Source organism: Rhinolophus sinicus, chromosome 6 (assembly GCF_057876585.1).
Source record: "Rhinolophus sinicus isolate RSI-liver-muscle chromosome 6, RSI-T2T, whole genome shotgun sequence".
Classification (NCBI taxonomy): domain Eukaryota; kingdom Metazoa; phylum Chordata; class Mammalia; order Chiroptera; family Rhinolophidae; genus Rhinolophus; species Rhinolophus sinicus.
This window is the reverse complement of record NC_142506.1, coordinates 38,370,638-38,514,816: the sequence shown is the minus strand read 5'-3', so window position 1 is coordinate 38,514,816 and position 144,179 is coordinate 38,370,638. Positions and strand designations below refer to the sequence as shown.

The 144,179-nt window shown below is 38.5% G+C and overlaps 1 pseudogene; it reads left to right on the top strand.

The window, feature by feature from the left end:
* Window positions 1-55,366: 55,366 nt before the first annotated feature.
* Window positions 55,367-129,496, top strand: LOC148757857 (histone H3.3C-like; annotated as a pseudogene).
* The last annotated feature ends 14,683 nt before the right edge of the window (window positions 129,497-144,179 follow it).

Sequence of the window (144,179 nt, the reverse complement as noted above, 5' to 3'; positions counted from 1 at the left end):
AATCCAACTTTTCAAACTTTCAATCAACGGTTTCTCCTTGTTTTAAGTCTACTGTATCTTATCTCAAAATAAGTCTATATTTATCTACTCTTCACTGACTCTTGATTAAGAGAGAGAGAGAGGAGGATCATTTCCAAGGGTAACTCTTCCAATCTGTGCCCTTAGCTACAACTCCTCTTCTTCACATTTCCTATCTTTTCCTCTCTTTAATTTCATTCTCATCAGATCTTCTGATCTTTTTAAGCTTTTCCGGAAATTACTAATAGTCATCTCTTTCCTTCTTTTGCTTTTAACTATCAGACTCCCTTGTCTTCCCTTCTTGTTTCATATTCTCTCACTGAGTATCTCATCCCCAAAATTTCCCTTTGGATGAGATCCAAATCTGAGTCTCCATTCTTGGCCTGGTTCCCATGCTCCAGACACATGGGTCAAGCTTCTTGTTGGATGTCTTATTCAACCTCAGCTCATTGTGCCTAAAACAGAGCAGTCTTCTCTCCAAATATGCTCCCTGTCTGGTTAGTGGTATCATTCTCCATCCAATCTTCCAGGAGAGAAAATCTTGTACTCTCCCCTCTCTTTCATACTCTATCCAATCAGTCCCTATGACTTGAAAATTCTTCCTTAAAATATCCCTCATATCTATCTAATCCTCTTAAATATATCCCCCAATTAGATTACAATCTCTTTGAGGGATGAACAGGTTTTTATTCTCCTTATATCTGTACATCTAGCTCATTGCTTTGCATGTTATAGGTGTTCAAAAATATTAAGTGAATGTATATAGAAATTGTGGGGAATACAAAAGTAACAATTTTTATTCTCGTAGGATGAGGAGCAACATACCAGATACTCTAAAGGTAAGTTAAAATGATATACTGACAGCCAAAGTGACTGTTAAAATGCTTGCTGAATTATTAGTCCCAGAAGAGCAAGAGGATAGAGACCTGAAAACTTTTCAAATAATGAATTAAAGGATGGTCCCTGTAGCCTCCCATTAAGAGGCAGAAATATTTCAACATCTCAAGAATCAAGTACTACAATCTTTTATGAGACTAGAAAACCATTGCAAGTCTCATAAATTTCCCTCTTCTCCTTGTTCCAAAGGCTTAATTTAGGATGAGTCACTCCATAAATCTAGGCAAAGATGACTAATGATTATAATAACGATATCATAAATTATATAGTGCTTTTCCTCCTAAGGAAAACTATATCTAATTTATTCTCACAGTATCCCTCATTGGTTGCTAGAGCCAGGGATCATTATCTCTATTTTTAAGCCACCTGGGCCTGGAAATTTGCCTACTCGTTTATCCTCATTGCCACGCCATTCACTATGGCTGCATTCATGTCTAGCCAGGCTTACCTCCAAGTTGATTCCTACTCCCTCCTCAACTTTAGTCTCCAAGTCATTGCTTAGTTTTCTTTCCTTCTACTTGTATTACCACATTCCCAACCTTATATAAGAAAATTATGTAAACTTACTTATTGTCTAACTCATTGCCCGGAAAATTCAGAGAACTTAACCAAAAGAGAATAAAAAAGATTAAAAAAACAATGACAACAGCAACAAAAAACAAAAAACTGCAAAATGAATTTTAGGTCAGTTTCCTGGTAATAATTATAATGCTAGCTAACTCCTTTCCCATAACAGCTATTTAAAGTTACTGCAATTACAGGTTTCCTTTTTGATATGTTCATTTCAGATAGCCTAGCTTACTCTCTTCGATTGGTTGTTAACTCCAATGACACAAGAAATGGGTATGCTTTTAATATAACCTCAATCACCATTTACCAGATTATACAAGATGGGTATTAAGTGCATAGTCATTTACTAAGTGACTTGTTTAAGTCGCAGGTTGAATAATACTGTAATCATAGTGTTTGTGTCAGAACATGAATCTACATTTTTTGACACAAACTTTATTATTTGGTTCATAAATCTATTATTTTGTAAAAATGTAAGAAGGACTTTAGAATATTTTCCCCAGTAAAACCTTACTGATGAGTTAATTTACGAGCAATTATCTTAAGAATATAATGGCAAAAAAATAATGCCCTGGATTTTAACATTTATTTCTTTATGAATTCAAATTGCTTTGTGTGTATAATTTTAAATGGCTTCATAAAATGATAAAGAAAGAGCGCAGATATTCTCATCTTTCCCATCATAGATAGAGTTGATAATGCTCTTCATTTGTCCATTCATTTATTCCACAAATATTTGTTGATTGCCAACTGTACTCCAGGAAGTAGGCTGGGTGCTGAGTACAGTATGTAGTAATGAACAAATCAACCAGGACTTTCCTTGAAGAGCATAGAGTTTAAAAGACATGAAGTAAACAGACACATAAAGGGATGCAGGTTATGGTAAGTTTATTAACTAAAAGAATTGACAGGGACAAAAATTATAATGAGAAATCCAAGAAAACTGTTTTGAGAAAGAGACATTCATTGTGGGATTGAAAGGTAAAATTTAGGTTGAGTGGCATGCAGATGAATTAATACATGTGAACTCTAAGAATGCAGCTGAGAACGTGTGAAGAGAGTGTGGTCTGTTGGTAGTGAGAGGAGAGAGTGTTAGGATGTTAGAGAGAGGAAGGAGGCAGGGAGGGCCCCTGCCAAATGCTGCATCATGTTATTCTCCCTGTGAAGGACTTGAGATGTTATTTTAAGTGTAAAGGGTAACTATTGAGACATGTTTTTGTTTTTTAATTTTTTTTAATTAAAGTTTATCGGGGTGACAATGGTTAGTAAGTTACTTAGGTATCAAGTGTACAATTCTGTAATACATCATCTATATATTACATTGTGTGTCCACCACCCAAAGTCAGGTCTCCTTCCATAACCATATATTTTATCCCGTTTACCCTCATCTACCATTCCCCCTCCCCCCTTACCCTTTGGTAACCACTAAACTACTGTCTGTGTCTGTGAGTTTTTGTTTCTCTTTTTCCTTTGTTGCTTTCAGTTTTATATCCCACATATCAGTAAAATCATGCAGGTCCCAACTACTTTTGTCTCTCTTATTTTGCTTAGCATAATAATCTCAAGATCCATCCATGTTGTTACCAACGGCACAATTTCATATGTTCTTATGGCAAAATGGTATTCCATTGTGTATACATACCACATCTTCTTTATCCATTCATCTATCTAAGGACACTTCAGTTGTTTCCAAGTTTTGGCACTGTAAAAAAAGCTACAACGAATACTGCAGCACATATATCTTTTTTATTCTTTATTTTTATTTTATTAAATTTATTGGGGTGACAATTGTTAGTAAAATTACATAGATTTCAGGTGTACAATTCTGTATTACATCATCTATAAATCCCATTGTGTGTTCATCACCCAGAGTCAGTTCTCCTTCCATCACCATATATTCGATCCCCCTTACCCTCATCTCCCACCCCCCACCCCCCACCCCCTTACCCTCTGGCAACCACTAAACTATTGTCTGTGTCTATGAGTTTCTGTTTCTCATTTGTTTGTCTCGTTCTTTTGTTGTTTTGGGTTTATATACCACATATCAGTGAAATCACATGGTTCTCCGCTTTTTCTGTCTGACTTATTTCGCTCAGCATTACGCTCTCAAGATCCATCCATGTTGTCACAAATGTTCCTATATCATCTTTTCTTACCGCCGAATAGTATTCCATTGTGTATATATACCACAACTTCTTTATCCATTCATCTATCGAAGGACATTTTGGTTGTTTCCATGTCTTGGCCACCGTAAACAAAGCTGCAATGAACATTGGCACACACGTGTCTTTATCTCTAAATGTTTTCAGATTTTTTGGGTAGATACCCAGGAGAGGGATTGCTGGGTCATATGGCAATTCTATTCGTAATTTTTTGAGGAACCTCCACACTGCCTTCCATAACGGCTGCACCAGTCTGCATTCCCACCAACAGTGTATGAGGGTTCCTTTTTCTCCACAGCCTCTCCAACACTTGTTACTATTTGTCTTGTTGATGATAGCCATTCTGACTGGGGTGAGGTGATATCTCATTGTGGTTTTGATTTGCATTTCTCTGATGATTAGTGATGTTGACCATTTTTTCATATGTCTATTTGCCATTTGTATGTCCTCTTTGGAGAAATGTCTCTTCAAGTCCTCTGCCCATTTTTCAATTGGGTTGTTTGTTTTTTTGTTGTTGAGTTGCATGAGTTCCTTGTATATTCTGGATACTAGCCCCTTATCAGAGGCACTGTTTGCAAAAATCTTCTCCCATTCAGTTGGTGGCCTCTTTATTTTGTCAATGGTTTCTTTTGCTGTGCAGAAGCTTTTAAGTTTCATATACTCCCATTCGTTTATTTTAGCTTTTACTTCCATTGCCTTTGGAGTCAAGTTCATAAAACGCTCTTTGAACCCAAGGTCCATAAGTTTAGTACCTATGTTTTCTTCTATGCAGTTTATTGTGTCAGGTCTTATGCTTAAGTCTTTGATCCATTTTGAATTAACTTTGGTACATGGTGACAAATAGCAGTCCAGTTTCATTCTTTTGCACGTGGCTATCCAATTCTCCCAGCACCATTTATTGAAGAGGCTGTCTTTGCTCCATTTTATGTTTTTAGCTTCTTTGTCAAAAATTCTCTATCCATATTTATGTGGTTTTATTTCCGGGTTCTCAATTCTATTCCATTGGTCTATGTGTCTGTTTTTCTGCCAATACCATGCTGTTTTGATTATTGCAGCCCTGTAGTACAAACCAAAGTCAGGAAGTGTGATACCTCCATTATTGTTCTTTTTTCTTAAGATTGCTTTGGCTATTCGGGGTCTTTTGTGGTTCCAAACAAATCTGATGATTTTTTGTTCTATTTCTTTAAAATATGCCATTGGGATTTTGATGGGGATTGCATTGAATCTGTATATTGCTTTGGGTAATATGGCCATTTTAACTATGTTGATTCTTCCAATCCTTGAGCACGGAATGTCTTTCCATTTCTTTGTGTCTTCTTCAATTTCTTTCCAAAAAGTCTTATAGTTTTCAGCATATAGGTCTTTCACATCCTTGGTTAAGTTTATTCCTAGGTATTTTATTCTTTTTGCTGCAATTGCAAAAGGAATTGTTTTTTGTATTTCTTTTTCTGAGATTTCATTGTGTTTTTTTTTTGTTTTTTTTTTTATTTGTTTTTTTTTTTATTTATTTATTAAATTTATTGGGGTGACAATTGTTAGTAAAATTACATAGATTTCAGGTGTACAATTCTGTATTACATCATCTATAAATCCCATTGTGTGTTCATCACCCAGAGTCAGTTCTCCTTCCATCACCATATATTCGATCCCCCTTACCCTCATCTCCCACCCCCCACCCCCCGCCCCCCTTACCCTCTGGCAACCACTAAACTATTGTCCGTGTCTATGAGTTTCTGTTTCTCATTTGTTTGTCTCGTTCTTTTGTTGTTTTGGGTTTATATACCACATATCAGTGAAATCACATGGTTCTCCGCTTTTTCTGTCTGACTTATTTCGCTCAGCATTACGCTCTCAAGATCCATCCATGTTGTCACAAATGTTCCTATATCATCTTTTCTTACCGCCGAATAGTATTCCATTGTGTATATATACCACAACTTCTTTATCCATTCATCTATCGAAGGACATTTTGGTTGTTTCCATGTCTTGGCCACCGTAAACAAAGCTGCAATGAACATTGGCACACACGTGTCTTTATCTCTAAATGTTTTCAGATTTTTTGGGTAGATACCCAGGAGAGGGATTGCTGGGTCATATGGCAATTCTATTCGTAATTCTTTGAGGAACCTCCACACTGCCTTCCATAACGGCTGCACCAGTCTGCATTCCCACCAACAGTGTATGAGGGTTCCTTTTTCTCCACAGCCTCTCCAACACTTGTTACTATTTGTCTTGTTGATGATAGCCATTCTGACTGGGGTGAGGTGATATCTCATTGTGGTTTTGATTTGCATTTCTCTGATGATTAGTGATGTTGAGCATTTTTTCATATGTCTATTTGCCATTTGTATGTCCTCTTTGGAGAAATGTCTCTTCAAGTCCTCTGCCCATTTTTCAATTGGGTTGTTTGTTTTTTTGTTGTTGAGTTGCATGAGTTCCTTGTATATTCTGGATACTAGCCCCTTATCGGAGGCACTGTTTGCAAAAATCTTCTCCCATTCAGTTGGTGGCCTCTTTATTTTGTCAATGGTTTCTTTTGCTGTGCAGAAGCTTTTAAGTTTCATATACTCCCATTCGTTTATTTTAGCTTTTACTTCCATTGCCTTTGGAGTCAAGTTCATAAAACGCTCTTTGAACCCAAGGTCCATAAGTTTAGTACCTATGTTTTCTTCTATGCAGTTTATTGTGTCAGGTCTTATGCTTAAGTCTTTGATCCATTTTGAATTAACTTTGGTACATGGTGACAAATAGCAGTCCAGTTTCATTCTTTTGCACGTGGCTATCCAATTCTCCCAGCACCATTTATTGAAGAGGCTGTCTTTGCTCCATTTTATGTTTTTAGCTTCTTTGTCAAAAATTCTCTATCCATATTTATGTGGTTTTATTTCCGGGTTCTCAATTCTATTCCATTGGTCTATGTGTCTGTTTTTCTGCCAATACCATGCTGTTTTGATTATTGCAGCCCTGTAGTACAAACCAAAGTCAGGAAGTGTGATACCTCCATTATTGTTCTTTTTTCTTAAGATTGCTTTGGCTATTCGGGGTCTTTTGTGGTTCCAAACAAATCTGATGATTTTTTGTTCTATTTCTTTAAAATATGCCATTGGGATTTTGATGGGGATTGCATTGAATCTGTATATTGCTTTGGGTAATATGGCCATTTTAACTATGTTGATTCTTCCAATCCTTGAGCACGGAATGTCTTTCCATTTCTTTGTGTCTTCTTCAATTTCTTTCCAAAAAGTCTTATAGTTTTCAGCATATAGGTCTTTCACATCCTTGGTTAAGTTTATTCCTAGGTATTTTATTCTTTTTGCTGCAATTGCAAAAGGAATTGTTTTTTGTATTTCTTTTTCTGAGATTTCATTGTTTTTTTTTTTTTTTTATTTGTTTTTTTTTTTATTTATTTATTTATTAAATTTATTGGGGTGACAATTGTTAGTAAAATTACATAGATTTCAGGTGTACAATTCTGTATTACATCATCTATAAATCCCATTGTGTGTTCATCACCCAGAGTCAGTTCTCCTTCCATCACCATATATTCGATCCCCCTTACCCTCATCTCCCACCCCCCACCCCCCGCCCCCCTTACCCTCTGGCAACCACTAAACTATTGTCCGTGTCTATGAGTTTCTGTTTCTCATTTGTTTGTCTTGTTCTTTTGTTGTTTTTGGTTTATATACCACATATCAGTGAAATCACATGGTTCTCTGCTTTTTCTGTCTGACTTGTTTCGCTCAGCATTACTCTCTCAAGATCCATCCATGTTGTCACAAATGTTCCTATATCATCTTTTCTCACCGCCGAATAGTATTCCATTGTGTATATGTACCACAACTTCTTTATCCATTCATCTATCGAAGGACATTTTGGTTGTTTCCATGTCTTGGCCACCGTAAACAAAGCTGCAATGAACATTGGCGCACACGTGTCTTTATCTCTAAATGTTTTCAGATTTTTTGGGTAGATACCCAGGAGAGGGATTGCTGGGTCATACGGCAATTCTATTCGTAATTCTTTGAGGAACCTCCACACTGCCTTCCATAACGGCTGCACCAGTCTGCATTCCCACCAACAGTGTATGAGGGTTCCTTTTTCTCCACAGCCTCTCCAACATTTGTTTCTATTTGTCTTGTTGATGATAGCCATTCTGACTGGGGTGAGGTGATATCTCATTGTGGTTTTGATTTGCATTTCTCTGATGATTAGTGATGTTGAGCATTTTTTCATATGTTTATTTGCCATTTGTATGTCCTCTTTGGAGAAATGTCTCTTCAAGTCCTCTGCCCATTTTTCAATTGGGTTGTTTGTTTTTTTGTTGTTGAGTTGCATGAGTTCCTTGTATATTTTGGATATTAGCCTCTTATCGGAGGCACTGTTTGCAAAAACCTTCTCCCATTCAGTTGGTGGCCTCTTTATTTTGTCAATGGTTTCTTTTGCTGTGCAGAAGCTTTTAAGTTTCATATAGTCCCATTCGTTTATTTTAGCTTTTACTTCCATTGCCTTTGGAGTCAAGTTCATAAAACGCTCTTTGAACCCAAGGTCCATAAGTTTAGTACCTATGTTTTCTTCTATGCAGTTTATTGTGTCAGGTCTTATGCTTAAGTCTTTGATCCATTTTGAATTAACTTTGGTACATGGTGACAAATAGCAGTCCAGTTTCATTCTTTTGCACGTGGCTATCCAATTCTCCCAGCACCATTTATTGAAGAGGCTGTCTTTGCTCCATTTTATGTTTTTAGCTTCTTTGTCAAAAATTCTCTGTCCATATTTATGTGGTTTTATTTCTGGGTTCTCAATTCTATTCCATTGGTCTATGTGTCTGTTTTTCTGCCAATACCATGCTGTTTTGATTATTGCGGCCCTGTAGTACAGGCCAAAGTCAGGAAGTGTGATACCTCCATTATAGTTCTTTTTTCTTAAGATTGCTTTGGCTATTCGGGGTCTTTTGTGGTTCCAAACAAATCTGATGATTTTTTGTTCTATTTCTTTAAAATATACCATTGGGATTTTGATGGGGATTGCATTGAATCTGTATATTGCTTTGGGTAATATGGCCATTTTAACTATGTTGATTCTTCCAATCCTTGAGCACGGAATGTCTTTCCATTTCTTTGTGTCTTCTTCAATTTCTTTCCAAAAAGTCTTATAGTTTTCAGCATATAGGTCTTTCACATCCTTGGTTAAGTTTATTCCTAGGTATTTTATTCTTTTTGCTGCAATTGCAAAAGGAATTGTTTTTTGTATTTCTTTTTCTGAGATTTCATTGTTTTTTTTTTGTGTGTTTTTTTTTATTTGTTTTTTTATTTATTTATTTATTAAATTTATTGGGGTGACAATTGTTAGTAAAATTACATAGATTTCAGGTGTAGAATTCTGTATTACATCATCTATAAATCCCATTGTGTGTTCATCACCCAGAGTCAGTTCTCCTTCCATCACCATATATTCGATCCCCCTTACCCTCATCTCCCACCCCCCACCCCCCGCCCCCCTTACCCTCTGGCAACCACTAAACTATTGTCCGTGTCTATGAGTTTCTGTTTCTCATTTGTTTGTCTTGTTCTTTTGTTGTTTTTGGTTTATATACCACATATCAGTGAAATCACATGGTTCTCTGCTTTTTCTGTCTGACTTGTTTCGCTCAGCATTACTCTCTCAAGATCCATCCATGTTGTCACAAATGTTCCTATATCATCTTTTCTCACTGCCGAATAGTATTCCATTGTGTATATGTACCACAACTTCTTTATCCATTCATCTATCGAAGGACATTTTGGTTGTTTCCATGTCTTGGCCACCGTAAACAAAGCTGCAATGAACATTGGCGCACACGTGTCTTTATCTCTAAATGTTTTCAGATTTTTTGGGTAGATACCCAGGAGAGGGATTGCTGGGTCATACGGCAATTCTATTCGTAATTCTTTGAGGAACCTCCACACTGCCTTCCATAACGGCTGCACCAGTCTGCATTCCCACCAACAGTGTATGAGGGTTCCTTTTTCTCCACAGCCTCTCCAACATTTGTTTCTATTTGTCTTGTTGATGATAGCCATTCTGACTGGGGTGAGGTGATATCTCATTGTGGTTTTGATTTGCATTTCTCTGATGATTAGTGATGTTGAGCATTTTTTCATATGTTTATTTGCCATTTGTATGTCCTCTTTGGAGAAATGTCTCTTCAAGTCCTCTGCCCATTTTTCAATTGGGTTGTTTGTTTTTTTGTTGTTGAGTTGCATGAGTTCCTTGTATATTTTGGATATTAGCCTCTTATCGGAGGCACTGTTTGCAAAAACCTTCTCCCATTCAGTTGGTGGCCTCTTTATTTTGTCAATGGTTTCTTTTGCTGTGCAGAAGCTTTTAAGTTTCATATAGTCCCATTCGTTTATTTTAGCTTTTACTTCCATTGCCTTTGGAGTCAAGTTCATAAAACGCTCTTTGAACCCAAGGTCCATAAGTTTAGTACCTATGTTTTCTTCTATGCAGTTTATTGTGTCAGGTCTTATGCTTAAGTCTTTGATCCATTTTGAATTAACTTTGGTACATGGTGACAAATAGCAGTCCAGTTTCATTCTTTTGCACGTGGCTATCCAATTCTCCCAGCACCATTTATTGAAGAGGCTGTCTTTGCTCCATTTTATGTTTTTAGCTTCTTTGTCAAAAATTCTCTGTCCATATTTATGTGGTTTTATTTCTGGGTTCTCAATTCTATTCCATTGGTCTATGTGTCTGTTTTTCTGCCAATACCATGCTGTTTTGATTATTGTGGCCCTGTAGTACAGGCCAAAGTCAGGAAGTGTGATACCTCCATTATAGTTCTTTTTTCTTAAGATTGCTTTGGCTATTCGGGGTCTTTTGTGGTTCCAAACAAATCTGATGATTTTTTGTTCTATTTCTTTAAAATATACCATTGGGATTTTGATGGGGATTGCATTGAATCTGTATATTGCTTTGGGTAATATGGCCATTTTAACTATGTTGATTCTTCCAATCCTTGAGCACGGAATGTCTTTCCATTTCTTTGTGTCTTCTTCAATTTCTTTCAAAAATGTCTTATAGTTTTCAGCATATAGGTCTTTCACATCCTTGGTTAAGTTTATTCCTAGGTATTTTATTCTTTTTGCTGCAATTGCAAAAGGAATTGTTCTTTGTATTTCTTTTTCTGAGATTTCATTGTTAGTATATAGGAAGGCAATGGACTTTTGTGCGTTGATTTTGTAGCCAGCAACTTTACTGTATTCGTTGATTGTTTCTAATAGCTTTTTGGTGGAGTCTTTAGGGTTTTCTATATATAGCATCATGTCATCTGCAAAGAGTGATAATTTAACTTCTTCATTCCCAATTTGGATGCCTTTTATTTCTTTCTCTTGCCTGATTGCTCTGGCAAGGACTTCCAACACTATGTTGAAAAGCAGAGGTGATATGGGACAGCCCTGTCGTGTTCCTGAACGTAGAGCAAAGGGCTTCAGTTTTTCTCCATTAATTATGAGATTAGCAGAGGGCTTGTCATATATGGCCTTTATTATGTTAAGGTATTTTCCTTCTATACCCATTTTATTAAGTGTTTTAATCATAAATGGATGTTGTGTCTTGTCAAATGCTTTTTCTGCATCAATTGATATAATCATATGATTTTTGTCCTTTATTTTGTTTATGTGATGTATCACATTGATGGATTTGCGGATGTTGAACCATCCTTGTGCCCCGGGGATGAACCCCACTTGGTCGTGATGAATAATCTTTTTAATGCATTGTTGTATTCGATTTGCTAGAATTTTATTTAGGATTTTTGCATCGGTATTCATTAGAGATATTGGTCTGTAGTTTTCTTTTTTTGTGCTGTCCTTACCAGGTTTTGGTATCAGGGTAATTTTGGCCTTATAAAATGAGTTAGGGAGTACTGTCTCTTCTTCAATTTTTTGGAAGAGTTTGTGCAGAATTGGTATTAGATCCTCTTTGAAGGTTTGGTAGAATTCACTAGTGAAGCCATCTGGTCCCGGACTTTTGCTTTTGGGAAGGTTTTGGATGACTGATTCAATTTCGTTACTGGTGATCGGTCTGTTTAGATTTTCCAGTTCTTCATGGTTCAGCCTTGGAAGGCTATATGTTTCTAAGAACTTGTCCATTTCTTCTAGGTTGTTGAATTTGGTGGCATATAGTCCTTCATAGTATTCTTGGATGATCCTTTGTATTTCTGTGGTGTCCGTGATAACTTCCCCTTTTACGTTTCTGATTTTGTTAATCAGTGTCTTCTCTCTTTTTATCTTAGTAAGTCTAGCCAAGGGTTTGTCAATTTTGTTAATCTTTTCAAAGAACCAGCTCTTTGTCACATTAATTTTTTCTATTGTCTTTTTGTTCTCTATTTCATTTAGTTCTGCTCTAATTTTTATTATTTCCTTTCTTCTGCTGACCTTGGGTTTTACTTGTTCTTCTTTTTCTAGTTCTTTAAGGTGTAACATGAGGTTATTTATTTGAGAGTTTTCTTGTTTCTTGAGATAGGCCTGTAATGAGATAAATTTCCCTCTTAAAACTGCTTTCGCTGCATCCCAAAAATTTTGGTAGGATGTATTTTCATTGTCATTTGTTTCTATGTATCTTTTGATCGCTTCTCTAATTTCTTCTTTGACCCAGTCCTTCTTTAAAAGTATGTTGTTTAATCTCCATGTATTTGTGTTTTTTCCCGCTTTCTTTTTACAGTTGATATCCAATTTCAAAGCCTTGTGATCAGAGAATATGCATGGTATGATTTCAATCTTCTTAAATTTGTTGAGACTGATTTTATGTCCCAATATATGGTCTATCCTTGAGAATGTTCCGTGTACACTAGAAAAGAATGTATAGTCTGATGTTTTAGGATGAAGTGCTCTATAAATGTCAATTATGTCCATTTCATCTAATGTGTCATTTAGGGCTACTATTTCGTTATTTATTTTCTGTTTGGATGATCTATCCATAGCTGTCAATGATGTATTTAAGTCCCCTAGTATAATTGTGTTTTGGTCAATTTCTCCCTTTAGTTCTGTTAGTAGTTGCTTGGTGTATTTCGGTGCTCCCTGATTGGGGGCATAAATATTGATGACTGTTATGTCTTCTTGTTGTACAGTCCCCTTCACCATTATGAAATGTCCATCTTTATCTCTTGTTATCTTTTTCACCTTGAAGTCTGTTTCATCCGATATCATTATGGCTACACCTGATTTTCTCTGGGTACCATTTGCTTGGAGTGTCAATTTCCACCCTTTCACTTTGAGTCTATGCTTGTCCTTGTAGCTGAGATGTGTCTCTTGGAGACAGCATATGGTTGGGTTTAGTTTTTTGATCCAATCTGCTACTCTGTGCCTTTTTATTGGTGAGTTCAGTCCATTTACATTTAGGGTGATTATTGATATGTGAGGATTTCCTGTCATTCTATCTTTAGTTTTCTGGTAACGCTGTGTCTCCATTGTTTCTTTGCCTTTTTTTTGTTGTCTATTATTTCTGTGTGGTGGTATTCTATGATGTTTCCCTCTGTTTCTTCTTTTATTTCAGTATATATTTCAATTCTGGATTTATTTTGAGTGGTTACCCTTAAGTTTATGTAAAAGAAAGTTTGATATTTAGAGTATTCCATTTTCTTCAGCACGCTTACTTTCTCCATTCCCATATTCCGGTTCAGGCCTTTACTCTCCCCCTTTTTGAGTTTTGGTTGACACAAATTGTCCCTGTTGATGGTGGTCGAATAGCCTCCTTTAGTATTTCTTGTAGTGCAGGTCGTGTATTAGAAAATTCCCTCAGCTTCTGTATGTCTGGAAAGGTCTTTATTCCTCCTTCATATCTAAAGGATATCTTTGCTGGATATATTATTCTTGGATCATGATTTCTCTCTTTCAATAGTTTGAATATTTGGTTCCACTCCCTCCTGGCTTGTAGAGTTTCTGCTGAAAAATCTGATGATAATCTAATGGGCTTTCCTTTGTATGTTACCGTCTTCTTTTCCCTGGCTGCCTTGAGGATTCTTTCTTTGTCGTTGATTTTAGACAGCTTCAATACAATGTGCCTTGGAGAAGGCCTGTTGGGATTGAGGTAACTAGGTGTTCTATTTGCTTCTTGGATTCGAGGGTCCAGTTCTGTCCACAAATTTGGGAAGTTCTCATCGACAATTTGTTTGAATATATTCTCTGTTCCCTTCTCTCTTTCTTCTCCTTCTGGTATGCCCATTATTCTTATATTGCTCTTTCTGATGGAGTCAGAAAGTTCTTGTAGAGTTCTTTCATTTCTTTTAAGTCTCAAGTCTCTTTCTTCTTCTATCTGTGTCATTTCCAGGTTTCTATCTTCGATGTCACTGATTCTTTCCTCCATCTGGTCAACTCTACTACGTAAGCTGGTTATTTCATTCTTAATTTCTTCTATTGAGTTCTTAATCTCCAGAAATTCTATTTGGTTCTTTTTTAAGATTTCAATCTCTTTCGTAAAATGCTCATACTGTTCTTTGATTGAGTTTCTGAGTTCATTTAACTGCCTATCTGTGTTTTCTTGTATCTCGTTGAGTTTTTTCAGAACTGCAATCTTGAATTCTCTGTCATTTAAGTCACATATTTCTGTATCTTTAAGTGCCTTCTCTGGAGATTTTTCACTTTCTTTCTGAGCTATCTTGTTGCCTTGGTTATTCATAGCGATTACTGGTTTACTACTATCTCTTCCTAGACATCTACAGGAGTGACTTCTGCAACAGGTTGATAGGAAGCGGTCTTTCTTTTGTTTGCCAGTACTTGTTGGTAGAATGTTTTATTATTTCTCCAACTGCAACTTAGTTTTCTTCTCCCACACGGTAGTGCTATTTTCTCTGCACTATTCCAACTTCTCACACAATGGGGGGATTCCCTGGGAGACGGGCTTCTCCTCTATTTATAGTTCATCTAGGTCACAGGGCGCAGTGTCCCGGGGGGTATGCGGAGAGCTTTTGATGTTCGAAAGCTCTTCCAGCTCCTGATTCAGAGCCCATATGTTTCAGCAGTTCTGTTTACTCCTGCAGGGATCCGCCCAGCTAGGTGGGGTCAGGGGCGGGGTGAGTTGTGAGAGGTGGCCCAGAGCAATGGCGGCGACCACCACCACAGCCGGTCCTGCTTCCACAGGTCTCTCCCCTTTGCCGGAACTAGTTGGGCTGTGAATTTGTGTCTGTGGTACACAGTTCTCAAAATAGCAAATTTTCTGTTGTTTTGATCTGACACTACTACTGTTTCGGTTCTAGCACCGGGCAGGTGGGGGCGGGGCGAGCTCTGGGAGGGGAGGGAGGGGGCGGCTAGTCTCAGTGCCTAAGGCTCCGTTCTCTGCTCGGCAGTGCGGCTTAAACTACCGTTTTCAGCCTTTTTCCCTCAGTCTTTTCTCCGAGGTCTCTGCCGTGAGCGTTGGGTTCAGCTGTGTTATATGCTGTCCCCTCAGCCCCGTGGGCCACAAGCGGAGCCCTAGCAGTCCGAGTTCTTCCCTCTCCCGCAGCTGCGGTAGTTCCGGGAAGCAGCGAGGTCGGCGTACTGAGCGAGGTCTGCGTCCTGCGCCCGCGCGGCTCCGTCTCCGCGCGCTTCTCCCTTCCCTCCTCCCTCCACTCGCGCGAATCTCCCACCTGTAGGTGATTTCAGTCGGTAGTGGGCCTCTTCGTCTTGCCTGTCTGCTGTGCAGGGAGTCCTTTGTGGAGTTTTTGTTGTTTGATTCTTTGTAGATTCCAGGGGAGCTTTACAGAGGCTCACCTCACTCCGCCATTTTTCCGGAACAAAATAAAGTTTTCTATTTAGAGTTTTCCGTTTTTTTCAGCATGCTTCTTTTCTCCATTCCTCTTTGCTGTTCACACTTTTATTCTGTCCCCTTTTATGTTATTTTTTTGGTTCCAAATTTTCCCTATTTATGCTGTGAGTTGATTTCTGTATTGCAGTAGCAAGTTGTATTTTTCCTCTTTTTAAATTTTTTATTGTTGTTGTTCTTTACTCTGTATATTATGTTTAAGTGTATGGTGTCTGATTTGGTGTAGGGGTTGCCATTTCCTGCTTGTTTGTCTGCTCATAATACTACTCATGGTTTTGTATTATTTTGCTTTGTTCTTTCAGGTCAAATAGCCCCCTTCAGTATTTCTTGTAATGCAGATGTGTTAGAAAATTCCCTCAGCTTCTGTATATCTAGAAAGGTCTTTATTCCTCCTTCATATCTAAAGGATATCTTTGCTGGCTATATTTTCTTGGCTCATAATTTCTCTCTTTCTATGTTTTGAATATTTGATTCCATTCCCTTCTAGTTTGTAGAGTCTCTGCTAAAAAATCTGATGATAATCCAATGGGCTTTCCATTGTAGGTTACCATCTTCTTTTCCCTGGTTGCCTTGAGGATTCTTTCTTTGCCATTAATTTTTGACAGCTTCAATACAACATGCTTTGGAGAATACCAGTTAACATTGAGGTAATTAGGTATTCTACTTACTTCTTGGATTCGAGGATCCAGTTCTTTCCACAAGTTTGGGAAGTTCTCGTCATCTATTTGTTTTAATATATTCTCTGTTCACTTCCCCTTTCTTCTCCTTCTGGTTTACCCATTATTCTTATATTGCTCTTTTCTGATGGAGTCAGAAAGTTCTTGTAGAGTTCTCTCATTTCTTTTAACTCTCAAGTCCTCTGTTCTTCCATCTTTGTTGTTTCCAGATTTCTGTCTTTAATGTCACAGATTCTTTCCTCCCTCTGGTCAGCTCTATTACCTAAACTGGCTATTTCTTTCTTCATTTCTTTTATTGAGTTCTTAATCTCCAGAAATTCTATTTGATTTTTTGTGTGTTTTTTTTTTTTTTTAATTTCAACCTTTTTGGTAAAATGTTCATTTTGTTCTTTGATTGTGTTTCTGAGTTTATTAAACTGCTATCTGTGTTTTCTTGCATCTCATTGAGTTTTTTCAGAACTACAATCTTGAATTCTCTGTCCTTTAAGCCACATTTTCCATGTCTTTAAGTTCATTTTCTGGAGACTTTTCATGTTCTTTCTGAGCTACTGTGTAACCTTGGTTATTCATGGTGATTAATTAATTATTATTTTTCTTCCTAGGCATCTATAGTAGTGGGTCCTGCAACAGGCTGACAGGAAGAGGTGTTCCTTTTGCTTTCCAGTAGGTGTTGGTGGACTGTTTTATTTTCTCTCCCACTGCAGCCTTTTATTCTTCTCATGCTGTAGCATAATATTTTCTCTTGCGCTGTTCCAGCTTCTCACATGATGGGGGCATTCCCTGGAATGAGGTTGTCTCCTCTGTGAGCAGGCCGCCTGGTCTCAGGGAATCACCTCCGTGGGGGGATGTGGAGAGCTTCTGAAGGTCCAAAGTTATTCCTGCACCAGATTCAGAGCCAGTGTGTTTCAGTGGTTCTGTTTACCCCTGCAGGGATCTGCCCAGATCAGTGGGCTGGAGGCTGAGTGGGTTATGAAAGGTGGCTCTGAGCACTGGCGACTACCAGCACACAGTTATCTTGATCCTACATTTCCTTCCCTTTCACCAGAACTTGTTGGGCCACGAGTTGTGACTGTGAAGCTGCAGTTCTCAGAACTGCAAATATTCTGTTCTTTTGATCTGACACTACTACCATTCTGCTTCTAGCACTGGGAAGGTGGGGGTGGGGTAAGATCTGAGAGGGCGGAGAGGGGTTGGCTAGGCTCCGTGTCTATGTCTTCCATTCTCTGCTTGGCAGTGAGGGCTTAAATCACCATTCTCACCGTTCTTCCCTCAGTCTTTGCTCCAAGGTCTCTGCCATGAGTGTTGTGTTCAGCCATGTTATATGCTGGTCTTCCAGTGGGACAATGGGCTGTAGGGGAGCACTAGAGCCCAGAATTCTTCCCTCTCCCATGACTGCGGTAGCTCTGGAATGTAGAGAGCCTGAACTCTGGTCTGCATCCTGCAGCCTGGGGCCTGCATCTCCTTACTTCACCTCCTCCCCCACTCACCCAGTTTGCCCACATTTAGATGATTCCAATTGCGTGTCTCTTGGGTTTGCCTGTGTGCTATGCTGGGAATCCTTTGTGGAAAAATAGCTGTTTAATTTGTTGTAAATTCAAGGGGAGATTTCAAGAGGCACTCCTCACACGATCATTTCTGTGATGTAATCCCTATTGAGGGTTTTAAGCAGAAGAATAAGTAGAAGCAAACTTTCATTTTGAAAGAACTACTCTGACTTTTTTTTGGGGGGGAACATAACTTGGAGAGGTGTGAGAGAAGGACCAATTAGAAAACCCTTGAGTTAATCCAGGTGAGCACATACCAGGGTGGTCATTGTAAAGGTGGACAGATTTAAAATATATTTTAGAGTCAGATCAATACGACTTAGTGATAGATAGGATGAAGCCAGGGTGACGGAAGTAAGAGAATGAGATTGTCAAAGTCATTGAATCTTTGACTGTTAGAGCCAGAAGGATCCGTAGAGGTTACCTGATTCAACTCATTTTAGAGAAACTAGAATTGAGGTTTGGAGAGATGAGGTGATTTACCCACACAAACAATTATTTTACTACAGATAGAGAAATGAGTATTTTTCAAGGCCAAAAGGATAAGCCAACAGAATTAGATAGTTTGTTATACTTAATTTTTACCTCTAAGAAAAATACCTTGAATAACTTATGAGAAATTTGCCATTTAGTTTATAAATATTTGCAATGGGTCTGAACATATAGGAAAAAATTTCTGGTTCCTTTTCCTGTATGCATAAGTGACTCATCAGTTGGGACAGCCACCTCCTCAACTGGTCAGTTTCACAGTCTAATGACACTGTACAATGATCCCCTGATATTGAGCCCAAGTTTTCACTTGATTGATGTTATACATTATATTTTATTTGGAAATATAATAAAAATCAGTATTTCCTGAACTTTACCTAAAAAGAAGATCAGGAGCTTTATTCTTTAAGTGAAGTATATTCATGCATGTAAATTTTTATTTTTTGTTTCTTTTTACTGAGGCAAAAAGAATTGGCTGCTGAGAAATAAATCACAGTCCTTAGCTCTGTTTTTGTTGATGTGAAATATTCATTAAAAGTATATGAGTATTTGTTGAAATAAATGATAATTTTAAATCATTCTCTTGCAAGAATGAGGCTTATATTTAATAATAAAAATAATTGTGTTTTAATGATAGCTAATACATACAGAGCCATTTTCTATATGATGGGCTCTGTACCAGAACTTTTAACATGCACTATTTGTCTAGAGTCAGACAGCTGATGGTGACAGAGCTGAAATTCAAGCCCATTCTGATTACAGAGCCCATGTTCAAAGCCACTTTCCTGTATATTCATTCATCCATTCAGTAAATGTCAAGCAGTTTTATGCCAGGACTCTTCCAGGAGCTGGGAATATAGCAGTGAACAAAACAAACAAAATCTCTGCTTTCATAAACTTACATTCTATTTAGGGGTAGAGAGCGTAAGATGATAAAGCCTAGTAAGTAAGTAAAGTACATAGTGTGGTAGAAGATGCTAAGTGCTATGGAGAATAATACATCCAAGTAAAAGGAGGTGTTGCAAATTTAAATAGGAAGTCGTCATCCATAAGGTAACATTTGAGTGAAGACTTCAAGGAGACTAGGGCTGAGCTCTGTGGCTACTGAAGGGAAGCGCATTCCAAGCAGAGGGGATAGCAATACAAAGTCTCTCCTTTAGGAGTTGCTGGAATACTTAAGGACTAGCAGTGTGGGACCATGGAAAGAGTTGGTGGGCAGTAGATGCAGTCAGAGATGGAAGGCTAGATGGTCCTATAAAGCTTTTCAAGCAAGAGTAAGGGTTTTTGTTTGTTTGTTTGTTTGTTTTTTGTTTTTTAATGTATAAGCTATACAATCACAAATCTTGTATTAGAATGCTATTTTTCACACTATTATGAGGTAAGCCTTATCCACATTGCACTGGGTGTCCCCAAGAATTACCGTGTATCCACGAAAATAAAACCTAGCCAGACCATCAGCTCTAATGAGTCTTTTGCAGCAAAAATTAATATAAGACCGGGTTTTATATTATATAAGACCCAGTCTTATATGTTACATTAAAATAAGACCGTATCTTATATTACTTTTGTTCCAAAAGACGCATTAGAGCTGATGGTCCGGCTAGGTCTTATTTTCGGGGAAACATGGTAATAAATGACAGTGTTGCTGCTCTCTGGAAACATCTGATCCACTCAGGAAGCAGGACTGGCTCCCGAAGTCAGTTGTGTGGCTGAAATTTTGGTAGCCAGGAGTCGGATGGGTTTCACTCAACTTTGCAACTAGTCTGTAAATCCATTTTTATAGCGCTTTGGAGCTGTGTTTCTTAAACTTGAATGTGCATATTAATTATCTTGGGGATTGTGTTAAAATGCAGGTTCGGACTCAGCTGGTCTAAGGTGGAGTCCATGAAGTGGCATTTCTAGCAAGTTCACAGGTGAAGTTGATGCTGCCACTCTATTGTCCAGACCTTGAAAAGCAGGGCTTTAGAGTTTGTGCAACACTTTTCTATAGTCATCTTATTTCAATTTGGCTCTTCATCAAAACCCTCAGTTAATTGGTTCAGATAGTATCATCTTCATTTACAAATCAAGAAATCGAAGCTCAAGGGTAAGATGATCTGGCAGAGGTCCTGTGGCGAAATGATGGAGCTGTGACTTGAATTTAGTTCCCCGGCTTGTAGACACCAGCTGCCTTGATGGCTTTTAAGCTCTAATACATAAAAGCACGTTAATTAATGTTTTTGGCTGGTGTGTGCGCACACACACACACACACACACACACACACACACACACAAGGCTGCAGAGGAAGGGGGATGATGAAAAGCTTCACTAAAGCCTCAGCTGCCCAGAGGCCTGCCTTGGCAGTGGTCTCTGGAAAGAATCCAATCATCACAACATGCCCTGGAAATGTCTTGCCCTGAGCCTTTCTCCTGGGCAATGCTGGCCTCCACCTCAGATGGGAACATTTTCTTCCCATTTATTTTAACATGAGCTGAACCGCATTTCATCTACCTCTGAGGTAATCTGGTCCTGTGCTTTTGCCCAAGTCAGAAAATACTGTCAAGCTGGCAAATACTGTTTTTCTCACCCAAGGAGAGCACCGTTCTCAGAGACGAAGCACATACTGAGTTCCTGCTTGCTGGGACAAGCAGAAATCTTTGAAGCATTTCCAACCAAATCCTTGGAGAGGTAAACATATTTTTTAGCTGCAGGATTCCAGGTTAAAGAAGTGTGTCCCTCACTTGTTTACAAAGTAGTGCAGCAGCTGTTTGGGGGCCCGCACCCCTGTGGACAGACAAGCATTTGGAAGACGCATTGCGCCTGCCAGACCGTCTGCTTAGGCCGCCACTCCGGGAGACCTCATCACATCAGCTTTCCGCAGTGCGGAAGCTCAGTACAGGGGAAATAGCACAGGAGGCACGCCTGGTTCCTCTGATTCAGTTTTGTTGTGCTCTTTTTATTAATGTTAAAATTATGCTGCCTGTCAACTTTTTCTGCATATGATGGTTAAAGGAAAACTCCTACCTGCACTGTCTCCTGCTTCCTAATCCCTAGGAGAAACAGGGCTTCAGAGATGAGTTTCTTGGTCTCCATGGTGAGAAGCGCTCTACCCCCTTCCCTCTGTCTGTGTGCCCATGCTTACAGACTTAGCTCATGTCCTCTGTTCTCTGTGAAATCCTCCTGCGACACATCAATTCACAGGGATAGATCACTTTCTAATTCCTAGGACACAAAGGGTTTTCACTATTCATTTGGATGTTTATCCTGTATTGCCCTGGATCGTTAATAATAATAAAAATGATAACAATAGCTAACCTGTAGAGTGTGGTTACTATTTGCTTCATACTGTGCTAAGCACTTTATATGGACTGTCCCTTTTTCCTCAAAACGGACCTTATAATGTTGGCATTATTATCCTAGTTTTAAAATGAGAAAATTAAGGCATAAAGAAAGAAATTAAGATCAGAGTTTGCCTAAGGTCATACAGCTCTTAAGTCAGAGTCCGCACTAGAACCAAGAGTGTTCAGACACTTCTTGTCTTTTAAATATGTAACAATAATGCCACTTCTATTATGCTGGGGCAGTAGTCAGTAAATTGTGATGAAAGTAGTCCTTAACAAGCAATAAACATCCGTGTGTTTCAGCAAAAAGTACTCTGAAGGCACTTACACCTTAAAACTGCTGTCTAATACTACTGCTATTGCCAGAAATTATAGAGAATCCAGATGATTAGGTAGCTACAGTGAATGTGATGTGTGTGTGTGTGTGTGTGTGTGTGTGTGTGTGTGTTGTGAGTGTGTGTGTTTGCCTGCTTCAGATATCTTTGGAGGAACCATCCTATTTCCATTCTTAGTCCATGTGATTGGGGTTGGTGTGACCTTCCCTTTGTCCCCTCACTTGACACTTGGCATCCAGTCCTTACCAATTAGAATATTCCATACTACTACTGGACATAGGGATTGATCAGGGTCGAGCCAACCAGAGACTGATATAGAAAGTTCAATTCGAGATTGTGGATACTAAGAGTTATATGAGCCTGAGTCTACCTGGGGCTATCTTTGCTCTCAGATGATTACAGGCAGCCTAAGAAGAAAGCCAACATAGAAGTGTAGAGCTGAGAGATGCAGAGATATAGTTTTAATGAGAAATTTGAACCCCTGGATCTTGCTGAGCTTCATTTCTAGATTTTTTTCAGTTGTAAGAACAAATAAATTCTCTATTTTTGCGTAAGTTATTTTTGAGTTGGATTTCCCACCCTCCCACCTTATAATTGAATGAGTTCTGACTAACATCCATTAGGGGAAAAAAAACTCACATTAAACTAACACTACAGTCGAATCACATGGCCACTTTTTCTCTAAATAACAGTCATTTGACCAGCAAGGGTTTGCTCTCTGTTTAAAATCCAGATTAATGTTGTCCAATTTTCTTTTCTGTGCTGATTGGAGTGTTCTAGAAATGGTCGAGATCTACACTGTCCAATACACTAAACATTTAGCCCTTTGTACCTACCGAGCATTTGAAAAATAGCTAGTATAACTGAGGAACTGAATTTTAAATTTTATTTACTTTTAATTTAAATTTAAGTATCCTCACATGACTAGTGGCTATCATATCAGGCAATAATGATCTAGACCATCTCTGTACTGCATGAATGATGAATATAGAAACAACAGCAATTCCATTGTAGTCGGTGGAATAGTCAAAGAATTACAGCTTACTGGCTCTATTTCTGGTTAGTTTCCAGGAGTCCCTTCATCTGTGTGAATCCAAAGCTGATGCTCTTTCCCATGCAGGAGGCTCAGAGAAAGGAATAACTTGCCTAAGTCTTCTAATAACAAATGCTGTGTCAGCTCTGTTTGTGCAATGGCAGATAAAGGAAAACTCTTACATTTTGAACACGTCTACTCCACTCAGGTCTATCTACCTTATGGCCTGGTCTGAGACAGGCCCTAGGATGTCATTGTAGCTGGACCTTCCCATGGCCTAGATCTGTGCTAACACCTGTGGTAGAGATGAATAAAGAAAAGTAGACACAGCAATATGTGGTTGCTCTTATTTGTCTCCTAAGTCTCCATCTAAATTTTCAGAGAGAAGGTAAAGACAAATCTAAAGATATTACTTAACTAGAAATTCATCAAGTCATCAGAACTTCTGGAATCAAGCAGGCTGGACTTAAATCCTGACTCTATCACCTAGCACATTTGAGACCACCATCAAGCCATTTATGCTCTTTAAATAAGTTTTGCAACTGAAAAAATGGGGACAATAGCATTTATATCATGGTGTATTAATGAGTATTAAGTAAGACAGTACACGTGAAAGATGTAGTAAAGTGTTCTATAAATGTACACTGTCAACATCGTTTCATACTATTGTTGATATCCCTGGAGTAATAATGTATTAAGTAATAAAAAGCACAAAACAGGTTGATTCTTTAAGAACTTGCCATATTAGAGCTCTTTACTAGCCTGCAGCATCTTTTCAGTCTTAAATTTAGTTGAAAGTTGGAATGAAGTTTCTTTCCACAAATTACTCAGTTTTAACTGAAGTAAATTAAATGAAGATCCTGGGTCAGACAGAGGAGTGTCTGCCCAACGTTATTACTGCTTGTCACTGCTTGGCACCTTCCTTTTTATCTTTCAAATACGTCAAGGGTTCTTGCCTTTGCTCTTCCTTTCCTGGCAGCTGAAGCACTAAACACCTTAGCAGTTATATTACACAGCAGGTCCCCTAAAATCCAGGTGAAGAGACCATGTTCCCTGCCCAAGCTGCCTGTCTAAGTACTGTTCAAACTAATTAGATTGGAGTTCAGGAAGCATTTATTCTAAAAAAAATATTGCACAGCTCCCACTTTCTAGACACTGTGCTGGGCACTGGGAATTGGTAATGAAAAAAATAGTCTACAGCTACCCTCATGGAGCTTTAAACTCTAAAGATGCTGCCTGGTGATTGAGCCTGTGTATGATTTAGTGCCTTCTTTTACAGAACACCAGTCATCTCCCAGAAATCATTTTCTCTCTAGGACAGCACCACTGATGAGGCCTACAGGCATGCATAAATGGGTTGAGAGAACGTTATTTGATTAGATGCTGAAGCTTCTCTTTAGTTTTCTATTCTCATCATGCAAAAGGAAATTTTCTATGTGCATGTGATTCATGTGTAATTCCATCCATTAGAGGAAGGAGGAGCCTTGTAAGGTCATATTATCGCATATTTGGGTCCCACAAACTATCAGCTAATTTTATCCAGACTTGTCTGCTCTACTTGCTTTAAAATAGAATGAAAGCATTTCAGCATATAAACATAGGGAAGCAGGTTCATCAGCATCAAGTATCTCAATAGCTAGAGTAACCATTTAAAGTGTTCATTATACAAATATTAATGTAGTACCCATGTTAGGCCAGACACTGGAAGTATTTTGGAAGCATTGAGTCTGCTCAATTCCCTGGGAAGAGGCTGTTTTCAGTAGCTTGAAAGCAGTACTGTTCTGTGGATTTACACAATCCCAAAAAAATTCTTTTAATGGGATCCTGTTCTGCATTTCCAAAAAAATGCTGTGTTGAGATTGCAGTAAAACATCAAGGAATCAATAGGCTTACAAATCGAGGCCTCTGTTCTGACTTAATTCATTATAGGTATGCAATTGCAGTATGCAATTGCAATAGCTCAATAGGGACAAACACACAGAACTCTTTATTCACCTTAGTTGCTTTTACTTTAGCAGACATTTATTGAATCACATGCTCCATGAAGTGCCATTAACAATAGTGTATGTACATTTACATGGATTATCTTATGTTCTTCTCACAACATTGCTCTCTCTATAGGTAGGTACTATATTTGTTGTCATTTTATAGATGAGACTATTGGTAGTCAAGAGTTAAAATGATATGCCCAAGATAAGGCTGCAAGGAAATAATAGAGCTGGATTGCACGTGGGGATATTTGACCTCAAAACCCATTCTTTAAACCACTATACTTGAGGGCATGATAACATTTTCAACTTCTTTATTGTCCCTTCAATGTTTTGTCCATGATTAAGTTTTCAATAAATACTTGTCAATTTTAAGTGTGAGGCTCTGTGGCAGAGTGGGGTGGGGGATGGGAGAGTTGAGCTGTAGTTCAAATTAAAAATTATTTTTTTCTATACCTTCTTGATCTTGCTATGACCTGCCATTTCTCAATACCTTTGAAATTCAGATAAACTAGATTGAAATCACCAGCTCTATGTCCTGGTTAATATCTCTTCTGATCCCAAGTTTTCATCTCCTGCCTCCACCTAGGTTCTGTTTCCGAGCTGACGATGCAAAATTTACCCCCTGCAAGTTTCCACATCTAACCTCACAACATCATGGTTTTCTAGTACATTTCCTGAAGGTTTGGGGGTCACATTTCACAGGTGACAATATTTTTCCTGATATCCTGCTGTCAGTTGGCCCCCAAACTCACTTTCCCCTTCCACTGCTCCCTAGCACCAGATACACAAAATCAGCACACACTTCCTGAGTCTTCTAAAAGTCCAAGCTTGAGTCCCTACTGGGGTCCTTTTTTCTTGCAGCTTCCTCATGGAGTGGCATCTATTTTCCTTCTCTGTTTTTCTTTCTTTGAAAATCTGGTGAAAAAAATCTTCTACATTTCTACATGATAGGTGTTTAACAATTTTATATTCATTGTCATTTAATCCTAACAATCACTCTGTGAATTAGATGTTTTGTCCTCATTTTATGATGAAAAAGAAGTCTCAGAAACATGGGATTTGTCCAAGTCCAGTTGTCACTGGGGAGCTGTGTAGGGAAGCTTCACCCTCCACCCAGACTCTGATGCATTTTCCACTCCATCCTGCCTCCCCAGTCTGACAAGGAATGTAGCAGAGAGGAAGAAGGAATTCCTCCTTAGCTGGCCAGCTCTGTCAGTGTTTCTCAATGGAGTGCTATTGACATTTGGGTGGGATGATTTGCTTCAGGGAACTGTCCTGGGCATTGCAGGGTGTCTGGCATCCCTGGTCCCACCCACAAATTCTGGAAGTGTGCTCCAGTCATTGTTGCAAACAATGAAATGTCCCTAGGCACATTTGAAGGTCACCATTGGGGAGGGGTACCCATGGAAGACAAGCCGATAATCCCTAGAGATCGATGGGCTGATAAATCTTCATTTCCTCACTAGTGAACTAATTGGAAGGCTGGTATGAACACAGCATCCCCCACTAATGCTAAAACGCTAAAAGCCAGTTAGTCAGGGAAGAAGACAAGACAGTAGGAAAACAGCAGTTCTCCTCTCTCCCCATTTAACAGATCTCGTGGAAGGTCCAGATTACAAGGTCATTCTCAGCCCTGGCATTAGGCTGTAGGTAGAATCCAACTCAGCAGGACAAGCAAGGCCAGGAAATGGTACTTTGGAAAACAGAAAGAAGGGAGAAACCAGCATTTAGCGGTGGGGAAATCATTAGGCATGAGGAAGTAGGTCTGGATCTAGTCTTTGCTGGGTCACAAGTAACTGTAATCTTGAGCACTCTCCTCCTGACCCACAGAATGAAAGAATTGGATCAGCGGATAAATGGCTGGGTTCTCTTAGCAGTGTTTCTCAGTTTGAGGACCTTGGGGGATGAGAAATGCTGGTCATTTTGTTTACTGAGAATTCTTAATACTTTGGTTGCTGTGTACAGCTTAGCTTGCTAATGATTTCCATATTTCTCAGCTGCTTCATTATGAATCATCTTTATCCCTCAGGAGGAAGGAAAGTCCAAGCTCATGATTTGATTCTGTTTAGAAACCAGGCTCAGGACCTGTGCTGTCCTACTTTTTCCTGCTGGCAAGTCAAAAGCTCTGGGTTAAGGAGTACATGATCTTAGATGTTAGCAGAGTCAGATGTGCTCAATGGAAACAGTCTGGCTAACTTACAACAGATTCTTAGCCCTCTTGGCTGTCCTCCAGAAATCATATCTGGTAGGATTCCTGCAACAGATCTGATAGCTGCTGACTTGGAGAACTTGTAAGCTGTTTGTGAGTTTGTGGTAAATGGTCCTAATTCCAGACACAAATTCTCATTGACAGTAAGAGACTAGAATTTTACAAAAAATGCATTGAAAGTGTGGGCAAGAAAAGGGGGGATTCTATGGAAGGTAACCTCACAGGGTAAACTGATCATAAATTCTTAACAGGACAGGTCATGGTGGGTAGTCACACCCCAGGCATATAACTTCTTTAGTAAAAGGTTTATCTTTTCCTTAAGTAAGTCTTGTCCATGATTTCTGTGCATCTAGGTTAACTCACCTTTGTAATAACCACCCTCAAGAGATCACATAATATTTTAATCCAATCTCCACCTTGCTTTCTCCCACCTACATGTGTAATCTTCCTTTCATTACCCCTTAATTTCAAAAGCATAAAAGGAGCTGCAAAACTGTTATTTTCCAGAGCATTTGAGATCTTGCTCCCCAGCATATGTTGTCAGCTTGGCTCAAATAAACTCTCATAAAAACTTCTCTGCAGGTTTAGATGTTCCTTACATCAACTACAGCTTATTTGTGAAGTGTATATGTGTGTGTGTGTGTGTGTGTGTGTGTGAGAGAGAGAGAGAGAGAGAGAGACAGAGAGAGAGACAGAGAGAGAGAGAGAGAGAGAGAGAGAGAGAGAGAGAGAGAGAGAGAGAGAGAGAGGAAAATAATTTAGGTTGGTAGAAAATGAACAATTTCTAAATAAAATATTTTGTTAAGATAGCTATGTTGAGGAGGAAGTTAGACTAGAATGATGAGCTCTAATGAACATAACCTCACAAGACATAACCAAAACATAGCAAGCTCTACCTACCAAAGGGCTAGTGTATACTAGAATTCACAGCTTGGTTTCATTTATTTTGTGTTATAGAACATAGGGTAAACTCTTTTTGTAAAGATTATTTTCTAAGGATATTTTCCTTGTTGAAGCACCAATGGTTTTTGTGTCTTTAATTTATTCAATACATATTTCATGGAGCCTGACTCTAACCCAGATACCATTCATTCACTACTTTTAGGTGTATTAGTTTGTGCATGTGTGCAGAGACGGTAATTTGTGGAGTTAGGACAGTAGATGGGGACTGGTTATTTTAATATCTTTCCAGATTTGCTACTTTTTTGCTAAGTGACAATTCCAAAAGAGCAGAGAAAAAATGATATTAACACCTAATAATTGACTGTGCCTCATCATCCATCCAGTTTTCTGCTGTTAGCGTCTCTTTGGAAACAACTCAGTGTGGGCAGACACACGCAGATAGTTGTGGCCACAAATACATCATTGCTTCTTTGAAGACTAAATAGAGTTTGAAGAGACATCCTAATTAGTATGAGTCTAGAGAAATGAAATTGTGAGGGTCAATTCTTAGATGGGTAATGTTGATAAGTTCATTTTGGAGAACTAGAACTTAACTGAGTTTACTGGTAGAACACCTCTTAGATTGTTTTACTTGAAGATTGTGTCAGGAGCATTTAGAAGTGTGTTATCACTGTCAAATGATAGGTTAGCAATGAACACATTTATGTAGATTAAGTTAATAACATCTAAATGGAAATTTAATGGCCTGAAAGAGTTAAAATAACTCCTCTTATTGTTTAATCAACTAACCTGTTATTCACAGACTGACTACTCTTGAGTCAGTAGAAAAAAAGTCCAGTAAATAAAAACAACAATAACAAATTAGGAATCAAATCATTTGTTTGTCTTCATACTTGTTCTGGTTATCTAATGTTATGTATCAATCATCCATAAATGTACTAGTTTAGGATAATTCCGTTTAATGGTTCTGTGAATTGACTTGGCTCATCTGGATGGTTTACTCTTGAGTTTCTCCCATTTGGATTTGACCCGACTGACTCACCAATGTTGATGGCGGCCACTGGCTGGAAGTGTAGCTTGGAATGTCAACTGGAGCATCTACTCCCATTCTAGTAGATGCTTCATGAGTCTTTATCCTCTCACAGCCATGAAAGTTGGGCTCCCTAAAGAAGCATCCCAAGAGCCAGCCTTCCAAGACACAGTAGCTGCAAGTCCCTTCTGATCTTGCAGGATGACACTTTTGCTGCATCATCACTTTTGCTGCATCATCACTTTTGCTGGTCAAAGCAAGTTAATAAGGCCAGTCTAAGTGTAAGGGAAGGGACATTAGCCTCCATGATGGAGTGGCAAAGTCATGCTGTAGAAGAAAATGTGGAATGGGAGATATTGTTGCGGGCATCTGTGAAAAAACAACTTGTCATAACACTTATAACCTGGTACTCAAACTGTTTTATGTATATGAATGAAGTCTTCATTCCCAGAAAATCACACTGTTAATGTGAAGATCTGCTTGAAAGGCATAACGGTAAGAAGATACAATCCAGCAAGATAAAAGCAGAATGGTAGAGTACTCTGGCATCTTGCTGAGTAGGTTTTGAATTCCTGATTTCACTCCCCTAAGACTAGTGGGACACTGGTCAAATCCAGCTAAAATTTGTGTGGCCCAGAGCAAATGAGCTATTTTTCAAAACTTAGTAAAACTTTTAAGGTGGTACCATCAGATCGTGAAATCAAGCATTGGGTCTTTTCAAGTGCAGGGCGCTGTGTGACTGCACAGGTTGCATACAATGAGGTCTTCCTGGTCAGGGTCATAGCTCCTCTTGAGCCTCAACCACGTCTTCAAATTGGGAATAACACCATGTGTATATGCCATGTAGGGTGCTTGTAAAGAAAACTTGAAATGATGTTATGTGGCAGTGTTTATCAAACTTATGGATGTGCTTACCAAGCTTATTAAGTCCACATTAGGAGCTTAATAAATAACAATATTAAAAGGTAGTAAGTAGTAAGTTCAATTAATACATAAATGAGAATTTATTTAGGTGACTTACTAAATCAAGGGTTTTTTCTGGTGGGGGAACTATTTTGCTAAGTAAACTTACTTTTACTTTTTATTTTTATTTTCAAATTAATAGGCCTCTATTAATTTCCCGTTCAAAGGGATAAGGGCTTAGTTGCAGGCCAACATGTGCTATGAATCTATCCCTGGGTGAAAATATATGAAATTTAGAGACATGCTTGACTTACATGCTCAGTCATTCACTGTATAATTTTTGCAATCATAAAAATGTCCTCTCTGATACTTCAAACTTGAGTAGAATTTCTTTTTCACTGAGTACCATAGACAAGCAAAGTTGTAGGCTTCAAATTTAAGTACGTCAGTTACTTGAGCTATTAAAAATAATGCTTTATACTCAATGCAGCAATTGTATATTTATCTTTGAATTTAACAACTGAAATGATTTTAACTCACATTTCATCTTCCAATCCCCTAAACACCTTTGGCAAGAGGCAACAATAAAAACTTTTAAGTCCTAAAGGACATTTTAAAAAATTATGAGTTAATGAAAACAGGGCCCTTCATTTTCTGAAAACAATTCCTTTAACATATTTTCCTTACCTGGAAAAAAGTTGTTGAGAAATCATAGTTTGAAGGTGAGATATCTGTTATATCTCTATTTTCCTAGTAACTTATCAAGACAATGTTTCAGATAAAATAACTGAAAATCTACTATTTTATTCAAATTTAGTTCCTAGGGCTGGAAAAGGATAAACCCTATGAGGCGACTACTTGTATATTTTCTTTCCTTTCATTGAAAAGTTGCTCTCTCTGTCCCCTTCTCTTCTCCCACACCCGTCCTAATAATTTAGGGTTTCTAAATTATCTCCAGAGTAAGAGTGTCAATTACTTCTATGGTGATATCATCCCTAATTCATAATGGTACTGTCAAAAACTGGTCAATAATTCATGTATCAGTCTTCTGCCTTCTGCCCAGGGAGGCCCAGAGGACAAATACCTCCGTGAAGTAAATCATGATGATTTTGAAGGAACTTCCTACCTAGTTCACGAAGGATCAAATACTCCTAGTAAAATGCCCAACTGCCAGAGGCACAAACCCTGTAGACTCTGGGTTTGTAAGGATGAGCTGCCCGCATGCATGGTCAGGCCTATAGGGCCAACCCTACCATTTAAGGGGTTGACTAAAGATGATCTCATCAAGGGAAAACTGAAGTGCATTAAAATTCATGATCTTTATTAAAAAGATTCCTGTGTCTTTCTGTATCACTCCAGAGCCTAGCTCCAGGTTGTCAATTGATTCTCTCTGAGACCCCAAAGTCTGTCTTCCCAGTTGGTGACCCCTGATTCTCTTGCCCGCCTTTACTTGAGTGCTGTCAGTGGTTTGCACCCTCTTCTGCCTGGCTTTGCATGTGGACATCATACCTCTGGACATCATACTCACATCTGCCCCACATATCTGGCAATCTTTGCCTCATGCCAGATCCTACTCACCTGACCTCCCTTCACTGCAGCAACACTTAGTCATGTCCCCTCAGACTAGTGAAAATTTGTATCCCCATATACACTTGGCCAGGTGGATTCCTTTAGGGGCCTGTTATGGGTTTGACTGTGTTCCCCCCAAACTCATATGCTCAAGACCTCATCCCTGGTGACTTAGAATGTGACTTTATTTGGAGATAAGGTCTTTGTAGAGATTATCAAATAAGAATGAGATCATCAGGGTGGACCCATCCAATATGACTAATAGTCTTAAAAAGGGGGGAAATTCGGAGATGGGCTCATATACAAAGAGAATGCCATATGTACATGAAGATCATCATCTATAAGCTGAGGAGAGAGGTCTGGAACTGGTCCTTCTCTAACAGCTTTTAGAAAAACCAACCTTGTAAACTCCTTGATTTCAGAATTCCAGCCTCCAGAACTGTGAGAGAACACATTTCTATTGCTTAAGCCATCCAGTTTGTGGTACTGTGTCATGCCAGCCCTAGCAAACAAAAAAGAGGGCCCCTTCCAGCATAGCTTTCAGCCCCTTTCCTTGGCTTTTCTAGTATTTAAAGGTTCAGAACCTGAGTAGTGACAATCAGTCTCTTTATGCTTGAGAGGGGCTCATCAGTCTAAGAGCCACCTTCCATGTGGGAAGATTTACTTCCATGTCCACAGAGCACAGCTTTTTGAAATCTTTGGCCTGTGCCTCCAGGTTTCTTTGCTTTCTTGAAACCCACATTTCTGAAGGGGCTCTTGGACTGATGTCCACTTCTCTAGTTATGTTTACAACCTGGTCTTTTCTTTGAGTATAAAGTATTTAGTTCATGTATCCAGACCATCTTTTCCTTCCTTCACTGGCTTCCTCCTAACTAGAATGAGTGAAAACAAGTCAACCCTAAATGCCCTCCAGCAAGGACAGTTACCAGTGTCTGGCTCTGCTGCTTCATCATGGAGGCTGACAGTGGGGACAGTCATGCCATCAGGGCCACAAATCAAATGTAGCTGATTCCTTGCAGTCAGATACAATATTGTTTCCTCTGTCCTCCCTATGAGCCAGTGGTCAGAACCATAATTACTCCTGATGGCAGGTGGCAGGTCTACATCACGTCTTGACATTAGCTTTTAGCCATTTTTTTTTATAGTTGCCAGTGTGCTCAGTCAAATCCTGTCTGTCATCACAATCAGACAGGTTTTAATGTCTCTGCATTATAGAGGAAGACCTCGGCTCCCTTCCAACCCATTTATTATGGTCCCAGCGAAGCATTTTATCACACATTCCTTACGCATAGCCTCCTTTCCACCACCACAGAAATCTTCCAAGTTGGCAGCTTTAGTGTCTACTACCATTAATCTTCACTATGCTGGGATCACAGGGCAAAGGATGATTTATTGCAATTACCTGTTATAGTGTAGAGAGAGCTCAGGTGAGTTGGGCTCACATGCATTTACTGGGCTCCCTTCCATTCTCCCACAGTCAAGGAGTAAAACATGTCTGCTTTGTTTCTTGGTATATCTCCTTGCATTTAACCCATGAAATGTTAGTTAATTAACTAACATTTAATTAATGTTAAATGTTCAAGTAGAAAAATAGATTTAGATAGTATTAGTGTTATGTGTAGACATCGTAAAACCTGGCTATTCAAAGACAGAACTGACACTGACATTTGACAGTCCATTTAATTTTTTTGTTGTTTCTGCATTTTAAGAAACAGCCAAAGGAAATTCAAAATTGCACTTACCTGCCATTTTCTGCACCATCTGTTCCAGGTGATTAAAATGAATCTGCATATGTCTGTTTCGTTTCCATTTCCTGGCTCCCTGGGATGGCAGGGGGCAGTGCAGGAAGAGGGGATAATGTGTGCGTGGGTTCTGCTAGTAAGGGAGAAAGAAGGGAGGGGGTGGAATAAAAGAGGAGAAGAAAATTCCATGATAGCAGAAACAAATGTGTTCCTAAAACTGGCCCATTGTTTTCCCACTACCAGCTCTGATGGCAGCATCTTGTCTGCTCTAAGTTAAAAAGGCCCAACATGCTTATGTCCCCAGCCTGGTGGGAAAGTGAAAATGTTCAGGATAGATTAATGGAATTAAAAAGCTTCTTTGCTACTATAATATCTAGGACCTGATTCATTTGCAAGTTGGATATAATTTGTAGGAAACACCATTTGCTATCCCTATTATGAACAATAAATCATTTGTTTCATAGAGGTGTGGGTTGGGGGGACATTTGATCTCAATGAATCCTCTCGCTCTCCCCCTCTTTCTCTGTCTCTTATGAAGCCAGCTGCCGTCTTGCGAGCTGCCCTGTGGAGAGTCCCACATGGCAAGGAACTGAGGGTAGCCTGTGGCCAATAACCAGGGAGGAGCTGAGCCCCTCTGACAAAAAGCCTGTGAGAAACTGAATCCTGCCAACAATGTGAGCTTGGGAACAGACCCTTCTCCAGTTGAGCTTTGAGATGACTGTAGCCCCAGCTGGCACCATAAATGCAGTGCTGTGAGACACCCTGAGCCAGAGCATCTAGCTAAGCCATACCCAGATTCCCAACTCACAAAAACTGTGAGGTAGTAAGTGTTGTTGTTTTAAGCCATTTTTGGGGGCATTTTGTTTTATAGCCATCGATTACTAATACAGCATAGAAAACTTAAATACACAGGAAACTTTCTATAATTCTTCTTGCTATAGAGAGCAATTTGTAAAAAAGGTAAATTTGTTTTTAGAATCCTGTAAGGAATACTAATGAGGTCAATGAAGAGGTAATGATAAAAATATTTAATGAATCTGGATGGCACAGACGCTGACCAAAAAGAAAGTAGATTTGTCACTGAGCAGGGTGTTAGAGGCATGCAGTGATACCAGGGTCAAGCTGCCCTATAGTTGCTGAATTGTGGAGGGCTCCAGGTGTTTCTGGGAGAAGGGGTGGGACAACATAGAGATGTCAGTGGGGCTCAGGGAAGAGACTAATTATCAACTGGGATGAATATGTCCACCTTTTAACCATCAGCTAGTGCCTCCCTCCTGGATTATCAGCCCTGGGACAGTTCAGAGGAGCTCATTTCAGGTAGTAGCATCTGAATCAGAAGGCACAGACCTGGCATAGGCGGGAGTAGTGGGGAGGTGGGAATCCTTTTTTGTTCTTCCCTCTGACTTACATGGGTCATGGGTCCAAGACTCCATATGGCTGCAATCAGCTGCCCTTCCCATTTGCTTATCTGTAAGTAGTCTATTATAACCCAAAGGTTTAGAGAACATACCCTCCCGCAGCTGGAAGCCCAGGTTTGCTCTGACATCCTTTCTTCAGTTTTCATGCTTTAGTAAATGTAATTCTGCAGTACGCAGGAGCCTGGGCAAAGTCAGGACTTTTCAACATCAGGCACATCAAGGAAAAATAAAAGCATAATTTAGTAATAACACGCTCTCATGCAGCCTCCTGCTTAACTCAAGTGTTAGGTTAAAAAAAGGTAAATCAGGAGTTTTGAAGCACAATTTTACAATGAGTCTTCTTTTTGTTTTCTTAAAAAAACAGGATTTGGGACCACTTCCTATGTTTGCAGGATCTGGCACATTTTCCTTCCTGTGAAAGGGGATACTTTTAAAAATAATTATTAAAAATTATTCTTTATTTATCCTACAACTAGGGATTCTCTCCTTACCTAAGAAGTGAGCCAGTGTTTAAAGTGCTTACAATGTGTATGTCCTCTTTGGAAAAATGTCTGTTTAGATCCTCTGCCCATTTTTTAATTGGATTTTTTTTTTTATGTTGAGTTGTATGAGTTCCTTATAAATTTTGGATATTAACTCTTTATCAGATGTATCATTAGTGACTATCTTCTCCCATTCAGTAGGCTGTCTTTTTGTTGTCTTTAAACATTTTTTATTAGTTTCAGGTGTACAGATCAACATAATGATTAGACATTTACACACCTCACAAAGTGATAACCCCAACAAGTTATAACCCATCTGATGCCATCCATAGTTTTTGCAACATTATTGACCATATTCTTCATATTGTATTTTGCATCCCTAGGCTATTTTGTGACTACCAATTTGTGCTCCCTAATCACTTCACCTTTCTCATCCATCCATCAAACCCCCTTCCATCTAGCAACCATCAGTTTGTTCATCTGCATCTAAGAGTCTATTTCTATTTTGTTTATTCATTTATTCTGTTCTTTAAATTCTACATATAAGTGAGATCATAAGGTATTTGTCTTCCTCAGTCTGAGTTATTTCACTTAGCATAATATCCTCTAGGTCTGATCATGTTGTCACAAATGTTAACATTTCATTCATTTTTATGGCAGAGTAATAGTCTATTGCATAAATGTACCACGATTTCTTTATCCAATCATCTTTGATGGGCAATTCAGTTGTTTCCATATCTTTGCTATTGCGAATAGTGCTGCAGTAAACATAGGGGTGCATATATTTTTTCAAATTAGCATTTTGGATTCCTCTGGATAAATACCCAGGAGTGGAATTGCTGGGTCATAAAGTAGTTCTAGTATCAGTTTTTTGAGGAAACTCCATATTGTTTTCCTTGGTGGCTGCACCAATCTATAATTCCACCAATAGTGCGAAAGGGTTCCTTTTTCTCCACATCTTCGCCAACACTTGTTTGTTGATTTATTGATGATAGCCATTCTGACAGGAGTGATGTGCTATCTCATTGTGGTTTTTATTTGCATTTCTCTGATGATTAGTGACATTGAGCATCTTTTCATGTGTCTAATGGCCATCTCCATGTCCTCTAGAGAAATGTCTCTTCACGTCCTCTGCCCATTTCTTAATTGGACTTTCTTTGTTATTTTAGCTCTGAGTTATATGAATTCCTTATAAATTTTGGATATTAACCCCTTATTGGATGTATTATTGGTGAATATCTTCTCCCATTCAGTCGGCTATCTTTTCATTTTATTGATGGTTTCCTTTGTTGTGAAAAAACTTTTTAGATTGATGTAGTCCCAAACAGAAACAGACAGATACAGAGAACAAACTGATGGTTGCCAGAGAGGAGGAGGTTTGGGGAGCTGAGTGAAAAAGGTGAAGGGATTAAAAAATACAAATTGGTAGTTATGAAATAGTCACAGGGATGTAAAGTATAGCATAGAGAATATAGTTAATAATGTTGTAACAACCATGTATAGTGCCAGGTGGGTACTAGGCTAATGGGGAAATTACTGTATAAATTATACAAATGTCTAACCACTATTTTGTACACCTGAAACTAATATAAAATAATATTTAATGTCAACTATAACTATAACAACCATAACTATAACTATAACTATAACTATAACTAACTAACTATATATATATAACTATATATATAACTATATATATAACTATATATATAACTATATATATAACTATATATATAACTATATATATATATAACTATATATATAACTATATAATCATCTTTGATGGGCAATTCAGTTGTTTATATATATATAATATATAATGTTTATATATATATAATATATATATAATGTTTACAAGTGTTTGAGAGATTCACGTACCCCATGTCAGGGTTTTAAGTTTGGGTGTGGAAGAAATAGTGCAGAGTTCGTGCTCTATTCAAGGAAACTAACACATAGGAAAAAAAGACACATGTGCTGGGAAAGGAAGAGAGATGCAATGTCTCCTGGGACTCCTTCCAAAGTGTCTGACTATTCCCAGGGATATCTCAACCTTTGGCTACCTGATGTCAGAATACTACATAGAGATGGCAGTGGAAGTACTCATGGTCAGACTTTATTTTTTTTATAATCAGCCACAGTTGGTGCACAGTTGCTGCCATCATGTTGGACTGCTCACTGTCCTTCAGCTTCTCAACCTCAGCTGCAGAATTCCCTGTCTTGGCAAGTGTTCCTCGGTTCATCATGCTCCAACTTTGTGGCCTGATCCTTCCCTTGATCCTATTTGCTCAACACTGGCCATCCCCCTATGCATCAGTCCCGTTTTGCCCTGATTTCTCACTACCTGTTCTCCATCTGGGTGCTGGGTCTTTTCACTTCCAGCACACTGCATAGTTCAATATTTAAAACTGCTCTTTTTGCACTGCCCCTCCCAACTAAAATTACATATTTATCTCTATCATGACCTTCATTGAATGTACCTGCCATATGGACATGCATGGGCTCTGGAATCAGGCTGCCTGGGTTCAAATGCTGACTTTCCTATTTATTAGCTGGGTTAATCTCAATGCAAATCACTTGAATTTGCTAAGCCTCAGGTTCCCCTAGTTAAAATGAAAATTTCTCCAAGCCTCAACTCTTTTCCTTAAGTTAGGAATCAGTAATCCCTAACTTATAGGGTTGTCGTGAAGATTAAATGATATGACACGTGTAAAATGTTTACAAGCTGATTGGTTACATAGGAAGCCCTCAATAATTAACATACATGTGTGATTTAATACTATGCTACTACCACTGATGTTTCTTTGAATATTAGATTATTTTATCCACTTAACCTCCCTACTAGGTGAGTACCATTTTTATTTCCTTTGCCCAAGAGGGGTTAAGTAACTCGTACATCTAGTGAGAGAAGTTCGACTATAGGTCTGAATCCAGAACATGCCTCCAGGTTCTCTTAAAATGATGAATGATTTTTTCTCTCTCTCTTTTAATCATTTTGGCCAAGAGCTGATGAAGAATTTGTGTTTCAAATCATTTACCGGTACAAAGGGATAGAGTTAATAAACACGGGAATAATTAGGTAGATTATCTGCTGTTGATAGCGACTCTCCCAGATGTCAACAAAACAGGATCTTAAATACAGTGGATGCTGGTAGTAAAGTTGAAAGCAAGCCAGACTTCGGAAGATCAAAACTCACTGCTAATGGAATGGAGCAATGTCGTAACTAATTCAACACATGGATAAATAGTCGTTTAGATTTAGATTTGTCACCGGAGGCTCACAGGGATGTCCAGAGAGGACTAAACCTGGAGCAGCGGTGACTGGGTTCTTGTCTCTGCACAAGAAAGAAATTAAGAGCTAGACAGATGCAGTGATTTATTGAAAATGTAGTTACACATTTGAGAAGAAAGTGTGGGTGAACTCAGAGAATGAGTTACACCAAGAAGTCATGATCAGGGGTATTAATTCTTCTCAGGTGAGAATTGGTGGCATCCCATTGACTTGGTTCATCCATCCCTTCCCCTTGGGCGGGACCCTCTGTTTCCCTCTCTTCCTTATTTGGTTCCTCTAGAACTGTCAGGGCACCAGATGCATGATGGGAGTTGTAATAACCGCAATGTAAATGAGATTATAATGACATTAAAATTAGCTAAAGGTCAGGTCCCAGTCATAAGGATCAGCATAGCTGGAAGAAACTAGTTTTTGGTTTTCTCCAGCTGTAGGTACTGGATATAGTCACTTGTTACTTGTGTAACCAGTGAGGCACCTCACATTGTACTCTGGAGGGAGTTGTCAATTTCCTAGGTTATCTATCCTGCCTCAGATTTAGAACCTATTTGATACCCATATTGGTTCAAGTGGAAACGTTTAACACTTTAACCAATTGGAGAAACCACACCATAAAGATATCTACCAGGGGCTAGAAACCCATCCCTCCCCCTCCCATGTTCTTCCTACCTTCATTCCAGAGGCAATACTATACTTCTACCATAGGAAGCCTTCTAGAAGTTTCATGTCTTCCCCATACCTTCTTGGTTATTTGGAGAAAAGAAAGAAAATTTTCCCCCCTTAGTACACATCTGAAATGACTGCTCCAGGGGTATGATGACATCCTTGGTTTGTTTTCATGTGCAGTGTGAGCATCATGAGGTCACTGGTTCCTTTGGGCAAGTTGCTTTTGCCCTCAGTTTTGTCATAAAAACATGAGGAATTCCCAAATTCAAAATCACTTTCTTGTCTAGATTGTGCAGAGCCACAGAAGGAATGTGCAAAGCAATGAGACAATGAAGGAATAATAGAAGTAAAGAGTGCCTCAAGTAGATTCTTTGTGAACAAAGAAGTCAACATTCAGAGTTAATAAAAAAATTGTGGGCAGATCAGAAGTTCATTGGGTCACGTGTGGGATTTGCAAACCAGAAGCATATAGGTATTCCTTGATCTTATTTTGTTTAGCCTAGAGATATTTTAAAAATAATTTGAATTTTATTGCTGATATTTATAAGTCAGTAGATTTCATATGAATATCAAGATTTCTGCTTTCACTTGAATAATAGGAAATTCTGGACCTGCAATTCCTAACACTAGCCCCTTAGACAGAGACAGGGCTCCCCAGTTCCATTTAGTCCTAGATGGGATACTTTCTATTATCCTTCAGATCTGAGGATTAGTGTATTTTCCACTCTTCTTGGCATTCACTTTATTATTTGTTTTATATTATTTTGTTTTTCTTACAATATATTATCTTTCTTATGTTTTTATTGTACTTGACTCATTTGCATTACTGTAGTTTTATTATTTTGTGACCTCTACTCTAGATAAATACCAAATAAATATCATTCAGAATTTTAGAATTGGAAGAAGATTCTAGGAGGAGGGTTACTTACTTGGTCTACCCAATCTGGGTTCCAGAAAAGTAACTAAATGCTATTTAGGTCTATCCAGTTCATCTATCTCTCCTAAACATCTGAGAGGTTTCTTTTAACTTAGGACTTTGTAAGGACAGCTCTATTCTTGAATGTGAGTGGAGAATGGTAAACATAGAATGGAATAGGTAGATAGTTCACTTGAATATTTATTTATCGATAATAGCTAACATTGCTCTATGCCTGATATTGTACTAAGAACACACATCATTATCTCATTAATCCTTCATAGTAGCCCTGTGATAATATTGTGATAACTGATAATACTAATATTGGACAGGATCCAATATTAACCAACATTTCATAGATGAAGAAACCGAGGAACTGATGGCGTTAGTAGTTGCCCACATCACACTGCTGGCAAGTAGCAGAACTACGAATTCAAAACCAGAAGTCTGAGTAAAAAGTCCACTTTCTTAAGTACCACCTGCTCTGTCCTCCTGTTGGTCAGGAAGGAGGAATCAGTAGTAGTAGCTCCATGGCACGTCAGGCAATCTCCTAAGGAGGGGAATTTGTGAAGAGTGAAATGAGTATTAAGTATAATAACTATTAGAGAATCCTATGTTAAATGTGAAAAATATCAGTACATATGCCTCCCTTAGTAAATTAGATTCTGCATAAGCCCTGAGGACTTTGGCAACAAATAAACAAAGACATTAGCTGAGTCTCCAGCTGCTTTCTTCATAGCCATCTACAATTAAACAATGGGGAAGACTGAAGCAGTCCTTGTGGAACTCTAATAGGGTATTATCAGTGGCTGTTGGTGTTTTTGGAGAGAAAGTTTGACCACCTCCACCATGAAGTTTGCTGGTAATGCTGGTGCTGGCACTGGCCCTGGCACTGCTGATTAGATAGCAATTATGCTACATTCAAGGGTGTGCTATCTCTTCATGAATTTTTTTTTGCTTTGAGCCATAGTGGTGATCATGTTAATGGATACTTTACTAGACAAAAACTTAACCACCATTGCTTCGTGTCTTGCTGTAAATGTGGAAGGCCTCAAACACTGTATTGCTAGACTAGGAACCAGTATATCATTGTAATTAAGAACATGATCTCACCATTAAGTGGACCTGTATTTGAATCCCACCAGTGTGACTTTGAGTTTGTTAATTAATCTCTTTGAATGTCAGGTTCCCCATTTATAAAATAAGGACTAGTATAATCCACTTTGTAGTATTACTGTGATGATAATTAAATATGATGATTTTTAAAAATTAGTACAATATCTGGATATGTAGTAAATACTCTATTGGTAATAATTTTGTTTTAAATATGATTCGCAGCAGATGGAAAAAAAATTGTGGGTCTCTTTTGCCCGGCATTTTCACAGGAGCAGTTAAACCACACTTCTTTGATTCCAAGTCACCCTTAATTGTAACATCATCAAATTTATAATAACTTTTGGGAAGACAAAGAAACACCAACACATTGAAACACTTATAAAGTACATTTTGATTCCAGGTATAAAGCCATGAAAAAAATTCTATCTTAAACAACCAAGATGGAGCAATAGGTAAATGCTGTGTTTACTTTCTCTCACAACCACATCAAAATTACAATTAATCTACAAAACAACCATTATTGAGAATCACCTAAAATCAAGCTGAACTGAAGACATGTGGAAGAAGCCTCCTCCAGACTAGTAGGAAGGGCAGAGATGCAGAATGAGCTGGTCCTACACCTGCATGTAACCATTAAAGATCGGGAGGTCTATTTTGGCTGTGGGAGTCCTTCCATACCCTAAAGGAGTGACAGATACCAGCCCCACCCCAGCCCAGGGTTCCAGTGCCAGGGAGAGAAGTCCCCATAATTTTTGAAAAACAGTGGAGATTGTGACTGAGCGAGACAGTGCGGCTGCACTCACAGGCACTCCTCTTAAAGGGACTGCATGTGGATTTACCCACCAGTGGAATCACTTGCTCTGAGCTCCAGTGCTGGGCAGCAGCTGGAAAGGCGGCAGGGACAAATGGTGGGGAATTGAGTTGTCTGGCTTGGGACGGGGCTGGAGAGGTGGCTTTCTGCTGGATTGAGGAGCTGGCAGAGGCCATCATTTCTTTGTTGAGCCCTCCCCCTTCCCAGCATGCATACACAGGCCTGTGCCGGATCTGAGTCTCCACCGTTAGTTTGCCATGCCCTGGCAATTTGAGACCTGGCCCCGCCCAACTTTGGGGCACACCCAGGCTACTTTCAGTGGATTTTTCATGCAGACCGCCTGCCTTGGCTCAAGCTGCAGTTTTCCTAGGGTCTCTCAAAGGTTCGCAGAACCCAGACAAGCAGCATCTGGCTTGAGCGCGTCCTGTACCTCTGTCTAAGCAGCCCTAGGCAGCACTAGAGGCAGTTGGACTTAGTTTGTGGCTTGGCCTCTCAAGGCTCTTCCAAGCACAGGACAGGTGGCAAACATCTGTGGATTTTTTTCTGACTCCCGCTAGGTGGCCCCAGGTGGGGCACGGGCTGTGGCTGAAATAGACCTACAGCGTATCCCCTCCAAGGTGATCCTGGGGCTGGTGCACCAAGTGGCCAGCTTCAAAATGAGCTGGAGCATCACCTAGCCATCTCCAAGTATGACACACTGAAGGGGCTGATTGGGCAGGCCTCAATACCAGAGTATTGCTGAGGCAGACCCTGCTCTATAGGATCAGCCCCTGCACAACAACTTCCACTGTAGTCAAGGCCAGTCCTTACAACCAGTGAGTCCAAGTGTCAGTCCCTCACATTGATATGCAATTATCAACCAAGGCTCAACTACAAAAGGAGGGCACACACAACCCGTATGGGTGATACACCTGGAGCGCGTGGCTCAGGTGACCAGAAAGACTATGCCACTGAGCCCACAGCACACCTACTACATAAGGCCACTGTACTAAGCCTGGAACACATAGCAGCCCTACCTAATACACAGAAATAAGCACAGGGAGGCAGCAAAAATGGGGAGACAAAGAAACATGTCCCAAATGAAAGAACAGAGCAAAGCTCCAGAAAAAGAACTAAGCGAAACGGAGATAAGTGATCTATCAGATGCAGAGTTCCAAACACTGGTTATAAGAACATTCAATGATCTCATAAAAGTGGAGATGGAAACCATAAAAAAGAACTGGTCAGAAATAAAGAATACAATAATGGAAATGAAGAATATATTACAGGGAATCAACAGTACATTAGATGAAGCAGAGGATCCAACCAGCAATGTAGAATATAAGGTAGCAGAAAACACCCAACCAGAACAGCAAAAAGAAAAAAGAATCCAAAAAATTGAGGAAAGTTTAAGGGGCCTCTGGGACAATATCAAGCATACCAACATTCACATTATAAGGATACCAGAAGGAGAAGAGAGAGAGCAAGGAATTGAAAACCTGTTTGAAGAAATAATGACAGAAAACTTCCATAACTTGGTGAAGGAAATGGACATACAAGCCCAGGAAGCACAGAGAGTCCCAAACAAGATAAACCCAAAGAGGCCAACACCAAGACACATCATAATTAAAATACCAAAGGTTAAATACAAAGAGAGAATCTTAAAATCAGCCATAGAAAAACAGTTAGTTACCTACAAGGGAGCCCCCATAAGACTGTCAGCTGATTTCTCAACAGAAACTTTGCAGGCCAGAAGAGAGTGGCAGGAAATATTCTAAATGATTGTGGGGACAAAGCCCCGGAGAGCAGTTTCCAGGCTCTCGGCCTCACGTGAAGGGGTGCTAGCTTGGATAGTGGATGGCCGTCAGCTGAGGCTAGTTGGCCGTCAACTGTAGCGGGTTAGCCAATTGGCCACTGATATAACTGCTGTGACTGCGCTGGGGAGGGGGAGTCTGTCGGTTGGCAGAAAGTGGACAGCAGGTCGTATGTCAGGTGACTCCAGCATCCAGTGAGACCATAGTGGTATGACTCCCCTACCTATGGCTCTGTGGGTGTTCCTTTTTGGCCTAGCCAAATCCTTTGTTCTTATGTGGGGAGCAGGAGCTGAGACCCCGCAGGCCACCCCACACGACAGTGATGAAAAGCAATGACATACCACCAAGATTGCTCTACCTAGCAAGGCTGTCATTTAGAATTGAAGGACAGATAGGGAGCTTCCCAGACAAGAAAACGCTGAAGGAGTTCATCACCACCAAACTAGTATTGCAAGGACTCTTAGACGGACTTCTTTAAGATGGGAGGGGGGTTAAGGACGGGTTAAAAGGGAAGGGATTAAGAAGAACAAACTGGGTGTTATAGAGTAGTCATGGGGATGCAGGGTATAGCATAAGGAATATAGTCAACAATATTGTAATAACTAAGTATAGTGCCAGATAGGTACTAGGTCTATCAGGGTGATAGATGGAATGGGGTTGGGGTCATGGTGAAAAAGGTGAAGTCATTAAGAAATATAAATTGATAGTTAATACAATATGGGGAATATAATCACCAATGTTGTAAAGATCACGTAAGGTGCCAGATGGGCACTGGACTTATCAGGGGATCATGTCATAGACTGTGTAGATGCCTGACCAATGTGCTATACACCTGAAGAGCTGGAGTAGAATAATATTCAATGTCAACTATAACTAAATATATAGGTATATATAGTCACGTGATGTGGAATACAACAAAGGGAAGACAGTTGATGGTATTGTAACAGCTATATAAGATGTCAGAGGGGTAGTAGGCTGAGGGATGGGTTATCACTTTATGAGGGGTTTAAATGTCTATTACGTTGCTTTGTACATCTGAAACTAACAAAAAAAAATCTATCTTAGAATCATGTAAATGTGATTTTTCAAGTCTGAGATGTTCCTGATCAAAAACACTTCATTATTCTTTCAGAATAGTATCCAAAGGAATTAAGCCTAACTGAAAACTTTGTCCTTGTTTCTCTCACAAAGTCTTTGATATGCCCTTGTCCATTCTGTTTCACACACTGGGGTATAGCAGAAAGAACATGAGCTCTTTCTATTTATGCACTCGTTCTCTCAATGAGCCTCAGTTTCCCCATCCATAAAATGGGATACTACCCAAATCATAGAGTTTTATGAGAATTAAACGAGACAACATAGACTCGTCACACAGCTTAATTCCTTATACAGAAAATGAGCTCCATATATTCTTGTCTGCTTCTTCTTGCTTTCACACAACAGACTGTGTGCTACATGAATTAGAGCTAAATGACTTGTACATGAGGGAAATGGCATGGGATGACATGGAACATTTCTGAATTTTAGAAAATGTAGACTGCTGAGAATTCCCAGCCTGCGTGTTTAGCCAGCACTCATTGTGTAATGAACATCAATGTGATAAGTTGGCCATAAAGCCCTCAAATTTATTAAACCCCTGATGGGAGGTAGCCTACAGAGTATGTTTCTGGAAGGGTCTAACTAGGATCAGCAGGAAAAGGGTTCCTCTGATGAATTGATGATTTCATAAGGTATCTGAGAGGCCAAAACAAAGATGAGAAATGGCACTCCTGCTCTTTCCAAAGAATCAGGCTTTTCATTCATTTGTCCAACTATTATTTTTGAAGTGCCTCCTTTGGGTGAGGTATTATGCTAGGCTGGGTATACACTGGTGGATAACAGAGACATGTGGCCCTTGCCCTGTGGAGCTTGGAGTCTAAGCTTGGTGACAAGCAATGAACAAGAAGACAAATCAACATATAATTGTAATTTGAGATAAATGTCATGAAAGAAAAGAGCAAGACACAGGGAATAATAGGAAAGCATGGGATGATCAAGGAAAGTCTCTTAATGGGGCTGACATCTGAACTGGAAGAAACCAGCAATGAAACACATAGAGAAGGGTGTCCTAAGCTGTGGGAACAACATATGTGAAGTCTCTGAGGTAGGAAAGAGCTTGGCATGCTTTAGATATGAAAAAGACCATCGAGAAGGAGCACAGTGACCAAAGGGATATTCTGTTCTCAAAAAACTGATTTGCTTGTTACTTCAGTAATATGTTGAGGTGAATCTAAAAAAATAATTATAATCTAGTCAAAATACTTGAACTTCCAGGGAGAACATGCAGGAAATGGGATATGTAAGGAACATAACAAATGGAATTGTCCATCTTTCTCTTCTCACGGCATTGCATGTTAACACATCATACATGTGTTATCTATGCTGTGATCCAAGCAAACTTTACCTCTCCAGAAGTGGCGATCCAGAGAATAAAGCACAGGCTCATGGGGTTTGGTTTCTCGTACTAGTAGTTATTTCATTCCAACTGCATGTAATGTCACTGGCTGCTGGTATTGGACCAGATCATTCTAGAAGCAGTGAGTTGAGTCCAGCAGAGTATGAGAAGTTTTTTTCCCACTAGTAGAGTATTTGAAAATAGTTTTTTTAGCTTTTCATTGATGGATTAGTGCTCCTAAAACAGTGCATTTATTAATAGAAGCTATGATTGTGCCCCCCTAAATTCATATGTGAAATCTTAATGCCCAATGTGATGGTATTAGGAGGTGGAGCCTTGGGAGGTACTTAGGTCATAAAGGTAAAGCACTTATGAGTGGGATTAGTGCTTTACTAAAAGAGGCTTCAGAGAATCCACCATGTGAGGACACAGGGGGAAGGAATCAACAATGAACCAGGAAGAGGGCCCTCAGTAGAACTGGACCATGCTGATGCCTTGAATTTGGACTTCCCAGCCTCCCCAACTGTGAGAAATACATTTCTGTTGTTTATAAGCTCCCCAGTTTGTGGTATTTTGTTATAGCAATCCAAACAGATTAAGATAGTAGATTGGATAAAAAAAGTTCTATTAAAAAGTGAATTTGGGAAATCTTGAGGTGTGGTTGGTGTATAATGTTAAAAATTACTTTATTTCAGTGTTTCCTGAAGGCTTTCACAGTCTTGGATTTCCTCAAATATTGTAATGTATATTTATATTTCTATTGGGGTAGATATCAAGTAAAAGGAAATGTTTAAAAATAATATTTAAAATTAATTTAAAATAAGATATTGAGAAAAGACCCAATTTATTTTAACACATGCCAGAATCAAAATCAATAGCATTAGACAATTAGCAGTGCAAAGCAATTATATTCCACAATACAAGGAATTAATGGAATTTAAGCTAGGACATTAAAGGCAATAGTGTTTATGTAAGTCTTGAATTAATTGCTTTCAGAAATAAACTACATAAGCCATGGTCAGCAAGATACATCCCAGTAGGTATATGAATGAAAAGAGACTTCTCATGTAACTGGAATCATGGATACATTTGCAAAAATAGATAGTTTGAGGGAAAGTCTATAAATAAATGCCCTCTGTGAATACAGGATGAGTTGGACAGCAAGGAAGATGGAATTATTAAGAGAGAGGGTGAAGTTGAGCCTAGCCATATGGTCAGTGCCATAGCCAGGCCAGCCTGTCAGGGGTAGGTATGACTGGAGTGCAGGTGAAAGGGAATTGTCCTGAAAGAAACACACACGTTTTGCCATGAGGACATGAGGACAGAGGGCTATGGGCAAGAATTTGCTCAGCGACTGACCCTTGTGCTGATCAGAGCCAACACTGGACGTTGGATCATGTCCATACAGAGTTGATTAGGATGGATGGGAGTCTTCTAATGCCCTAAAAACATTAAATCCTGGGCAAACCACACTCATTCAAAGTGCCATCTACAAGATTGGCTTCTGTTTTGCAATGTATGTGACTATATTTACTCAACTGATATAAATAGAACTTCCAAGAAATTCCTCTTTCTCTAATCACTAGCCATCACAAATATCTCTCTATAGCTACTGTTAAAACAAATGTTAATAATATTAAAATTGCAAGATTTCTGGATTAGATGGAAAAAATGTTAACTTTAGATATGTAACTTTGCCTAGGCAGACCCTGAACCTTGTTGTTATGAATATGTTAGAATTTGTTAGCAATATTTGTGAAAAAAACATTGTTTGCCATTAGCTTCCCATCCCATCAGCAGGGCATGAGCATGGGGTTGTTATGAGAGACTTGGTAGTTGACCACCCCTCCATTCTCTATCATGTTGTCTTTCTGCATGCCACACTGATGGAAGTGCAGCCAGATATCTGCAAAACTACAAGTTGCACAACCATAACTGGATTTTCCAAACTAAGCCACTTTCTTAGAGTAACAAGTTCATATTGATTGTGATACTGTCCATTTAAACTTCTAAAATAAAAAGCAAAAAAAAGATTCTAGCTCATTCAAGTTTTGCTTTCCTCCCTACTGTCCCCTACCCACTGTGCTAGACATGGCCCTTTCATGATAAATCACCTAACCCCCAAGATTCTCGAGCTAACCTAATGGGCTTAGCATCATTAGTGAATTAGTTTCTTTCACTCACACATACTAGCACATAACTGCACACATACATTATAATCTTTTAATGTTCTGCTGGAAGAATTACTAAGATATTTTATGACATAATAATAGATTAATTTCCTCACAACATCCTATAAACAGTTCTAAAATGAAATCATCCTTTCACTATTAACAATGGTTTTAAATATCATGCCTAAAAATATTTTGTTATATTTGAATATGTAAAGTCTGGCATAGTTTCCTAGATATTTGAATTATTTTTTTTCATATATAGGGAGCAATGAAAAAAAAAATTTACAGCAAAATATAGCTCTTCTCCTTGCTTTCAGAATTTTGAAATATGAGGTGTGATCAAATACAATGAATGTCTAAATAAAAAAATTTATTACAGCAAAAGACACATTGCCATCAATCCCCCTCAAAATACTCCCCTTAGCTTTAAACACACTTATCTCATTGTTCCTGCCACTTTCTGAAGCACTTCTGGAAGTCCTCTTTCATGAGTGTCTTTGGTTGTGCTGTCGTGGCTGCCTCGATGTCCTGAATCATTTTAACTTTGGGGAAGAGCCAGAAGTTGCACGGTGCCAGATCCAGTGAATAAGGTGGATGAGGACACACTGTAATGTTTTTATTTGACAGAAATTGCCATGAACCAGAAGCAATGTATGACACAAAACATTGTCATAATGGAGGATTATTTACGGCACACTTTAAAACACACCTTCTTTCAAATTTAGCTCACACCCAACTGACTGCTCTGAACAAGTTGTCCACAATGGTACTAAGGGTTGACGTGCCACTTCCCATATTGAAGACCCCTGCCTTTCTGTTGGATGGCATTCGGCAGCAGCATTCACTGTATGTTCTTATCACAACGAAACGCTCCATGTCACACATTGCTTCTGGTATTTGGCAATTTCTGTCAAACAAAAACATTACGGTGTGTCCTCATCCACCTTATTCACCAGATCTGGCACCGTGTGACTTCTGGCTCTTCCCCAAAGTCAAAATGACCATGAGAGGTAAATGAATTGATTCAGGACATCAAGGCAGCCAGGACAGCACAACTAAAGACATTCGGGAAAGAGGCCTTCCAGAACTGATTTAGAAAGTGGCAAGAACAGTGAGATAAGTGTGTTCAAAGTGAGGGGGGGTATTTTGAGGGGGATTAATGGCAATGTGTGTTTTACTGTAAAACATTTTTTTATTGAAACATTTATTGTATTATTTGGTCACATTTTGTATGTGGTCTTCAGGGGGTGGAACATGTTATTATATTCCAATTTTCTTCTGTGATGTCTACGATAACTTCTTAGCAGGAGACCCAAGTTTGGTATAAGTTAAACTATTCAAAATGGCCTTGGCTGATGCTCTCTGCTCTCTGGTTTCAGGATATAATTTGGGACAATAAATCATGTACTCTGTTTGGATAGGATGCCAGAGCACTCTTGGAGGGTGAAAATGTGTCTCCTCTGTCTTACCTGTCTATATATTTTCCTTCTGTTCAGGAAGCTGTCTCCCATACTTTCTTGTTTATAAAGTCCTCTGGTTCTTTGTTGCTTTGGCTTCAGCAGCTTTACCCAATTTACCTCACATTGATCTAGTATTTAGTTCTATACTTGTGTCTGAATAAAAATATTAAAAACTCAGCATCGTAAAGCAGGTTCAGGTATGTGTATCATTTAATCAGCACATAGCCATACATGAAATTCTGGGATTCCCATTTGAATCTATATAATTCCCTGATTCTAAAAGGAAAATAAAAATCACAAAAGACTTATTCTGAGCCTAGGACACGATTTGTGTCACTGAACCCAGCAATTTGTCTATATTGCAATGGGCCTCAAAATTGTAGACAATAATTACAGAACTAATAAAACTTTGGAGAAGATGCTCCTGAAAATTTTTTAGAAAGTACATCTCCCTTTAAGGTATTAAATCTCTACTTTCTTCAGACTACATTCCTAATGTAGACATCTAAGGTTTTTGGTCTTGAATGTCCCACCGAGCATGCTTTTTTTCTGGCTACTCTCTGTGGCTTTATGAAGTTGAGTGATAGGAACAATAATAATTAAGAATTAACTCTGGAGTTCTTCATTTATTCTTTATTCTCAACCTGAAATCTAGAAGTTTATTGCTTTTTTACTTTGAGTTATTCAATTCAACTTATGTTTATAAAGCACCAGCTGCATATCCATTCCTTAGTGATGTGAAGAGTTCCAAAAGGCATTTAAATCTTGGTCTCTGTTTGGGAATTTATACTAAAGTTGGGAGGCAAGACACGTACATTAAACAAGCAAGAGATCATCAGTGTAATGTGGCATTACACATGATATAGTAACCTTAGTCTTCCAAGTGGGGAACGTGGGCCAGCAGGATCAGCATCATTTGAGGATTTGCTAGATATGCAATCTGCATTTTAACAAGATCTGTGCATTAAAGTTTAAGAAATTCTCATCTAAACAGTGAGCACCAGCTAGCTCTGAGTGAGGTTGTTGCAGACTGGAGTTGTAAAGAAAGGCTTTATAGAGAACAACAGAGGTGCTTGAAAAGGGGTTAGGATCTGGGTAATGTGTACCAGTATGTCTTAACTTTTCACTTGCATGAAAGCCACTCTCCAAGGGTACTTGTTTAAAATCCAGATTCCTGAAACTGTCTCCTCACCCCTTACTGAGCAAGAATTGGTAGTTTGGGCTCTAGGAAAACATATTTTTAACAAGCTCCACATGAAATTTTCTAAACTAAATTTGAGAATCATAGATGAAAGGGAATGCATTCAAGGTACGGGAAGTTTGTGCAATGAAGCTACGACAGTTTCATTGTCTATTGGTTTTTCCCTACTACCCTTGCCTATACCACCTCACCAGTCTCCATTCCAGTTTGTCGTCTTTACTGTTGCTCGAGTGAACCATCTGTAAACAAGTCAGCACATGTCTTGCCAATTGCCAAAATCTGCTGTTGCCGAAAGCTAATGTGGCATAAAAGACCCTTTAAACGCTGGCCCTGCCTTGTCCCTCCATCTCATCTTCCAGCATTTTACCCCTATCAATCTAAAGTCCAGGCAAAATGAACTTCTCACCCTCCCAGAACACACTGGGCCCTTTCATGCCTGAGGGTTTTTTCTTGTAAGGCCTTTCTATTTCTTTTTTGTCTGGCAAATTCCTTCTCATCCCTCATTCTCAACAGTACTTCTGGCAGGGCTAACAATAAGTTGTCTTTTTGCAGAGCTGTTTGCTCTCCATATCCTAAGGTTGGCAACTGAATTCAGCTTTGGAGAAGGTGTTGCTTCTCTTTTGGAAGGCAACAATTCTCGGGGCTATCAATTATGCAAAGGCTAGGCATATTCTGCAGGCCAGAGTCGGGGCCAGAGGATCTCAGCTGCTTTTTGTAATAAAGTACAGCAGGTCCTCAAATAATGTCATTTCATTCAACATTGTTTTGTTATAACGTTGATGAGATGCAGTAGAAACTTTAACTCTTGTTTATATCAGTTAGCTTATGGTAAAATTTGTTGTGTTATACGTGGTTTTGCTTAAAGTTATAGAATCTGTCAATGATGTGAGGACTTACTGTATGAGTGTCTTCTTTGAGACAAGAGATTGTTATGTTACGTTTTGTTTGTCTGTTTGCTTGTTTTTTCTGCATGGTAGGGGAAGCCAATAAAATGGGTGTGGGTGAGGAGATGGGAGAGGGAGAATATTCTGACCTCCCAGTAATACTGTGGCAAGCCCTTTATAAAAACAGAGAGCCGCTATGGATTCTCTATGAGGAGAAGGGATGGGATCTTCAGTGATAATGTGATAGCCAGTTTTAATTTTGTCTTTTCCAAATTAAAATTCCTGTATGCTATCCTCAAGTCTTGACTTGGTTCTCTATAATTGCTGTCTCTTGATCTTAACACATTGCGTACGGATCCCGAGAATCTTCACGAGGGATTTAAACCCCGCCGTACGCAACGTGTTAATTGAGGCTGAACTCTGAGCATTGGTTGGGAGACAGAAAATTCACGGAATAATACAGCAGGTACACACTTGTCATGAGTCTTCAGAATCATTTGTTCACCTGAAGAAACACAGTGTTCCCCAATATTCCCCAATAAAAAATAAAAAAAAGAATAACCAAGAAAAGTTGCAAGGCCATGACTGCATATCTTTCCCACGAAGTTGCAGAGAGGAAACAAAGGAGATATAAAGGTTAAAGATTACAAAGGGTTGGTAGGTCTGACATTTAGTGTAGCTGTGCCCAACTGGGAGCAGATCCTGGGGTTTCTACTGTTTGTTTCTATGGTAAAGGTTTCTGTTAGTTTGTCCTTTCTCTCTCCACACTTGCTCTAATCTCTATTTATCTACACCTCATCCATTTTCCTTGAGCACTTCAGGACTTCAGAATCTATGCAATCTAGCAAAGAATTGTTTTGGCATTAATTTTTTGTTACTATCCTACCCTAATGTTTCCCTCATGTAGAATGTTCAGGATGGTAACCTTGACATCATGATTAGGGCGGTTAGTGGTGTATATACACCTGTTTTGTAATTCAAAGATGGAGGAAACAGTGGGGGACATGAAACGAACTCAATATGGGCCTCGTAACACAGCCGTGCACAGAAAAATGAATGGGCATGAAACTTCCATTCAGCACAACAGTCTTGGAGAGAGCCTCATGCTGTCCTCATTTTACAAATAAGGGGAAATGAGGTCTAAATGATCATAACATTTTAGAACTTACATGAGATCTCAAGAGTCATCTGGGTAACAAGAAAAACATTTTCTCTTTATGGCTACACTCGAACTCAACAAATAGCTCCTTCCCCCCAGCATGTAAATAGGCAACATTGAAAAACTAAACAACACAAAGATGAAAACATTAACCTAGCTTCTGCCTCTAGCAACCATCCTATGTATTCTAACTTTCAAAACCAAACTTCTAAAAATAGAATTTGGCACATACTGATTTTATTTCCCCCTCCCAAACTGTGGTCTTATACAGGAATGCCTATTCAGAATCTCTCCCAACTCTTGTCCAGCTGCTAAAACATTTGCTCCAGATTCCAGTATTTATCTTATTCCCTCTTGTCCAGGATATGTGGATTCACTTTTCCTTTTGAGAGGTTTTAAAAACCCCAAGTAACAATCCTAACGGCCTCCCAATTAAGTAAGATAATGTTTATTACTTTTAACCTAAAGGACCCTTGTTTCAGCAGGAATACAATTTCACATCTGTGCAGATGGGGGCCAGCTGACAGTGGGCTCAGCAGATTGGTGGAGTCTTGACAAAATTATGTTCTTCTTTCTGATGTTTTAAATGACCCATTATCTTGCCATATGCAGCCAAAAAAAAATAAATCAGAGCCTAGTGCCTTAAGGATGAGTTGGCATGTGACTCTTGTGTTCTCATACCCCCAAATAAGCAATGCTTTCTTTATTCAAGTTATTTTTTTTCCATTTTTGCAGAAAAGGCAGTATATCCATCAAAATGAATCCTGACCAATTATTCATGTCATTCAAATCATGTGACATCCTTGCTCTATCAGTTCCCATGAAGTTGGGAAGGCAGGAAAGGTCAGCAATTAAGTAGAAAAGTATGGGCTTTGATGTTGGTATTGCTACAATCGCCATCATCTTAAGTGGATGTGTGAGATGAAATGCCTTAGCCTGGGTTCTGTTGAAAAGAGAGCTTGCACAGGCATGATTTATTTGAAAGGTGAAGTCCCAAAGCCGTGAAAATTAATGAAAATAGAAGTGTGAAAGAAAGGTTGGAAAGCCACAGCATGTCATTGCACTGGCTTTATCATAAGCCTTTATCATAAGCCTCAAAGACACACAGCTGGTCACTCAGCAGGTGTAGCCACTCAGCTACCTGGGATGTTTGCAGACAGGCTGTTCAAATAAGCTGCTCAAAGAAGTCTCTTCAAGGAGGAAGGAGAGGGAATTTATCTGCCTTGTTCCTTCCTATCTCCAGTCTCCCAAGTTCACCACACAGGGAGTTCCTTCCCCCAAATTCTGAGTCATATCATGCAACTCTCTCAGTAGCTGCTGTAAAGCCCATCTCAGTGATCCAGGGTCCTGCTGCATCCAACTTGGGACCTGGCTGGAGAAGTCAGAGACCCCAGGAGTGCAACCAGCCAACCTCAGATGGAAAAATTGCACAGGCCTCCAGAAAATCAGTCTCAGTAGCAGCTGAGGACAAGGCAAACAGGTGAGGCTTTGAGAATCTGATGAGGTATATAATATTATAGCATGCAACAGGAGTTAGGATTAAAATCATAGCCAAAGCACAGAAATATATCCTCTGTGGGGAAAATAGAATTGGTCAGGCTCCCTCCCCAGCCAGCTGCTGGCCTTGGCCCAACAACCTGCCGGTCCAAAAAGATGGAACACAGTGCACGTGCCGTCCATCTTGAAGGTGTACTGTAAATACTCTCATGTAAGCATCCTGGCTGTGAGCCACTTTTATCTCGGTATGGTATAAAGGCGTCTGGCTGTTTTACGAGGGGGGCTGCTGAGAAATGGGGCTGCTGCTGGGGGGCTGCTGCTGTGGGCTGTGATGTACTATGCTGTGTCCAGCAATGGGGCTGCTGGTTGTACCCTGAGAAAGCCTGACTGTGCCCAGAGAGCCAGTGAATAAAACTTGTCTGCTCTGCCTTCAGCTCCATGCATCTTCTTCCAGCTCCCAGAGTCGCATACCTTTATCGCCGTGACACCACCCACTCAGACACCTGGCACAGTGAGCAGGGTCCGGGCCAGGTAAGAGAGCTGTCTGTCTCTGGACAGAACATGTGGCCGCCACACAGTGTGTGGTACCTGGTGGCCGCTGTTCTCAGAAGATGGGCCCTGGTAGAGGTATGGGAAGACATGGATGGTTCTCCAGCCAGCATAGAAGAAGACTTGCAGGTTTTAACTGAGCAGTTGCCGGAACAGGCAAAAGTCGCTGACGGGTGTGTGGGATGGATGTTCCTCACTGCGCTACGTCGCACCAAAGAGGAAGTGCTCGCTGAAGCAGCCTGAGTGTGGGACCTGCAGTCTCAGGAGGAGGCTCTGGAGGCCCGGAGTCCATCACCTTGAGGAGGATCTCCATGGTGGGGGATCTAAGGCAGACGCCGTCCCGGAATGCCCCATGGAAGACATTGGGGAGGATGAAGTTGTCCCACACCCCTGTGTTCGGCCCATTGTGCAGCAGCAGGTAAAACATGAACAACCTTTGGGGCCCAGGGGCATTGCTGCCTGCAACCCAGCAGTGACTGAGTTCACAACTTACACTCCCTATACTCCCACGGAGTTGTGAGACTTGGGGAAGCAGTGCCAGCCATGTCCCAGAGAGCCACTGTCGGCTTGGTTGCTGCACTTGTGGGACAAGGGAGCAAACAGCATTCTCTGCTCCCCAGACAAAATGGAAAAGCTAACCTCTGTGACGGTACATCTGTTTCTATGGCAGCAATTACAAAACTGCCATAGGTTAGTTCAAGGCCAGAGCAACCAGTCCTTAATGGAGTGGCTCACTGCTGTGGTGCACACAGTATGGGAAAATGGAGGCAAGCTGCCTGAGACTATGAGCAAATGGCAATCATATGCCGAATTTGTGCAAATCATCCATGCAATGGGTATGAGGCATGCTATGTTTGACCCTAATACGCGGGAACGGATGATGAGTGTTTCACGTCTAGGATGAGAGACTTGGTTTTGGCTACTGCCCCTGGAAATGTGTTTGGGTCTGTGGTTGCTCTCCTTGGGCCCTATGTGGGGCGGCACATTCACGAAGTTGCAACCCCCATGGCCACCTTGGGAGATGTGGAGGACCAGAGGCAAAGGAAGTTAAGATGCAAGATCAAGAAGTTAAGAGAAGGAAGTCCAAAGTAGAAGTATGGGTATGAGCTGGAGGGCCCCAAAAGGTGAGACTCATGCAGATGTGGAGCGATCTCATAGCAGCGTGTGTTGATCAGGAAAAACTAGACCGACAAACCAAAATGGTTTTGTTGGAATTTTGGAAACAGTTACATCCAGAACAGCAATTCTGGCAAAGCCCCAAGGGCAAGTCCAGAAAGCATGACCCATATCCCTTCAGGAGTTCATGTGACCGCCAGAGGCCAGCTCCTTCCAGTTTGACTGGGGGGTGGGGGGAGGGGGGCTGCTGAGAAATGGGGCTGCTGCTGGGGGGCTGCTGCTGTGGGCTGTGATGTACTATGCTGTGTCCAGCAATGGGGCTGCTGGTTGAGCGGGCACCGGAGGCCCCACGTGCAACTGTCCATACATTGGTGTAGTGCGGGGAGGCCTGCGGGGTCTCTGCTCCCGCTCCCCACACAAGAACGCAGGATATGGTGAGGCCAAAAAGGAACACCCACAGAGCCATAGGTAGGGGAGTCATACCACTACGGTCTCACTGGAGGCTGGGTTCACTGGACGTGTGACCTGCTGTCCGTTTTCTGCCAACTGACCGACGACTCCCCTCCACTCTCCTCGGCTCTCCTCCGTAGCCGCAGCAGTTATATTAGTGGCCAATGGCTCAATGGCCACAGCTGACAGCCAATCAGCCACAGCTGATGGCCATCTACTACCCGAGCCAGCACCCCTCCACGTGAGGCCGAGAGCCTGTAAACTACTTTCTGGGGCTCTGCCCTCACAATTGGTCACCTTCTAATGTGCAGAGGGTTTTGAACTTGGTTGACACTGGCACAGACTGCAGCCTTGTCTATAGGAACCCAGAACTGTTCCCTGGACCAGCAATCTGCATTGATGGCTATGGGGGAAAGACTGTGAAGGTGAAAGCCGTTTCCTTGCCACTGGATATACAAAGGCTTCCCCCTCTACCCACACAGTGTATGTCTTCCCCATCCCAGAACATATTCTAGGGGTGGACATGCTGCAGGGCCTCAGCTTGCAGACGGTTGGAAAGTTCCGCCTCCGGATCCGGGTGGTACATTGATACACAGGCATGCTCACCATCCCCCTCAAGTGCTGCCATAGCCGTGGCACATGGTTACAGTGTGACAGTACAGCTTGCCGGGGGTACAGGAGGAGATTGGCCACACAATATTAGAGCTGGAGAATTCACACATTGTGAGACCCATGCGCAGTCACTTTAGCTCCCTGGTATAGCCAGTGAAGAAACCGAATGGGACCTGGCAAATGACTGTGGACTACAGGGAATTGAACACGGTAATGCCAACTTTGCACACTGCAGTCCCTTCCATTCATGATTTGATGGACTGCTTGACTCTATGCCTGGGAACGTATCACTATGTAGTGGATCTGGCAAACACCTTCTCTATTGACATTGCACCTGAGAGTCAAGAGCAGTTTGCCTTCAGCTGAGACAGACATCAATGGACTTTTCAAGTCCTCCTACAAGGATATTTGCACAGCCCTACTGTTTGCCATGGGCTTATGGCCCAGGACTTGTCACAATGAGATCACCTATCCTCTGTGGCCCTGTTTCACTATGTTGGTGATGTATTACTAACATCTGATTCTCTTTCAGATTTAGAGCAAGTCACTCCCTCTCTCCTCTGCCACCTGAAGTCATATGGCTAGGCAGTGAACGAGGAAAAGGTCCAGGGCCTTGGCTTATCTGCCAAGTTTTTGGGTGTTGTGTGGTCAGGTAAGACGAAGGTTATACCAGAAGCTGTTATTGATAAAATACAGGCATTTCCCTAACCAAAGTCTCCCAACTACAAACGTATTTAGGGATGTTGGGGTATTGGCGGGTGTTTATTCCCATTTAGCATAGACGGCAAAGCCCTTATATTCCATGGTGAAGAAGGGTGCCCCATGGGATTGGACAGAAGCTATAAAATAAGCATTTGTTGCCACAACATGGGCAGTGCAGCAGGCACAGTTTCTACAAGTAGTAGATCCTGATCACCCATTTGAACATGATGTTCACGTAACCCAAGAGAGGTATGGTTGGGGCCTCTGGCAATGGTAGGAGTGTCTCCAGTTGCCAGTGGGGTTCTGGTCCCAACTGTAGAAAGGAGCGGAAGTCCACTACTCCTGGATAGAGAAACAGTTGGCCACTGTATACACAGCTTTGGTGGCCACAGAAGCCATTACAGGAATAGCACAGGTGTTGGTTCGTACAACTTATCCTATCCCACACAGTGTATGTCCATACATGGACCCAGGGACCCAGAACAGGGGTGGCATAGACCACCACCCTTGCCAAGTGGGAAGCATACTTGGAGCAACATAGCACTCTCAGTTCAAGCCCTCTGAGCACAGAGCTACAGCAAGTCCTGGGGCCTATTGAGCTCATAGCCCAGGCTGTGCCAAGGACTCCACCCACTGGGGAGGACTTGGAGCCCTCTCCCTACAAAGAAGGACAGCCCCCAGTACCTGAAGATGCCTGGTATACTGATGGCTCTAGTTGGGGGGCTGCTGCCATTTGGGTGGCTATTGGAGTTCAGCCCAAAACAGACACCATTTGGTTTGATCCTGGGATGGGTCAAAGTACCCAGCTGTATGGATGATAATCAGCCATGAGCCTGGGCCCCTGGTTATTTGTACAGACAGCTGGGCAGTGTTTTGGGGCCTGACGTTCTGGCTCCCCATGTAGAAACACCAAAACACCCCCCCTCCCGGTCTACTGTGAGGTCAAGCCATGTGGCAAGACCTCTGAGATCTAGGGCAGGGAAAGGAGGTGACCCTGATGCATGTCACGGCCGTTCTCCCTTAACTTCCCCAGGTAATGATGAAGCAGATGCCATAGCTTGAGTCCAGTGGTTAGAACGGGCCCCTGACTCTAATGTAACCCATTGGCTGCATAGAAGGTTGAAGGACACTGGAAGCAAAACCATGTGGTAGGTGAGCAGATGCTGGGGGCTGCATTGAAATGGCAGGAAATTGCTGATGCCTGCCACAACTGTGTTGTCTGTGCCCTGGACAGCCCACAATGGAGAAAACTCCCCTGGGAGACACAGCAGCTCACACAAGGCAGGGTACCCCTTACTTGCTGGCAAGTAGATTATATAGGACCCCTTACCAAAGCCCAGAATGCCACTTATGCATTCACACCAGTAGACAGTGCTACAGGGTTATTGTTTGTTTGGCCGTGTCTGGTTGCAGATCACTGGCCTATGGTAGCTGCTCTCACACGGATGTGCACCCTGTAAAGGAGCCCCCAGGTCATTGAAAGCAACAGAGGTATGCACATTACAGGGCAAGAAGTGCAGCAGTGGACTGCCAGAATGGACATACAATGGTTGCTCCATACCCCATACAATCCACAGGCAGCTGGCATGATTGAGCGTTACACGGCCTTTTGAAGCAAGGCCTCCAGGTGTAGACATACCTTCCCACAATGTGCAACTGGGCCTCGCATCTGTGGGATGTGTTGAGAAGCTTGAATGAGAGGCCACGAAAGGGCAGGCCCTCACCAGTAGAGGCTCTGCTACATATGACAGCTGATCTCATACAACAAGTCACTACAAGTGAGAGACGCTGTTATAGCTGGGATATGGCAGAAATGGAAACGTCCTGTTACCAGCACCCACATGCTTGAAAGCAGGAGAACGATTACAATGAACTTGGCCCTGGTGGGTCAAAAGCCCCCACTGTTGTTGGTTAGGCCTGATAACCCCACGGGGAGATGGTTTGCCCACGATTTGCAAGTGACTCCAGGGGTGGTGGCTAAGCGGCTACCACAGGTGACTGTAGTTTACGGAGGCTCTGACACTGGGACAATTTTGTGAGGGACTTTTGTACTCTTTCTGTGGCCCATCATGGGATCCCATATTCTGTTACATGTTGAAACCGCACACGGGACTCCAAGCACTGCTATCGTATTTCCCTGACAATAAGACCAGGTCTTAAATTAATTTTTGCTCCAAAAGATGCATTAGGGCTTATTTTCAGGGTATATCTTATTTTTTCATGTGCAACAATCTATATTTATTCATGTACAAAAATCTACATTTATTCAAATACAGTCATGTCATCTTCTTCTGGAACATCGTCATAACTCTCCAAACTCCAAATTCCAGCTTGAATTTCTTGCGACTCCATTTCCTGTAGAACCATTGGCCCCAATCTCTCATGTGCAGCAACAGAGCTCTCCTTAAATGAGCACTTCTTGTCCATGTAGCCTGCTCATAGTGTATTGGCAACACAGCTGTCAGTGACTTTATCCCATGAATTCTTCATCCAAGTCACGACCGCTTACAGGCTAGGCTTCACAAAGTTTCCACGTTGATATCTCTCCATTCTATTTTCAATGTAGTCATTGATTTCCATGTGAAAATGGTCCTTAAATGGCTTGTCTGGAGATAGGCAGTCATTCCTGTGGGAATCATTACTTGATCTATTCTTCTCTCTGCAAGAAAGTTCTTCATGTCTTTAGCGCAGTGAATGCTGGCTGAATCCCAGACTAGCAGACCTCTTTGGTCACCTCACAAAACAAGTGGTAGCATTAAATCGACCCACTTCCTCATAACTGCTTGTGTGCACCAGGCTTTTTCAGTTTCAAGAACATAAATGCCTGAAAGAAGTTCAACCTTATCTTTCTTGCCTTTAGTGATGATTAAAGGTGAAGCTTTTTTTCCATCCAGGTGAATTGCTAAAATACAGGTAACACATGCTCTTTCATAACCAGTGGAGGGACTGTACTGTGTTTTCCCAAAAATAAGACATAGCTGGACCATCAACTCTAATGCATCTTTTGGAGCAAAAATTAATATAAGACCAGGTATTATTTTAATATAATATAAGACTGGGTATAATATCATATCATATCATATCATATCATATCATATCATACCTGATCTTATATTAATTTTTGCTCCAAATGATGTGTTAGAGCTCATAGTCCAGCTATGTCTTATTTTCAGGGAAACACAGTAGATTGACGAGGCACCCCTCTGATCAATTCTCATTTGAGATCCTTGGCTCATAAACACTGCAGTTTCATCCATAGCAATCATATTCGAGAGTTGGTATTTAGAAAAGTCGATGCCATCAACAAAGGACTTGAATGCAAGTGCACGTTTAATTACTTCAGTATCTTCCAGCTTGAACAGTGTTGTTGATCTTCTTAGAGACAGTTCATATCACTGAAGGAAGCCATCCAGCCAGTGTTGTGATACTTTGAATTCTTCTGCGGTTAGAAATCTAACTGTGGTGCAATTGCAAGGGCAAATACTTTAGTATCAGCTCTGCACACAACCAACGCCTTTGCTCTCCTGTCAGCAATCCATTCACAGATGATGTCTTCCAACTCAGGAAATAATGGTTGCCAACCTGATCCACACTTGTGCTTCATAGCATTTCCCTTGTCCACCTGTTGACTGAGGTTATTGTACTAAGCTCGCCATTTTGGGACCATCCAAATTCTCTTTGCAGAATGCCGTAAGATTCCTTCTCTGGGAGTCCTCCACAATTCCGTTCTTGTACTCGATGGTATAGCTCCTTCTTTTTGCATTCATCTTGTCTGGGGGTCAAAATATTATTCCCTTTAAATCTACCATTAAATCAAGTGTTAATTGAAGACTTACGAGACAGGAGTGACAACAAAAATGATGACAGTTAAGAATGATGGTCCACACAAAAGTGACGAAAAATTGCAGGCACCAAAATTCAGAAAACATTTTTTATTTCACACAAGTGCATTAAGTACGTCCATTACAACACGCAATGTAATGAATTATGAAGATTCACATTAGACACAACCACATCCGTTCGTTATCAAGTGCACACATTATTCGTGCCTTGTGTCTGTACTCCTATTGGTTATTTAGCAATAAGTCTCGAGTTCATCTGTTTACATAGGAATTTACCTCTTGTCCAAAGGCGCCAGCTTGGGTATTTACAAATGCTTAATTATAATTTATATTATCATTTATTTTAAGTATTAATGTCAATAATATTATTTATTTATCTTTAGTTTTATATTAATATTATTATTTTATAATTCAATATGTCGGTCGTGTGTTACAACAGACGTGCTAAATGTGTCCATCTCACTGACGATCTTAACTGGGGCTCATTTTTGGGTTAGGGTTTATATTAAGAGCATCCTGAAAAATCATGCTAGGGCTTATTTTCCGATTAGGCCTTATTTGGGGGAAATATGGTATAAAGGTCTCATACCACAAACTGGGAAAGTTGTCAATAGCAGCAATCCTCCTCTCCCAGGACAAAAAGCTAGCATGTATCCTCCCACATGGGAGAGATATGCCATTGCTTGTTCCTATGTTTCTTTCCGCCTGTAGGCCAATGTTTTTTTCCACCTGTGGGCCAATATCATGGTAGACTGGGCCCACAGCTATGCCAGAGTGGTCAACGTCTCCAGCTGTTGAATTTGCATGGAGTTTCCAGCTAGCCCTGTGGTGGGGTTGCTGTGCCGTGTCTATCCAGTCACCGCAGACAACTGGACTTGGTTACAAGGATGGAACCCTCAATAGGCGGGCTGGAACACAAGCTGGCGACACATCCTGTCCTGCAAAGAAACCACACCAAGCCATGGCTGGGTCATGCAGTGTGAGACAGGTGGGGGTGGCTCATGAGTGAAGGTGTAGGGCTTACCTGGGTCACTACTCTGTGTTTGGAATGACAGACTGGCACCAGAAACGTCCGTTGTGTACCTGCGGCCCTATGTCAGAACATAACCTGAATCCCCGAGGATCGTGTATGGTGGAATGGCCAAAAGCAACAAGGCCCCCACCATTTTAGACCCTGATAGGAGCCTCTGGACTTGTGGCTTGTATGGCTGCCCTACCTCCCTGCCAAGTGGACAGGGCATTGTACATAGGGGTGGCCATACCTCCCAACTAGTGTACGGCCTACACTAGAAAGTCGAACTCAAATCATTTAGAGCCAAGCACCACCATGTCAAGAGAATGCCCGAGTGGTTTTATCCCTTGGCTATCCTTAGTCCCCCAGTCAGTTCCATTGAGGTGGAAACACAAGTAACTGTGCTTGCCAAGCACACTGCTTGAGTTCTCAACCAAACCCACCAGGCCCTGGGCTTCCTGACAGAGGAAGTAGACCAGAAGAGGAAGGTAGTCATCCAAAACCGGATGACTTTGGACATTTTAACTGCCACCCAGGGAGGGACCTGGGCCATTGTGCATACCGAATGCTGTGTGTATATTGCTGATATTAAGGAGAATGTAAGCCAGGCACTGTCTGCCCTAGCAGGAAAGATTGATAGCATTCAGCGCCTGACAGGAGACACCTGCAAGAATGGTGGGCTCAACTTTCCTCCCCATAGAGATGGCCCTTGCCCTGTTAGGAGGAGGGGCTTGTCTCCTGGTGGCCTTCTGCTGTTCTTTGTATTGCTGTTGTGGCCTCTGTGTGCAGGGCTCTGCCCAGTTAGCAAAGAGGTCTGTAGCGAAGGCCCAAGCCAGAGGAGACAAACTGACCAGTGAGGAACCCTGAAGGGGTGGAGTGTGGGGAAAATATAATTGGCCAGGCTCCCTCCCCAGCCAGCTGCTGGCCCTGACACTGTGACCTGCCAGCCTGAAATGATGGAACGCAGCACTGGCCCAGACCTGGTGACCTGCCAGTCCGATAAGATGGAACACAGCACAGGCATTGTCCATCTTGAAGATATACTATAAGTACTCTTATGTAAGCACCCAGGCTGTGAGCCACTTTTGTCTCTGTATGGTATAAAGGGGTCTGGATCTTTTACAAGGAGGGCTGCTGAGAAATGGGACCGCTATTGGGGGTTTCTGCCGTGGGCTGTGCTGTGCTATGCTGTGTCCAGCAATGGGGCTGCTCGTTGTACCCTGAGAAAGCCTGACTGTGCCCAAAGAGCCAGCGAATAAACATATCTATTCTGCCTTCAGCTCCACACATCTTCTTCCAGCTCCCAGAGTCAAACCCCTTACCCTCAGGACACCACCCACTTGGACATCCTCCTCCTTCAATTTTTGTCAAATATCTCTTTGTGCTAAGAACGTGGACTATGTCTCTAATGACCTAAGTATAGTAGACATGCCAATCCAGGCATTCCACAGTCTTTAATCAAAATTATATGCTATGTAGCTGGATGTGGAAGAGTATCTGTGTGCATGCTAAACCCTTGAAAAGGACCTTACGATCTACCACAAAGGCCACCAATGAGGTCCTAAGCACCAAATCCAATGACTACCTTTCAATGTTTACTTAAGTTGACTGCTTTAAACGTGAAACTTTTCATTCCTTGGATCCCAAACATGGCTCTCTTCAGATTTTTTTCCTCCTAATTAGTCTTTTTTAATGGGTAATTTTCCTCTGCTAACCCCGTGTAGGCTGGTCTTCCTCAAGTCTCCTTTCTCAGCTTGATGCCCCATCATATGATGGGGACCTTCATATGCATCACTGCCTAAAATCATTACTCTGTACTAAGAATTTTCAAAGCTTCAGGCTTGTGACTAAGACATGATCCTGGCGCTTTATGGGGAACAAGACAAAAGATATACTCAATTATTATGGTAGAGAACAGGAAATGCTATGCTAGGAAGTACTATGATATATTATTATTTCACATTATATTATGATATAATCACTATTATATTATGATATAATAGTAGTAATATTTGCACATGGAGCACACACACTCAGCCTGCAAAATTTGCTTAAACTGAGTCTGAAAAAATAAGGAGGAATTATTTTGAAACATGAACAGAGGCAGAAAATTCCAGGAAAAAAAATTTCAAGAAACAGAGGCCTAAGAGAGCATGGAATCAAAGAATAACTAATGAATCTGAAAGGAGAGTATGAATGATCTATAAAGACACAACTGGAAAGGCAGGTAGGGACAGGTGATAAAAGGCCACACATGCCAGGCTTAGTGTCTGGATTTTATCCTGCTAGCAGGATCAAGGCAAGGTCAGCTTTCCATTTTATAAATATCCCTTTGTGAAGACTGTGGTTTGGAAGAAATGCCAGTGAAGGATGGAGACCAATTAGGAGGTCGTTGCCACAACCCAAGCAAGACATTCTAAACTATTAAGAGTTTGACAATGATGATCTCTGGTTTTCCCATCTAAAGTAACTTGCACTAGGTAAATCTTGAACTAATTCCAGTATATTTGTCTGTATATTTATAAACCACATGAATTGTTTTCTGGATTCCCAAATGTTTACTTGATTTCTCAGGATTCTAGCAACTGTTCATTGAAGGACTCCAGCAACTCTGAGAAATTAAAATTATTTTGTGAATATCCAAATCATCTTTTTTTCTAGAAGCTCCTTATAGTTTTTATTTATTAAATAATGTTTATTAAACAGATACAAGAGAAAAAGTCTTCTATTTGTTACCATGAATTATACAAAGATGACTAAGACATATGTGCCCAGAACATCATAGCCCAGTGAGAGACAATCAGAAAAAGCATCAATTGTGGAACAAGGCTGATGAAAAGGGGCCAAGATAGAGGTTTCAGCAGTGTAATATGCATGTGTGCAGAGGAAGAAGTAGGCAATTATGTTTGGGAGTTTTGGGTTAGGCAGAGCTTTGAAATGACCAGGATCTCAATTAGGCAAGGATGACGGGGTCAAGTGTCTTTGACAAAGTCCCAGGAGTCTGACATCACTGTGCAAAGGGACATAGTGGAGGGAAAAAAAAATGGTGGGCAGATCAGGAACTTAAGGTCTAGGTTGAGGCAATAACAGTTGAGCTGTTTGAGTAGACATCTTCTGGGGAATCTGTGAGTCATCATAAAGTCATCCCACAAAGCCATTTGTAGTGTACTGACTCAGCAAATTATCTCTACAGCTGTTTGAATTGAAACAAATTTAATCCATTTTTAATTTGACACCACTGAAATATTAACCTAAAAAGGCAAATTAAAAGGATCCAAGAAAAGATGAGAGTTCATATTAACCCCAAAAAAGATGAGAGTTACCTCACAAGTAGTAACTATCTAAGCAATTACTTTGGTGCATTCTCAAACTTTCCCAGCACTTGGGTATGAGCTGGCTCAAGAGAGCCTGCAGGATTGTCTAGATGTGTATATTTTTTTTTCTTCACTTGGTGGAACCTCCATTACTTAAGACTTTAGAGGACAGGGCTACTATTTTATAAGGCCTCTGTGAAGTCATAGTTCCCTAATAACATATAATATGTAATCTGCTTAAATCCATGAGGTCAAAAGCTAAAATGTACTACTTAAGAGACAAGTTAATAGGCTTAACTAATATCCTAAGTTGAAGTGACAGAGGTTAGAAATAAGGTCAAGAAGGCTTATTCTCTTTAAGGGAAATCTGAGGAACCCTATTTCAAAGGTATGGCTAAAGAGGAAAAAAAAAATAGAGAAAAAGGGAATAGAGAACTAAGGACCAAGAACAAAGTGTCTGACATCAATAAGGGCCAAAACAATATATTTACACTCCAAACTGTCTCATACAGAAAAAACTAATCTGTCCAAAATTAAATGATATTATGCACATTGTTTATATCTTTATACAGCAACTTTAGCAAGATATAGAGAGAAATATTTTATAATCTAATTTGATGTTATAATTTACCTATATCATCAAATGGTAAGGTTGTGAAAAAAGTACAAACTGAAGGCATCCACCAGACTACACTCCCTTGGAAGATTCTATGGAAAATCCTTCCATGCCTCTTTTAGCTTCTGGTGGCTGCTGGCATTTCTTGGTTCCCATGGCTTGTGGCTGCCTCATTCCAGTCTCTTTCATGTCTTCATATTGCCTTATCCTCTGTATCTTTTCTTCTGTTCATCTCGAAATCTCCCTCTGCCTTTCTCTTATAAAGACATTTGTCATTGAATTTAGGGTTCACCCAGATAATCCAAGATGATCTTTGCATCTTAAGATCCTCAATTTACTTTTATACCAGCAATGACCCCTTATCCAAATAAAGTAATATCTACAGGTTTCAGGAATTAGGACATGAACCTATCTTTTGGGGGACCACCATTCAAAACACTGCAATGTCCAAATAAATGGAGGTCACTTTCATGGCGGCGACCAAACCCCAGCCTTAGAGAGTCAGCCACTTTCCCAAGCCAACCAGGACTGAGTCAAAACACTCAACTGGTTAAGTGTGTTTCAAAAAAAGGCAAATGGCAGTCTGCTCCTATTTCAGAGTTTAGACAAAATCTATGAAACATATGATAAGCAATTCTTTCAGCAGAGAATAGAAGCACTAAGGTTTAGGTACTTTATTTAAATGCCACTTGTAACTATTTTAATATGCAGACTATTACTGGTGTGAAGTATTTTGGAACAAAATATGCTCAAAACAGACATTTTACCTTAGAAATGACACAATCCTTTGCCTTCATGTACACCACATTTCAAAAGAAGGTAAATATGCCGTCTTGTACCAAATGCCCTTAAGATTTTTTTTTTTGAAACTGTAATAGAAAACATCTTTTTCTCTGGCTCTAATCCAATTCCTTTGAGTGATGTGTAAACCTTAAAATTGTTTGTAGTTCTGTGTCAGTATCTATTACTTTTAAAATGACTCTTATGTTTCACATTTTACATAACATTTTTCTGTCTTCTCTAAGAATTGCAGAAGATCTTTTGTAGACACATTAATTACTTGTGACACACATAGTCCTTCGAACACTGGTGTTTTCTTGGAAAATCAGTAAATACTCTGTTATTTGGAGAGGACACTGTTACAAAACACTTTCCCTGAATCTTGCTTTCTACTTAAACATCATAATCACACCAGGCTGAGTTACAGCTTCACTGGTGCCCATGCATATTGTGTTCAGTATGGATTTGGTGTTAACAGTAGCTTCAGAAACAACACAGTCTGTCAAAGTACCAGTAACAATTTCTTTTGTGGGTATATTAATCTCAGAGAAACTAACCATTACATTTTAGACAATAAATTTTGCAAAAATCCCTGTCAAATCTATATATTTTAAATGCTTTATGTTATGTTTTCCCAAATCACACCCCACTCCATTGGCCTTGAAGCACATTAATCTCTGCAAGGAAATTTCTTAAATCCATATTATGTGCATAAAGTCTCTAATCCAGCATTTAGTTAGGAAAATAGATTGTTGTTGGTGCTAATATGTCAGAGAATCAACCACATCTGACAGGAGATTTGCTGAATAACAAAGAATGTCATTAAGCTTGTTTTAAAAGAAAATGCAGCATGGCTAAAAATCCTGGTATGTCCAAGGCAAACGTTCAAAACTCAGCACACTTTAACACATCACTATCTGACTTAAAAAGTTTCCGAAATAAAAGTCATAACTTGCAATCTTGGTGCTTGGTAGGTAAACCAAACCTTTAAGCTACTCAGCAAGTTTTTCCCCTAATCTAGTTGCAGACTTCTGGTTTTTTCTTCCTGGCCACAAGATAAATACTCTTATTTTTCCATCTTCATTACTCCACTGTCTTGTTCTTGCCTTTAGTTTTTTTCTTTTTTTAGTTTTTCAATTACAGCTGACATATAATGTTATATTAGTTTCAGGTGTAAAGCATAGTGGTTAGACATTTATATGACTTACAAAGCGTATATCCAGATAAGTAAAGTACCCACTTGACACCATCATAGTTATTACATTATTGACTATATGCCCTATGTCATAATTTTCATCCATGACTATTTTTAAACTGCCAATTTGTACTTCTTAATGCTTGTGCCTTTTTTCGCCCAGCCCCCCGACCCCAGTCTCATTTGGCAACCATCAAATTCTTCTCTGCATCTATAAGTTTGTTTGTTTTATTTGTTTATTTATTTTGCTTTTTAGATTTTGCATATAAGAGAAATCATATAGTATTTGTCTTTCTATATCTGACTTATTTCACTTAGCATAATACTCTCTAGGTCCATCCATGTTGTAAATGGCAAGATTTCATTCTTTTTTTTATGGCTGAGTAATAGTCCATTGCACATATGTACCAGTTCTTCTTATCCAATTGTCTATCAATGGACACTAAAGTTGCTTCCTATATTGGCAATTTTAAATAATGCTGCAATAAACATAGGGATGCATATATATTTTCAAATTAGTGTTTTGGATGACTTGGATAAATACCTAGAAGTGGAAAGGCGGGGTTAATTTTTTGAAGAACTTCCATATTGTTTTCCATAGTGTCTATACCAATTTACAATCCAACCAACGGTGCACAGGATTCCCTTTTCTCCACATCTTCACCAACACTTGTTGTTTGTTGATTTATTGATGATATCCGTTCTGATCAGTGTGATGAGATATCTCAATGTGGTTTTAATTTTCATGTACCTGATATTCAGTGATATTGACCATCCTTTCAAATGTCTGTTGGCCATCTGTATGTCCTCTTTCAAGAAATATCTATTCAGGTCCTCTGCCCATTTTTTAATCAGATTGCTTGTTTTGTGTGTGTGTGTTAAATTATATGAATTGCTTACACATTTTGGATGTTAACCCCTTATCAGATATATCAGTGGCTAATATCTTCTCCCATTCAGGAGGTTGTCTTTTCGTTTCGTTGATGGTTTTCTTCACTATGCAAAAACTTTTTAGTTTGATGTAGTCCTATTTGTTTATATTTTCTTTGGTTTCTCTTGCCTAAGAACACATATCCAAAAAAAAAAAAAAATTACTAAGAGCAATGTAAAAGAGTTAACTGCCTATGATTTCTCCTCGGAGTTTTATGGTTTTGGGTCTTACATTGAAGTCTTTAATCAATTTTGAGTTTATTCTTGTATATGTTGTAAGATAGTGGTCTAGTTTCATTTTTTTCATGTTACCTGTCCACTTTTCCCAACACCATTTATTGAAGTAACTGTTTTTACTCCATTGTATATTCTTGCATTTTTTGTCACAGATTAATGGACCATATAGGCATGGGTTTATTTCTGGGCTCTCTATTCTGTTCCATTGATCTGTGGGTCTGTTTTTATGCCAGTATTATGCTGTTTTAATTACTGTGGGCTCATAATATAGTTTGGTATCAGGTAGCATGATACCTCCTACTTTGTACTTCTTTAGCGAGATTGCTTTGGCTATTATGTATATTTCTGGTTCCATAAATATTTTAAAATTATTTCTTCTAGTTCTGTGAAAAATGTCATTGATAATTTGATAGGGATTTGCTTTAATCTGTAGATTGCTTTGGGTAGTACGGACATTTTAATGATGTTAATTCTTCCCTTCCATAAACACAGTATATGCTTCTATTTATTTGTATCTTTTTCAGCTTCTTTCTTCAATATTTTAGAACTTTCTGGTATTTGATTTACTTGGTTAAATTTATTCCTGGTATTTTATTCTTTTTGGTGCAATTCTAAATGGGATTGCTTTCTTAATTTCTCTTTCTGATAGTTTGTTATTTGTGTATAAAATTGCAACTGATTTCTGAATATTGATTCTGTATCCTGCTACTTTACTGAATTCATTTATCAGTTCTAATAGTTTTTTGGTGGAATCTTTAGGGTACTATACTCGTATGTACAGTATCACGTCATGTGCAAATAATGACAACTTTACTTCTTCCTTTCTAATTTGGATGCCTTTTATTTCTTTTTCTTGTCTGGTAGCTGTGGTTAGAATGTCAAACACTATATTGAATAGAAGTGGTGAAAATGGACTTCCTTGTCTTGTTCCTGATTTAAGGAAAACACTTTTAGCTTTTCACCATTGAATAAGATGTTAGCTGTAGATTTGCCATATATGACCTTTATTATTTTGATGTATGTTCCCTCTATTCCCACTTTGATGAGAGTTGTTTTTATCATAAATGGATGCCTAATTTGTCAATTTTTTCCTGCATCTATTGATATGAGCATATGACTTTTATAATTTATTTTGTTTGTGTGGTGTCATTTTAGTTGATTTGCAGATATCAAACCAAACTTGCATCCAGGAAATAAATCCCACTTGACCATGCTGCATGATCTTCTTAATGTATTGCTGAATTTGGTTTGCTGAGAATTTTGCTCAGGATTTTTGCATGCATGTACATCAGGAGTTTGGGCCTGTAATTCTCTTATATTTTGTAATGTCTTTGTCTGGTTTTGAAATCAGGGAATTACTGGACTCAGAACATGAGTTGAGAGACTTCCCTCTTCTTTATTTTTTAAGAATAGTTTGATAAAAATAGGTATTAATTCTTCTTTCAGTGTTTGGTAAAATTCGCCTAAAATTCATCTAGTCTAGGAGTTTTGTTTGTTGGGAGTTTTTCAAATTACTGATTCAATTTTAGTAGTACTTATCAGACTGTTAGGTTTTGCTGTTTCTTATTGATTCAGTCTTGGAAGACTATCTCTCCAGAAATTTATTTATTTATTTTAGATTGTCCAACTTGTTGGCATATAATTGTTCATAGTATTTTCTTACAATCCTTCGTATTTCTTTGGTGTTGATTGTTGAATCTCCTCTTTCATTTTTTATTTTGTTTGTTTGGGCCTTCTCTTTTATTTCTTGGTGAGTCTAAATACAGCTTTATCAATTTTGTTTATCTTTTCAAAGAACCAGCTTTGGGTTTCATTGATCTTTTGTATTTCTTTTTAGACTCTATGTCTTTTATTTCCACCCTGATCTTTACTCACTTTACTCCTTCCTTTTACTCACTTTGAGCTTTGTTTATTCCTTTTTTCTTAAATCTTTAAGGTGTATTTTTAGATTATTTATTTGAGATTGTTTTTTTTTCTTGAAGTAAGATTGTATTGCTATGAATTTCCCTCTTTGAACTGCGTTGGTTCTGTCCCATAGGTTTTTGGGTCCTTGTGTTTTCATTTTCATTTGTTTCAAAGTATCTTTTGATTTATTCCTTTTTAACCCATTCATCATTTAGGAGCTTGTTATTTAGCCTCTATGCGTTTGTTTTTCAGTTTTCTTCTCATAATTGATTTCTTATTTCATACCATTGTGATCAGAGATTATACTTCATATCATTAATCTTCTTAAATTTATTGATACTTGTTTGGTGGCATAACTTGTGTTCTATCCTGGAAAATGTTGCATGTGCACTTGAAAATAATGTATATTCTGCCTTGTTTTGATGAAATGTTCTAAAAGTATCAATGAAATTCATCTGGTCTAATGTGACATAAAAGGCCACTGTTTCCTTGTTGATTTTCTGTCTGGGTGGCCCATCTATTGGTATCAATCGTATGTTAAAATCTCCTACTATTACTGTATTACTGTTGATCTTTCCCTTTATGTCCACCAATATATGCTTTATATATTTAGGTGTTCCTATGTTAGGTAAATAAATGTTTACAAGTGTTATATTTTCTTATTGAATTGAGCCTTTTATCATTATGTAATTTCTTACTCTGCCTCCTATTATAGCCTTGGTTTTAAACCTATTTTGTTTGATATAAGTTCTGCTACCTGTATGCATTTTTCATTTCCATTAAAATATCTTTCTGTTCCTTTACTTGTAGTCTTCGTGTTTCCTTCATTATAAAGTGGCTCTCCTGTAGGCAGCATACGTACATGTTTTGTTTTCTTATCCATTTAACCACCCTTTCTTTTTTTATTGGAGCATTTTGTCCATTTACATTTAAAGTAATTATTGATAGGTATGTATTTCATTTTAATTGTTTTCTGGTTGTTTCTGTAGTTTTTTTTCTGTTCCTTTCTTATTCTCTTGCTCTTTTCTCTTGTATGTTGATGACTTTCTGTAGTGTTGTGTTTAGATTCCTTTCTCTTTATTTTGTGTATATCTCTTGATTTTTGGTTTGTGGTTACCATATCATTTATGTGTACTGTTATGTTTATAACATTGTTTTAAGTTGATGGTTGCTTAAGTTCAAACACATTCTAAAATCACTACCATTTTTACTCACCTCCTCCATATTTATGTTTTTATAGTTATTTTTTACTTCGTGTGTGTGTGTGTGTCCTTTAATTTCTTGTTATAATTACATATGATCTTCCTACATTTGCCTTTCAATATTTGTACTAGCTTTATGGTTGGTTGATCTACTGCTTTTATTATGTATTTGTCTTTGTCAGTGATAATTTTTCTTTGCTATATTTTCTTATTCATATTCCTGACCTTTCTTTCTCTTTTTAAAGAAGTCTCTTTAACGTTTCTTATAATACTAGTTTGTTGGAGACAAACTCTTTTAGCTTTATCTTCTCTGGAAAACTATCTCTCCTTCAATTTTCAATAATGGACTCACTGGGTAGAGTGAGTTGTAGGTCCTTGTTTCTCATCACTTTGAATATTTCATGCCAATCCTTCTGGCCTGCAAAGTCTCTGTTGAGAAATCGGTTGACAATCTTATAGGAGTTTTCCTCTATGTGATTGTTTTTCTCTGTCTTTAACCTTTGGCATTTTTACGTCTTGGTGTGAGCCATTTTCATTTCATCTTGTTTTGGACTTTCTGTGCTTCCTGGACTTGTATGTCAATTTCCTTCACCAGGTTAGGGAAGTTTTTAGTGATTATTTCTTCAAATCCATTTTTAATCCCTTGCTCTCTCTCTTCTCCTTCTATTATAGTATCCTATGATGTGAATGTTGGTATACATTATGTTGTCCCAGAGTCCCTTTAAATTGACCTCATTTTTTTTGGATTCTTTTTCTTTTTGGTCTTCAATTGGGTGTTTTCTTTTACCTTGTGTTCTAAGTTGCTGATTCGATCCTCTGCTTCATCTAATCTACTGTTGATTACATTTAATATATTCTTCCTTTCAGTTATTATTTTCTTTATTTCTGACTGGTTCTTTTTTATGTTTTCTGTCTCTTTGTTGAAGTTATTACTGAGATTATCTATTTTCCCCCTGAGTTCATTGAGTATCCTTATAACCAGTGTTTTTAACTCTTTATCTGATAGACTGCTTGCCTCCATTTTTTTTCTTTGTTTCTTTCTTTTTTTTTTTTTTTTTTTTTTTGAGTTTTGTCCTGTTCTTTCATTTGGGACATTTTTCTTTGTTTTCTTCTCATTTTGGCTGTCTTCCTGTGTTTGTTTCCATGTATTGGATAGATCTACTATGTCTCTCAGTCTTGGCTAAGGTGGCTTTATGTTAGTGTCCTGTAGGGCCAAATGGCACAGTCTCTTTGGTCACCTGACCTGGGTGCTCCAGGGGTGTCCCTTGCATGGGTTGTGTATGCCTTCCTGTTGTACTTGAGCTTTGATTGCTATTGACAAATTAGTGGGTGATGTTGACCCTTAGGCTGGTGGGCTTTGAAGACTGACTATGTCTATAGCAAACGAGCTATTATGTGGGGGTTAACCTCATGGAGTAGGGTTCCCAAAAGTGGGGCTCTGGTGCCTGCTGTCTCTGCCCCTTTTGTGTGTCATTTGTGGAGCTAGTTGCATTGTGCTCTGATGTGGTTTGAGCTGGCCAGCAGGTGTGTTATTTCTGGGGCCTCTTTTGAAAGGCTCAGGTGCAGGCCCAGGTCAGCCACTGCTTGTGCCTGGCAAAGGGATACTGGGTAGAAACTACAAAGTGATATGCACTTGGAGCCCCCTATGCTGCAACTGCACTTGGAGGTGCCTGGGAGAGGCTATACTGCAAACCAAGGTCGACTGCCACTAATGCTGGGCTTCGAGCCACTTAGTAAGAGGTATAGAGCACAATGAGTGTGGCCACTGCTTTTTGGGGGTTTGTGCACATTTGAGAAATTGTAGGAAAGCCTGCAGTGTGAGCTGAGGCAGGCTCTTTTATGTGGAAAAGCTACTGAATGAGATTTGGACCAGGAGCACAATTTGGGTGGGTTTGGTCTCAGGGAATCACAAAGGCAGTATGAATATTGTTAGGCAGGTTAATGGAATGCTCAGATTTGGTGCCCCCTGTGCCTGCAGGCTGGGTGAGGGGAGGACTCAACAAAGGAACAATATTACTTGCCAGCACTTCCTCCTGATAGAGCTGTTTTATCCCCTGCACCTCCAACCCTCTCCCTGAATCTAGTCAACTGATTTGCACCCTTTATGTCCCAGTCTCATTTCAAGCTGTTGCCCCTGCCCTAGAGCTCTGAGGGAATAAATCTATAAGTGAATGAGTCTGTATGTGAGCCCTTAAAACCTGCAGTGCCTAGGTCTCTAGCAGCCTGTTGTCTTTCATGGACACAAATCCTGCTGGTTTTCACAGACAGATTTTGTGGGTACTTCTCAGCACTCATGCCTTGTGCTGGGGAGTCCTGTAGGGGTCTGGGACACCTCACTCCTCAGAGGGGACCTCTGCAGCTGAGATATCCCTCCCTATTTTTAATGGTCACAAGAGAGTGTGGGACCAGCTTGTTCTGTGTCTCTGCCCCTCCTACCAGTATCAATGTGGCTTTTCTCTATATCCTTAGGTATAGGACTTCCAGTCAGCTAGACTTCAAGTTGTTCTCAATGATGGTTATTCTATAATTTAGTTGAAATTTTATTGGGTCATGTGAGGAGGCAAACACAGCATCTACCTACTTCATTATCTTGACCTGAAGTCCCTGTTTCCTTTCTTTCACCTCTCACAACTTGGTGGAATTTAGGTAGACTTCTTTCTTTCTTTCTTCCTTCCTTCCTTTCTTCCTTTCTTTCCTTCTTTTTTTCTTTCTTTCTTTTATTGTAATATTTTATATATAACATTGTATAAGCTTAAGGTGTATAACATGTTGATTTTATACATTTATATATTGAAGTATGATTACCCTTGTAGTGGTAGTTAACACCTCTGTCACATCACATAATTATTGTCACAGCCTGCGTGACCAAAAGGGCTCTGCCTGAGGGGGAAGGATGAGGAGATTGAGAAAAGACACAGAGACAGGAAAGTTGGGATCGGGAGGTCCACCATCCACAGATGGCGGAGCAGTGGCCCAGTCTTTATTTCACACACAATTCTTATACAGTCTTAGAATAGTTATCTATACAAACAAGTATTAGCAGAACAAGCAGGCTTCCCATAGGGATGACCTTGCAGCTTCAAGGCCCTTGTCAGCTTACAGCCCACTCCCTACATCGAAGATTGTTGAGGCAAGGGTTCCCATGGGAATGACCTTACAGGTGCAAGGTCTTTGTCAGCTCACAGCCCGCTCCCCACAATTATTTCGTTTTTGTGCTAGGAATAATCAACATCTGGTCTCTTAGGAAACTTGATGGTTATAATACAATATTGTTACCTCTAATCACTATACTGTGCATTAGATCTCCAGGACTTCTTTATCTACTAGCTGTGAGTTAGTTCTTCTTTCTGAACTAACTAAGTGAACACACACACATACACACACACACACACGCGCACACACACACACACACACATATATATATATATATATATATATATATATATATATATATATATATATATATATGGAGAGAGAGAGAGAGAGAGAGATACTTTGGTCAACATTGCTCAAGCAGTAATTTGCTGTAATCAGAAGTGTCTGGACACTGATGGTAACCACTTTGAACACCTCTTGTAATTGCAGAAGTCAAACATGAGTTGCATTCATCTTTTGTTATCGATATATATTGAGTATTGCAACTTTAATTGTTTTTCTTTCTTAAAATGTGTATACATTTTTTTGGCTCTCTCTCTATATATAATACATAATACATAATATAATACACACACACACACACACACACACACACACACACAATGGAATATTACTCAGCAATAAAAAAGAATAAAATTTTGCCATTTGCCACAACATGGATGGACCTAGAAGGTATTATACTGTGAAATAAGTAAGACAGAGAAAGACAAATACTGTATGATTTCACTTATATGTGTAATCTAAACAAAATAAAACAAATGAATAAACAAAACAAAACAGAAACAGACCCATAGGTGTGAAGATCAAACTGATGGTTGCCAGAGGGGAGGGGCTTGGGGGGATGAGCAAATAGAAAAAATATATATATCAGCAAATGCTTTTCTTACTGACTTAGCTCTGGTTTGACCAATTTGGTTCAAGTGATGATATTTAATATAAATTCAAAACCATTTCTTACTTATTTAAAAATTTTATGTTTTGTTTATTTACTATCATTGTACACATGTTTTCCATCCCTTTTTAAAATTTTAAATATGTAGCAACTATTTTCACTGTGCTAATAAAGCTTTGTGTACTTTCAAGTTAGTTCCATCACATTTGGGATATTATTTCTATCAATATACTGGATCAAGACACAAATGAATGTTTACATTGTGACCCAATGTAAGTTGACCATATCTTCAGTGTTTTCCCCATACACAAACCTCATCTGTTTGAAGCTGTCCCTAGGACCAAGGCTTGCTCATTTTTGTGTCTAGACTTTCTGCACTCAAAACTGAAAGAGTTGATGATTTCAAACAAAGGTTCAAAAATCCCTAAGCCCCTTTCAATTTATTTCCTCTTCCTCATTTCCTTGCAGGCAAAATGAATGCTGTAAATGTACTTTTAAAATGATACTCTAAAAATTGGGGGATTTGGGGAATGAGGAATGTATGGTTAATTTGGTGAATATAAAATTTCCTATTTTATATCTCACATCTCTATTCAACATCTTTCTTAGTCACTTACTTGCTCCTTTGTTGCCTTTCCTACTATGCAGGAATCCTCATAAGAGCAGGGATATTGTCCATTTTGTTGTACCCGGTGTCGCCAGTACTTGGAACTGACATAAGTTGATATTCAAATAATAATTATTGAATGGATAAAATACTTAATCAGTTCATTATTTTGATTATTTAGGTTCTGGTGAATTTTGTTTTTACTTATTTTTTTTTTTTAAAGATAGTCAGCTTTTGTGTATGGCAGATTTAGAATCCTAGAAATTGAGCTGGAAAAGATCCTAGAAATTATTGAAATTATTGAAAATATTAATTTTATATCTGAGGAAACTAGGGTTCCCATAGATTAAGTAATATGATGCCCAAGGTCCCACACATCAGCTATCCTAATGCTTAAGCCATGGATATCTTAGAAAATTAGGGATCTTTGAGGAAGACAAAGTTTATCCTGCTCATATAAGGAGCTTTTTGTGGGATCCTTGGTGTGGTCTTGTTGGCTCACCAGAATATACATAGATCTCTATTCACAAAACAAAGCAAACAAAAAATGAGATAAAGGACTGTGTGACAGGAGCAGAATGATATTATCCTGCATTATGTTCACTTAGTCAACAAACTTTTGTCCTGGGATCAGTGGCTGGTAGGAAAATTAGAACAAAGAACACAAGCACCACCATGTTTACTAGCCTTGACCAGGACAAGATCTTAGACATATCTCAGCTTGGGATAGATGTTAGGGCTCCAATGTGTATACATGGTATATATCCAGTAGACAAAGTGTTTTCATATTTATTGTTTCATTTCATTTTCACAATGCCCCTGTAAGGTATCAGGGAAGATATTATGCTAATTTTACAAATGACGGACCTGAAGGTGAAAATAGTTTGATAAACCTCTGAAGGTTACACAGGTTGTTGGTAATAAGAGACAGAATTAAGTCCCCCACCCAATGGCAGTTCAATTTTTTTTTTTCACCACTCAGATACATGTACTTTCTTGGTCTTAAATTGTCTTTTATTTCCCTGAATTAGTGGGATTTAAAGCTACTTTCTACCTGCCTACCCATCCTGTCCATAGATGAGGATCTGAGCTCTTAGCTGATGTTTATATGTTAATCATTTTTTATCTGAAAAAATAATTTGCTCTCTTTAGTGCTCTTCACAGGAAATGCATTTTTCTCGTTATGGATCTTCAAATGGTTAATTGCCAAAATCAAAAACCCTAGAAGAATTTGCAGCCTCAAGATTTTGTGGTTTCAAGGTATCCATTGCAGAATATACACTGCTATGTGCTTCCCCTCTTCTCTCCTCTCTCTGCTGCCCCTAAACACATATACACCCCACTTCCCTTCCACTTGAAATTTTCATTATTGCACTCACTAGTGGATTATACTAATGCAAACACAACAGAAGGCATTTGTGGGGCTGTAGTGGAACATCATGAGGAGTAATATCACAAGAAAAAGCCTGAGTGGGTATTGGTGGGAATGGAGATAATATTTAATGGCTAGATCACAGAGTGGGGACATTGCCAGAAAAGGAATATCCAAATTGGAGGAACCATAGGAGATGCTAAAATAGGAAAAAAGTTGCTGAGACTTGAACTAGGTAGAATAAGTGGTGAGGTTACCCTTTGTTTCTTCTCATAATTTCAGAGTAAAATGTCAAGGGGTGCTTCAGTTTCCGAAGAAAACAATTAGAGAAAATTGTTAAGAAGGCAAATTATGTCTTCGGAGGTTTTTTGGTTGGGACCCAAGACATAGAAAGCTCAGCTCCTTGTGTGGCAATGGCCATGGGTGATAGGGCCAGTGGGGCATGGGGCAAAAGTGTAAATAGATGTTCCCTGACTGAGTAACCAGCCTCAATTTTCCCATCACCCTTGCTCCCACCCCCATCATTTGGCTCCCTGAGAGGCCTAGGTGCATTCTACGTGTTTCAGCTCCATTTACCCCAGTGCCCACTATTCCCGCTATAAACAGCTACTCACTTAGCTACACCCCTTAGATCTATAGGTACACACACCCATAAAACTATAGTCCCCTCTTGGGAGGACAAACTGTACTCTTGAAAGCTAGTTCACAGGTTTGTGCAGGATTTTGAGGGACAATGCCCCAGAGCATGGTCTAGAAGAGAAGTTTAGAATCTAGTTGAGCACATCCCCATTGTTTCCTGTCCCCAGAAAGAGCACCAGAAAATGTCCATGAAGAAGACCCTGGATGTTTGTATCTAGGGGGTGACAATGAAGCTTGAAGCCATATAGGCAATAAGAAACCAATAAGAAACTTACAGGTTCAGAAATTTTCCCAAAGCCAGTAGTTGTGACTACAGGATTTCTAACTCTGCTCAGCTTTCTACTGATGTAATGAGAAAAAAGCATCATAAAAATTGTATAGGACATAGTAAACTCGTAAACAAGTACATACCTTTTGAACACAGATATGGAATAGGGCATGAATATATCCCCAAAATTAAAATAGATGTTTTAGACAATCATAGCTTGAACTAATGTCCCCAGCATTACCATATGTTTTTGTTTTATATTAATTGGAAGAGACACTTCCAACTTTGCATTGTAGAACAATTATAAGGACAATGGACACTTTCCCTAGCTCTTCCCTAGAGGTAAAAGCATAAAGGCATAGCTTTAGAAAGCTATTTAGTTTGTTAATAGCAGAAAATAGAGGTTAATTAATCTAGCTTTGGGAATGCTAGATAATATCTATGTTTAGGTGCTTGTACATTATACTGTCTAATTAATTCCTCCCAATGACTTTTATACAAGATTATTCAGCTCCAAACTTATGGCTTAAAACTTTTCAAGGTCTTTGGAGTGACTATTGGCATGTTCTCCAAGGTGTTTGGAGAAAATGCTCCAAGGTCTTTGGAGAACATGCTTAAGAAACTATCACCTTCTTTTATTCTTTCACCCTGATCTGAAACTGCTCTTTTTGAAGGTTAACAAGGTTGCAAACCTCCAGGGAGTGTGGCAAGGACACCTTTTTCAACTGCCTCATGTGTTTCTCTTATTTAATTCTTGGAAGCAAAGTTTGGAGCCTGTATTCCAAGATGCCTGGCTTTCAGCCCACCAGGGTTTCCCCCTGAAGCTGGCTGAGCCCAGAAGCAGTCAGATGCCCCTGAAATCTTTAAATACTTTTCTGATGGAAGGCTTTTCTATTTCTTCTCCTGGTGCTCATTTTAAAGTTAAGTACATGAACACACTTTTTTGAATCTTGAAGAAGACATTTAATTGATTCTCTGAATATTTTAAGGTCTATTAATTCCATTGATGTTGCAAACACGTCAATTCATTCCAGCTGCTGTTCTAATCACACACATTAACAGGTTTATTTTTCACCTGCTTGGTAATATTTTACATTGCATCAATAAATTTTAAGCTTTCTAGCCAAATTGTGTACAAAATATAATAAATTGCCCAACCTCCAGATTGCTTCACACGGGTTGAATTAGCCAACATTCTTCCTTCTGGGGCGGGGGGGGGGGGGGGGGGCGCTAAACTGGCTGTGAGCTTAGTAAGCTAATTAACCTGTGTGAAGCCTACATACTTATGTCTTGATTATAAATCCAATCTTGTATGTAAGGTACCTAATACAGTGCCTGGAAGATAATAAACCCTCTAAAAATGTAAGCTAAAAGAAAAGAAGAAGTCACAGAAATGGCAGCAGTGAGGTGGGCTTCTTGAGTTCTCCCTTGGAAGTTACCACAAATTGAACATCTATAACTCATCAAAGGATTCTCTGCTCATCATGCAGAACAGCTGAGAGACTTGCACGAGATTACCTGAAGGTAGGGAAACCAGGTAAATGGGGGAAGAGAAAAGGGAGGAGTGCAAAAATGCAGCCCGCAGCTGTATAGATGCAGCCTGCAGCCAGAGATGCAGGGCCCAGGACACAGACCAGAGATTGCAACAGCCCGCTGTGGGCTCTTTTCCTGTGCCCCACAGTCCTGCGGAGAGATCAGCATAGAGAACTGCGGTGCCCAAGGTTCGAGGCAGAAATCTCAGCTAAGAACAATGGCTGGGCTCTCTCGGTCAGATAGAAAACAAACTCCATACTTGGGCCTCTCCTCCCCACTCTCCCATAGCAATCCTGCCCTAGTCCTTCCAGAGTCTTAAACTGGTCCTTGAACAGAAGAATAGTGTCAGATTACAGGGGAGCTGTCGCTCTCAAGAACTGGAAAAAGCCATTTTGCAGCTGTGACCTAGGGAAGACGCTGGGCATAGAGACAAAGACACCTGTCTAATCAGCCCCCACCTTTTCTGGGCAGCTCCCGGCAGGGCACTTACAGCTGCTGAGACACACACAGGGGTCTGCAGCAGGTGTCAGAGGCAGCTCTGGACTTTCAGCAGCTCAGAAATCTTACACCCTCCACCTCCCGACGGAAGAAGTGCCCTAAGACCTAGAAGACCTGCAAACAGGGAAGAAGCCCACCTCCCGATGGCTGCCTGTGGTGCTCTCAGCACAAGTTTGTGCAGGTGAGAGCAGAAACTGAACTGACTTCCTAAAAACTACCAACCATACCCTATAGCCCCACTCATCTAGAACTGCATTGCCAGGGTCACTCTGGATGCCAAGTGGCCAGCTCTGCCTCCACAAGATGCAGAGGAGTTTTTGTACAGCAGAGGACAACCTAGAGAGAACTTGGTGGGTTTAAGCCAAGACTGGTGCTGTTTCTTTGTTTTTTATTTTTTAGTATTGTCATGCGAGGCAGCCTGAGGGGCCTCTGGTTCCCCTGTCCACATAAGAACGCAGGATACGGATAAGCCAAAAAGGAACACCCATGGAGCCAAAGATAGGGGAGGCATATCACTATATTCTCTCTGGCAGCTGGGTGAGACACATGCAATAATAGCCACGCGATCTGCAGTCCACCATTCACTTCTCTGCCTGCCAACCAATCAACCAATCAACGCAGTGCCGCAGTTACATCAGTAGCCAATTGGCTAACCGGTTACAGCTGATGGCCAACCAATAACAGTCAACGGTCATTCACTACCCGAGCCACCACCTCCCCACATGAGGCCGAGAGTCTGGAAACTGCTCTCTATATTATTATCACAAGTATTATTATCATTTTTAGTACATGTCTATGTATGTATATATACATAAATTTTTTTTTTCCCCTTTCTCTCTCTCTTCTTTTCCTTTTTTCTTTTCCTTGCTCTACTTTTCCTACTTCTTCCCATTTTTCTGTATTGATTTTTTTTCAGGGGGAGTCTTGTTATTTTTTGTTTCTTTTGTTTTGTTTTTTTGTATTTTTGATACTTTTGTTTGTATTGAGTGTTGGTTGTTGGTTGTTTTTACATATGAGTCTGTTTGTTTGTTTGTTGTTATTGTTGTTGTGCTTGTTGATTTGTTTTGTTCTGAAATCACCCTGCACCAGGGCCCAGCCCAAAAGGCACCAGATTCAACACACCCAGAGGCCAACTCCAGACCAAACCAGAGCATTACTGGGTTTGACCTACAAGTGACACACCCAAAGGGAATTCTCTACAGGCACAAAAGCCCATAGGGGCCAAACCTCATCTAAGGGATCAACCCTGAACCAGCAACTCATACACTGGGGGCATAGCCAATTCTCACAGCTAGTCAGCCTAGGAGTCAATCTCACCTACTGACAAGACAAAAACAATTAAAGCTCAACTTCAACAAGAGAATACACACAACACAAGGGACACCTCTGGAACACATGCACAGGAAACTAGGGAGACTGTGCAATTCAAATATAAAGGGCACATACTACATAGGTCCAACCTGCAAAGACTGAGAGACTAGGAGATCTACCTAATACATTGAAACAAACACAGAGAGTCAGCTAGAATGAAGAAACAAAGGAACATGTCCCCCCAAAAAAGGACAGAAGAAACCTCCAGAATTGAAACAAAATGAAATAGAGGTAACCAACCTATACCTATCAGAGACAGAGTTTAGAACACTGATGATAAGAACACTTAAGGAACTTTGTGAGAACATAAAGAAGGATAGAGAAATCATAAAAAACAACCAGTTAGAACTAAAGAATACAGTAACTAAAATAAAGAACACACTCGAAGAAATTACCAGCAGGTTAGATGAAGCAAAGGATCGAATAAGCAATTTAGAAGAAAAGATAGCAGAGCACACCCAAGCAGAAAAACAAAAAGAAAAAAGACAAAAAAAAAAAAAGAAATGAAAATAGTTTAAGAGACCTCTGGGATACTATCAAGTTCAACTACGTGCGCATCCTAAGAATACCAGAAAAAGAAGAGAGGGAGCAAGGGATCGAGAACATATTTGAAGTAATAATGACCAAAAACTTCCCTAACCTGGTGAAGGAAATCAACATACAAGTCTAGGAAGCACAGAGAGTTCCAACAAAGGTGAACCCAAACTAGTCCACACCAAGACACATTTTAGTTAAAATGGCAAATGTTAAAAGACAAAGAGAGAATCCCAAAACAAGCAAGAGAAAGACAGCGAGTTACTTACAAGGGTGCACCCATAAGACTATCACATGACTTTTCTACAAAAACTTTGCAGGCCAAAAGGGAGTGGCAGGATGTATTCAAAGTGATGAAAAACAAAGGCCTACAACCTAGATTGCTTTATCCAGTAAGGCCATCATTTAAAATTGAAGGACAGATAAAGAGCTTCCCAGAAAACAATAAGCAAAAGGAATTGATGACCACCAAGCCAGGCTTGCAGGAAATGTAAAAAGGGTTTCTTTAAACGAAAGAAAGATGAAAACAATCTAACTAATGAAGACCAGAAATACGAATAACAAAATGGCAATAACTATGTACCTATCAATAATCACTTTAAATGTAAATGGATTAAATGCTCCAATCAAAAGACATAGGGTGGTCCGGCCCAGTGGCTCAGTCAGTTGGAGCTCCATGCTCCTAACTCCGAAGGCTGCTGGTTCGATTCCCACATGGGCCAGTAGGCTCTCAACCACAAGGTTGCTGGTTCAACTCCTCAAGTCCCGCAAGGGATGGTGGGTTCCATCCCCTACAACTAAGATTGAACATGGCACCTTGAGCTGAGCTGCCGCTGAACTCCCGGATGGCTCAGTTGGTTGGAGTGTGTTCTCTCAACCACAAGGTTGCCGGTTCAACTCCAGCAAGGGATGGTGGGCTGTGCCCCCTGCAACTAGAAATGGCAACTGGACCTGGAGCTGAGCTGCACCCTCCAAAACTAAGACTGAAAAGACAGCAGATTGAAGCTGAATGGCACCCTCCATGGCTGGGATTGAAGGGACAACAACTTGACTTGGAGAGGCAGCCTGGAAGTACACACTGTTCCCCAATAAAGAACTGTTCCCCTTCCCCAATATAATCTTTAAAAAAAAAAAAAAAAAAGACATAGGGTGGTTGAGTGGATAAGAAAACAAGACCCTTAACATATGCTGTATACAAGAGACTCACCTCGGATCAAAAGATAAAAACAGGCTGAAAGTGAAGGGATATAGTAAGATATTTCATGCATATGGAAATAAGAAAAAATCTGGAGTAGCAATACTTATATCTGACAAAAAAAAGACTTTAAAAAGAAGAATATATTAAAAGACAAAAAAGGGCACTACATAATAATGAAGGGATAGATCCAACAAGAGGACAGAACCCTAGAAATATCTATGCACCCAACATAAGAGCACCTAAATATATAAAACAGAGATTGACATAAAGACAGAGATAAACAGTAACACTATCATAGTAGGGGACTTCAACACACCACTGAAAATAAGGGACAGGTCTTTCAGACAGAAAATCAATATGGAAACAGTGGCCTTAAATGACACATTGTGCCAGTTAGATTTAATCAACATTTTTAGAGCACTTCACCGTAAAGCTGCAGAATAGGCATTCTTCTCAAGCACACATAGAAAATTCTCCAAGATAGACCACATGTTAGGCCACAAAAAACGTCTCAATAAATTTTTAAACATTTATTTCACACCAAGTGTCTTCTCTGACCACAATGCTATGAAATTAGAAATCAATTACAAGAAAAAAACTGGAAGACACACAAATACACAGAGGCTAAATAACATGTTACTAAATCTTGAATGAGAATCAGTAATGAGAATAATGAGATCAAGGAAAAAATCAAAAGATACCTCGAGACAAACTTCATTTGAAAACACAATGATCCAAAATCTATGGAATGCAGCAAAAGCAGTTTTAAGAGGGAAATTCATAGCAATGCAGGCCTATGTAAAGAAAAAGAAAAATCTCAAATCAACAGTTTATGCTTACACCTAAGGGAACTAGAAAAAGAACAGCAAAATAAGCCCACAGGGAGTACAAGGAAGGAGATAATAAAGATCAGAGTGGAAATAAAGAAATAGAGATCAAAAAAAAAAAAAAAATACAAAAGATCAATGAAACCAAGAGCTGGTTTTTTGAGAAGGTAAACAAATTAGGGATAAAAAAAAAATACAAAAGATCAATGAAACCAAGAGCTGGTTTTTTGAGAAGGTAAACAAATTCAATAAACCTTTAGCCAAACTCATAAAAAAAAAAAAAAAGAAAGAAAGAAAAGAGAGAGAGAGAGAGTACCCAAATAAATAAAATCAGAAATGAAAGTGGAGAAGTGGAAACAGACACCATAGAAATACAAACAATTTAAGAAAATACTAAGAGCAATCATATACCAACAAATTAGACAATCTGGAAGAAATGAATAATTTTCTAGAAGCATGCAACCTTCCAAGGCTAATTCAAAAAGAAACAGAAAATCTGAATAGATTGATTATTACCAGGGAAATTGAGTCAGTAATCAAAAGGATCCCAACAAACAAAAGCCCTGGACCTGATGGCTTCATAGGTGAATTTTACAAAACATTCAAAAAATAATTATCCCCTATTCTTCTCAAATTATTCCAAAAAATCCAGAAGGAGAGAAGTCTCCCAAACTCTTTTTACAAGGCTACTATCACCCTAATCCCCAAGTCATACATACAAAGACATTACAAAAAAAAAAAAAAAAGAAAGAAAGAAAACTACAGGACTAATGAACATAGATGCAAAAATCCTCCACAAAATATTAGCAAATCAAATTCAGCAATACATAAAAGAGATCATACACCATGATCAAGTGGGATACACTACATTAACAAAATGAAAAACAAAAATCATATGGTCATATCAATAGACTCAGAAAAAGCACTTGACAAAATCCAGCACACATTTATGAAAAAATCTCTTAGTAAGGTGAGAAGAGAGGGATCATATCTCAACATAATAAAGGCCATATATGATAAAACCACAGCTAACGTCACACTCAATGAGGAAAAGCTAAAATCATTCCCTTTACGATCAGGAACAAGACAAGTTCGTCCACTTTCACCACTTTTATTTAACATAGTTCTGCAAGTTCTAGCCACAATCAGACAAGAAAAAGAAACAAAAGGCATTCAAATTGGTAAAGAGGAAGTAAAATTGTCATTATATGCAGATGACATGATACCAAAGACTCCACCAAAAAATTATTAGAACTGATAAATGAATTTAATACAGTAGCAGAATACAAAATTGATATTCAGAAATCAGTTGCATTTGTATACATCAATAATAAACTATCAGAAGGGGAAAATAAGAAAACAGTTTACAATTGCTTCAAAAACTGATGGATCAAAATGGTGGCATGAAGTGGGCCTCTGGAAATCTCCCCTGGAATTTACAACAAATTGAAAACCTGTAACCCCACAAAGGTCTCCCTGCACAGCAGACAAACGAGATGAAGAATCTCACTACTGAATTCACCTAAAGGTGGGGAAATTATGCGGGCAGGGGAGATGGGAAGGGAGAAGTGCAGAGACGGAGACACGTGGGCAAAGGACGCAGACCTAGCTCAATGCTATGAGCTTGCTTCATCGCGGAACTACTGCAGCTGCGGGAGAGAAAAGAACTCGGACTGCTAGGGCTCTGTTTATGGCCCACAGGACTGAGGGGACAGCATATAACACCGCTGAACCCAACGTTAACAGAAGCAACCTTGGAACAAAGACTGAGGAAAGAAGACTGAAAACGGTGGTTTAAGCCCTCACTGCCGTAGAGAACAGAAGCTTTAGGCACTGAGACTAGCCACCCCTCCTTACCCTCCCAGAGCTCACCCCGCCACCACATGCCCAGTGCTAGAAGTAGAACAGTAGCAGTGTCAGATCAAAAACAGAATATTTGCTGTTCTGAGAACTGTGGCCCACAGACACAGATTCGCAGCCCAACTAGTACGGGCAAAGGGGAGTGAGCTGTGGAAGCAGGACTGGCTGTGGAGGTGGTCGCCGCCATTGCTCTGGGCCACCTCTCACAACTCACCCCGCCCCTGACCCCACCTATCTGGGCGGATCCCTGCAGGAGTAAACAGAACTGCTGAAACACGCGGGCTCTGAATCTGGTGCACAGAAGAGTTTTGGAACTTCAAAAGCTCTCCGCATCCCCATAGGGACGCGGTGCCCTCTGACCCAGGTAAACTGTTAACAGAGGAGAAGCCCACCTCCCAAGGAATCCCCCCATTGTGTGAGAAGCTGGAATAGTGCAGAGAAAACATAACACTATAATGTAAGAGAGAAAAAAAGACTGCAGTTGAGAGAAAATAAAACATTCTACAAACATGTACTAAAAACAAAAGAAAGACCTCTTCCTATCAACCTGTTGCAGAACCCACTCCTGTAGATGTCTAAGAAGAGAAAAATAAATCATTAACAGCCATGAATAACCAAGGCAATAAGACAGCTCAGAAAGAAAGTGAAAAGTTTCCAGAAAATGAACTTAAAGATATGGAAATATGTGACTTAAATGACAGACAATTCAAGATTACAGTTCTGGAAAAAACTCAATGAGATTCAAGAATACACAGAAAGACAGTTTAATGAACTCAGAAACACAATCAAAGAACAGCATGAACATTTTACCAAAGAGATTGAAATTTTAAAAAAGAACCGAATAGAATTTATAGAGATTAAGAACTCAATAGAAGAAATGAAGAATGAAATAGCCAGCTTAGTAGAGTTGACCAGACGGAGGAAAGAATCAGTGACATTGAAGATAGAAACCTGGAAATGACATGGATGGAAGAAGAAAGAGACTTGAGACTTCAAAGAAATGAAAGAACTCTACAAGAACTTTCTGACTCCATCAGAAACAGCAATATAAGAATAATGGGCATACCAGAAGGAGAAGAAAGAGAGAAGGAAACAGAGAGTATATTCAAACAAACAGTCGATGAGAATTTCCCAAACTTATGAAAAAAACTGGATCCTCGAATCCAAGAAGCAAATAGAACACCTAATTACCTCAACCCCAATAGGCCTTCTCCAAGACACATTGTATTGAAGCTGTCAAAAATCAAACACAAAGAAAGAATCCTCAAGGCAGCCAGGGAAAAGAAGACAGTAACCTACAAAGGAAAGTCCATTAGATTATCATCAGATTTCTCAGCAGAAACTCTACAAGCCAGGAGAGAGTGGAACCAAATATTCAAACTATTGAAAGAGAGAAATTATGAGCCAAGAAAAATTTACGCAGCAAAGATATCCTTTAGATATAAAGGAGGAATAAAGACCTTTCCAGACATACAAAAGCTGAGGGAATTTTCTAATACATGACATGCACTACAAGAAATGCTAAAGGAGGCTTTGAACACCAACAGGGACAATTTGTGGCAACCAAACCATAAAAAGGGGGAGAGTAAAGGGTCTGAACTGGAATATAGGAATGGAGAAAGTAAGTGTGCTGAAGAAAATGGAATACTCTAAATATCAAGCTTTCTTTTACATAAACTTAAGGGTAACACTAAAAGCAATCCAAAACTGAAATACATACTGTAATAAAAGAAGAAAGAGAGGGAAACATCATAGAATACCACCACACAGAAATAATAGACAACAACAAAAAGGCAAAGAAACAATGGAGACACAGTCTTACCAGAAAACTAAAGATAGAATGATAGGAAATCCTCACATATCAATAATCACCCTAAATGTAAATGGACTGAACTCATCAATAAAAAGGCACAGAGTAGCAGATTGGATAAAAAGACTAAACCCAACCATATGCTGTCTCCAAGAGACGCATCTCAGATACAAGCACAAACAGAGATTCAAAGTGAAAGGGTGGAAATTGACACTCCGAGCAAATGGTATCTGGAGAAAATCAGTTGTAGCCATAATGATATCAGATGAAACAGACTTCAGGGTGAAAAAGGTAACAAGAGACAAAGATGAAGATTTTGTAATGGTAAAGGGGACTATACAACAAGAAGACATAACAGTCATCAACATGTATGCCCCCAATCAGGGAGCACAAAAATATACCAAGCAACTACTAACAGAACTAAAGGGAGAAATTGACAAAAACACAATTATACTAGGGGACCTAAATCCATCATTGACAACTATGGATAGATCATCCAAACAGAAAATAAAGAAAGAAACAGAAGCCCTAAATGACACACTAGATGAAATGGACATAATTGACATATATAGAGCACTTCATCCTAAAACATCAGATATGCCTTTTTTTCTAGTGTACATAAACATTCTCAAGGATAGACCATATATTGGGACATTAAACTAACCTCAGCAAATTTAAGAAGATTGAAACCATACCAAGCATATTCTCTGATCACAAGGCTTTGAAATTGGATATCAACTGCAAAGAGAAAGTAGGAAAAACCACAAATACAGGGAGATTAAACAACATACTTTTAAAGAACGACTGGGTCAAAGAAGAAGTTAGAGGAGAGATCAAAAATACATAGAAACAAATGACAATAAAAGTACATCCTACCAAAATTTTGGGGATGCAGCGAAAGCAGTTTTAAGAGGGAAATTTATATCATTACAGGCCTATCTCAAGAAACAAGAAAACTCCCAAATAAATAACCTCATGTTACACCTTAAAGAACTAGAAAAAGAAGAACAAATGAAACCCAAGGTCAGCAGAAGAAAGGAAATAACAAAAATCAGAGCAGAACTAAATGAAATAGAGAACAAAAAGACAATAGAAAAAAATAATGTGACAAAGAGCTGGCTCTTTGAAAAAATTAACAAAATTGAGAAACTCTTGGCTAGACTCACTAAGACAAAAAGAGAGAAGACACTAATTAACAAAATCAGAAATGAAACAGGAGAAGTTATCATGGGTGCCACAGAAATATAAAGGATCATCCAAGAATACTATGAAGGACTATATGCCACCAAATTCAACAACCTAGAAGAAATGGACAAGTTCTTAGAAACATATAGCCTTCCAAGGCTGAACCATGAAGAACTGGAAAATCTAAACAGACCGATCACCAGTAACAAAATTGAATCAGTCATCCAAAACCTTCCCAAAAGCAAAAGTCCAGGACCAGATGGCTTCACTAGTGAATTCTAACAAACCTTCACAAAGGATCTAATACCAATCCTGCTCAAACTCTTCCAAAAAATTGAAGAAGAGACAGTACTCCCTAACTCATGAGGCCAACATTACCCTGGTACCAAAACCTGGTAAAGACAACACAAAAACAGAGAACTACAGACCAATATCTCTGATGAATACAGATGCAAATATCCTAAACAAAATTCTAGCAAATCGAATACAACAATGCATTAAAAAGATTATTCATCACTACCAAGTGGGGTTCATCCCCAGGGCACAAGGATGGTTCAACATCCACAAATCCATCAATGTGATACATCACATAAACAAAATAAAGGACAACAATCATATGATTATATCAATTGATGCAGAAAAAGCATTTGACAAGATACAACATCCATTTATGATTAAACCACTTAATAAAATAAGTATAGAAGGAAAATGCCTTAACATAATATAAGCCATCTATGACAAACCCTCAGCTAATCTCATAATTAACAGTGAAAAAGTGAAGCCCTTTGCTCTACATTCAGGAACACGACAAGGCTGTCCTCTATCACCTCTGCTTTTCAACATAGTGGTGGAAGTCCTTGCCAGAGCAATCATGCAAGAGAAAGAAATAGAAGGCATCCAAATTGGGAATGAAGAAGTTAAATTGTCTCTCTTTGCAGATGACAATTAGTTGTAATTTTGACATGGTTGTGGGTGGAGGTGAACTCAGCATTTACCTACTTGACTGAAACATCTCTCTTTTTTTCTTGACCCATTTCATGGAGAATGCTATCAAGTTTATGGATTTTTATAATGAAATAACTTTTAGTCTTGTCAATCCTCTCTATTGTGTATTTGTTTTCTACATTATTAACTTCTATTCTTATATTGCTAGTTCCTTTTCTTTTGTTTAGTTTCATTTTACTACTCTATTTCTAACTTTGTGAGATGGATGTTTAGCTTATTCATTTCATTTTTTTTTTTTTGGTAATGAATACTATATATTTCCCCATGAGAATGGACCTAGCCGAATTCTGCAGTATATTGATTACTATTATCAGTTAGCCAACTAATAAGTATACTTATTTATTCACATGTATGTGGAGGTTTCCTATTTATTTTTTTTTAGTGATTTTAAGTTTAATAGGATTACAGTCACAGAACATAATATGATCTTTTAAATCCTGTAAGATGTGTTCAGCTTTCCTTGATGGCTCAACATATGCTTAATTTTTATCAGTGCAACATGTGTGCCTGAAAAGAATGTATATTCTGCATTTGTTGGGTACTGTTTTCTATAAGTGAGTTAGTTTAAGCCTGTTAATAATGTTCAGACCTTCCAAGTACTCACTGGTCCTTTCTCTACTGTCATTCACTAAGAAAATTGTGATTATGCTTCCCACTATGATTATTGGCTTTTCTATTTCTGCTTGTAGTTCTGTCTGGTATATATATATATATATATATATATATATATATATATATATATATATATATATATATATATATATATATATAGAGAGAGAGAGAGAGAGAGAGAGAGAGATTATGATATTAGGTTAATACAAATTAAGAACGGATTAAGATCATTGACCTTTCCATATGATGTTTCCTTCTTTGTGTCTAGTTATGTGTTTTATCTGCTTTATCTCATATTAGCATTAGTTTAATCACCTTTTTTGTTTAATGGTTGCACGTTATATTTTTCTATCTTTTTATTTTCAGCTTTTTGCTTCTTATATTGATATGTATTATTTATAATAATAATATATTGAATTTTAAAAGTTCAATATGGCCATTTTTGTCTTTTAATAAAAGCATATATTATAATTACTGATATATTTGGGTTTAAATCTCCAATTTCATATATATTTTTCAGTTTACCTAACCTTCTTTATGCTTCTATTTTTCTTCTTTCTTTCCTTATATTTTGATAGATTAATTTCTAGTATCCTACATTTGCCGCTCCTCCCCACCAGTATCAGCTTGGTAACTATACAATTACTATCCTTTGAGTGTTTATCCTGAATGATATAATGGATAGCTTTAAATTATCAAAGACTAATATTGCTTGATTCTTTTGTCCATTTTCTTGACATTATAATGTCCTTAAAATACTTTAACTCTATTTACTCTACTTTCAAGTTTTATGCTATTTTTGTCTTGTATCTCAATTCTATGCATTGCTCTTTTGCCTTTCCGTGTTTCATATTTAGCATTTTCTTCTTACTTAAATTTCAAAAACAGAAAAAAATACCTTTATCTTTACAGAACTTATATTCCTGTTGGGAGATACTCAACTTACAAGTAAATAGCTAAAATATATAGCACATTAGATGGTGATAACTATTTGAGAGAAAAACAAAGCAAGAAAGTGGGATACAAAATTGGGAAACAAGATTGGAATTTTAAATGAGTTTGGTCAGGGAAAACTCAAATTATTGAGGTTTGAGCAAAGACCCACAGGAGTTGAGGGGGTAAGACATGCGGAAATCCTGTAGAAAAGAATATCCAGCACAGGGAATTGTAAATAGAAAGGCTCTGAGGTAGAGTTGTATCTGATGTGTTTCAAGATCAGACAGAAATCTGGTGTGGCTGGAGTTAAATGAGTATGGGAGAGTAGAAGTGGATGATAGCAGAGAGGTAGTGAGGTTTTTACAATAGTGAAGTAGGAGTAGAGTAATGTCACTAGGGCCATGTAGTACGACTTTGGGGATTACTTTTATGATATAAATCCCAATTGAAGAGAAGTGATAGTAGTTGACTACAAAACACTTTTCTTTTTTTTTAGATGTGACTAATACTAATTAATATACACAAAAAATATAAACATTCTTGCTAGATAGCACAAAGCCCTCAATTTATATGCTACCGATAATCAACATTTAAAAATATTGTATTGTAGTAGCTCAATATTGTTTTTAATTATTAGTTTCAGGTGTACAAAACAATGTAATAGTTAGACATTTACACCCGTCACCTCCCTCCCCCAACCTACCATACCTCCGATATCGCACATAGCCACTACTGACCCCATTCTCTGCGCTGCACTATACATCCCATGAATATATATGTGTGTGTGTGTATATATATATATTCAACTGAATATATATTCATATGTATATATGAATATATATAAATATATATATATATAGTCAACTGAATATGAATATATATTCATATGTATATATAATATATATAAATATATATATTTAACCACTATCAACACCCATCACTATTCAGCTTCAGCTTCAGGTGCACACCACAGCAGTTAGGTACCTACACTATCCATGACGTGGTCTCCCAAGTAAGACAAGTATCCATCAGATACGTGATAAAATCTTTACAACATTACTAATTATACTCCCTAAACTTGCCTTCATATCCCCATGACAATTTTGTGGTTACTGATTGTGTTTCTAATACCCTCATATTCTCCCCCATCCCTACCCCCTCCCCTGTAGCAATCCTCAGTTTTTTCTCTATATCTCTGAGACTGTTTCTGTTAGACTGCACCTTTATTCTGTTCTTTACATTCCACATATAAGTGAGATCATATGGTATTTGTCTTTCTCCATCTGAATTATTTCACTTAGCATAATGTTCTCTAAGTCCATCTATATTGATGCAAATGGTAAGATTTCACTCTTCTTTATGGCTGAGTAATACTCCATTGAATAAATGTACCACAGTTTCTTAATTTAGTCATCTACTGATGGACGTTTCAGTTGTTTCCATATTTTGGCTATTGTAAACAGTGCTACAATAAACACAGAAGTGCATAAATTTTTTGAATTAGTGTTTTGGATTTCTCTGGATAGATACCTAACAGTGGAATTGCTGTGTCATAAGGTAGTTCCATTTCCAGTTTTTAAGATACCTCCATACTGATTTCCATAGTGGCTGCACCAATCTGCCATCCCATAAAGCAGTGCATGAGGGATCCCTTTTCTCTACATCCTCGCCAACATTTGTTGCTTGTTGATTTATTGATGATAGCCATTCTGACTGGGGTGAGGTGGTATCTCTGTGGTTTTTATTTGCATTTCTCTAATAATTAGTGAGGTTGAGCATTTTTTCATATGCCTGTTGGCCATCTGTATGTCTTCTTTAGAAAAATGTCACTTCATGTGCTCTGCCTATTTTTTAATTTGGTTCATTGTATTTTTGGTGTTGAGTTGAATGAGTTTTTTAATAAATTTAGATATTAACCCCTTATCAGATGTATCATTGACAATTATCTTCTCCCATTTAGTATTATGCCTTTTTGTTTTATTGATGGTTTCCTTTGCTCTGAGAAAACATTTTAGTTTGATGTAATCCCATATGTTTATTTTTTCTCTTATTTGCCTTGCCCAAGGGGGTATATCAGTAAAAATATTACTAAGGAAGATGTCTGCAAATTTTCTTCCTATATTATCTTCTAGGAGTTTTATGGTTTTGGATCTTACATTTAAGTCTTTAATCAATTTTGAATTTATTGTATATGGTGTAAGGAGTTGGTCTAGCTTCATTTTTTTGCATATGTCTGTGCAGATTTCCCAGCACAGTTTATTGAATAGACTGTCTTTACCCCAATGTAAATTCTTGCTTCCAGTGTTTTAGATTAAATGACCATGTAGATATGGATTTATTTCTGGACTATCAATTCTGTTCCATTGATCTATGTGTCTGTTTTTATGCCAGTACCATGCTGTTTTAATTACTGTAGCCTTGTAGTATGATTTGATGTCAGGTATCATGATACCTCCCACTTTGTTCTTATTTCTCAAGATTGCTGTTGCTATTCGGGGTCTTTTATGTTTCCATATAAATTTTAGGATTGCATATTCTGTTTCTGTGAAAAATGTCCTTGTCAGTTTGATAGTAATTTCGTTGTATCTGTATATTGCCATAGGTACAATGGACATTTTAACGATATTAATTCTTCTTATTTGTGAGCATGGTCTGTGTTTCCATTTATTTGTATCTTCTTTATTTCTCTCTTCGGTGTCTTATAATTTGCTGAGTACAGCTGTTTTACTTCTTTGGTTAAATTTATTTCTAGGTATTTTATAGTTTTGTTTGTTTGTTTGTTTGTTTGTTTGTTTTGTGTGTGTGGAGAATTCTACCTAATAAAGATGGGAAATAGCCACACAATCAAGACAACTTTGGGAGATGAACTAGAAAAATCACATGCAATAGAGGAAGAAAATAAAGATATATTACCTTGGTTTTGGCTTTGCGTGGAGTTAATTAGAAAATGTTACTCAGAATTCCCGACTGCAAGCCCTTATTCATGTGATGCTAAAACTGTGTGTGTCCCAAACCACTCCCACCTACAGCAAATAATTTTGTTCCAGGTTGTTGTGTTTCTAGGAGCCTAGCAAGAGCAAAGGCAGAGTCTAGAACTCCCACAGAGAAATTCCAAGAGGTACAAGTTCAAATATTTTTCCATCAGCATTAAGTGAATAGTAAACAGAATATGCAATATTAATAAAGTGAATTACTCACCTATAAAATGAGAAATATTCTTTAAATCCCTTGAAATCTTTAACTACTCCAGGATATAAATATTCCTATTCAACATTTAATGGAAGTACTGATCACAATAATAAGAAAAGAGAAAGTAATGAAAGGTAAAGGGTTAGTTTGTCTTGTTCATTTGTTGCTTTCAGTTTTATATTGCACTTATGGTTCTTGACTTTTTCTTTTTTTTTTAATTAAAGTTCATTGGGGTGACAATTGTTAGTAAAGTTACATAGATTTCAGGTATACAATTCTCTATTACATCATCTATAAATCCCATTGTGTGTTCACCACCCAGAGTCAGTTCTCCTTCCATCACCATATGTTTGATTCCCTTTACCCTCATGTACCACCCTCCTCCCCTGTTAACCTCTGGTAACCACTAACCTATTGTCTGTGTCTAGGAGTTTTTGTTTCTCATCTGTTTGTCTTGTTCTTTTGTTGTTTTTGGTTTATATACCACATATCAGTGAAATCATATGGTTCTCTGCTTTTTCTGTCTGACTTATTTAGTTTAGCATTATAATCTCAAGATCCACCCATGTTGTCACAAATGGTACAGGTGTAGCTATACTGATATCAGATAAAACAGATTTCAGTATAAAAAAGGTAACAAGAGAGAAAGATGGAAATAAACAGGCCTATACAACAAGAAATCATAACAGTCATCAATATTTATGCCCCCAATCAGGGAGCACCGAAATATACCAAGCAACTACTAACAGAACTAAAGGGAGAAATTGACAAAAACACAATTATACTAGGGGACCTAAATACATCATTGACAGCTATGGATAGATCATCCAAACAGAAAATAAAGAAAGAAATAGCAGCCCTAAATGACACATTAGATGAAATGGACATAATTGACATTTATAGAGCATTTCATCCTAGAACATGAGACTATACATTTTTTTCTAGTGTACATGGAACATTCTCAAGGATAGACCATATATTGGGGCATAAAACCAGGTGTCCCTTAAAGAGCCCACACACAGACTCACTCACAGATACTCACCCTGAACTCCAGCAAAAGGACAGCAGTTTGAAAGGCACCAGGGACATATGGAGAGGAACTAAATTGTATGGCTTCAGGTCAAGGTCTGGAGGGAATAAAGTGCCAACAGCTACCATTATTCCTGGGTTGAGCCCTCCTCCCACAGAGCCTGCAGGCACAGGGGGGTACCAAATCTTAATCTGCATTAACCTGAAGAACACCACTTTCCCCACCCTGGTGACTCCCTGAGACCCTGCACCACCCAACTTAGTACCAACCAAACCTCTCTCAGCAGCTATTCCTCATGGACAGCCTGCATTGGTCATACCTCAGACTTTCCTAAAAATTCTAAAAGGTATGTAGGCCCCAGGCAGTTGGCGTCTGGCCTTGCCAAGCCCTGTGCCTTTGCTGAGTGGCCCCAGACCCAGTACTGGGTAGAATCCAGCCTCAGTTCACAGTGTGACCTCTTCCAGGTGCTCCAACTCCAGCAGAGTCAGCTACAAACCATGGATCACTTTGTAGTTCCAACAGGTGGTCCCTAGCAGAGCACAGGCAGTGGCTGAGTTTTGCCTACACCATAACCTTCCCAAGAGGCCCCAGAGCCAACAAACCCAGTGGAATTGGCATGAATATTCAAAGCGATGAAAAGCAAGGACCTACAACCAAGATTATTATACTTAGCAAGGCTATAATTTATAATCAAAAGAGATAAAGACCTTCCCAGAGAAGAAACAGCTAAAAGAGTTCATAGCCACCAAACAGGTATTAAAAGAAATGTTAGATGGACTTCTTTAAGAAGAAGAAAGGAAATAGATAAAAAATATGATTTATAAAATGGCAATAACTACATACTTATCAATAATTACTTTAAATGTAAATTGAATAAATACTCCAATCAGAAAACATAGCATGCCTGAGTAGATAAGAAAACAAGACCATTACTTATGCTGCTTGTAAGAAACCCACTTCAAATTGAAAGGCACATAGAAACTGAAAGTAAAGGGGTGAAAAAAGATATTTTATGCAAAAGGAAATGAAAAATATGGTGGGGCAGCAATGCTTATAACAGACAAAATAGGCTTTAAAACCAAGTCTATGAAGGAGGCAGAGTAGGAAATTTCATAATGATAAAGGGATCAATCCAACAAGAGAATATATCCCTTGTAAACATTTTTTCACCCAACATAGGATCACCTAAATATATAAAACAAACACTGATGGACATAAAGGGAAAGATTGATAGTAATATAATAATAGTATGAGATTTTACCACCTCATCAATATCAATAGATAGATCATCCAGACAAAAATCAACAAGGAAACAGTTGCCCTATACATAACATCAGACTAGATAAATTTTATTGATATTTTTAGAACATTTCATCCAACAGAGGTGGAAAATACATTTTTTTGAAGTGCACATGGAACATTTTCCTGGTCCACATATTATATTAGGGCACAAACAAGTCTCAATAAATTTTAAAAGATGAAATCACATCAAGCATCATCTCTGATCACAATGATATGAAATTAGAAATCAATTACAAGAAGAAAACTGAAAAACAAACACATGGAGGCTAAATAACATGCTACTAAATAATGAATGGATTAACAAGAACAAGGAAGAAATCAAATAATACTTTGAGACAAATGATAATGAAAACACAATCCAAAATCTATGTGACACCACCAAAGCAATTCAAAGAGGGAAATTCATAGCAACACTAGCCTACCTCAAGAAACAAGAACAATCTCACATAAGTAAACTAACCTTACACGTAAAGAAAAGAAAAATAAACAAAGCCCAAACTAAATAGAAGGAAGGAAATAATAAAGATCAGGGCAAAAATAAATGACATTGTCTAAAAAAATACAAAAGATTGATAAAACCAAGAGCTCACTCTTTGAAAAGATAAACCAAATTGATAAAGTTCTATTTGAACACCTCAAGAAAAAAAGAGAGCCCAAATAAGCAAAATAAAAAATGAAGAGGAGATATGACAACTAACACCACAGAAATACAAAGAACTGTAAGAAAATACTATAAACAATTATACACCAACAAACTGAACAACCTCAAAGAAATGGATAAATTCCTAGAAACATACAATCTTCCAAAACTGAATAAAGGAGACAGAAAATCTGAACAGATTGATAAGCACTAATGAAACTGAATCAGTAATTTAAAAACTCCTGAAAAAAAATATCCTGGACCAAATATCTATATAGGTAAATATTACCAAAAATTAAACAAACAAAAAAAGTCAATAGGTATCTTTCTCAAACTATTCTTTAAAAAATTAAAAAGGAGGAAAGTCTCCTGAGCTCATTTTATGAGGCCAGCATTATCCTGATTCCAAAACTACACACAGACATTACCAAAAAAAAACCCAGAAAAATATATAAGCCAATATCTCTGATGAACACAGATGCAAAAATCCTCAACAAAATACTAGCAAACCAAATTAAGCAATACATCAAAAATATCATACAACATAGTCAAGTGGGATTAATTTCTGGGAGCAAGGTTGGTTCAATATCCACAAACCATTTAACATGCTATGCCACATAAACAAAATGAAGGAAAAAATTATATCATGAATGATGCAGAAAAGAACATTAGACAAAGTGCACCATCCATTTATGATAGAAACTCTCAGCAAGGTGGGAATAGAGGGAACATACTTCAACATAATAAAGGCCATATATGACAAAGCCACAGCTAACATTGTACTCAACTGTGAAAGGGTAAAAGTGTATTCCTTAAGATCAGGAATAAAAGAAGGATGTCCATTTTCACCACTTCTGTTCAATAATATATATGATGTCATAGTCACAGCAATCAGATAGGAAAATAAAATAAAAGGCATCCAAATTGGAAAGGAAGAAGTAAACTGTCTTTATTTCCACATACATGACTATATAGAGAGAAAACTAAAGATCCCACCAAAAAACTATTAGAACTGATAAATGAATTCAGTAAAGTAGCAGGATACAAAATTAATATTTAAAAATCAGTAACATTTTTATACACTAATAACAAACTATCAGAAAGAGAAATTAAGAACACAATCCTGTTTATTATTGCATCAAAATGAATAAAACATCTAGGAATAAATTTAACCAAGGTGGTAAAAGACCTGCACTCAAAAAATTAAAAAAAACATTCAAAAGAGAAATTGAAGAAATAAAAAGGTGAAAATATATATCGTGCTCATAGATAAGGAGAATTAACATCACGAAAATGTCAATACTACCCAAAGCAATATATAGATTAAATACAATCCCTATCAAAATACTAATGGCATTTTTTACAGAACTAGAACAAATAATCCTAAAATTTATATGGAAATATAAAAGACCCCAAATAACCAAAGCAATCTTGCTAATGAAGCAAAAAGTCAGAGCTGTCATGCTACCTGATGTCAAACAATAATTCAAGTCTTTAATAAACAAAACAGCATGGTCTGGCATAAAAACAAACACATAGATCAATGGAACAGAATACAGAGCCCAGAAATAAACCCATGCCTGTATGATCAATTAATCTATAACAAAGAAAATAAGAATATACAATTGGGTAAAGACAGTCTCTTCAGTGAATGGTGTTGGGAAAACCAAATAGATACCAAAAAAAAAAAAGAAAGAAAGAAAGAAAGAAAGAAGGAAGGAAGGAAGGAAGGAAGGAAGGAAGGAAGGAAGGAAGGAAGGAAGGAAGGGAAAGGAAGGAAGGAAGAAAGAAAGAGAAAGGAAGGAAGGAAGGTCAAATGCTTTTTCTGCATCTATTGATATAATCATATGATTTTTGTTCTTTATTTTATTTATGTGATGTATCACATTGATCATTTTGCATATGTTGAACCATCCTTGTACCCTGGGATGAACCCCACTTGGTAGTGATGTATAATCTTTTTAATACATTGTTGCATTCGATTTGCTAGAATTTTGTTTAGGATTTTTTCATCTGTATTCATCAGAGATATTGGTTTGTAATTTTCTTTTTTGGTGTTATCCTTATCAGGTTTTGGTGTCAGGGTAATGTTGGCCTCATAAAATGAGTTAGGGAGTATTGTCTCTTTTTCGGTTTTTTGGACGAGTTTGAGTAGAATAGGTATTAGATCTTCTTTAAACGTTTGGTATAATTCACTAGTGAAGTCATCTGGTACTGGACTTTTCTTTTGGGAAGGTTTTGGATGACTGATTCAATTTCCTTATTGTTGATTGGTCTATTTAAATTTTCCAATTCTTTGTGATTCAGCTTAGGTAGGCTATATGTTTCTAGGAACATGTAATTTCTTCTAGGTTATTGAATTTGGTGGCATATAGTCCTTCATATTATTCTTGGATGATCCTTTGTATATCAGTGATAACTTCCCCTCTTTCATTTCTGACTTTGTTTATTAGTGTCTTCTTTCTTTTTACCTTAGCGAGTCTTATCTTAGTGAGTCTAGCCAAGGATTTGTCAATTTTGTTAATCTTTTCAAAGAACCAGTTCTTTGTCATATTAATTTTTTTCTATTGTCTTTTTGTTCTCTATGTCATTTAGTTCTGCTCTGATTTCTATTATTTCCTTCCTTCTGTTGAATTTAGGTTTCATTTGTTCTTCTTTTTCTAGTTCTTTAAGGTGTAACGTGAGGTTATTTATCTGGGATTTTTCTTATTTCTTGAGATAGGCCTGTAATGATATAAATTTCCCTCTTAAAATTGCTTTCGCTGCATCCCCAAAATTTTAATAGATGTATTCTTATTGTCATTTGTTTCTATGTATTTTTGATCTCTCCTCAAATTAGTGGTTACAAAATAGTCATGGGGATGTAAAATAAAGCATAGGAAATATAGTCAATATTATGGTAATAATATGTAAAGTACCAGGTAGATACTAGACAAGTCAGGGGGATCACTTTTTAAATTATATGAAAGTCTAATCACTATGCTGTACACCTGAAGTTAATGTAAAATAATACTGAATGTCAGCTGTAACTGAAAATGTTAAAAGGAGGAATAAGGTGAAGTGGAATAAAAGGTTCAAATTGCTAGATATAGAACAAATAAGTTATGGGGATACCATATACAACATAGGGAATATAGTCAATAATATTGTGATATCTGTATGGTGACAGGCAGTTATTATACTTAGTGTGGTGATCACATTGTAAGGTATATAAATGTCAAATCACTATGCTATACACTTAAAACTAATGTAATATTGTATGTCAACTAATCTTAAATATAAAAAAAACATAACTTTTTCCATCAAAAGATAACATTAAGAAAGTGAAAAAGCAAACCACAGATTGGGAGAAAATGTTTGTTTTACAGATATATATCCTATAGTTCTGAAAACTCTTACAGTCCAAAAGAAAAATGAGCGAGAGACTTGGACAGGCACTTCACAAACAGAATATCTACATAAGGAAACATAATCAACTTCTTTAGTAATGGGGAAAATATGAATTAAAACCCCAGTAATATGACACTATGCAGTTTCAAGAATGTCTAAAAAAATGAAAGTGACATTATCAACTATTTGCAAGAATGTGGAACAATGTGAATTCTTATACATGCTGACAGGAGTATAAATTTGGAAAAGTATTTGACATTATATATTTAATTTGACTATTTAGAAGCCATGATCTGACAACTCAACTCCTAGAGTATATCCCCAATAGTAATGTGTGCATATTAGCATTATTTAAAATAGCTAAATTTGAAATGAACACAAAGGTCCAGAAACAGCAAAATTAATGAAAAATGTGTAGTGTATTCATTCAATGGGTAATGTGTACCAATAAAATTGACCTATCTACAGTTACATGAAGCAACATGGACAACCATCACAAACACAAGGAGCAAAAGAAGCCAGAGACAAAAATTGCACACTGTTTGTCTTTGTCCATTCAGGTTGTTATAACAGAATACTATAGACTGGGTGGCTTAAAAAACAAACATTTATTAGTCACAGTTCTGGAGACTGGAAATCCAAGATCAAGGCGTTGACACATTTAGTGTCCGGTGAGAGCTCTCTTTCTGGTTCATAGATGGCAGTCTTTTTGCTTTGTCCTCATATGGCAGAGGGAGCCAGAGAGCTCTGTGGGGTCTGTTTTATAAGGCACTCATCCCAATCCTGAAAGCTTCACCTTCATGACTAATTACCTCCCATAAGCCTCACCTTTAAATACCATCACATTTCAACATGTGAATTTGAGGAAGACACAGCATTCAGTCTATAGCACTAACTAAATCAATTATTTACAGTTCAAAAGCAAGAAAAACTAAACTAAGTCATTAAAATTAAGGAAATGAAGGAGGGGAAAAGGTGAGAAATGGAAAGTGTTAGTAAGGGGCCTTCTGAGATGATGGCAACAGTGTCTTTCTCGACTCAAACTGTGCTTATGCAGACATAATATTGGCAATGATTCACTGAGCATCACATATATTTTTGTGCCCCTTTCATAAGTGTGTTTACTTCACATAAATAGAAATTGAAATTTTGCAATAAAAATTTTTAATTTTATTTCTAGGAAATTTATTTTTTAGATATAATGCATAAATAGATTAAAAATTAGGTTCAAGCATTATTTATGAAAGCAAAAGACTAAAAACTGCATAAATACCCATCAGTAGATGACAGGTTCAATATATTATAATTCATCCTGAAACACTAGAAACTTTGAAGAGAATGAGGAATCTCTATGTGAGCTAATATAGAACCATCTCCAACATATAGTTAAGCAAACAATAAGCAGGAGATATAGAACAGTGTGCAGAGTATGCTATCATTTCATTGCTGTATAAAAATGAAGAGAAGGATATGTGTATACATGTTTTATATATGCCTATAATGCTTCTTTCTAGAAGAGTGGGTAAAATCAAACCCAGTAATAGTGGTTGTCAGTGAAGTGGGGAATTGGAACCATACCTGTGGAATCATGTGACCATAATAACAAATATGTTAACTCTTCAAAATAAAGTAAAACATAAATCAAGCAAACAAAACATAAAAGTCAGCATTTTGCTGTTTATAAGAGATATATCTAAAACAAAATAACAGATTGGGTGGGGGGAAGGATATAAAAATATATATCACATAGATGTAACAATGTTAACATTAGGCAAAATAGAATTCATGGTAAAAGAGCATTAAGTGGTACTAACAAATACCTAAAAAAAGGTGATTTTTAAAAATAATTTGAAGTAATTTTGTGAGTCCAGTTCACAATTGTCATTGCATTTGGATATTTGTATATATCAAAGTGCCCTTTCTTTTGTGAACTGACATGAGTTGGGGGGGAATCTGGGAAACAAGCATCCGTTAAACAAGGTTAAAAGGGAGTCTGAAATACAAGGGACAAGCAGAGACAGGTTCCGGAAGCTGGGGTGAGTGCAGGAGGTCACCAGTCTAAACAGGACCAGCTGCAAGGATGATAAGACCAGAGAAGAAGCCAAGATACTCAAGTCAGGGACACTAGACAGAAACAAATAAACAAGATGCAAAGGTCCTGCAGAAGGGAGACTTCCTAGGAGGGGGAAATGCTGGTATTCACTGCTTGAGCCTGACATTGCTGACAGAGTTGAATGATCCAAGGAGAAGAAGACACCATGCTTTTACTTGTTTATTTGTGTAGATCCAAAATATGATCTGCCCCAGAATGAAGTCTTTGTCTCCTCCATAATACTTGTGCACACAATGGTCTTTAAAAGATCTGTTGGTTCACCATGTTTCCTAAAGCATTAAAACCTAACCTTTCCTCACTGACTCGGAGGTTTTCACATCATCAGCCTGCCAGTGAGCCTGAGCCACTGGCTGGGCAAATGAGTACATAAAAATATACCAGCCCTTGATTATCTTTGCTTTGTAGCCTTGATCTGATCATTCCACTGAGGTTTCAATCCCATATCCTACACTATTTTTGTTAAATAGACTCATCCTGTTAACAACAATTCATGTCAACATTTTACCTTTGAAATTTGCGGAAGGGATATAGCTTTTAAAGACTATACTCCAGGGTATCAGACGCCACACTAAGTGCTCTGTAACATCAGTCTCCAGGACTCTATGGGCTCCCACAAAAGCAGAAAAACATGTAAGGGAAGCAAACTGAATAGAGGGACAGTGCCAAGGCCACAACACAAAGAAGACCAATTTTCCAAGTCATCTTCTGGCCAACACAGTCCTTTTGCCACTTAACATATCTATAGCTTCTGTATAGTGATGCCAAGTTTATTCTCGGTGCAGTTTTTCGTAAAAAACATCCAAAATACGATTTGGAAAAAATACACCTTCTTATGAGTCCACTATGTACTTGAAAGACCCAGTGCACAAATCATTTGCACCTGTACCATTTCCATCTCGCTTCAAGCTAATTTTAAAAAGACTCTGAAAGCCTGCCAACAGCACATGTGCACAGAAGATAAAATGTAATAGCAATTAATCCAATCATCTCTGATTTAATGTTAATTTAACCCAGTGGATTATGCCTTGTTTTGTGTGCAACTGTGTTGATCCTGCTACATTTCAGAGAGCCCCCAGTCAATCAAGTCACAATCCCTAATTGGAGTCAAAATGGGGAATTCCACTCAGCAGGGTCCTTCTCTAAGGCATCTATTCCTCCCAAGGAAAAAAGAGAAGTCAAAGAAAGAGGCGTCTCTAATAGCAGGCTGCTGACATGGCAGCTGATGATGTTAGGACTAGCTACCAAGAGTGGCCTCGTGTTTGCTGGCATATTCAATTGCACTGGGGCTTCTTGCCAGAATGAACAGGAAAGAGCCATAGGAGAAAACCCAATGCAAACATACTTGTTGTTTGTACAAGAAACAAACAACAAGGAAAATAAAATTCTGGAGCTACAATGCTTTCTTTTCCCTTTATTACAATGTGGATTGAATGACTGTAGCAGATAAAGACTGGAATTAGGACAGCTGTAATTGACCATGTTACCCCCCTGGATCTGATTTAACTGGATTAGAGTGTAGAACTGCATCCCTGGAACCAAGGCTGACTGTGAGAACATTTGTATTAACATGTGCAAGGGATAGAGAGAGTTTTAGATTGTTAATTCCTCCTGTTTGGGTTTTACTGAGAATTGAAATAGATAAGAAGTGTTACCTGAACTCAGAGACAGCCCCAGAAGTTCAATTGTAGTTCAGCTTTAGTTAAGGATTAGTTAATAGATACTTCACATAAAGTGCTACCATGTTCTTTTTCATATTTTTCCTCTACCCTCCTCCCTTCCTTTGCAGCTGAGAATAATTAACTGTTCTTTTGTGAGTGTCATTTGTTCTCAAGGAATTAAATGCCACCTTATTTCCCAGAACAAGAATTCAGCTGTCATAATTATAGCTTCATTTCAGAAGAAAAAAAAAATCATAATTTATTACAGATTGTTCAGCATATGAGATAGGTTTAAATGTCACTGGAAGTAAATTGTGGCATGCCATAAAGGGGTTTTAGCCACTACTGTAATTGATTTATAATTTCACATTTAAAATGAACAACATTCACCCGTTGTTCTCATATTATGTAATTCCTTGAGAATGAGGTATTCAACTTGGTCAATACACAATAATAATAATAACGACAATAATAAGAACAACAGTGATATGCCATTTTTTATTTCAAAATAAGATTTAATAATGGTCATATAATTTAGAAATATGCCAATTTTAAAGATAAGCAGTGAAATTACCATAAGCACTAAGAACATATGTGTTAAAAATGAGAGCTCAATCTCTATAATACAAGGTAAAAATCTATTTCAGAGGAAGTGCATTTAGATATTAGCATTGAATTTCACAAAATTAAATGACACTCAGGGGTTTTAATGAAACTTACAAAATTAAGGTCCATCAGAATTAAGCTTTAAGTTATTCTCTACCTAGAGTTATAAAAAATATAAACAATAATTGGAGTAGGTGGAGATGAATTTTTCCATTTCTAACTTCAAGTACATTAAGAATCAATTCCACTCTGAACAGGAATTTACTAGGTTTTTAATGTGTTCTTCCCCTAGGATAACATGGTGATGAAGGTAAGTATGGTGGAAAGGGACTATATAAAAACTTGATTAGACCAGTAAGTGCCATATTTTGTGCAAGATTAAGTGAGTCTTGTGATGGTTCTTATACCTCAAAATCATATCAGTGGATTTGTGACACTTGGATTTGGATACAGAAGCAAACACCAACACACAATGACAGGGACACACTATACTATTGGTAACCAAACTACATGAGCCATATTTTAGAAGCCAAATCAGAAAATAGCCTTTTGAAATGCCTTATTTTTATCTTCTCGGAAAGCCAGTATTTTACTCTTTGTTTTCAAAAGTCAACATGACAGTATGGATATGGAAAAGCTTTTGAAATGCAAAGTGTAGGCTGAATAATGACACCCCAAGATGTCTATGTTCTAATCCCCAAAAGCTGTGAATGTTACATTAGAAAATGGCAAAGGACTTTGCAGATGTGATTAAATTTAAGGGTTTTAAGACAGGGAGATTATCCTGGATTATCTGCTGGGTCCTAATCTTTTTTTTTTTTTTTAAGAGTATCTAGAAATTTTATTGATATATTTTATAACAATTTAAAAATAAATTAACACATGCTCTTAGTTTAATAAAGGTTCTAGTTTTACATACTAGCTCATAAAAGAAATAAACTTCTTAAAAAATAAAGTCTATATATAGTATAGCTTTTATTGAATTGCAAGAGATGAATTTTATTTAACTATGCATGTAAAATCTCTGGAAACAAAATAATGAAGAAATCCCAATTCCAATTTCCTTTGCTCTGGGATTAACCTAATGTTTCTTCTATGCTCAGATCCCATCATCTTCTATTTCTAGAAGTCGAATAAGAAAGGCATGGGAGACACACCAGACAAGTTACACATTGTACATTATAAACAGGTTCTTATAAAAACCTGGTCAAGTCTCTTTGCTTTTCTGAGTTTTGTTCATTTATCCATAGGTTTGGGATAGCTACAGTATCCACAAAATTACAAGAAACTGGATTTTAACGAGATTCTAAGGATGATAGTGTGCTCTTGAGTAAACAGGTAAAGTTTTTATCTATATCAAAGGGAATTACGCATACTTAAAAGCTTTTTTTTTTTACTGGGAGATAATTTCCAACATAGAAATCTACAGTTTCAAATATATCCAACTGCAATGAACAGTGAAATGAGAGAACTTTAATATTTATAATCTCTCTTTAATACTCTAGAAGTTTATATTATATATAACTGCAGAATACTAAATTCCCATAATTATTTTTTCTGAGTATCTGTCAAACTTAAAGAGTTAATCAAGAATTATCAATACAAACTAAAATTGCACACAAAATATCATTGACAAATTACTTTTTCTTGTATGAAACTAATTTTCTTAAAAAAATAGGTACCATGTACTAAAAACAGTACTGGGCCAAGTATTTCCTGCATACACATTTCTAATGCAAACTAGTTACAAGCTAGACAAAATAACCAACCCATAACAATAAGGCAGATTATATTCTTTCATTAACTGTCCTATGAAGTTATCTTTAAAGGAAAGTATTTTCTTGGCTATAATTTTTATTTTATTGAAAACTACTCACTGATTTATTTCTATTGTTCAGACGTCCCCATTTAGCAAGCACTGAAAACTCCAGAGACCAGAAAAGATTTTGTATTTAAGAGAGTAAATCCTCTACTTCATATTCTAGGAAGACAAATTAACACATATACTATAGAACTGTGCTATTCAATACAGGCCACTGGCCTCACGTGGATAATGAGCACTTAAAATGTGGCTAGTCTAAATTAGTAAAACACATACCAGATTTCCAAGAATTAGTACAAAAGAAGATTAGCTATCTTAATGAATTTTTTTGTATTGATTACATGTTGAAATGATAATATTTTAGATCTATTCAGTTAAATCAACTGTATTATTAAAATTGACTGCAGCTATTTCCTTTTTAATGTGGCTGCATAAAATTTAAAATGACACATATGGCTTACATTATTTTTCTATTCCACAGCACTGCTATAGAAACAGCAGATTCAGTTATATGCTGGGTCCTAATCTTAATCACCAATGTCTTTATAGAAGGGAAGTAGAAGGAGTTTTGACTATAGTAGAAATCAATGTGACACAGAAGCAGGGATTGGGGTGATGTGGCCAGGAGTCAAGGAATGTCAGCAGCCTCTAGAGGTGGAAGAAGCCAGGAGCAGATCTTCCCCCTAGAGCCTACAGAAGGATGGATCACTGCTGATACCTTGATTTTAGCTGATAAGATTCATTTCGGTCTTCTGACCTCCAGAACTATAAAAGACAAAATTATGTTGTTTTAAGCCACTAAGTTGTGTGATTCGTTACAGTGGCAACAGGAATTAATATACAGGGAAAGAATCTGAGTCACTATAATATTTATCCCAAGATCAATTTATCTCAGGTTGAAGATCCACCAAGGTGAGGCTTCCAACGTCATCAGGACCTGGACTCCTCTTTTGCTGGCATTCAGGCAGTTCCTGTAGTTGTTCTTGCTGGGAAACCGTAATCCAAAAATTTGACAACATTGCCAATTTAAGAAAGGACTAACACTGAGCTTGATTTAAAAGAGTCACTTTTTGGAGAGTTAAGTGAATGTAGTGCTTTAAAATGATCTGTGAAACTATTTATGACTTATAAAAAAGAAATTGCATTTATTTGAAAACATTAATGTATTACAAAATTTCCAAAATACACAGCTTGTGATTCTTCAAAACAGTATTCCCTTGACCGGGTAACGATTGTTCTGAAGCATCCACTTATCATTTGACAAATGTTCGGAGTATGTCAAGGAGTTACAACACAAATTTTAGACCCAGTTTTGGAAATAATTACTTATTCAGTCTGACATAATGAGAGGAAGACGAAACAAGACACTTTTAATAAACTGTTGGAATGATATATAAAATATTTTTTTCTGGAGTCATTGGACAGTAATTTCCTATTGCAAATATGTTAAGAGAATATTTTGTTCCACTTTCTTTGATTCTTCACCAGGAGACACCTTCGAAATGTTTTTGTAACTGTTTCCTTCTCTCTCCCCACCCTAACAGTGCATATAGGACAGCTACTACTAGTTATCAAAAATCTGGGCAAACTCAGCCTCAGGGAAAAGAAGCAAGATTCGGTCTAGTGTCATTAATTTCACTGAAAGGTGAGCCTCATGGTCAGATTTCTAGCATCATTCCTTTCATTCATTCATTCACCCAACAAATATCTAGGTTTTACTTACTCTGTGCAATGTCACTAAGGGAGATAGAAAGCTGAAGCAGAGAAATTCTATCTTGTAAATAACTATATTAGGTAATGACTACCATTTATTTAGCATTTCCTATGTCAGGGATGATGACAGATCACTTTACATAACTTATCAAATATGTCCCATGAGACAGTTATTGTTACCTATTTACAAATGAGGTAGATAAAACTCAGGGAATGAGAAATTCACCTAAATTTTGAGAAATAGCTCAGGGGCAGACCCTTAGTTCAAAATCCATTCCATCTTCACAAATCCTGTGGTCTTCACCTCCTAGACAAGCTAAAACACTTTAATTGCCATAAGAAGAAATATAAAGGGCATGGAATATGGGGTTTAATTACATCCTGTAGGTGACTGAGGAAGACTTTGTAAAAGAAGTAGTATGTAATCTAGGCTGTGAAGACTGAGAAAGAATTGAAAATATGCTCCCTCTCATCCAGGCAGAGAGAAAAACCAGAGCAAAGACACTAAGGTGAGAAGGCATGGAACACACGTAGGGAAAGGGAGTGGCTCAGTATAGCTCAGCGTAGGGATGAGTAATGCTAGAATTGTCATTTGATGCCAGATCTTAAAGAGCCTTAAGTATAAACTATGGGATTTGCTATGGAGGAAGTAATGAAGAACTAATGTCAAGCAATTGGTCAAGACTAAATGGGGAAATAGCTCATGCCTCCGTCAATGACATAGAGTGCTATTGCAAGCAACCAATATTCAAATTAATTACAAGCATTAAATATTTTATCGAAAAAATTAATAAGGGCTTTTAAATAATTAATATCACACAAACTGAAATGTAAGAGATGATAAAAGAGAGTGGTATTCAAAATAAGTCTTTGTTGTTTCCAAAACATACTGTCTCTGCTCTTTATTTCAAAAAACAACTAATGTGCTTTAGCAAATTTACAGGTTTGTGAATCAGAGAATACAAAAACTCCTGCCCTCCAGGAGTGTACAGTCCATTTAGGGAGGGTGATAGACTGCATTATTGTTCATAATATTTGCTGCCCCTGCCTCCCATGGGAATATAATAATATTCACTTATGACTTGCTTTGGTTAAGGAAATACAGGCAGAAGCATTAAAGCCATGTATGTACTATGTTTCCCTGAAAATAAGACCTAGCTGGACAATCAGCTCTAATGCATATTTTGGAGCAAAAGTTAATGTAAGACCTGGCCTTATTTTACTGTAAAACCTGGTCTTATTTTACTATAAGACCGGGTCTTTAATAAAATATAATATAATATAGTATAATTTATAATATAATATAATATAATATAATATAATATAATATAATATAATATAATATAATATAATATAATATAATATAATATAATATAATATAATATAATAACATAATATATACTGAGTCTTATATTAATTTTTGCTCCAAGAGACACATTAGAGCTGATAGTCCAGTTAGGTCTTATTTTCAGGGAAACATGGTATATACTCACTTTATGTGGAATTGGGGGGAAAAAACGAACTGATACAGAGATCAGATTGGTGGTTGCCAGGGTGTGGATAGAACGAGTGAAGGTGGGCAAAAGGTATAAACTGCCAGTTATAAAATAAAAATAAATAAGTCCTGATGTATAGTATTGTGACTAGTAAATAATACTGTACATTTCAAACTTGCTAAGAGATTAGATCTTAAAGTTCCCATCACAAGAAAAATAAATTTGTAATTATGTGTGATGATGGATGTTAACTAGACTTATTGTGGTGATCATTTTGATATATATATATATATATATATATATATATATATATATATATATATATATATATTCACAAATAGCAAATCATTATATTGTATACCCAAAACCAATATAATGTCATATGTCAGTTATACCTCAATAAAAAAGTCAGATGTATACTTTGCCATTATTTCCATTTTACTTCTGCCACAAGCCCAGCAATATCAGCGAAAAATGGGGGTTGCTGTCCATTAACCTGTGTTCTGGCAAGGAGCAGAGCCATGGCCAACTCATGATGGAAATGTAATATGAGCAAGTCATCAACCTTTGTTGTTATAAGCCAGTAAGATATTGAGGTTATTTGTTACTATAGTATAACCTAATGTAAGCTGACTTATACAACAAACTAAGATGAGAACATAATAACCACAATAGTAGGTGAGGTCCATAAAAGAAATATGGGATTTCAAAGGAAGATGTATGTATCATTTATGCCTAGATCCCATCAGCAGCATCCTAGCCAAAAAGTGTTCCTCTTTCCAGAGGCTTTTTGTTTCATTTTGCTTGGTTTTGCTTTATATATAGCACTAAGTAAAACAAAGACCTGACAACGAACTAATAGCTGACCTCAGCAGACAACTATCCCTTATTCTCTCCTTTTCACTTGACCCTACATACTTTAAAGTTCTGTCATCAAGAACCAGATGAAGTACTGCTAGGCAGTGAGTGAGGCACTGAATTCATTCAACACAGACTTCTCGAGCATTTACCATGTGCAGGTTACATGAGCTCCAGAGACTCAAAAATGGAAGAAGAGTCCCGGAAGCTGCTCAACATCTAGTGAAAGCTCAGACCAGAGCCACTCAATCACAATAGAGTTACCTGGGTACTCTGGTCTACCATAGAGGACATGGAGCATTAAAAAAAGATGTCTATATGAACCTGGTCATGGGAGGGTGCACAAGTGGTATCAGGAAACACTTCCTGGATGAAACGAAACCTTAACTAAATGTTGAAGGGATGAAAGTTAACCAGACAAAGGGAAGGAAGGGACTAGCACTTGCAAAAGCACAGAGCAGTGGGACAGCTTGACTTCTAGAGAGCTACTCTATTTGGACAGAGAGAGAGTGAGACATGAGGGAGGAGCAATGGAGAAGGAAGGGTAAGATCAAGATGGACCTAGAGAACATTATGTTAAGTGAAATAAGTCAGAAAGAGAAAGACAAATACCATATGATCTCACTTATATGCGGAATCTAAAGAAAAGAATAAGTGAATGAACTAATCAGAGACAGTTTTGGAAACATGGAGGAAAAACAGAGGGTTGCTAGAGGGGCGGGGGGGTGGGGATAAGGGGAAGGTGAGAGGTTTTGGGAACGTACAGAGGGATAGTGGATGGGGGGAGGGGGGTTCACACAGTGTGAGGGATATAAATGATAAACGTCTAAGTTTTGCTTTGTCTTGTGCACCTGAAACTAATTAAGAAAGAAAGAAAGAAAGAAAGAAAGAAAGAAAGAAAGAAAGAAAGAAAGAAAGAAAGAAAGAAAGAAAGAAAGAAAGAAAGAAAGAAAGAAAAATAAAGTCTTTTGACCTCAAACTTTGAGATTTCCTAGAAAAAAAAAAAAAAGAAAGGCCTTGTAAGTCACAAAAAGAAGTTTGAATTTTATCCTAAAGGCAATCAAATGCAATTGAAATATTTTAAACTGGGGTGTGGCATGATCAGATTTGCATTTTGGAAGGATTCCACTGGAAGCTTCAGGAAGGAGAAACCTGGGATGAGGAAGCTAGTCAGAAAGTTCGTGTTATAACCTAGGTGAGAAATTGCGAAGGTCTGAAATGAGACAGCGCCTATTTCCTGCTCTGAAATATGGGAGAGATAGAGCTTCTCAAAGACATTAAGAAGGGAATTAGGTCATAGCTGGTGAACTGCAAAGGCAACAAGGAAGCCCCAAAGCTTTTCTGATTCCACTCTGCCTCATTGAACAGCTTTGAATTTTCTGCATTCATATTGTATCTTTTGTAATTAGCTCCAAACTCATAACTTGATTAGTTGTAAAATTACCCTTCTACTCTTTTCTTCTTCCTAAGACTTTTCTCCATTCACACAGGCATGCAAATATGTTCCTAACAAACGTGTTCATTCATTTATTCATTTATTCATTCATTCATTCATTCATCCCACAAATGTTCATTGAGTACCCATTATGTAGCAATCATGGTGCTAGATGTAGAGCACATAAAAAGAACAAAACAAAGCTCTTGCTTTATAGAACTGACAGTCCACTGGGGAAACACATGATAAATATATATAAACAAATCAATAATCACAAAAGTATATCTCTATGAATAAACAGCAACAGAATGCTGAATAACAGTTGTGCATATATACTCATAGAAGGGAGTCAAATATACAGTGATGGAAGAAGAACTGACTCTGGGTAGTGAACACATAATGCAATATATAGATGATATATTATAGAATTGTACCTTGAATCCTATTTAGCTTTGTTGACCATTGTCACCCCGATACATTTTAATTAAAAAAAAGAAGAAGAAATGTCCTAGAAGGCTCATCCAAGAAGTCAATCAGTTGAGATGGGAGAATTAATATATTTACATTGCATTTTTATCAGAATCATTCTAGAAACGAAGTATTGGTACATCTAGTCTGGTGTTATTACCCCCAAACACTGGTATTTAAAATACAAGGTCATAATCTCCAAACAGGATGCAAGGCCTACAACTGCAAGGATGGAGAGTGGGGGGTTGGGAATGGGAACTCTAGCCCTCATGGAAATGTGTTTTCAATCTCTGGGCTTAGTGAGGCCTGCAGCTCCAGGGGCTCTCTGGAGAGTCACACTGGAGCACTTCAGTATTGATCAGCATCTCAAGCAGCTCTCGCATGAGGCCACGGCAAGGCTGGATCTGGTAGACTTGATGCTCTCAGTGCTGAGTTCTAAAGTTGAATTGACCTGCACAATCACAGCTCATTTGCATGAAATGGAACCAAAATCCTTATTAATGCTTTCTTTTCAAAATGTCACCAGTTAAAGAAAATTAAGTTTTGTATTAGTTAAAATGTCCCCTTATTGATAGCTCAAAGACTGAAATACCCAGATAACTCATGGCACTTCCATGCCCCCCTTTCATCTGTCATCATTTCCCCAGGCCTAATAATTTGATAAAAAGAGATTTGATTAAGTGCAAGATTTATGAGATTCCACATTGATACAAATTGTAATTTAATACAAGCCCACTCTAGATAAAGGGCTAGAATATAAACCAAATTCTCTATTCCTTTATCTACAACTCTACACACACACAAACAACACACACACACACACACACACACTGTTTGACAACTTGTCACTCAAAAAGACTAATAACAATTATTCACTTTGAGTATTTGGCACATATAATGGGATACTACTTTAGAAGTGATCAAAAATCACTTCCTGTATAGTTCTTAATCAAAAATGTATTTCCTATTGACTAACCACAGGAAAAGGTTATCATCTACTTCAGTCTGTACTTATTTCATGACTAACAAGAGATTCTTTTCTCTCCCATCCCTAACAATGCAGAATTATTATTATTCCCAAGACCTCTTTGGGTTCTTTGACCAGAAGAGGCATTTAGCTATGTCATCCATGATGTATTGCACATTTAATTGCACTATGCAGCTATTCAAAAAGCATTCAGAAGTAATCATTTAGCATTAATATCCCAGGACAATCCAAGGTCACAGTACATTAAAACCTAATTCACAGTGGTTCAAGAAAGCATTTTTCATATATGAAGTAACATAATTCTTTTATGATAAAAATGACAGTGGTATTACAAAATGATAAGATACAAGATATTCTTACTATCCATCATTGGGCCTACTGTACAAATGGCAAAGTCTGACATTTGTTCTTCTCATAATTTAACACACTGCTAATTTGTATTAAACACTACTGACCGTGTTAAACTTCATATGACTGACCATGTTTTAAGGAATAACAACTCCTTATTTATTATCACCGATAACACAAGTATTTAATACTTATTGTGATAATTTCACTCAAATTTTATTATCTCTTATTTTCTATGGTCATTCTAACATCTAAAATTATAACACCTGTATGAGTAATTAAAGGCTTTTTCATGAAAAATTATACACACTCATTTGTGTGTGTGTGAGTGTGTGTGTGTATGTGTCCTATCAACTTCCTTCCAGACAATGCGGTGGAAGATAAAGTTATAATAACTTGCATCAAGCATCTATCATGCTAAAATAATAATGTCCTTAGGCAACATGCCCTCTATACAACATAGAATGGGCAGGCTCCATCCTCCAGAACATATCTCTCACACCATATCATTAGCAGTGCTGTATCACAAACTGTGCCATTCAGCAGAAAAATATCAGGAATTATTTCAGCATGTCATAGGCAATATTGTCATTTGTTAATGTGCTAAACTCTTTATTCAAAGATACCAGATTATTTTGTCAATCCATTGGGGTGTTTTCTGCTGTTGTTGTTTTTATTTCTTTATATTTCACATCCCAAGATCTATTTCCCAAATCAGTCCATATAGCTTGGACAGAGCCAGAAGTTGTGTCCTATTCAGATGATCATGCAAAAATATTAATAAGTATTATCATAACCTTGTGTTAGGGCACTGTTCTAGGTGTTGGGTGTGAGTTGGGATTGGACATACCTATCGTGGAGACAAAATACTGAATCATTAAACACAAATAAATATAAGATTTAGACAGTGATAATAGATAACTGGAACAGGCATAATATAACTAATGGTCAAAGAACAACGCAGATGTTCAAGTTCTGAGTTTGGAAGCGACACTATCACTGATCTGCACCTGTCCTTTCCCTCAGCCTTCAGGACAGCCATGCTGTAGCTCTTAGAACATGTGTTCATGGTTCAGCACTTAAGCTGCCTTTCTCCAGATCCCTGACATGTTCTTTCCCCAGCATTGTAACACAAAGGGAGAGTCCTAAGAATCTGATGAAATAAGAGAAATATGTGGGATCTGGGAAATTATTCCCAGGGTGATCATTTAAACTATTAAAAATCTCTATTTTCAAATAACTTTAACACCAAAAGACACTTTGGGGTGAATCAGGGAAACCAATCATTCTGATTATAAGTACTTATAAATAGAAAGCTCTGCATCCATGTAATTGACTATCACAGTTGCTAGATATAGTCCATAAATTCACGAGCCAATAAAACCCTGGGAATCCTTCAGACACATAAATGAGGTCCTCTGGCCTCTCAGCTTCTTGCTGATGAAGAATGAAGCATTTCTCCATCCCTTGCATTCTTCCTCCCTTTCTTTCTCCCTTTTCTTTTCCTCTTATCCAACTTTCTATAGTGCAAGGCTTTGAGGACTAGAGAGATTGTACCAAATTTGGAAAGGAAGAAGTTAGAAGAAATAGAATAAAATATGGTTTGTAACCTAAAAAATCTCTCAAAGGAGGCAATGCTACATTAGATTAATCTCGTACATTGTTTCCAAGTAGCCGGCTTCTCCAGCACAGACTCTTGATGAAACCAGTAAGATTGACTGATAGAGTCATATAAATGTAAGATTAGTATTGATTGGAGTCTGCATTTTACCATTTCTCATTTGAAGAGTGTACATACCCTGGCCTTTCCCACCATCCTGTCAACCAGCAGTCTTAGACAAATCTTATAGACACAGATGTATATTGGCTTTCCTCATGAATAGAGCAAAGGAAGTAGGACTATCTAATAAAACAAGTTCCTTCTCTCTCTCTCTCTCTCTCTCTCTCTCTCTCTCTCTCTCTCTCTCTCTCTCTTTTTCTTTTTTTTTGCAATACTTTTTTTTTTTTATTAAATTTATTAGGGCAACAAAGGTTAGCAAAATTACATAGGTTTCACATGTACATTTCTATAATTATTTAAGGTGGCCAAGACATGGAAACAACAAAAGTGTCCTTCAAAAGACGATTGGATAAAAAAGATGTGGTACACGTTCACAATGGAATACTATTCTGCCATAGGAAAAGATGAAATAGAGCCATTTGCGACAACATGGATGGATCTTGAGATTATTATGCTAAGTGAAATAAGTCAGAAAAAGTTGAGAACCATATGACTTCATTAATATGTGGGATATAAAACTGAAAGCAGCAAAGGAACAAGACAAACAAACAAAGAAACAAATACTTGTAGGCACAGAAAACAGTTTAATGGCTATAAGTTTCTTCTAAAATGAAGTATCTCTTCTATAATTTCCTTAGGCACATTTATAGTTATCCTCACCCCTATCAACAGCGTTATCATCATCAACATTTCCGTGTGATACAGAGAGCTGAGGAAAGAAAGCTGGATAAAAGTTGTCAATCCTGAGTTCTAGTTCACTATCCAGCTTCCTGATAGGATACAAGTCATTTAAACACTCCAAGCCTTGTTTTCATCATCTCTAACATGAAAATGTTGAATAAGCTCTCTTGTCTCCCTTCTAGATTGAATTTTCTATCATTTTTATTCTGATTTAAAACATTATCCTTTGACAAAACTTACTAATGTGGACAAAGCTGGTCATGGTAAAATTGATCTAGACACTAACTCATAAAGGATAAAAGAATGTTGTTACCCTTACCTAAAAGATGAAGAAACTAGAGTTCTAAATGGTTAAATTACTTGCCCAAGGTCAGTAAGTTCATGAATGGTGGGGTCAGTAATCAAATTCTGATATAGTTGAACAGAGCCTGTGGGGTCAAATCTGAATTTTAATTTTGGATTTTGCTGTATTAATCTTGCTGTATGACCTAAGGCAAGTTGCTTAAGCTCTCTGAGCATTGATTTTCTCATTAATACAAATGGGAATATATATCATCTATATCTCAGGATTGTTATGACTTAAAACATGTGAAAAATACCCAGTTAGTGCTTGACACATAGTAGGGATGTATAAGGTGTCAGTTTTTTTTCTTTAGCTACACCGTGTTGCCCATTGTATGCCAAAGGGAATGTGTTTGGTCTAACATTGTGTAGTTGGTTAGCAGCCACTGTTTGTTGTAGTCTGGTTGACTAGGATATAATCTCTGTGTCCTACTGCCCTCTTCTGGATATCAAACGTCAGGGCGGCTTGTGAATTCAGCTTTTTGGCCCTGTTAAAATTGAGCAAATTCTGGACATGACTTAATAATGCCTACTCCAGAAATGCAGTGGAAGCAATTACTGGATGCAACAAGTGTACAATTACAACAGAACCAGGAGCTAAAATGATAAAGTGATTATTAACTACCATATTTAGTAGGTCTGAGCTATCATGTTTTCCCGAAAATAAGACCTAACCAGAAAATAAGCCTTAGCATGATTTTTCAGGATGCTTGTAATATAAGCCCTACCTCAAAAATGAGCCCCAGTTAAGATCATCAGTCAGACTGTGCATTTAATATGTCCCTTGCAACACATAACAGACATACTGAATTATAAAATAATAATATTAATATGTAATTAGATATAAACAAATAATATTATTGACATTAATACTTAAAATAAATGATAATATAAATTATAATTAAGTATTTGTAAATACCCAAGCGGGCGCCTTTGGATGAGAGGTAAACACCTATGTAAACAGGTGAACTACAGACTTATTGCCGAATGACCAGAGTACAGACACAGCGCACTAATAACGTGTGCACTTGATACTGGACGCATGTGGTTGTGTCTAATATGAATCTTCATAATTCATTACATCGTGTGTTGTAACGGCCATACTTATGTAATGCACTTGTGTGAAATAAAGAAATGTTTTCTGAATTTTGGTGCCTGCAATTTTTCGTCACTTTTGTGTGGACCATCATTCTTAACTGTCATCATTTTTGTTACCATTCCTGTCTCATAAGTCTTCAATTAACACTTGATTTAATGGTAGATTTAAAGGGAATAATATTTTGAGCCCCGGAAAAGATGAGTGCAAAAAGAAAGAGCTATTCCATCGAGTACAAGAAAAGAATCATGGAGGACTCCAGGAGCAAGAATCTTATGGCTTTCTGCAAAGAGAAGAAGTTGGATCTCTGAATGGTCCGAAAATGGCAAGCAGAGTAGGATAATCTCAGTCAACAGGTGGGTGGGGGAAATACTAAGAAGCACAAGTGTGGATCAGGTTGGCAACCATTATTTCCTGAGCTGGAAGACATCATCTCTGAATGGATTGTTGACAGGAGAGCAAAAGCTTTGGTTGTGCGCAGGGCTGATATTCAAGCATTTGCCCTTGCAATGGCACCACAGTTAGAAATATCCCCAGAAGAATTCAAAGCATCACAACACTGGCTGAATGGCTTCCTTCAGTGATATGAATTTTCTCTAAGAAGATCGACGACACTGTTCAAGCTGGAAGATACTGAAGTAATTAAACGTGCACTTGCATTCAAGTCCTTTGTTGATGGCATCGACTTTTCTAAATACCAACTCGCCAACATGATTGATATGGATGAAACTGCAGTGTTTATGGGCCAAGGATCTCAAACGATAATTGGTCAGAGGGGTGCCTCATCAATCTACATTCCCTCCACTGGTTACGAAAGTGCACGTGTTACCTGTATTTTGGCAATTCATCTGGATGGAAAGAAAGCCCCACACTAAGGGCAAGAAAGATAAGGTTGAACGTCTTTCAGGAATTTATGTTCTTGAAACTGAAAAAGCCTGGCGCACAGAAGCAGTTATAAGGAAGTGGGTCAATTTAATGCTACCACTTGTTTTGCGAGGTGGCCAAAGAGGTCTGCTAGTCTGGGATTCAGCCAGCACTCACTGTGCTAAAGACATAAAGAACATTTTTGCAGAGAGAAGAATAGATCAAATAATGATTCCCACAGGAATGACTGCCTATCTCCAGACTCTTGATATTGCGATAAACAAGCCATACAAGGACCATTTGCACATGGAAATCAATGACTACATTGAAAATAGAATGGAGAGAAATCAGCATGGAAACTTTGTGAAGCCTAGCCTGTAAGCGGTCGTGACTTGGGTGAAGAATTCACGGGATAAAATCACTGACAGCTGTGTTACCAATGTTCTACGAGCAGCTACATGGACAAGAAGTGCTCATTTAAGGAGAGCTCTATTACTGGACATGAGAGATTGGGGCCAATGGTTCCACAGGAAATAGAGTCGCAAGAAATTTGGAGTTTGGAGAGTTATGACGATGTTCCAGAAGAAGATGACATGACTGTATTTGAATAAATGTAGTTTTTTGTACATGAATAAAAGAATATAGATTGTTGTACATGAATAAATGTAGATTGTTGTACATGAAAAAATAAGACATACCCTGAAAATAAGCCTTAATGTGTCTTTTGGAGCAAAAATTAATATAAGACCTGGTCTTATTTTGGGGGGAAATATGGTATGATAAAGTGGTTTAAAGCATAGTTTCTTCATGTGTGTGCCCGGTAGTCTAACTCTGTTTGACAGTACCAAGTTAGTCACAAATACTAACCAAATGTGTGAATAAACAGATATGAGTAACCAAAAACAAATACTTAGAGATGGACTTTGAGGTTAGTCACACCTCCTTGACTATTTGTTCAGCCATTTGGTTTTAGAGCATATTTTTCTCCAAGCTTTTAAACCTTTAATTTGTATTTTTTCACAGAAATATAATCCATCTGTAACTAATTCATTTATACCTTTTGTAATGAACTGCTGTTTTATACTAAGTTGATGTTCAAAAACCCAATGACCACCTTATGAGTGTTCAGATGTTTAGAAGATTTTCTTAAGTAAACATGGTGAAATGTACCAATGAATTAGAAGAAAAGTGAAAGGTATATCAAAGGATAATTTATAGAGATTTGAAATATTGGAGAGTAAGAATTATTTCAGGCAAAGAGTGAAATTCAAATTTCTACCTAAAACTGAAAATAAATAATCTGTTGTGTTACCTGATTATTTTCCAAAGGTATAAGTATATGGGTGATCCAAATTTTATTTCTGAGACAAGTGTAGAAAGAACTAGAGAATATCTTAGACTTTTGAACTCTCAAGATTAATTTTTATTCAATATCACTACAACTTTAGGAAAAAATTAATAATTCTTGACTTGGAACAGATGGATGAGTAAGTGGGAGGTTGGATGGATGAATGATTCAACAGAAGGAATACCCTTAGAATTTAAAATTTTTAGTCTATTTTTCCAATTGTTTCCATGATCCATACATTCCAAATAAATCATATTCTTCCATCACTTCAAATATTCGCTTTATGATCAATACCATCTAAATGGAGATGCACATGGCTTTAAAAAGCAAAATGCAACAAAAAAATTGTCCAATTACATTTGAAATGTGTTAAAGAGAAATTATAAACATTGTGAAAACAAACCCTTCTGTAAAGTGAAGAATAATTTTATGTCGCTGATCATAACCTCACATATGTTTTATTAATCTCCAATATCACACATTGAATGTGTTGAAGTGCAATTTGCAATGCAGTGTTATATCATATATTAGAAAATACTAAGAACTGCTTTTGTTTACACTTGAGATTCACAGATGAGAAATAATAGTTTTACATTACCTAGCAAAAGAGAGATGGAGCAAGAGCTAATCTCAGCACTACAAGATACTAGACATCTGCTATGTTTCCTGCAGGAGTACATGCACACTTTCAAGCACACACAGGTGTGCGTGCACAGACACATGAACAATTCAGATGCTCCTGTACTCATTCAGAAAACACTAACGGCCTATAATTAAAACCCAGTTCAAAAATGATCTTCTTAACAAATCCCCAACATGTCCCAACAGAATGAATGGTCTTTTCTCTGTTATCCTATCATTCATTAATTCTTCTATTATTCTTTTCTTATAATTATTATTTATATGTTATACATAAATTATATTATATTTTATTATATATAATTTTATCATATTAAATTTTATATATTAAAAATTATATTATATTAAAATTATATATAACAAAATGTATTACATTAAATTAAATTATATATATGTTATAATTATTATTTATATGTCCATCGTTTATCTAGACTATGAACTCTGCAGAAGTATGGTCTCTATGTCTTATTAAGATTTTTATCCCCAGCACCTAACCTAATGCCTAGAACATAGTAGATTCTTCAATAAATGTGGTTGCAAACATACTTAACTTGTTTGAAATTCTATGGTTGTTTTGTCTGTGTGTTGGACACTGAATATCTAAGTCAGCTAACATATAAAACAGTTCTCTGCTTTAGCGATTCAGTAGAAGTGGGGAGTTTTCAGTCCCAGGTGGTATTCAGCCATAGACTAGGGCACAACTTGGTAAGAACTGAAACCTAAAATGGATATTTGAGGCTTCTTCCAGATATGACCTCCTGTAATTTTAATGTGAGCTGCTAAATTTCTCATCTGCTAATTTATCTTCTTTTTACTTTGTGAGAACCTGCTGAGGCAGTGACGCTGTATTCTTGAATACTTGGGTATTTTGAAGTACTGTGGAAGCTAAAATGTACTAGTAAGGTGATCCTGGCCCTATAAATCACCCAGGACATGCTGTTTCCTCTCTCTCTCTCTCTCTCTCTCTCTCTCTCTCTCTCTCTCTCTCTCTCTCTCTCTCTCTCTCTCCTTCCCTCCCTCCCTCTCTCTCTCTCTCAGCATCTCCTAAATTCTAACATTGCTCATCATTTTCTACTGACGTTGATTCAGACTTTCTTTCACATTTTCCAGCTGCAGCTCATTCTCTCTCACTTACAAATATGTTGGCATTCCCTAATCAGATTCACCCTACCACCAATTTTAATCAGAGCTGATACAAACACTACTCTATAGCTGTGCTGGACACTTTACAATCATTATGTCATTATGCTCCTAAGAGGTAAGTACACTGTGGTTGCCAGGTTAAAGGATCAAGAAACTAAAACTGAGAAACTTGCCCAACTCCTACCCCTAAAAAGTAGTGGAGCTGCAATTTAAGCCACAGCCTTCCTTCTCCAGAGTGCATGTTCTTAGCCACCAAGCCAGTTCTTGTCAAACTTGACTGTACAGGCAGATCATCTGGAGATTGTGATTAAAACCAAATGCTGATTCAGTCAATCTGAGTTGGGGCCTGTGATTCCACATTTTTAACAAGCTCCCAGAAGATGGATCTGCTGGCCCTCTGACTACTCTTTCTGTAGCAAGTAGTAATACCATCTGCCCTTCCTAAATGCTGCCTTGCCTTCAGGTTTTGAATAACTGGTTCTTCTTGGCTCCACCCCAGATTCAGAACCAATGAAGAAGATAATATGAGAGGATGGTGGGTGGGTTAACCATTTCTGGTACATGCTCTCTAGCCCGTATGGTTACCTATCAACTGGGCTAATGAGCACCATGAATATCCACACAGAGGTGCCATGCAAGTATTTCCATGCTAAAATATGGAAAGACTGGGATTTCCAGTCAAGGTGATGGAGTAGGTAGGTAAATGCTGTGTTTGCATCTTCTCATGACTATATCAAAATTACAACTAAACTATGAAACAACCATGATTAAAAATCACCTGAAGTCGAGCTGAACAGAAGTCCTACAACTAAGGATATATAGAATAAGCCACTTCAAGACTGATAGGAGGGGCAGAGTTGTAGAATACACTAGTCTCACATCCACCCAGTTTGGTGGTTAGGAAACAAGAGAGATCTCAGATGCAGAGGTTCCCCTGAGGAGTGAGAGGGCCCAGTTCCACACCAGGCTCCCTGGCCCAGGGTTCCAGTCTTGGGAAGAGAAGTCCCCTCAACTTCTGACTGTGAATACCAGTGGGGATGGTGGCTAAGTGAGACAGAGGGCTGCTGGAGTCTCAGGCATTCCTCTTAAAGAGCCCACATATGGACTTACTCTCTAATGGACTCACTTACTCTGAGCTCCATTGCTTGGGCAGCAGATGGAAAGGTTCCAGGGACATATGAGGAGGAACTGAATTGTCTAGCTTCACAAGGACTGCAGGAGCAGCTTTCTCTCAGACAAAAGTACTGTCAGAAAAGTACTGTTCCTTTGTTGAGCTCTCCCTGATCACAGTGTGAAGATTAAGCAAGTGCCATATCTGAGTCTCCATGAATCTGGCTATCACTGTTTGACCCACCCGGTGATTCCCTGAAACCCCATTCCACCCAACTTTCAGGCCCAGTGGCTTTTCCATACAAACAGCCTGTCTTAACTCATTCTATGGGCTTTCCTAAAATCACTCAAAGGTTCACAACACCAAACAAATAGCATCTGGCCTCAGCATGCCCTGTACTGTTGCTAAGCAGCCCCAAGCCCAGCAATAATGGCAACCAGCCTCAGTTCACAGTTTAGCTTATCCCAGGCACCTCCAAGACCAGCACAAGTGGCAACCATCTGCAGATCACTTTGTAGTTCATACCAAGAGTCTCCAGGCAGAGCACAAGAAGTAGCTGGTCTTCACCTGCAACAGAGACACCCCCACCCCCAACAAGAAGCACCAGGACCAACACACCTGGTGGCCAGCTTTAGTCCACACCAGAGCACCATCCCACCATCCCACCACTTCTACAAATGACACACCTCATAGGGAAGACTGGGTAGGCACCAGAACCCTGCTAAAGTAAATTCAACTCTGTAGGTTCAGACCCTGCAAAACATCTCCTCCATTGTAGTCACAGCGACTTTTCACAACCAATCAGCCTGAGAGTCAATCCCTCCCACTGATGTGCAAACAACAACCAAGATTCAAGGACAACAGGAGGGCACACACAGTCTACATAAAGAACACACCTGGATAACCTGGTTCAGGTGATCACAGACACTGCACCACCAACAGAACACTTACGACATAAGGCCACTCTACCAAGACCAGAAGACAGAGCAGCCCTACCTACCACACGGAAACAAACACAGGGAGGTAGCCAAAATGAGGTGACAAAGAAGTATGTGCCACATGAAAGTTCAGAACAAAGCTCCAAGGGGAAAAAAAAAAAAACTGAACTAAACTAAATGGAGACAAGCAATCTACCAGAAGCAGAGTTCAAAACACTGGTTATAAGGATGCTTAATAATCTCAGTGAGAACTTCAACAAAGAAACAGGAAACATAAAAATGGAGATAGGAAAAATAGACAAAGTACCAGTCAGAAATGAAAAATGCAATACTGAAATGAAGAATACATTAGAGGGAATCAACAATAGATCAGTTGAAGCAGAGGATCAAGTCAGCGATTCAGAAGATAAGGGACAAGAAAACACCTAATCAGAACAGCAAAAAGAAACAGGATCAAAAGAAAAAAAAGAGAGGACAGTTTAAGGGGTACCTGGAACAACATCAAGCATACCAATATTTGCATCATAGGGGTACCAGAAGGAGAATAATGAAAGCAAGGAATTGAAACCCTATTTGAAGAAATAATGATGAAAAATTTTCCTAACCCGGCAAAGGAAGTAGACCTACAAGCCCAGGAAGTGCAGAGTCTAAAACATGATGAGTCCAAAGAGGTCAACACCAAGATACATTATAATTAAAATGCTAGAGGTTAAAAACAAAGAGAGAATCTTAAAAGCAACAAGAGAAAGGCAGTTAGTTACCTACAAGGGAGCTACTATAAGACTGTCAGATGCTTTCTCAAGTGGTTTGGTGGTTGCCAGAGGGTAAGGGGGGTGGGGGGTGGGGGGTGGGAGATGAGGGTAAGGGGGATCGAATATATGGTGATGGAAGGAGAACTGACTCTGGGTGATGAACACACAATGGGATTTATAGATGATGTAATACAGAATTGTACACCTGAAATCTATGTAATTTTACTAACAATTGTCACCCCAATAAATTTAATAAAATAAAATTTAATAAAGAAAAAAGAAAAACTTTGCAGGCCAGAAGGAATTGGCAAGAATATTCAAAGTGATGAAAAGCAAGGACCTACTACCAAGATTACTATAGCCAGCAAGTTTATAATTTATAATTGAGAGATAAAGAGCTCCTCAGAGAATAAAAAGCTAAAGGAGTTCATCACAGCCAAACTAGTATTACAAGAAGTGTTAAAGGGATTTCTTTAAAAAGAAGAAGGAGATTTAAAAAAAAAAAGGATGCATAACAAAATAGCAATAGCTGTGTATCTATCAACAATCACTTTAAATGTAATTTTAAATTGGATTAAATATTCCAATCAAAAGCCATAGGTTAGCTGAATGGATAAGAAAACAAAACCCATACATGTGCTGTCTATAAGAGATTCTTCTTATATCAAACACACACACAAACTAAAAGACATGAAAACAAGAAAAGAGATCTGACAATTAAGTTTGTGAACTCATTGCAATGATGTTGCTAACCTTTTTTGATATCAGAGTGATTATTCACTGTGAATTTGTACCAACTGGACAAACAGTTAACCAAGTTCACTATTTGGAAGTGCTGAAATGGCTGCATGAAAAAGTTAGGTAACCTGAAATTTTTGCCAACAATTCATGGCTCTTGCATCACAACAATGCATCAGCTCACACAGCACTGTCTGTGAGGGAGTTTTTAGCCAGTAAACAAATAACTGTATTGGAACACTCTCCCTACTCACTTGATCTGGCCCCCAATGACTTCTTTCTTTACCCAAAGATAAAGGAAATATTGAAAGGAAGACATTTTGATGACACTCAGGACATCAAGGGTAATACGATGACAACTCTGATGACCATTCCTGAAAAAGTTCCAAAATTGCTTGAAGGATGGACTAGGCACTGGTGTCAGTGCATAGCTTCCCAAAGCGAGTACTTCAAAGGTGACTGTAGTGATATTCAGCAATGAGGTATGTAACACTTTTTCTAGGATGAGTTCACAAACTTAACTGTCATATCTCATATTTCATGAAAATGGAAATGAAACAAAAATCTGAGCTAGAAATACTATACCAGACAAAATTTATTTTAAAACAAAGGCAATTGACAAAGAAAGATCCAGTTATTCTACTACTGGGTATTTATCCAAAGAAACCCAAAACACTACTCCAGAGGGACATGTGCATCCATATGTTCATTACATCATTATTTACAATAGCCAAGATATGGAAACAACCTAAGTGTTCTTCAATGGATGAATGAATAAAGAAGAGGTGGTACATATATATAATGGAATATTACTCAGCAAAAGAAAAGAACAAAATCTTGCCATTTATAATAAACTGGATGGACCTAGAGGGTATTGAGGTGAGTGGAGTAAATCAGACAGAGAACGACAAATGCCATATGATTTCACTTATCTGTGGAATCTGGAGAACAGAATAAATGAACAATCAAAACGGAGACAAGCTCATAGATATAGAGAGCATTTTAGTGGTTGCCAGATGGATGTGTTGGGGGATAAGTGAAGTGGGGGAGGGAATTAAGAGGTACTAATTGGTATAGAAAATAGTCGTTCAGAAGTAGAGTATAGCATGGGAAATATAGTCAGGAGTATTGTAATAACTATGTATGGTGTTAAATGGGTACTGCATTTAACAGGGTGATCACTTTTTAAGTTATATAACTGTCTAATCATTATGTTGTACACCTGAAACTAATATAATATAGTATGTCAATTGTAATTGAAAAATAGAGAAAGCATTTTAGGCCATCACTCTCTAATGCCAGTGCCGCCTCTAGCTCATTGAGCTCCAGCCGAAGGAGAAGGTGGGTAAGTATGGAGGAATCTGTACCACAGCTCATACAAAGCAGACTGCCCATAAATTGACAGATGGTAAATCACCCAGAAAGCAACAGGCTACAAAAGCCACTCACAATGTTGTGCCCTCTACTGGAGGGGTGAAGAAACCTTATCATTACAGGCCTGGTACCATGGCACTCCATGAAATTAGGCGTTATCAGAAGTCCACTGAACGTCTTATTCTCAAACTTCCCTTCCAGCATCTGGTGTGAGAAACTGCTCAGGACTTCAAAACACATCTGTGCTCCCAGAGTGCAGCTACCGGTACTTTGCAGGAGGCAAGTGAAGCCAATTGGTTGGCCTTTTTTAAGACACCAACTTATGTTCTATCCATGCAAAACGTGTAACAATTATGCCAAAAGACATCCAGCTAGCATGCCATATATGTGGAGAATGTGCTTAAGAATCCACTAAGATGGAAAACATTTCATTCTTTTAAAAAACAAAATTTCTCTTTTCCTGTCATTTGTAGTTCTGAATGTTAGTTATTTTTTCCCCATGGGGTCTAAAGGTACCTAAGTATATGATTTGCAAGTGGAAAAATAGGGGACAGAAATCAGGTGTTGGCAGTTTTTCTACCTTCATTTGTGTGTGAATTTTTTTAATATAAATGTGGGGACAAAGCATTAATGCAAGTCAAAAGTTTCAGTGAACAAGTTTCAGCAGTTCAACTTTATAATGATTATAAATAAGAATTAAAATTTTCTGGGAAATGCCAGCATTTGGATTTTTAAAAAACAAGTACATTTATTGATGGCAAAAACTAAAAAATAAAAAATTAAATTAAAGAATGGAAAGACCATCTTATAACTCCTTCTCCTCTAGCCTAAACCTACCAGAATTTTAATTTAACTGTCAAAAGCATAAAACAAACAATTAATGCATTGAACCATTTCACAACATATTATCCAAAAGCGGTACTTTTTAAAGCACTTGATATGAAAATGTAACTTTTTTTTAAACCTAAACAAGAATACCAACATGAAGGAAGATCAGGACAAGTAAATTTAATGACTTAATGTCCCACAATATAAAATCATTCCACTTGAATAACTTTTAATTCATTATAGTGCATATATATATATATATATATATATATATATATATATATATATATCAATTATATCTGATTTATTACAATGAGTTCAGCAGCACTGGATCCTGATATGTAATACTGGTTGCTATGACATCCAGACTTAACAAAGACATTGTAAGAATCATGATGATAGTAACAAGGTGATAAGTTTGACTTTTCATGATTTTAATGATAGATGATAATGCATTGTTCTGTCAAAGAAAACACTGTAGACACAAGGTAGAAGCATAAAGGTTTTATATATATATTAAGCTTCTTCCTATATTTTTAAAATTTATTTTAAATATTTTTTTAGTTTTTCCATTACAGTTGACATACAATATTATATTAGTACCATACAGTGATTAGACATTTATATAACTTATGAAGTAATCACTGTGATAATTCTAGTATCCACCTGACACCATATATAGTTATTACAATCTTATTAACTATGCTCCTTATGCTATACTTTACATCCCCATGACTATTTTGTAACTACCAATTTGTACTTCTTAATCTCTTCACTTTTTTCACGCATTTCCCTCAATCTTCCTCCCATTTGGCAAACATCAAAATGTTCTCTCTATCTATGAGTTTGTTTCTGTTCTGTTTGTTAATTTGTTTGTTCTTTAGATTCCACATGCAAGTGAAATCATATGGCATTTGTCTTTCTATGTCTGACTTACTCCACTCAGCAAAATATTCTCTAGGTCCATCCATGTTGTTGCCAATGGCAAGATTTCATTCTTTTTTATGGCTGAGTAACATTCCATTGTATATATGTACCACCTCTTCTTTATCCATTCATCCATTGAAGGATACCAGGTTGCTTCCACATCTTGGCTGATGTAAATAATGCTGCAATTAATATATGGATGTGCATGATCTTTCAAAGTATTGTTTTGGGTTTCTTCAGATAAATACCTAGCAGTAGAATTACTGGGTCCTTCATTTTCCAGGCTTGGGGCATCTCAACAAGAGGTACAGGGCATACCGAGGACAGATTTTGCTTGTTTGGGTGTGTGAACATTTGAGAGATTTTAGGAAAATCTGCAGCATAAGCCAAGACAGGCCATTTGTATGGATAAGCCACTGGAAGTGACTTGTGTGGGCTTACAAATTGGGTGGGCCAGGGCCTCAGGGAAGCACAAGGGTAGGGTTAATGGTGTTTGCCAACTTGATGGAGACTCAGGTATGGCACCTGCCTTCACAGTGGGATGGGGGAGGGCTCAACAAAAGAACAATAGCCTCTGCCAGCATTTCTGTCTGGGAGAAAGCTGCCCTTCCAGCTTTCAACCTAAAGCCAGATTATTCAATTTCTCCTTACATGTCTCTGGCACTTTTCAAGCTGCTTTCCCAGTGCTAGAGCTCAGAACAAGAGAGTCCATCAGTGAGGAAGTTCATGCACAGGCCCTTTAAGAGGAACACCTGGGACTCCAGCAGTCCTCATCTCACTCAGTCACATCTCTGCTGGTGTTCACAGCCAAAAGTTATGGGAACTTCTTTTCCCAGCATTGGAACCCTGGGCTGGGTAGCCTGATATATGGCTGGGACCCCTCAAACCTCAGCAGGGACCTTCAGAGCTGAGCTATCCCTCTTGATTTTTAACTGCTGCATGTTGGTGTGGGCCCAGCCATTGTGCATCTTCATCCCTCCTACCAATCTTGATGTGATTTTTTTCTGTATATCCTTAGCTGTAGGACTTCTGTTCAACTGGGCTTCAGGGGTTCTCAATGATGGTTGTTCTGTAGTTTAGTTGTAATTTTGATGTGGTCAGGAGAGGAGGCAAGCACAGCATTTATCTACCTCACCATTTTGACTGGAAGCCCCCCAGATTGGACATACAGTAGTACCTTGGTTTTCGAATGTCTCCATTATCGAACATTTCGGTTTACTAACACCATAAACTTTATGGATCTATGGTATCATTAGATAGTAAAATTCATGCTAAATTTGCAATTGTAGGGGTTGATTTTAAAGGTCTGGAATGGATTAATCCATTTTGCATTACTTTCTATGGGGAAACCGTGCCTCAGTTTTTTAACGTTTCAGAACTCAACTTGGAAGAACTCAAACGGTCTTCCAAAATGGATTACGTTCAAAAACCGAGGTACCACTGTAGTTTAAAAGCAGCCAGAAGGCATTGTGTCACTTAAATACAAGATTGTGTGTATGCACGTTTGTATATACAAACATATACTTACACACTTGTATATTCATATTTCACATTGCCATATGTACACCTAATTGTCTATTACATTTACCATTATATTCAATTAAAGAGTGAATTTTGGGGGTGACAAGAACAGGTGAAGCACAGGGATTTTTCAGGCAGTGAAACTATTCTGTATGATACTATAGTAGTGGATACTTCACATCATACGTTTGCCAAAATCTATTGAATTATACAAAACAAAGAATAAAACAATATAAACTATGGACTTCAGTTATTAATAATGTATAAATATCTGCACTAATTTTGACAAGTATACATCACTAATGCAAGATATTAATAGTAGGGAAACACTTGAGGGAAGTGGGGGAACTTGTATGGTGTATCTCTGTACTACCTGATCAATTTTTCTGTAAGTTTAAAACAGCTGTAAAAAATAAAATTTATTAGTTTTAAAAATACAGATACACACAAATCCTAGAGGAACCACTAGAAATAAAGGTTATAAGTTAAGGGGCATGGTCAAGATATAAGTAGTATTGCCAGGTAAGAAATTTTAAAATTGTGAAGTAGAAAATATCTGTCTTACAAACTCTCCCCTTTTCATCTATCACTCTTCATCTCCTTTCTATATTTCCAACATGCACATACATGCACACATTGTGTCCTCATGTAGGCATGGGCTTGACCAGAGGCTTCCACCATCCTCACCAGTTCCTTGCAAGACGCCATTCATAGTCCAGACCTCAGCTTACCCATCAATACCTACCCACCTTGTGCTCCACTTCCCTAGGGCTTCCTCACAGAGATGACGCCAAGGAGAAGAAGGAGGTGTTCCAACAGCGTTGTACTGAGCACTTGCATTAACTTTCACCAGACAATGCCAGGCCCCAGGGCTTAGCTTAGCCAAAGAGGTAAGGAAGTCGTTGGGAAATTTTCCTGGGGCCTTGAGACCAGAGGAAGAGGCTGACAACTTTTTCATTACATCAAGAGTTTATTAAGGGAACTTGCATATGAGGCATATCTTGGGCCAGCAAGAGGCTGTGGATATCCTCTGCCATGCGTGGCAGGCACTAAGGGACAGGACAGTGTGGTGAGGGATACTGGGGCATGAAGTGTCCTAGATAAGGGGGAATCATCCATCATACTTGCCCAGGGTGGGGCAACGGCCTGTTCCAGGAGCCAGCACAAACCAGGACACTGGGGTTGGTCGGACAGTTTCTAAGGGGATTTTGGTGAAGGAATTTTTGTTCTGCCTCAGATCTAACTGTATCTAGCACAATGGTTAGGCAGCAGTCACATTATGAAATAGTTTTTCCTCTATACTGAAGGAATTTTAATGGCATAAAAAGTATCTTTCAGATTTCTAGAACAAACCTCGAGAGGGAATATTTTGAGGCATGTGAGCCGTTTGATAGCTTCAAGCCCACTACAACTACCTCAAGAGCTGCGCTCTCTACCTTTCAGTAAAAAACAAAAGGAAGGAAGGAAGGAAGGAAGGAAGGAAGGAAGGAAGGAAGGAAGGAAGGAAGGAAGGAAGATCTATGTTATGTGCCAAGTCTGAAGCATGCCAACGAAGATTGTCAACTGAAGAGAAGACAGCCACTCTATATGTGTTCATTTCATTATGGCTGCCCTGCCATTGTCATTATCAGTCCGCTGAAAGTTTTGCAAAACTATCATATGTTCCTAGAGGCAGTTCTGAATTTGGTCTCTGCTCAGGAGTAGTTACTGGGGTTGGGGAGCCAGAAGCAGAAGTGGGTTTGGTGCTGAAGAAGAAAAAGTAAGGAAGTAAATTACAGCTCCTCACAAGTTAATGAATTGCTCAACATACTTTCTGTAAGGTCTCCCAACCCATAAGAAAAAAATCCTTCTCTTGGGTATTTTCTCTCCACATTTTCTTTCCCCTTGAGTCTCCTGCTTTATAGGTAGCATTGGCCCCAGGTTGCACAGTAGTCTTCTATTCCACGTCAGCAAAGAGCCTGGGGACCACAATCCCTGAATGACCTTCTGTCTACAGTTGTTGTTATAAATGTTCCTCTGGAACTCATGAGTTCTTGTATGGTCTTTTGTTTTATTTGAGAACATTCCTGGCTTGTTTTCTATTAAAGGCAAGGCAGGCAGAGAACATAGTAAATGAAAAGATATTTCCATCCAGGTTCTCAGTGATACTTACTTTTCAGTAAATAAAGTACCTCTGGAAATAAACTGCTCATCCTTGGAGTTGTATTACTATAGTTCGTATCATATCTGTCATTTCAGAAAAAGAGATAATTTGCTAAGTGTCCTGCTTCCCTGGGAATTAATTCTTATGTGAACTGCTTCAACCATTTTGTCCTTTTACCTCCTCGATCAAATATAGACTCTTGGCCTCCTCTTCAGAACCACCCACCACTCCAGCTTCTCTCTCAGAGGCTCTCTCATCCTCTTGATAATCTGTGTTGTGGACAGCCCATCAGCCACTTTCTGGCTTTTCTGGCTATGCACATGACAACCTCAGACTCACTGAAAATGCCAACTGCCTCATCCATTAACTGACTCCTTTCTTGAATATGACTTGAACTGATGAAACCAAACTGTTTATTCTTTCCTGGAACACCCCACTATCTCCATCTTGACTACCTTAACAGCAAGAAGATCATTGTCCATTTTCTGTTCATGGAATAGTCTTCTTTATTTAAAATGAACTAACAATGAGATCTATTTGAACTATCAATTCCTACTTGCCCTAGTCCTGCCTACCAGCAAGTACTGATGTCAGCGTATTTAGACTTCCCTGGTGCCCAGTGTTGGGGGTGTTATGCAAACATCTTTCTTTTCCTAGGTTCTTAACATTTGAGGGCAGACATGAGTAGCCAGAGGAGAATCAGAATCCTTGATCAGCTTTATTGTTTTGAAAGCTGGATTGGAGAATGTGGTAGGCTTCTGTCCTCCCTCCCTGAAAACAAGGTCCTAACTGCCCCTGATTTAAGCAGCTTGTGGCCAAGTAGAGAAGCTGGAACCCAGCAAGCAGAAATCTGATTGCGCCTGTCAGAAATCTGTGCTTTTTGGTCTTTTTACTACTGGTGACTGGAAGCACAGGCTTCCATGATGCATGGTCTCAGCCAGGTCCAGCAGAGCAAAGCACAACAAAAAGGAACGGGGGGAAAGACAGATGCCAGCTGCTTCATCCATAAGTTGTTCCCATTTTAGAAGTAATGCTGTGTTAACGAACAATGTCCAAATCTCAGGGGTCTACAAACTCCAAGGTTTACTTGTTGCTCATGTTACATAGTCATGTTTGGTCAGCTGCAACTCAGCTACACATTATCTTCACTCCAGATCCAAGCTAATTCACCTAGAACTTTGTAAGTCAGATGACATAGGGGAAAGAAATATAGCAAATACCACCCTGGTGTTTGAAGCTGCTGCTCAGCAGTGATCCACTTCACTTCTGTGTAGTAAAGAGTTTGCCTTTTCCAAACAGAGATTGACCTTTTCCACTGGCTTCTAGGAGGTAATCTATGTCCTACCTGATAGGAATGTTTTATTTAGGGCAAAGTCTGGCTACGTGACTCTTAGGAAGGGGTCAGCCATACTCAGTTGTCTTAGGGTGGCGGTTAGCTATATCATAAAGAAAACCATGTGACTTAGTATAGGTACTTTGTGTCAACCACACGAGCAATCAATCAATCAATCATGCCTATGTAATAGAGCCCCAATAAAACACTGAACTCAAAGTTCAGGTGAACTTCTCTGGTTGACAATACTCCATGTATATTGTCTCACATTGATTCTGGGAGGGTGAAGCATCCTAAGCACAATGAAAGCTTTGCATTTGGAACCCTACCAGGCCCTGCTCTATGCATATCTTCCTTTTGCTGACTTTTCACCTGTATATTTTTTTCTGTAATAAACTGTAACCATGAGTACAATAGCTTTCAATAAGTTCTTTGAGTCTTTTTAGCAAATATCAAACATGAAGGTTTAGGGAACCCCTGAACTTGCATTAGGTGTCAGAAGTAATGGTGGTCTTATGTAGACTCTTCCCCATAACTTTGCAATTGAACACTAACTCTTTGGTTTTAGAAGTTTTAAGCAGAACTAGCAGTATGGAGAACTGTGTCCTCAAACTTTTCAGTTTGGCTAACTTTGAGTAACTTCCATTCACATTTCCTTAGTCAAATCAAATCCTAGATCATATTGTCTGAATTCATTGAGACAGAGATGTATAACCCTCTCAGAAGGGTCATCACAGGGAATGGAAGTATAAAGAAGAGTTGAAAGGCTTTAAACAATAAGATCTACCACAGTAGTTCAGGCAAAGAATTATAAAGACTCGAACTGAAGTGGCATCAGAGTAATGATGAGGAAAGACTAGATATAACAGAACAAAACCAACATCAAGATATGATGGTTGATTAGATGTGAGAATAATGAAATTAAAAGAAGTAAGAATTACTTCCACATTTGTAGGTAGTTGGTGATATTCACTGAGAGGAACAGGATTGGAAATTAAAGGTTTAATATTGAATATGTTAAGTTGGAGGATTATTCAAGAAGGGGTGTTTGGTGTCATTATATTGATATAGAACTCAACAAAGAAATGATTCCTAGAGACAGAAATTTATAATTCGTCTTCCTATAGGGAGCAATTGAATGACTAAGACCACTAATATTATGTAGAATATAAAATGGGGAGGACTGGGGATGAGATCACTGGGCAATGCTCTCCAGCCTTTTTCATATCAGCACACATGGATATTTGTGCAGCCCATTGGGTAAATAGACAAGGCAGCTCAAGTCTGCAGGCAACTAGCCCACGGGCTGTGTCCACAGCAAGAACTTACTATTTCATGCTGATTGGGAAGCTCATTCCTATGGAATAAACACATTTAGGCAGTTAAGAGAAAACAAAGAAAACTGAGGAACCACAAAAGAAGGAAATCAGAACAAGTAGTATGACGGAGGCCAAAAGAGGAAAAAATTGTTAAAAATAATTTCAGAGAAAATGAAAACCAAAGGTATGAGCCAATTTTGTCAAAAAGTAAGTCACCAATGAACTGAAAAAAAAAAAGTTTTGTGGAGAGGTGGTGTGGAATCATGATTTTAGGGGGATGAGGAATAAAAGTAATAGAAAAAGGATAAAGCATGAGTAAATACAGCTCTAAATCAGGGCTATGAAGGAGAAGAAAGATATTGGCAATAGCTAGAGTTTGCCATCAGGTTTAGGAGGAGTTGTTTTTGTTGCTGTTGTTGTTTTTATGTTCTTCTTAACTGAGTTTATTTCTGAGAAGTGTAATTTTTTTAAGAATGTCATAGAGTCCTTAGAAGGGGTTGTTTTAAGATGAACTATACCTGAGCCTTTCTAAAAGCTGAAGACAAAGAACCAATGGAAGAGGAGAAGTTTACAATGAAGAGAAGGGGCAGTGTTTACAAACAAGAACAGGATGGGACCCAGGTCCCAGCGTGGCAGCAGGAAGGACAAATCTTACCTTGAGAAATAAACGAAGGAGAATTCAAGACACCAGATGGCTGGAGAGAATCAGATGGTAGAAATTATCATAAAATGGGGTCAGTAGCATGTCAGGGAGTCATGTCTTATAGACTCTATATTGGCTTCCCAATCAAACTCATTGCACAACTGTTTATCCTTTGAAATCTATCTTGCCATCAATCCTAAGCAATTATATCATGAACTTTGCCAAGTCCCAATCTGGCCTTCATATTGAAAAATCTTTCTTAAACCAGACCCCTAAAAACCTCAGAAATATCCCATTTTTGCCCTGTTTACTCTAAATAGTTGTTTCCCTCACTGCTTTGTTTTATCAAAGGTATCTCTTCAGGAAATTTGAAAGTTGACGTATTTTTATTCTTTTTTAGAGACTATAGTAGTCAAACAGGACTATAATAATTTCAATTCCCTCTATCATGTTAACATTAAACCCTCCAGTAATGGGCCTATTTGTTCTCCCTTTGTTTCAAACATAGAAGAGAATCTTTTTCATATTCTTAGGCACTTTCCCCCGCAATCTTAGTGCACCTGTGGCTTTTAAATCTTCCACACATTGTTTTATCTTTCACATTTAAGCTTCCTTCTCCTCACCTTCCAAAGAGAATATTGCCTGCATCATAGAAAAATGAGGAGACGTGGCAAAATAATGTTTGTGAATATATTTTGCTATATAAATAGTGGGACAGAGTTCTCCTTTATTTTCCCATAGCTCTTTGCATTTGTCTCTATGTTAGTACTTACATGTGGCTCTGTTTCTTTCACTATAAACCTTGAAAAAGTAAAGGTTACTAGCTTTTCATATGTCTCAAAACTTTGCACAGTCCATGATCCAAAGTTGGTTCTCTACAATACAGAATGGAAAGGGATGAGGCCAGACAGGGAAAGGTGTGGCAGGCAGACTAAAGAACAGACAGACAAGTGTTCAACAAGTCCTGATTAAAGTGGGAGACTTGAAAGCAAGTGGGCAGGAGCTGAACCAAGGTTAGAAACAAAAGTTCAAGTCTTCACATGGAGGTAAGTGGTAGTACAGTCATACACCACATAAGGATGTTTCAGTCAACATCAGACAACATATACATAGTTGGTCCCATGAGATTATGATAGAGTGAAAAATTCCTATCACCTAGTGTTGCAGCTGTCGCAGAGACCTAGTGCAACACATTTCTCACATGTTTGTAGTGACACTGGTGTAAACAAACCTACCGTGCTGCCAGTCATATAAAAGTATAACACATAATTATGTACAATACATAGTACCTGATAATGATAATAAATGACTATGTTCTTCGTTTACGTATTTACTATATTATACTTTTTTATTGTTATTTTACAGTGTACTTTTTCTACTTGTTAAAAAATGAGTTTGCTGTAAAAAGAGTATGCCGTGCTACTCTAGTAACAGACTCATACATCTCATGTTTACCACCTCTCTTGATTATATCATTTTATCTTGTGCTTGATTTAATCTTCTGTTGTTGTGTACAGTAACATGATGTACAGTTTTGTAGCCTAGGAGCAATAGGCTGTACTACATAAGCCTAGGTGTGTAGTAGGCGGTACAATCTAGGTTTATGTAAATACACTATATGATGTTTGTACAAGGACAAAACCACCTGGTGATGCATTTCACAGCAGCACATGGCTGTCATTGACTTTTGGTCAGGAACATCCTTGTCTAAAAGGGGCCATTTCCACATAAGAGGTAGGTGTGTTCCTGGATTGTCTTAACACTGTCATTGTCCATATTTCATTTTTACAGCTTCCTTCTCCTCTTTAAGTACTATTTCTTCTATGGTTTCTGGCTACAGAAGCCATTATGTAAACCTTTTAAAATTCTCTTTCCAACCTTCATATCATGTCCAGCTCAAGCCAACATTTTCTTCTTTTAGCATTAGGAACTCCAAGATAATCAAGTCACTTTCTCAGAATATTTCACAATAGGTAATTGGAAAAGAAATCAGACTAGCACAGAGCCACTGGAGAGCAAAAGGACTGTGTCGAACTAGTATTTACTGGACAGGTGTCTACATAATAAGTCTAAGACTCATCATTCAGCCAGTGGACATTCATTTACTCTGGCTGGTGTTCAAAATTCTCTGGACAGGAAAATGTTCTGCTCTTTCCCTAAGGAGAATTATGGTACCATCAGATCAGAAGAGCAAATTCATGGAACCCAAGGATGTATGCATTTTTAGAGAAGTGCCAGCTTTCTATGATCTGATGCCCTCTGAATTATTTTTGAGCATAGTAAAATAGTAAGAGTAAGACTGTATTAGAATAAATAGAAGACTACATTATAAAAAAAGGAGAGGAAGAATTGTTTTTTTTTACTACCAAACACAGAAATGTACTACAGAATTTGCCTTAAGTTATTTTTATTTGGGATGCTTTATTTAACTATATTATTTTGAAAATCTGAAACCTAGCAACAAAACTAATTATTTACCTATATATGCACACACCTTCACAAACACATACATATCCAAGCCCCTTAAAACACCTTTCTAATGGATTTTTCAACAATGTTTCCAATCAAAGTTTAAAAATTCAAATGCCTCCAGGGGAAAGGCACATAAATTGTCAAGCAATGGGGAGTAGTAAAGACTATGGCAAACCTGAGAGTACAAGCCCTCCTTAAAAGTATTCAAGTCAATTTTTGGTAAAAAATAATAATAATAATAATTAATTAATTAATTAAAACATCGCTGGCTGGAGTGACGTCATAGGAATGGCGGCAGCGGGGCGCACTTTTTGAGTTCTCCGTCGGATCTTATCAGAAACGGGAAGCTTATAACCCATCAAAGGACTCTCTGCTCATCACGCAGAACAGCGAAGAGACTCGCGCAGGGATTTCTTGCAGGTGGGGAAAAATTGGGCGAGCAGGGGAAGAAGGAAGGGAGCGGAGCGGAGACACGCCGCACCTGCGGCGGCGGTGGGGACGCGGGTTGGAATCGCGGTCCACACCTGTGGTGGTAGAAATTCGGCCCCCACCCTTGGGTTGTGGAAATCTGCTCCGCACCTGTGCCTGTGAAATTCCAGCCCACACCCACGGCTACAGATACGCAGGATATCCCAGGACGGAGGAGAGCCCGGAAGCCAGGAGGTGGGCGTTTTGCCCTGCGTCCCACAGCGGACCTCTCCCGCTGCAGGCGCAGCATATCCAGCATTAACTTCAGCTAATAACCTCAGTTGGTCCTTGGGCCGGACAAGGAACACAGACTCCGTGCCTGGGCACCTTCCCCCGCTCTTCCGACCCTACCCCCGCCTTTCTAGAGACTTGATCTAGCCCCTGCACTAAGGAGCAGCGGCAGATTACAGAGATACCTTGGAGCCCCGGCTCCGGGAAGACAGGCGGGCCCAGGGAGGAGGCTAGGAGCTGGGAATCTTCCGCCCCCAGCCACCACCTTTTCTGGCCTGCGGGAAGAGTGTTAAGACAGCTGGGCTGGGAAAGAGAAGACCCCTCCTTCCATCCCCAGCCCCCACCCTTTCTAGCCAGCCTAGAGCGGGGCAAACACATCCCCAGCTGCAGAGACGCAGGGGTTCCCAGGACAAAAGAGAGAACACAAAAGCCAGGTGGCGGACTCTACTTTGCGTCCCACAGCAGACCTCTCCCCCCCGCAGAGGGAGGATATCTAGCATTTGAGGCTATTAAACGCCATACCTGGGCCCCTCCCCCCGCTCTTCCAATCCTACCCCCACCCTTCCAGAGACTTGAACTGGCTCCTGATCTGAAGAGCAGTGTCAGATTACAGAGGAGCCTTGGGGTTTGGGCTAAGGGAAGACTGGCCGCTGGCTCTGGCCCAGGGAAGAGGCTGAGAAGAGTGTGGTTTGCCCTGGACTAGGAGACAGAAGACTCATCCACCCCCAGATACCACCGTTTCTGGCCTGTGGGTGGGGTGTGACACAGCTGGGCTGGGAAAGAGAAGACCCCTCTTTCCATCCCCAGCCCCCACCCTTTCTGGCCTGCCTAGGGTGGGGCAATTACATCGGCGGAGGCACTCCCAGGGATCAGCAGTAAGTGGCAGATACAGCACTCAGCTTTCAGCAGCTGAGGAATTCCCTGCTGGCCACACACACACACAGGGAAGAGGTGCCCTAAGACTCAGGAGAGCTGGACACAGGGCTGGTGGTGCTATTCTCGGTATGCATATGTGCCGGCAAGGGCAGAAACTGCACTGACTTTGTAAAACCTACTGTCCAGACCCCTCAGCCCCACGCATCTAAAGCTGCAGCCTCAGAGTCACTCTGGGCATCAGGTGACCGGCTCTACCTGCACAATACGCAGGAGATTACTTGGTGGGCTTAAGCCACAACTGGCGCTGTCTTTTTTTGTTGTTGTTGTTCTGTTTTGATTTGTCTTTATATTTTTGACATCTTTGCCTGTGTCGAGTGGGGACTCTGTGCTATAGCAGAGAACAACCTGGAGATTACTTGGTGGGCTTAAGCCACAACTGGCGCTGTTTTTTTTTGTGTTGTTGTTCTGTTTTGATTTGTCTTTATATTTCTGACATCTTTGCCTGTGTCGAGTGGGGACTCTGTGCTATAGCAGAGAACAACCTGGAGATTACTTGGTGGGCTTAAGCTACAACTGGCGCTATTTTTTTTTGTTTGTTTGTTTTTGTTCTGTTTTGATTTGTCTTTATATTTCTGACATCTTTGCTTGTGTCGAGTGGGGGTTGTCGATTGTTTTTTTACATGTGAATGTATTTGACGTTTTCCTTGTTGTTATTGTTGTGCTTGGTGATTTGCTTTGTTCTGTAATTGCCCTACCAGTGCCCAGCTTAAGAGGCACAAGATTCAACATACCCAGAGGCCAACTCCAGACCAAACCAGAGTACTACCGGGTTTGACCTACAAGTGACACACTCAGAGGGGATTCTTTACAGGCACATAGAGGCCAAAGGGCAAACCACATCTAAGCGGTCAACCCTCACGCAGCAGAATACCCTGCGTGGGCAAAGCCAAGTCTCACAACTAGTCAGCCTAGGAGTTAACTCCACCTACTCACAAGCGAAAAGCAATTAAGGATCTTCTTTAACAGGACAATATACACAACACAAGAGTCACTTTTAGAGCACACGCAGGGGAGAAGAACGAAGTAGTGCAAGTCAAATATAAAGGACATTTATTATATACCAATCCAGCAAGAACTAAGAACTCCAGGGCATCTACCTAATACATCAAAGCAAACACAGAGAGTCAGCCAGAATGAGGAAACAAAGAAACATATCCCAAATAAAAGAACAGAAGAAACCTTCAGAAATGGAACTAAATGAAGCAGAGGTAACCAAACTGTCAGAGACAGAGTTCAGAATACTGATGATAAGAATGTTTAAGGAACTTAGAGAGGACATCAAGAAGGACGTAGAAATCATAACGAACAACCAGTTAGAACTAAAGAACACAGTTACCGAAATAAAGAACTCACTTGAAGGAATTAACAGCAGGTTAGCTGAAGCAGAGGATCGAATCAGCGACTTAGAAGACAAGTTAGCAGAGATCACCCAAACAGAACAACAGAAAGAAAAAAGAATAAAAAACAATGAAAATGGTTTAAGAGACCTATGGGATAACATCAAGCGCAACAACATGCGCATCATAGGAATACCAGAAGGTGAAGAGAAGAAACAAGGGATTGAGAACATATTTGAAGTAATAATGTCTGAAAATTTCCCTAACCTGATGAAGGAAACCAACATACAAGTCCAGGAAGTGCAGAGAGTTCCAACCAGGATAAACCCAAACAGGTCCACTCCAAGACACATTATAGTTAAAATGGCAAAGATTAAAGACAAAGAGAGAATCCTAAAAGCAGCAAGAGAAAGACAGAGGGTTACATACAAGGGAACTCCCATAAGACTATCAAATGACTTTTCTGCAGAAACATTGAAGGCCAGGAGGGAGTGGCAGGAGATACTCAAAGTGATGGAAAACAAAGGCCTACAACGTAGGTTGCTTTATCCAGCAAGGCTATCATTTAAAATTGACGGGGAGATAAAGAGCTTCCCAGAAAAGAATAAGCTAAAGGAATTCATTACCACCAGGCCAGCATTGCAAGAAATACTAAAAGGACTTCTGTAAATAGAAGAAAGACGAAAACAATCTATCCACAAATTTAAAAATGGCAATAACTATGTACTTATCAATAATCACTTTAAATGTAAATGGTTTAAATGCTCCAATCAAGAGACATAGGGTGGCTGAATGGATAAGAGAGCAAGACCCTTGTATATGCTGTATACAAGAGACTCACCTCAGATCAAAAGACACACACAGGCTAAAAGAAAGGGTTGGAGTAAGATATTCCATGCAAATGGAAATGAGAAAAAAGCTGGAGTTGC